The sequence below is a fragment of the Salmo salar genome, chromosome ssa27 (genome assembly GCF_905237065.1).
Source record: "Salmo salar chromosome ssa27, Ssal_v3.1, whole genome shotgun sequence".
Lineage (NCBI taxonomy): Eukaryota > Metazoa > Chordata > Actinopteri > Salmoniformes > Salmonidae > Salmo > Salmo salar.
In genome coordinates this window covers 36,318,678-36,462,856 of record NC_059468.1, presented here as the reverse complement: position 1 = coordinate 36,462,856, position 144,179 = coordinate 36,318,678, and the positions used below count along the sequence as shown (strand labels likewise).

The following is a 144,179-nucleotide window of genomic DNA, read 5'->3' as shown; positions in this document are numbered from 1 at the left end:
CCATTAGACTGGTAGGACTGAGGCCCACCCTCCACCATTAGACTATTAGGACTGAGGCCCACCCTCTACCATTAGACTGGTAGGACTGAGGCCCACCCTCTACCATTAGACTGGGAGGACTGAGACCCACCCTCTACCATTAGACTGGTAGGACTGAGACCCACCCTCCACCATTAGACTGGTAGGACTGAGGCCCACCCTCCACCATTAGACTGGTAGGACTGAGACCCACCCTCTACCATTAGACTGGTAGGACTGAGACCCACCCTCCACCATTACACTGGTAGGACTGAGGCCCACCCTCCACCATTAGACTGGTAGGACTGAGGCCCACCCTCCACCATTAGACTGGAAGGACTGAGATCACCCTCCACCATTAGACTGGTAGGACTGAGACCACCCTCCACCATTAGACTGGTAGGACTGAGGCCCAGCCCTCCACCATTAGACTGGTAGGACTGGGGCCCATCCCTCCGCCATTAGACTGGTAGGACTGAGGCCCATCCCTCCACCATTACACTGGTAGGACTGAGGCCCACCCTCCACCATTAGACTGGTAGGAAGAGGCCCAGCCCTCCACCATTAGACTGGTAGGACTGAGGCCCATCCCTCCACCATTACACTGGTAGGACTGAGGCCCACCCTCCACCATTACACTGGTAGGACTGGGGCCCACCCTCTACCATTAGACTGGTAGGACTGAAGCCCAGCCCTCCACCAATAGACTGGAAGGACTGAGGACCACCCTCCACCATTAGACTGGTAGGACTGAGGCCCAGCCCTCCACCATTAGACTGGTAGGACTGAGGCCTATCCCTCCACCATTACACTGGTAGGACTGAGGCCCACCCTCCACCATTAGACTGGTAGGAAGAGGCCCAGCCCTCCACCATTAGACTGGTAGGACTGAGGCCCATCCCTCCACCATTACACTGGTAGGACTGAGGCCCACCCTCCACCATTACACTGGTAGGACTTGGGCCCACCCTCCACCATTAGACTGGTAGGACTGAGAACCACCCTCCACCATTAGACTAGTGGACTGAAGCCCAACCTCCATATTAAACTGTTAGGACTGAGGGCCACCCTCCACCATTAGACTAGTAGGACTGAGGCCCACCCTCTACCATTAGACTAGTAGGACTGAGGCCCACCCTCTACCATAAGATTGGTAGGACTGAGACCACCCTACACCATTAGACTGGTAGGACAGAGACCACCCCCCCACCAATAGACTGGTAGGACTGAGGCCCATCCCTACACCATAACATTGGTAGGACTGAGGCCCACCCTCCACCATTAGACTGGTAGGACTGAGGCCCACCCTCCACCATTAGACTGGTAGGACTGAGGCCCACCCTCCACCATTAGACTGGTAGGACTGAGGCCCACCCTCCACCATTAGACTGGTAGGACTGAGGCCCAGCCCTCTACCATTAGACTGGTAGGACTGGGGCCCACCCTCTACCATCAGACTGGTAGGACTGAGGCCCACCCTTCACCATTACACTGGTAGGACTGAGGCCCACCCTCTACCATTAGACTGGTAGGACTGAGGCCCACCCTCCACCATTAGACTGGTAGGACTGAGGCCCACCCTCCACCATTAGACTGGTAGGACTGAGGCCCACCCTCCACCATTAGACTGGTAGGACTGAGGCCCACCCTCCACCATTAGACTGGTTGGACTGAGGCCCACCCTCTACCATTAGACTGGTAGGACTGAGGCCCACCCTCTACCATTAGACTGGTAGGACTGAGACCCACCCTCTACCATTAGACTGGTAGGACTGAGACCCACCCTCCACCATTAGACTGGTAGGACTGAGGCCCACCCTCTACCATTAGACTGGTAGGACTGAGGCCCACCCTCCACCATTAGACTGGTAGGACTGAGGCCCAGCCCTCCACCATTAGACTGGTAGGACTGAGGACCACCCTCCACCATTAGACTGGTAGGACTGAGGCCCACCCTCCACCATTAGACTGGTAGGACTGAGGCCCACCCTCCACCATTAGACTGGTAGGACTGAGGCCCACCCTCCACCATTAGACTGGTAGGACTGAGGACCACCCTCCACCATTAGACTGGTAGGACTGAGACCACCCTACACCATTAGACTGGTAGCACTGAGGCCCAGCCCTCCACCATTAGACTGGTAGGACTGAGGCCCATCCCTCCACCATTAGACTGGTAGGACTGAGGCCCACCCTCCACCATTAGACTGGTAGGACTGAGGCCCATCCCTCCACCATTAGACTGGTAGGACTGAGGCCCACCCTCCACCATTAGACTGGTAGGACTGAGGCCCACCCTCCACCATTAGACTGGTAGGACTGAGGCCCACCCTCCACCATTAGACTGGTAGGACTGAGGCCCACCCTCCACCATTAGACTGGTAGGACTGGGGCCCAACCTCTACCATTAGACTGGTAGGACTGGGGCCCACCCTCTACCATTAGACTGGTAGGACTGAGGCCCACCCTCTACCATTAGACTGGTAGGACTGAGGCCCACCCTCTACCATTAGACTGGTAGGACTGAGGACCACCCTCCACCATTAGAGTGGTAGGACTGAGGCCCACCCTCCACCATTAGACTGGTAGGACTGAGGCCCACCCTCCACCATTAGACTGGTAGGACTGAGGCCCACCCTCCACCATTAGACTGGTAGGACTGAGGCCCACCCTCCACCATTAGACTGGTAGGACTGAGGCCCACCCTCCACCATTAGACTGGTAGGACTGTGGCCCACCCTCCACCATTAGACTGGTAGGACTGAGGCCCACCCTCCACCATTAGACTGGTAGGACCGAGGCCCACCCTCTACCATTAGACTGGTAGGACTGAGGCCCACCCTCCACCATTAGACTGGTAGGACTGGGGCCCACCCTCCGCCATTTGACTGGTAGGACTGAGGACCACCCTCCACCATTAGACTGGTAGGACTGAGGCCCAGCCCTCCACCATTAGACTGGTAGGACTGGGGCCCATCCCTCCGCCATTAGACTGGTAGGACTGAGGCCCATCCCTCCACCATTACACTGGTAGGACTGAGGCCCACCCTCCACCATTAGACTGGTAGGACTGAGGCCCACCCTCTACCATTAGACTGGTAGGACTGAGGCCCACCCTCTACCATTAGACTGGTAGGACTGAGGCCCACCCTCTACCATTAGACTGGTAGGACTGAGGCCCACCCTCCACCATTAGACTGGTAGGACTGAGGCCCACCCTCCACCATTAGACTGGTAGGACTGAGACCCACCCTCTACCATTAGACTGGTAGGACTGAGACCCACCCTCCACCATTACACTGGTAGGACTGAGGCCCACCCTCCACCATTAGACTGGTAGGACTGAGGCCCACCCTCCACCATTAGACTGGAAGGACTGAGATCACCCTCCACCATTAGACTGGTAGGACTGAGACCACCCTCCACCATTAGACTGGTAGGACTGAGGCCCAGCCCTCCACCATTAGACTGGTAGGACTGGGGCCCATCCCTCCGCCATTAGACTGGTAGGACTGAGGCCCATCCCTCCACCATTACACTGGTAGGACTGAGGCCCACCCTCCACCATTAGACTGGTAGGAAGAGGCCCAGCCCTCCACCATTAGACTGGTAGGACTGAGGCCCATCCCTCCACCATTACACTGGTAGGACTGAGGCCCACCCTCCACCATTACACTGGTAGGACTGGGGCCCACCCTCTACCATTAGACTGGTAGGACTGAAGCCCAGCCCTCCACCAATAGACTGGAAGGACTGAGGACCACCCTCCACCATTAGACTGTTAGGACTGAGACCACCCTCCACCATTAGACTGGTAGGACTGAGGCCCAGCCCTCCACCATTAGACTGGTAGGACTGAGGCCTATCCCTCCACCATTACACTGGTAGGACTGAGGCCCACCCTCCACCATTAGACTGGTAGGAAGAGGCCCAGCCCTCCACCATTAGACTGGTAGGACTGAGGCCCATCCCTCCACCATTACACTGGTAGGACTGAGGCCCACCCTCCACCATTACACTGGTAGGACTTGGGCCCACCCTCCACCATTAGACTGGTAGGACTGAGAACCACCCTCCACCATTAGACTAGTGGACTGAAGCCCAACCTCCATATTAAACTGTTAGGACTGAGGGCCACCCTCCACCATTAGACTAGTAGGACTGAGGCCCACCCTCTACCATTAGACTAGTAGGACTGAGGCCCACCCTCTACCATAAGATTGGTAGGACTGAGACCACCCTACACCATTAGACTGGTAGGACAGAGACCACCCCCACCAATAGACTGGTAGGACTGAGGCCCACCCTACACCATAAGACTGGTAGGACTGAGGCCCACCCTCCACCATTAGACTGGTAGGACTGAGGACCACCCTACACCATTAGACTGGTAGGACTGAGGCCCACCCTCCACCATTAGACTGGTAGGACTGGGGCCCACCCTCCACCATTAGACTGGTAGGACTGAGGCCCACCCTCTACCATTAGACTGGTAGGACTGAGGACCACCCTCTACCATCAGACTGGTAGGACTGAGGCCCACCCTCTACCATCAGACTGGTAGGACTGAGGCCCACCCTCCACCATTAGACTGGTAGGACTGAGGACCACCCTCCACCATTAGACTGGTAGGACTGAGGCCCACCCTCCACCATTAGACTGGTAGGACTGAGGCCCACCCTCCACCATTAGACTGGTAGGACTGAGGCCCACCCTCCGCCATTAGACTGGTAGGACTGAGGCCCACCCTCCACCATTAGACTGGTAGGACTGAGGCCCACCCTCTACCATTAGACTGGTAGGACTGAGGCCCACCCTCCACCATTAGACTGGTAGGACTGAGGCCCACCCTCCACCATTAGACTGGTAGGACTGAGGCCCACCCTCTACCATTAGACTGGTAGGACTGAGGCCCACCCTCCACCATTAGACTGGTAGGACTGAGGCCCATCCCTCCACCATTAGACTGGTAGGACTGAGGCCCACCCTCCACCATTAGACTGGTAGGACTGAGGCCCACCCTCCACCATTAGACTGGTAGGACTGAGGCCCACCCTCCACCATTAGACTGGTAGGACTGAGGCCCACCCTACACCATTAGACTAGTAGGACTGAGGCCCACCTTCCACCATTAGACTGGAAGGACTGGGGCCCAACCTCTACCATTAGACTGGTAGGACTGGGGCCCACCCTCTACCATTAGACTAGTAGGACTGAGGCCCACCCTCTACCATTAGACTGGTAGGACTGAGGCCCACCCTCTACCATTAGACTGGTAGGACTGAGGACCACCCTCCACCATTAGAGTGGTAGGACTGAGGCCCACCCTCTACCATTAGACTGGTAGGACTGAGGCCCACCCTCCACCATTAGACTGGTAGGACTGAGGCCCACCCTCCACCATTAGACTGGTAGGACTGAGGCCCACCCTCCACCATTAGACTGGTAGGACTGAGGCCCACCCTCCACCATTAGACTGGTAGGACTGTGGCCCACCCTCCACCATTAGACTGGTAGGACTGAGGCCCACCCTCCACCATTAGACTGGTAGGACTGAGGCCCACCCTCTACCATTAGACTGGTAGGACTGAGGCCCACCCTCCACCATTAGACTGGTGGGACTGGGGCCCACCCTCCGCCATTAGACTGGTAGGACTGAGACCACCCTCCACCATTAGACTGGTAGGACTGAGGCCCAGCCCTCCACCATTAGACTGGTAGGACTGAGGCCCATCCCTCCACCATTAGACTGGTAGGACTGAGGCCCACCCTCCACCATTACACTGGTAGGACTGAGGCCCACCCTCCACCATTAGACTGTTAGGACTGAGGCCCACCCTCTACCATTAGACTGGTAGGACTGAGGCCCACCCTCTACCATTAGACCTACCATTAGACTGGTAGGACTGAGACCCACCCTCTACCATTAGACTGGTAGGACTGAGACCCACCCTCCACCATTAGACTGGTAGGACTGAGGCCCACCCTCCACCATTAGACTGGTAGGACTGAGACCCACCCTCTACCATTAGACTGGTAGGACTGAGACCCACCCTCCACCATTACACTGGTAGGACTGAGGCCCACCCTCCACCATTAGACTGGTAGGACTGAGGCCCACCCTCCACCATTAGACTGGAAGGACTGAGATCACCCTCCACCATTAGACTGGTAGGACTGAGACCACCCTCCACCATTAGACTGGTAGGACTGAGGCCCAGCCCTCCACCATTAGACTGGTAGGACTGGGGCCCATCCCTCCGCCATTAGACTGGTAGGACTGAGGCCCATCCCTCCACCATTACACTGGTAGGACTGAGGCCCACCCTCCACCATTAGACTGGTAGGAAGAGGCCCAGCCCTCCACCATTAGACTGGTAGGACTGAGGCCCATCCCTCCACCATTACACTGGTAGGACTGAGGCCCACCCTCCACCATTACACTGGTAGGACTGGGGCCCACCCTCTACCATTAGACTGGTAGGACTGAAGCCCAGCCCTCCACCAATAGACTGGAAGGACTGAGGACCACCCTCCACCATTAGACTGTTAGGACTGAGACCACCCTCCACCATTAGACTGGTAGGACTGAGGCCCAGCCCTCCACCATTAGACTGGTAGGACTGAGGCCTATCCCTCCACCATTACACTGGTAGGACTGAGGCCCACCCTCCACCATTAGACTGGTAGGAAGAGGCCCAGCCCTCCACCATTAGACTGGTAGGACTGAGGCCCATCCCTCCACCATTACACTGGTAGGACTGAGGCCCACCCTCCACCATTACACTGGTAGGACTTGGGCCCACCCTCCACCATTAGACTGGTAGGACTGAGAACCACCCTCCACCATTAGACTAGTGGACTGAAGCCCAACCTCCATATTAAACTGTTAGGACTGAGGGCCACCCTCCACCATTAGACTAGTAGGACTGAGGCCCACCCTCTACCATTAGACTAGTAGGACTGAGGCCCACCCTCTACCATAAGATTGGTAGGACTGAGACCACCCTACACCATTAGACTGGTAGGACAGAGACCACCCCCCACCAATAGACTGGTAGGACTGAGGCCCATCCCTACACCATTACACTGGTAGGACTGAGGCCCACACTCCACCATTAGACTGGTAGGACTGAGGCCCATCCCTCCACCATTAGACTGGTAGGACTGAGGCCCACCCTCCACCATTAGACTGGTAGGACTGGGGCCCACCCTCCACCATTAGACTGGTAGGACTGGGGCCCACCCTCCACCATTAGACTGGTAGGACTGAGGACCACACTCCACCATTAGACTGGTAGGACTGAGGCCCACCCTCTACCATCAGACTGGTAGGACTGAGGACCACCATCCACCATTAGACTGGTAGGACTGAGGACCACCCTCCACCATTACACTGGTAGGACTGAGGCCCACCCTCCACCATTAGACTGGTAGGACTGAGGCCCAGCCCTCCACCATTAGACTGGTAGGACTGGGGCCCACCCTCCACCATTAGACTGGTAGGACTGAGGCCCATCCCTCTACCATTAGACTGGTAGGACTGAGGCCCACCCTCTACCATTAGACTGGTAGGACTGAGGCCCACCCTCCACCATTAGACTGGTAGGACTGAGGCCCAACCCTCCACCATTAGACTGGTAGGACTGAGGCCCACCCTCTACCATTAGACTGGTAGGACTGAGGCCCACCCTCTACCATTAGACTGGTAGGACTGAGGCCCACCCTCCACCATTAGACTGGTAGGACTGAGGCCCACCCTCCACCATTAGACTGGTAGGACTGAGGCCCACCCTCCACCATTAGACTGGTAGGACTGAGACCCACCCTCCACCATTAGACTGGTAGGACTGAGGCCCACCCTCCACCATTAGACTGGTAGGACTGAGGCCCAGCCCTCCACCATTAGACTGGTAGGACTGGGGCCCACCCTCCGCCATTAGACTGGTAGGACTGAGGCCCATCCCTCCACCATTAGACTGGTAGGACTGAGGCCCACCCTCCACCATTAGACTGGTAGGACTGAGGCCCACCCTCCACCATTAGACTGGTAGGACTGAGACCACCCTCTACCATTAGACTGGTAGGACTGAGACCCACCCTCTACCATTAGACTGGTAGGACTGAGGCCCAGCCCTCCACCATTAGACTGGTAGGACTGGGGCCCATCCCTCCACCATTAGACTGGTAGGACTGAGGCCCACCCTCCACCATTAGACTGGTAGGACTGAGGCCCACCCTCCACCATTAGACTGGTAGGACAGAGGCCCAGCCCTCCACCATTAGACTGGTAGGACTGAGGCCCATCCCTCCACCATTAGACTGGTAGGACTGAGGCCCACCCTCCACCATTAGACTGGTAGGACTGGGGCCCACCCTCCACCATTAGACTGGTAGGACTGAGGCCCAGCCCTCCACCAATAGACTGGTAGGACTGAGGACCACCCTCCACCATTAGACTGGTAGGACTGAGGACCACCCTCCACCATTAGACTGGTAGGACTGAGGCCCAGCCCTCCACCATTAGACTGGTAGGACTGAGGCCTATCCCTCCACCATTACACTGGTAGGACTGAGGCCCACCCTCCACCATTAGACTGGTAGGACAGAGGCCCAGCCCTCCACCATTAGACTGGTAGGACTGAGGCCCATCCCTCCACCATTACACTGGTAGGACTGAGGCCCACCCTCCACCATTAGACTGGTAGGACTGGGGCCCACCCTCCACCATTAGACTGGTAGGACTGAGAACCACCCTCCACCATTAGACTGGTGGACTGAGGCCCAACCTCCACCATTAAACTGTTAGGACTGAGGGACCACCCTCCACCATTAGACTAGTAGGACTGAGGCCCACCCTCCACCATTAGACTGGTAGGACTGAGGCCCACCCTCCACCATTAGACTGGTAGGACTGAGGCCCACCCTACACCATTACACTGGTAGGACTGAGGCCCACCCTCTACCATTAGACTGGTAGGACTGAGGCCCATCCCTCCACCATTAGACTGGTAGGACTGAGGCCCACCCTCCACCATTACACTGGTAGGACTGAGGCCCACCCTCCACCATTAGACTGGTAGGACTGGGGCCCACCCTCCACCATTAAACTGTTAGGACTGAGGACCACACTCCACCATTAGACTGGTAGGACTGAGGCCCACCCTCTACCATTAGACTGGTAGGACTGAGGCCCACCCTCCACCATTAGACTGGTAGGACTGAGGCCCATCCCTCCACCATTACACTGGTAGGACTGAGGCCCACCCTCCACCATTAGACTGGTAGGACTGAGGCCCAGCCCTCCACCATTAGACTGGTAGGACTGGGGCCCATCCCTCCGCCATTAGACTGGTAGGACTGAGGCCCATCCCTCCACCATTACACTGGTAGGACTGAGGCCCACCCTCTACCATTGGACTGGTAGGACTGAGGCCCATCCCTCCACCATTAGACTGGTAGGACTGAGGCCCATCCCTCCACCATTACACTGGTAGGACTGAGGCCCACCCTCCACCATTAGACTGGTAGGACTGAGGCCCACCCTCCACCATTAGACTGGTAGGACTGAGGCCCACCCTCTACCATTAGACTGGTAGGACTGAGGCCCACCCTCTACCATTAGACTGGTAGGACTGAGACCCACCCTCCACCATTAGACTGGTAGGACTGAGGCCCACCCTCCACCATTAGACTGGTAGGACTGAGGCCCACCCTCTACCATTAGACTGGTAGGACTGAGGCCCACCCTCCACCATTAGACTGGTAGGACTGAAGCCCAGCCCTCCACCATTAGACTGGTAGGACTGAGGACCACCCTCCACAATTAGACTGGTAGGACTGAGGCCGACCCTCCACCATTAGACTGGTAGGACTGAGGCCCACCCTCCACCATTAGACTGGTAGGACTGAGGCCCACCCTCCACCATTAGACTGGTAGGACTGAGGACCACCCTCCACCATTAGACTGTTAGGACTGAGACCACCCTACACCATTAGAATGGTAGGACTGAGGCCCAGCCCTCCACCATTAGACTGGTAGGACTGGGGCCCATCCCTCTGCCATTAGACTGGTAGGACTGAGGCCCAGCCCTCCACCTTTAGACTTGTAGGACTGAGGCCCATCCCTCCACCATTACACTGGTAGGACTGAGGCCCACCCTCCACCATTAGACTGGTAGTACTGAGGCCCATCCCTCCACCATTAGACTGGTAGGACTGAGGCCCACCCTCCACCATTAGACTGGTAGGACTGAGGCCCACCCTCCACCATTAGACTGGTAGGACTGAGGCCCACCCTACACCATTAGACTAGTAGGACTGAGGCCCACCCTCTACCATTAGACTGGTAGGACTGAGGCCCACCCTCTACCATTAGACTGGTAGGACTGAGACCCACCCTCTACCATTAGAGTGGTAGGACTGAGACCCACCCTCCACCATTAGACTGGTAGGACTGAGGCCCACCTTCCACCATTAGACTGGTAGGACTGGGGCCCACCCTCCACCATTTGACTGGTAGGACTGAGGCCCATCCCTCCACCATTAGACTTGTAGGACTGAGGCCCACCCTGCACCATTAGACTGGAAGGACTGGGGCCCAACCTCTACCATTAGACTGGTAGGACTGGGGCCCACCCTCTACCATTAGACTGGTAGGACTGAGGCCCACCCTCTACCATTAGACTGGTAGGACTGAGGCCCACCCTCTACCATTAGACTGGTAGGACTGAGGACCACCCTCCACCATTAGAGTGGTAGGACTGAGGCCCACCCTCTACCATTAGACTGGTAGGACTGAGGCCCACCCTCCACCATTAGACTGGTAGGACTGAGGCCCACCCTCCACCATTAGACTGGTAGGACTGAGGCCCACCCTCCACCATTAGACTGGTAGGACTGAGGCCCATCCCTCCACCATTACACTGGTAGGACTGAGGCCCACCCTCCACCATTAGACTGGTAGGACTGGGGCCCACCCTCCACCATTAGACTGGTAGGACTGAGGCCCACCCTCTACCATTAGACTGGTAGGACTGAGGCCCACCTTCCACCATTAGACTGGTGGGACTGGGGCCCACCCTCCACCATTTGACTGTTAGGACTGAGACCACCCTCCACCATTAGACTGGTAGGACTGAGGCCCAGCCCTCCACCATTAGACTGGTAGGGCTGGGGCCCATCCCTCCGCCATTAGACTGGTAGGACTGAGGCCCATCCCTCCACCATTTCACTGGTAGGACTGAGGCCCACCCTCCACCATTAGACTGGTAGGAAGAGGCCCAGCCCTCCACCATTAGACTGGTAGGACTGAGGCCCATCCCTCCACCATTACACTGGTAGGACTGAGGCCCACCCTCCACCATTAGACTGGTAGGACTGAGGCCCACCCTCCACCATTAGACTATTAGGACTGAGGCCCACCCTCTACCATTAGACTGGTAGGACTGAGGCCCACCCTCTACCATTAGACTGGGAGGACTGAGACCCACCCTCTACCATTAGACTGGTAGGACTGAGACCCACCCTCTACCATTAGACTGGTAGGACTGAGACCCACCCTCCACCATTAGACTGGTAGGACTGAGGCCCACCCTCCACCATTAGACTGGTAGGACTGAGACCCACCCTCTACCATTAGACTGGTAGGACTGAGACCCACCCTCCACCATTACACTGGTAGGACTGAGGCCCACCCTCCACCATTAGACTGGTAGGACTGAGGCCCACCCTCCACCATTAGACTGGAAGGACTGAGATCACCCTCCACCATTAGACTGGTAGGACTGAGACCACCCTCCACCATTAGACTGGTAGGACTGAGGCCCAGCCCTCCACCATTAGACTGGTAGGACTGGGGCCCATCCCTCCGCCATTAGACTGGTAGGACTGAGGCCCATCCCTCCACCATTACACTGGTAGGACTGAGGCCCACCCTCCACCATTAGACTGGTAGGAAGAGGCCCAGCCCTCCACCATTAGACTGGTAGGACTGAGGCCCATCCCTCCACCATTACACTGGTAGGACTGAGGCCCACCCTCCACCATTAGACTGGTAGGACTGGGGCCCACCCTCTACCATTAGACTGGTAGGACTGAGGCCCAGCCCTCCACCAATAGACTGGAAGGACTGAGGACCACCCTCCACCATTAGACTGGTAGGACTGAGACCACCCTCCACCATTAGACTGGTAGGACTGAGGCCCAGCCCTCCACCATTAGACTGGTAGGACTGAGGCCCATCCCTCCACCATTAGACTGGTAGGACTGAGGCCCACCCTCCACCATTAGACTGGTAGGACAGAGGCCCAGCCCTCCACCATTAGACTGGTAGGACTGAGGCCCATCCCTCCACCATTAGACTGGTAGGACTGAGGCCCACCCTCCACCATTAGACTGGTAGGACTGAGGCCCACCCTCCACCATTAGACTGGTAGGACTGAGGACCACCCTCCACCATTAGACTGGTAGGACTGAGGCCCAACCTCTACCATTAGACTGGTAGGACTGAGGCCCACCCTCCACCATTAGACTGGTAGGACTGAGGCCCACCCTCTACCATTAGACTGGTAGGACTGAGGCCCACCCTCCACCATTAGACTGGTAGGACTGAGGCCCACCCTCCACCATTAGACTGGTAGGACTGAGGCCCACCCTCCACCATTAGACTAGTAGGACTGAGGCCCACCCTCCACCATTAGACTGGTAGGACTGAGGACCACCCTACACCATTAGACTGGTAGGACTGAGACCACCCTACACCATTAGACTGGTAGGACTGAGGCCCAGCCCTCCACCATTAGACTGGTAGGTACTGAGGCCCACCCTCCGCCATTAGACTGGTAGGACTGAGGCCCACCCTCTACCATTAGACTGGTAGGACTGAGGCCCACCCTCCACCATTAGACTGGTAGGACTGAGGCCCACCCTCTACCATTAGACTGGTAGGACTGAGGCCCATCCCTCCACCATTAGACTGGTAGGACTGAGGCCCACCCTCCACCATTAGACTGGTAGGACTGAGGCCCACCCTCCACCATTAGACTGGTAGGACTGAGGCCCACCCTACACCATTAGACTGGTAGGACTGAGGCCCACCCTCTACCATGAGACTGGTAGGACTGAGGCCCACCCTCTACCATTAGACTGGTAGGACTGAGGCCCACCCTCTACCATTAGACTGGTAGGACTGAGACCCACCCTCCACCATTAGACTGGTAGGACTGAGGCCCACCTTCACCATTAGACTGGTAGGACTGAGGCCCACCCTCCACCATTAGACTGGTAGGACTGAGGCCCATCCCTCCACCATTTGACCGGTAGGACTGAGGCCCACCCTGCACCATTAGACTGGAAGGACTGGGGCCCACCCTCTACCATTAGACTGGTAGGACTGGGGCCCACCCTCTACCATTAGACTGGTAGGACTGAGGCCCACCCTCTACCATTAGACTGGTAGGACTGAGGCCCACCCTCTACCATTAGACTGGTAGGACTGAGGACCACCCTCCACCATTAGAGTGGTAGGACTGAGGCCCACCCTCTACCATTAGACTGGTAGGACTGAGGCCCACCCTCCACCATTAGACTGGTAGGACTGAGGCCCACCCTCCACCATTAGACTGGTAGGACTGAGGCCCACCCTCCACCATTAGACTGGTAGGACTGAGGCCCACCCTCCACCATTACACTGGTAGGACTGAGGCCCACCCTCCACCATTAGACTGGTAGGACTGAGGACCACCCTCCACCATTAGACTGGTAGGACTGAGGCCCACCCTCCACCATTAGACTGGTAGGACTGAGGCCCACCCTCCACCATTAGACTGGTGGGACTGGGGCCCACCCTCCGCCATTTGACTGGTAGGACAGAGACCACCCTCCACCATTAGACTGGTAGGACTGAGGCCCAGCCCTCCACCATTAGACTGGTAGGGCTGGGGCCCATCCCTCCGCCATTAGACTGGTAGGACTGAGGCCCATCCCTCCACCATTACACTGGTAGGACTGAGGCCCACCCTCCACCATTAGACTGGTAGGACTAGAGGCCCAGCCCTCCACCATTAGACTGGTAGGACTGAGGCCCATCCCTCCACCATTAGACTGGTAGGACTGAGGCCCACCCTCCACCATTAGACTGGTAGGACTGAGGCCCACCCTCCACCATTAGACTATTAGGACTGAGGCCAACCCTCCACCATTAGACTGGTAGGACTGAGGCCCACCCTCTACCATTAGACTGGGAGGACTGAGGCCCACCCTCTACCATTAGACTGGTAGGACTGAGACCCACCCTCTACCATTAGACTGGTAGGACTGAGGCCCACCCTCCACCATTAGGCTGGTAGGACTGAGGCCCACCCTCCACCATTAGACTGGTAGGACTGAGGCCCACCCTCTACCATTAGACTGGTAGGACTGAGGCCCACCCTCCACCATTAGACTGGTAGGACTGAGGCCCACCCTCCACCATTAGACTGGTAGGACTGAGGCCCACCCTCCACCATTAGACTGGAAGGACTGAGATCACCCTCCACCATTAGACTGGTAGGACTGAGACCACCCTCCACCATTAGACTGGTAGGACTGAGGCCCAGCCCTCCACCATTAGACTGGTAGGACTGGGGCCCATCCCTCCGCCATTAGACTGGTAGGACTGAGGCCCATCCCTCCACCATTACACTGGTAGGACTGAGGCCCACCCTCCACCATTAGACTGGTAGGAAGAGGCCCAGCCCTCCACCATTAGACTGGTAGGACTGAGGCCCATCCCTCCACCATTACACTGGTAGGACTGAGGCCCACCCTCCACCATTACACTGGTAGGACTGGGGCCCACCCTCTACCATTAGACTGGTAGGACTGAAGCCCAGCCCTCCACCAATAGACTGGAAGGACTGAGGACCACCCTCCACCATTAGACTGGTAGGACTGAGACCACCCTCCACCATTAGACTGGTAGGACTGAGGCCCAGCCCTCCACCATTAGACTGGTAGGACTGAGGCCTATCCCTCCACCATTACACTGGTAGGACTGAGGCCCACCCTCCACCATTAGACTGGTAGGACTGAGGCCCATCCCTCCACCATTACACTGGTAGGACTGAGGCCCACCCTCCACCATTACACTGGTAGGACTTGGGCCCACCCTCCACCATTAGACTGGTAGGACTGAGAACCACCCTCCACCATTAGACTAGTGGACTGAAGCCCAACCTCCATATTAAACTGTTAGGACTGAGGGCCACCCCCCACCATTAGACTAGTAGGACTGAGGCCCACCCTCTACCATTAGACTAGTAGGACTGAGGCCCACCCTCTACCATAAGATTGGTAGGACTGAGACCACCCTACACCATTAGACTGGTAGGACAGAGACCACCCCACACCAATAGACTGGTAGGACTGAGGCCCATCCCTATACCATAAGATTGGTAGGACTGAGGCCCACCCTACACCATTAGACTGGTAGGACTGAGGCCCACCCTACACCATTAGACTGGTAGGACTGAGGCCCACCCTCTACCATTAGACTGGTAGGACTGAGGCCCACCCTCTACCATTAGACTGGTAGGACTGAGGCCCACCCTCTACCATTAGACTGGTAGGACTGAGACCCACCCTCTACCATTAGACTGGTAGGACTGAGGCCCACCCTCTACCATCAGACTGGTAGGACTGAGGCCCACCCTCCACCATTAGACTGGTAGGACTGAGGCCCACCCTCCACCATTAGACTGGTAGGACTGAGGCCCACCCTCCACCATTAGACTGGTAGGACTGAGGCCCACCCTCCACCATTAGACTGGTAGGACTGAGGCCCACCCTCTACCATTAGACTGGTAGGACTGAGGCCCACCCTCTACCATTAGACTGGTAGGACTGAGACCCACCCTCTACCATCAGACTGGTAGGACTGAGGCCCACCCTCTACCATTAGACTGGTAGGACTGAGGCCCACCCTCCACCATTAGACTGGTAGGACTGAGGCCCACCCTCTACCATTAGACTGGTAGGACTGAGGCCCAGCCCTCCACCATTAGACTGGTAGGACTGAGCACCACCCTCCACCATTAGACTGGAAGGACTGAGGACCACCCTCCACCATTAGACTGGAAGGACTGAGGACCAGCCTCCACCATTAGACTGTTAGGACTGAGACCACCCTCCACCATTAGACTGGTAGGACTGAGGACCAGCCCTCCACCATTAGACTGGTAGGACTGAGGCCCACCCTCCACCATTAGACTGGAAGGACTGAGGACCACCTTCCTCCATTAGACTGGTAGGACTGAGGCCCATCCCTCCACCATTACACTGGTAGGACTGAGGCCCAGCCCTCCACCATTAGACTGGTAGGACTGAGGCCTATCCCTCCACCATTACACTGGTAGGACTGAGGCCCACCCTCCACCATTAGACTGGTAGGACTGAGAACCACCCTCCACCATTAGACTGGTAGGACTGAGGCCCAACCTCCACCATTAAACTGGTAGGACTGAGACCACCCTCCACCATTAGACTGGTAGGACTGAGGACCACCCTCCACCATTAGACTGGAAGGACTGGGAACCACCCTCCACCATTAGACTAGTGGACTGAAGCCCAACCTCCACATTAAACTGTTAGGACTGAGACCACCCTCCACCATTAGACTGGTAGGACTGAGCACCACCCTCCACCATTAGACTGGAAGGACTGGGGCCCACCACATTTGCTGAGAATCCATAGACTGCGAAGCCCAACCTCCACATTAAACTGTTAGGACTGAGGGCCACCCTCCACCATTAGACTAGTAGGACTGAGGCCCACCCTCCACCATTAGACTGGTAGGACTGAGGCCCACCCTCCACCATTAGACTGGTAGGACTGAGGCCCACCCTCTACCATTAGACTGGTAGGACTGAGGCCCACCCTCTACCATTAGACTGGTAGGACTGAGACCCACCCTCTACCATCAGGCTGGTAGGACTGAGACCCACCCTCCACCATTAGACTGGTAGGACTGAGGCCCACCCTCTACCATTAGACTGGTAGGACTGAGGCCCACCCTCCACCATTAGACTGGTAGGACTGAGGCCCACCCTCCACCATTAGACTGGTAGAACTGAAGCCCAGCCCTCCACCATTAGACTGGTAGGACTGAGCACCACCCTCCACCATTAGACTGGAAGGACTGAGGACCACCCTCCACCATTAGACTGGAAGGACTGAGACCAGCCTCCACCATTAGACTGGAAGGACTGAGGACCACCCTCCTCCATTAGACTGGTAGGACTGAGGCCCATCCCTCCACCATTACACTGGTAGGACTGAGGCCCAAACTCCACCATTAGACTGGTAGGAAGACGCCCAGCCCTCCACCATTACACTGGAAGGACTGAGGCCCATCCCTCCACCATTACACTCGTAGGACTGAGGCCCACCCTCCACCATTACACTGGTAGGACTGGGGCCCACCCTCCACCATTACACTGGTAGGACTGGGGCCCACCCTCCACCATTAAACTGTTTGGACTGAGGGCCACCCTCCACCATTAGACTGGTAGGACTGAGGCCCACCCTCCACCATTAGACTGGTAGGACTGAGGACCACCCTCCACCATTAGACTGGTAGGACTGAGGACCATCCCTCCACCATTACACTGGTAGGACTGAGGCCCAGCCTCCACCATTAGACTGGTAGGACTGAGGCCCAGCCCTCCACCATTAGACTGGTAGGACTGGGGCCCATCCCTCCGCCATTAGACTGGTAGGACTGAGGCCCAGCCCTCTACCATTAGACTGGTAGGACTGGGGCCCACCCTCCACCATTAGACTGGTAGGACTGAGGCCCACCCTCCACCATTAGACTGGTAGGACTGGGGCCCACCCTCCACCATTAGACTGGTAGGACTGAGGCCCACCCTCCACCATTAGACTGGTAGGACTGGGGCCCACCCTCCACCATTAGACTGGTAGGACTGAGGCCCACCCTCCACCATTAGACTGGTAGGACTGAGGCCCACCCTCCACCATTATACTGGTAGGACTCGGGCAATGCAGGCTATTCAACACCTGGCATTGGGTTGTATCGTGGGAGAGCCACAGCAGTGTGGTGGTTTAGGCAAGCATGATGATTCACTGTTTTGTGTGTGTGTGTGTATGTGTGTTTGTTTGTGTGTTTGTGTGTTTGTGTGTGTGTGTGTGTGTGTGTGTGTGTGTGTGTGTGTGTGTGTGTGTGTGTGTGTGTGTGTGTGTGTGTGTGTGTGTGTGTGTGTGTGTGTGTGTGTGTGTGCGTGCAGCTTTAGTTATCTTTCACAATAATGTGTGACTGAAAGCTGTTTTTAGCGGTAGCTGACTGTTTCTCAGCAGCTGTGGGTTTTAAGGAAGGAACCGTCCCATTGAAAGACGTCAGTGACTGGCTCCTCAGTTCTGAATGGCTTGTTGGTGAGACACAGAAGGGCACACACTGAGGTCCAATCTCTCACCATCGTGTTACATTTGACCTTTGGGTTGACCTTTGAGTAGTTTTCGCTTCCATGTGAGAGTGAGGGTTTCCTGAACTTCAGTTGTCACAGAGGAGGGGTACTCCTGACATTCATTGGTATTTTTAATACAGTCAATCTCACCATCTTCTAACAGGCTTAATACAGTCAATCTCACCATCTTCTAAAAGGCTTAATACAGTCAATCTCACCATCTTCTAACAGGCTTAATACAGTCAATCTCACCATCTTCTAACAGGCTTAATACAGTCAATCTCACCATCTTCTAAAAGGCTTAATACAGTCAATCTCACCATCTTCTAACAGGCTTAATACAGTCAATCTCACCATCTTCTAACAGGCTTAATACAGTCAATCTCACCATCTTCTAACAGGCTTAATACAGTCAATCTCACCATCTTCTAACAGGCTTAATACAGTCAATCTCACCATCTTCTAAAAGGCTTAATACAGTCAATCTCACCATCTTCTAACAGGCTTAATACAGTCAATCTCACCATCTTCTAACAGGCTTAATACAGTCAATCTCACCATCTTCTAAAAGGCTTAATACAGTCAATCTTCTAAAAGACAATACCACACATTAAGCTGACCACATTCCGTACATTCCCAGGATATCAGTTAGTTCAAGTCGGAAATCTTTTTACTAACAGGAACCTAACAAATCTGTTCAACTGATAGTAGGTTTTACCACAGGCCTAACAAGGAACCTAAAAAAATCTCAAATCTCTCAACTGATTGTTGGCTTTGCTACAGGCCTAACAAGGAACCTAACAAATTTAACCAACCGATTGTAGGCTTTGCTACAGGCCTAACAAGGAACCTAACAATCAAACATCTTCTGCATGTTTCTTAAGTAACACAAACATCTTCTTCATGTTACCTAATAACACAAACTTCTTCTTCATGTTTCTTAATTAACACAAACATCTTCTGCATGTTGACTAGTAACACAAACATCTTCTGCATGTTGACTAGTAACACAAACATCTTCTGCATGTTGACTAGTAACACAAACATCTTCTGCATGTTGACTAGTAACACAAACATCTTCTGCATGTTGACTAATAACACAAACATCTTCTGCATGTTGACTAGTAACACAAACATCTTCTGCATGTTGACTAGTAACACAAACATCTTCTTCATGTTACCTAATAACACAAACATCTTCTGCATGTTGACTAGTAACACAAACATCTTCTTCATGTTTCTTAATTAACACAAACTTCTTCTGCATGTTGACTAGTAACACAAACATCTTCTGCATGTTGACTAATACACAAACATCTTCTGCATGTTTCTTAAGTAACACAAACATCTTCTGCATGTTGACTAAAAACACAAACATCTTCTGCATGTTTCTTAAGTAACACAAACATCTTCTGCATGTTGACTAAAAACACAAACATCTTCTGCATGTTACCTAGTAACACAAACATCTTCTGCATGTTGACTAGTAACACAAACATCTTCTGCATGTTGACTAAAAACACAAACATCTTCTGCATGTTACCTAATAACACAAACATCTTCTGCATGTTGACTAGTAACACAAACATCTTCTTCATGTTTCTTAATTAACACAAACATCTTCTGCATGTTGACTAGTAACACAAACATCTTCTGCATGTTGACTAGAAACACAAACATCTTCTGCATGTTACCTAATAACACAAACATCTTCTGCATGTTGACTAGTAACACAAACATCTTCTGCTTGTTGACTAATAACACAAACATCTTCTGCATGTTGACTAGTAACACAAACATCTTCTGCATGTTGACTAGTAACACAAACATCTTCTGCATGTTGACTAATAACAACAAACATCTTCTGCATGTTGACTAATAACACAAACATCTTCTGCATGTTTCTTAATTAACACAAACATATTCTGCATGTTGACTAGTAACGCAAACATCTTCTGCATGTTGACTAATAACACAAACATCTTCTGCATGTTGACTAATAACACAAACATCTTCTGCATGTTACCTAATAACACAAACATCTTCTGCATGTTGACTAGTAACACAAACATCTTCTGCATGTTGACTAATAACAACAAACATCTTCTGCATGTTACCTAATAACACAAACATCTTCTGCATGTTGACTAGTAACACAAACATCTTCTTCATGTTTCTTAATTAACACAAACTTCTTCTGCATGTTGACTAGTAACACAAAATCTTCTGCATGTATAAAAAAAATGTCTGCATGTTTCAGTAACACAAACATCTTCTGCATGTTGACTAAAAACACAAACATCTTCTGCATGTTACCTAATAACAAACATCTTCTGCATGTTGACTAGTAACACAAACATCTTCTGCATGTTGACTAGTAACACAAACATCTTCTGCATGTTGACTAGTAACAAAAACATCTTCTTCATGTTTCTTAATTAACACAAACTTCTTCTGCATGTTGACTAGTAACACAAACATCTTCTGCATGTTGACTAAAAACACAAACATCTTCTGCATGTTTCTTAAGTAACACAAACATCTTCTGCATGTTGACTAGAAACACAAACATCTTCTGCATGTTACCTAATAACACAAACATCATCTGCATGTTGACTAGTAACACAAACATCTTCTGCATGTTGACTAATAACACAAACATCTTCTGCTTGTTGACTAATAACACAAACATCTTCTGCATGTTGACTAATAACACAAACATCTTCTTCATGTTGACTAGTAACACAAACATCTTCTGCTTGTTGACTAATAACACAAACATCTTCTGCATGTTGACTAGTAACACAAACATCTTCTGCATGTTGACTAGTAACACAAACATCTTCTGCTTGTTGACTAGTAACACAAACATCTTCTGCATGTTGACTAATAACACAAACATCTTCTGCATGTTACCTAATAACACAAACATCTTCTGCATGTTACCTAATAACACAAACATCTTCTGCATGTTACCTAATAACACAAACATCTTCTGCATGTTGACTAATAACACAAACATCTTCTGCATGTTGACTAATAACACAAACATCTTCTGCATGTTACCTAATAACACAAACATCTTCTGCATGTTGACTAATAACACAAACATCTTCTGCATGTTACCTAATAACACAAACATCTTCTTCATGTTGACTAATAACACAAACATCTTCTGCTTGTTGACTAATAACACAAACATCTTCTTCATGTTGACTAATAACACAAACATCTTCTGCATGTTGACTAATAACACAAACATCTTCTGCATGTTTCTTAAGTAACACAAACATCTTCTGCATGTTACCTAATAACACAAACATCTTCTTCATGTTTCTTAATTAACACAAACTTCTTCTGCATGTTGACTAGTAACACAAACATCTTCTGCATGTTGACTAATAACACAAACATCTTCTGCATGTTGACTAGTAACACAAACATCTTCTGCATGTTGACTAGTAACACAAACATCTTCTGCATGTTGACTAATAACACAAACATCTTCTGCATGTTGACTAGTAACACAAACATCTTCTGCATGTTGACTAATAACACAAACATCTTCTGCATGTTGACTAGTAACACAAACATCTTCTGCATGTTGACTAATAACACAAACATCTTCTTCATGTTGACTAATAACACAAACATCTTCTGCATGTTGACTAGTAACACAAACATCTTCTGCATGTTGACTAATAACACAAACATCTTCTTCATGTTGACTAATAACACAAACATCTTCTGCATGTTGACTAGTAACACAAACATCTTCTGCTTGTTGACTAATAACACAAACACAGGTGCAAGAGGCGATAGAGGCGCGAAGGAAACAAACACATCTCTCTCTGCCTCATGACACACCTTTAACCTTGACTTGGGATGCGTCCCAAATGGTACCCTATTCCATATGTAGTGCACTGCTTTTGACCAGAGTCAATAGGGCTTTGGTCAAAAGTAACACACTATTTAGGGAAAAGGGTGCCATTTGGGACGCAACCTTGGTGCTTTGTTTTAATGAGTATGTTTACATCACACAAACAATTAGATATTAAACTGATTACGGCAGTAGGCTGAGTATGGAGATAGTAAGGTCATACTCTAAGTAAGCATACGCTGATTAAAGCACCTGGTTTTCTGAGCAATGTTTCAAATCATTAGGACATGTGAACAAACATCTTAATCGGTGTTCCAGCGGTGTATTTGATCTCTGCATGAGCTAGCATCAGCCGAGCGGGCATCCCTCTATTACGAGTGAAGTGAGTTTGTAAAAACTGAAAGTATGCATCTCAGAAAGAGTTTCCACATACAAACTGTACATAGTCAGAATAAAAAAAGATTTCGCAGAAATAACAGTCACTGTGGTAGAACGTTTATTTTGACTGCCGATTTTCTGCATTTATCAAAAGTCCCATCAGGTAGTCTGATTTCAGATGTAACAGGACTATTCGGGACAGCATTCTTCTTGCAAAGCATTTAAATGTTTTAAACAAACTATTATTACTACCCACAATAATCACATTATTGTGTGCATGTAACTGTGGTCAGTGAAACAGATTGTAACGATGTGCGCTGAGAGTCAGGAAGCAAGTTCAGGGAGTGAGTGTTTTAATAAATAAACACAACACAAAACAAGAAAACACGAACAAGGCACAGACATGAAACTGAAACAGAAACACTGACCCCTGGGGAAGGAACCAAAGGGAGTGACATATATAGGGAAGGTAATCAGGGAAGTGATAGAGTCCAGGTGAGCGTAACGATGGTGACAGGTGTGCGCCATAACGAGCAGCCAGGTGACCTAGAGGCCAGAGAGGGAGCACACGTAACACAGATAAACTGATATGAAAACAGATGTAAGTGATTACTTCTCCTCAGATTCAATCCAATGGAATGCTTTGTAAATCAAAACTAGCAAAACGCCCCCTAGTTCCAGGTTAAAAACCACATCGTCTGTTCATTGTGACTCAGAGACCCACAGGACAACACTCATTGACAGCCAAAGCTTGTGGCCAGAGCCATTCATTTACATTAATGTGGATATATATGTCTCTGCTTGGGACCAAACACACTGTGTCTATTAACCTCTGGCCTCCTGTGGGTGCCTACATGGGGCTCTGCAGACAGCCTGAGACAGGGGACAGTGTGTGTTGGAAGAATGGGGATTGCAACCCAAATGGCAACCTATTCCCTATGTAGTGCACTACAATAGGGATCTGGTCAAAAGTAGTGCTCTAAGTGCCTTCGGAAAGTATTCAGACCCTTTTACTTTTTCCACATTTTGTTATGTTACAGCCTTCTACTAAAATTGATTAAATAGTTTATTTTCCCTGAACAATCTACACACAATACTCCCTAACGACAAAGTAAAAACAGGTTTTAGACACTTTTGCTAATTTATAGTATTCAGACCCTTTACTCAGTACTTTGTTAAAGCACCTTTGGCAGCGATTACAGCATCGATTCTTCTTGGGTATGATGCTACAAGCTTGGCACACCTGTATTTGGGGAGTTTCTCCCATTCTTCTCTGCTGATCCTCTCAAGCTGTCAGATTGGATGGGGAGCGTCGCTGCACAGCTATTTTCAGGTCTCTCCAGAGATGTTCGATCGGGTTCAAGTCTGGGCTCTGGCTGGGCCACTCATGGACATTCAGAGACTTGTCCCGAAGCCACTCCTGCATTGTCTTAGCTGTGTGCTTAGAGTCGTTGTCCTGTTGGAAGGTGAACCATCGCCCCAGTCTGAGGACCTGAGCGCTCTGGAGCAGGTTTTCATCAAGGATCTCTCTGTACTTTACTTTTCAAGGGACTAGTCTCCCAGTCCTTACTGCTGAAAAACATCCCCACAGCATGATGCTGCCACCACCATGCTTCACCGTAGGGATGGTGCCAGGTTTCCTCCAGACGTGATGCTTGGAATTCAGGTCAAAGAGTTCAATCTTGGTTTCACCAGATGAGAGAATCTTGTTTCTCATGGTCTGAGAGTCCTTTAGGTGCCTTTTGGCAAACTCCAAGCGGGCTGTCATGTGCCTTTTACTGAGGAGTAGCTTCTGTCTGGCCACTCTACCATAAAGGCCTGATTGGTGGAGTGCTGCAGAGATGATGGTCCTTCTGGAAGGTTCTCCCATCTCCACAGAGGAACTCTAGAGCTCTGTCAGTGATCATTGGGTTCTCCCTGACCAAGGCCCTTCTCCCCCGATTGCTCAGTTTGGCCAGACTACTGTGTTCTTGGGGACCTTCAATGCTGAAGACATTATTTGGTACCCTTGCCCAGATATGTGCCTCAACACAATGCTGTCTCTGAGCTCTACGGACAATTCCTTCGATCTCATGGCTTGGTTTTTGCTCTGACATGCACTGTCAACTGTGGGACCTTATATAGACTGGTGTGTGCATTTCCAAATCATGTCCAGTCAATTGAATTTACCGCAGGTGGACTTCAATCAAGTTGTAGAAACAAAGATGATCAATGGAAACAGGATGCACCTGAGCTCAGTTTTAAATCTCATAGCAAAGGGTCTGAATACTTATGTAAATAAGATATTTGTGTTTTTGTTTTTTTATAGATTTGCAAAAATGTCTAAAAACCTGTCTTCACTTTGTCATTATAGGGTATTGTGTGTAGAGTAATGAGGATTTGTATTTATTTAATCCATTTGGTAATAAGGCTGTAACGTAACAGAATACTGAAAAAAGTAAAGAGGTCTGAATACTTCTTCCGAAGACGCTGTATATAGGGATTAAGGTGCCGTTTGGGACATAGCCTGGGTCAGTGGACCAGACGGTGAGCCTGAGGCTTTGGGATTTCCCCTTGTCTGGAAGAGAGTAATGACACACAGGACAACTGTCATATAAAACTTAATGGACAATGAATGTCCCATAATCAACATATTTAGATGTGACAGATTCAGCCACCAAATCTGGCACCTGATTTTATTTATTTATTTACCTTCAGGATGCCCAGCCCACATGGCCTAAGAAACTGTAATCAAATCAAATGAAAGTTTATTTGTCATGTGCGCCGAATAGAACAGGTGTAGACCTTACAGTGAAATGCTTACTTGCAAGTGTAACCGATGTGAAATGGCTCGTTAGTTAGTTTCAATCCGGTGACGTCACTCGCTCTGCGACCTGAAGTAGTTGTTCCCCTTGCTCTGCAAGGGCCGCGGCTTTTGTGGCGCGATGGGTAACGATGCTTCGTGGGTGTCAGTTGTTGATGTGTGCAGAGGGTCCCTGGTTCGAGCCCAGGTAGGGGCAAGGAGAGGGACAGAAGCTATACTGTTACATTCATGCTGTTGACCCGGATCACTGGTTGCTGCGGAAAAGGAGGAGGTCAAAAGGGGGGGTGAGTGTAATCGATGTGAAATGGCTAGTTAGTTAGCGGTGGTGCGCGCTAATAGCGTTTCAATCGGGTGACGTCACTCGCTCTGCGACCTGAAGTAGTTGTTCCCCTTGATCTGCAAGGGGCGCGATGGGTAACGATGCTTCGTGGGTGTCAGTTGTTGATGTGTGCAGAGGGTCCCTGGTTCGAGCCCAGGTAGGGGCGAGGAGAGCGACGGAAGCTATACTGTTACACAGGCTCTAGCCGATAGGGCAAAAAAGGCGGTTGGGCGCCCGTAAAACAGCTGCCATTTCTTCCGCCGCCATTTTAACTTATACTTGTTCACCTTAAACAACTGTCTAAAGAAAACATGGCTTCATAGCAGTGTGCTGGTTGGCTTTCTAGAACCCTTTTTTCCCGTTATAGAGGCATCCTGACAGCTGGGTTAGATAAGGCCATATGATTGCTCCAAGATTAGTCTCATAAAAGGAGGAAATCAGGTATGAATTCCAGCCGTCCTCTGAGGATTCCATTTACACAGTTCTCTCAAGACCTGGACATTATTTTTCAACATTTTCCCCATTTCTATGACAAGGATTGAGGATGCGAGCCTATCCTCTGAGTTCTGTCAGCCAGGGGGAGTAACATTTGGCTGGGCTGGAGCCTTGCCGTGAGGGGTAAAGACTGGCTGAAAAAGAGAGCAGCACGGCCTCCATGACCCACTTTTCTGCTCCTCAAAGACGGTTTTGATCTGCACCAAGAAGCTGAGCAGACAGAACGGAAACAGAAGCCAGGGTAGTCTTGACTCAGAAGTTTTCTACAGTATGTGATATGGATCTCTACAGCATTACATTCAACCACTGAGGTGAACTGTGGGTTGATAAAATAGTTCATCTGTGTCCCAAAGGGCACTCTATTCCCCATAGGGCTCTAGTCAAAAGTAGTGCACTATAAAGGGAATAGGATGCCATTTAGGATACAGTCCTCATGTTGCTGCCTAGCCGTTGTTGGGAGAGCGCAACATGCTGTACATTCTCTAATGGACCGGGTCTGCTCTGACCTGACTGCAGAGTGGGGTTGAGAACATAACTACTGGACCGGGTCTACTCTGACCTGACTACAGAGTGGGGTTGAGGTGGAGTCAGGTGGAGAACATAACTAATGGACTGGGTCTACTCTGACCTGACTGCAGAGTGGGGTTGAGGTGGAGAACATAACTAATGGACCGGGTCTACTCTGACCTGACTGCAGAGTGGGGTTGAGAACATAACTATTGGACCGGGTCTCCTCTGACCTGACTGCAGGGTGGGTTTGAGGTGGAGAACATAACTAATGGACCGGGTCTACTCTGACCTGACTGCAGAGTGGGGTTGAGAACATAACTAATGGACCGGGTCTTCTGATGGGTGGGGTTGAGGTGGAGAACATAACTAATGGACCGGGTCTACTCTGACCTGACTACAGAGTGGGGTTGAGGTGGAGAACATAACTAATGGACCGGGTCTACTCTGACCTGACTGCAGGGTGGGGTTGAGGTGGAGTCAGGTGGAGAACATAACTAATGGACCGGGTCTCCTCTGACCTGACTGCAGGGTGGGGTTGAGGTGGAGAACATAACTAATGGACCGGGTCTACTCTGACCTGACTGCAGAGTGGGGTTGAGGTGGAGTCAGGTGGAGAACATAACTAATGGACCGGGTCTACTCTGACCTGACAGCAGAGTGGGTTGAGGTGGAGAACATAACTAATGGACCGGGTCTACTCTGACCTGACTGCAGAGTGGGGTTGGGGGGAGAACATAACTAATGGACTGGGTCTACTCTGACCTGACTACAGAGTGGGGTTGAGGTGGAGTCAGGTGGAGAACATAACTAATGGACCGGGTCTACTCTGACCTGACTGCAGGGTGGGGTTGAGGTGGAGTCAGGTGGAGAACATAACTAATGGACTGGGTCTACTCTGACCTGACTGCAGGGTGGGGTTGAGGTGGAGTCAGGTGGAGAACATAACTAATGGACCGGGTCTACTCTGACCTGACTACAGAGTGGGGTTGAGGTGGAGTCAGGTGGGAAACATAACTTCCACCACTATAGACAACAATCAATGGAGAGGTGGATCACCCCAAGTGGTTAGGAAGACGTGAGGTAAAGAGTGCAGTACTGTACAACTTACTGACTTGCATGTGGAGCATCAGGTACATGTAGTGCTGTGTAAAGATGTTTCTGTACAGTGTAGTGCTGTGGGGGGTAATGTATTGGGGTAAAGATGTTTCTGTACAGTGTAGTGCTGTGGGGGGTAATGTATTGGGGTAAAGATGTTTCTGTACAGTGTAGTGCTGTGGGGGGTAATGTATTGGGGTAAAGATGTTTCTGTACAGTGTAGTGCTGTGGGGGGTAATGTATTGGGGTAAAGATGTTTCTGTACAGTGTAGTGCTGTGGGGGGTAATGTATTGGGGTAAAGATGTTTATGTACAGTGTAGTGCTGTGGGGGGTAATGTATTGGAGTAAAGATGTTTCTGTACAGTGTAGTGCTGGGGGGTAATGTATTTGGGTAAAGACTTTAAAACAAACAAATGAGATAGCAGTGTAGGTATACCAGTACATGGAGGCAGTAAAGCTGCTTGACTGATAAGGTTATTGTCATGTTTGTTGCAGGGTTTGGAATGATGACACACTGAAATACTGTTTTATGCTCCTCAGTGAACCCAGGGAATATCATGATGTGAAATGCTATATCCAAAATGACAGAGTTATCTGAGCTCTGCATGACAATGATTTGGCACAGCACCAGGATTGCATTATCTCTATGGGAAATGTTCTCCGATAAACTCTCCATTATTCCAATGTACCCAGAGGACTAAAAACAACAGTCTGAGCAAAGGATAGTCCACTGGGTAGTCCAAACAACAGTCTGAACAAAGGATAGTCCACTGGGTAGTCCAAACAACAGTCTGAACAAAGGATAGTCCACTGGGTAGTCCAAACAACAGTCTGAACAAAGGATAGTCCACTGGGTAGTCCAAACAACAGTCTGAACAAAGGATAGTCCACTGGGTAGTCCAAACAACAGTCTGAACAAAGGATAGTCCACTGGGACACACTATATGAATATAAATAGTTGTAACAGGGATGATTGTATCAGTAAGGAATCAGATGAATTGGCTGTGGTCAGACTTTGTCTCTCTTTTGGCAACAACAAAGATTGGGCGAATCAGGTAATACTGTCCTATCTATGAAGTGCATGTATCAGTCTGATCGGCTGACCAAGGCGTCTATGAAGTGCATGTATCAGTCTGAACAGGCTGCCAAGGCGTCTCAATGAAGTGCATGACAACAGTCTGAACAAGGCTGACCACAGGCGTCTATGAAGTGCATGTATCAGTCTGAACGGATGACCAAGGGCGTCTATGAAGTGCATGTATCAGTCTGATCGGCTGACCAAGGCGTCTATGAAGTGCATGCATCAGTCTGATCGGCTGACCAAGGCGTCTATGAAGTGCATGTATCAGTCTGATCGGCTGACCAAGGCGTCTATGAAGTGCATGTATCAGTCTGATCGGCTGACCAAGGCGTCTATGAAGTGCATGTATCAGTCTGATCGGCTGACCAAGGCAAGCAGGAGCGTACTTGAGCTTATATTTCAAAGGTTCGTAAAGTTTATGTGTAACATCAAACATCTGGAGTAATTCGCAAAACCATGCAGAAAACCTATCACGTGCAGATTGAACGTCAGTGGGTGAAATGTTGGAAGAGCAATGTCTCCTCACAGATGTAAATAAACTATAGATTGCCCTGTGGCTCTACACATCTAAAGATCCTTGACAGATTAGCATGGTTTACCCTAAAGGCTCTCACTGAGGCATTCCTAGAAAGCGTGTAAAATCTATATATTTTTCTTTCTGTTTTTGTTTATGCTGTTACATGGCGTTCCTATGTTCTAGCCTCTGAGATGTTGAAGAAGTCTGGTTGGATTCAGAGTGAGGTCTAGCGGTGGGGAGTTGTTAGTTAGCTGGCAACCCGAGTGGAGTTGAAATATCATGGAGCCTCAGCACCACAGGGGAGCTATGTAGCGCACTATGTGGGGAATAGGGTGCCATATGGGACACACACCAGGTTACATCAGGTCAGGATTAACATTTTGTTTCTCAGGGGTCTTACAGCTGGTACCGTGCCCTGTTTTCATCCCACCTTTATGGCTGTGTCTCAGGATGGCACCTTATTCATAACATAGTGCACTACGTTTGACCAGGGTTTATAGGAATCTGGTCGAAAGTAGTGTACTATATAGGGAATAGGGTTTCATTTGGGGGACAGCTATCCATGTAGGGAACAAGCTCTGTGCTGGTTCAGCCCAATGTAGTGTTTTTATGAGGATTCCATATTTTTAGCTGACTGGGGAAAAGCAGGCCTCTCTACAGTTTAATGGCCACTCCTCCAGTTAGTTGATGAGGCGATGCAGTCAGCCAGTCTCAGAGAATAATGGGGTTTTTGCTACTGGCTTACGCTGGGAAGAAACAGACCTAGGACCGATTTTTTAAATAAATAATCTCAGAGTTTTTTCAATACATTTTTATTTTATTTAACCTTTATTTAACTAGGCAAGTCAGTTAAGAACAAATTCTTATTTACAATGACGGCCTACCAAAAGACAAAAGAACTCCTGTGGGGACGAGGGCTGGGATAAAAATAAAAATAAATGAAATAAAGATTTAAGACAAAACACACATCACGACAAGAGAGACAACACAACACTAGACCTAAGACAACAAGTAGGAGTGCTGATCTAAGATCAGTTTTAAATATAGAATATAATGAATAAGATTACATGGACGAGGGGGGGATCTGATCCCAGATCAGCCCTTCGACTCTGAGATACCCAGTGAATACGAGCCCAGTGATTTTATTCATAAGAGATGAGGGATGGGTTGTGCTGAGGTTAGCCATGATACACAGCAATGGATCTTGATAAGAGATCGTAGTGTATGATGAGCAGCAGTAAGTCAACATAATGAATATGGTATGATGTGTTCCTGAATTTCAAATAGGTATATTTGATATGAATAAGTATTGTTGTGACAAAGCATTGCTTCCCGGAATATTTCCCACAGTTCTGGCTCGAAACTTGCGTTGGTCCGTGATTTGGAAATATAAAGTGATTTCTGATGACAGACATGTTTGCTGAAAGAAACACTAAAGAGTGATCCCTTTCCGTGGTCAGAAGCCTACGAACATAAACATTATATACGGTTCCCGTGCCCAGATATACTCAATAGCAAAAACAAATGGTTGGCTAAATCCAGGCACTATGCCTGGTATGAATTCCTTTCCAAATGTCTTTTTCCTCTGCTATAAAGTTTTGTCTAGTTTACAGCTTTTGTTACTTGGATCTCTCTCTTAACTCCACAGCATCTGTCTAGAGTCCAGGAGAAGCTTCTGGAAAGTCTATTGTGATGTCAGTGTACACCAATTTGATGGGGATTAGGATTGTAAAGGAAGGCTACGTCCTGCCTTGTTCCTTTTATAGTGCATTACGTTTGACTAGTGTTGCAAAGGGAGGGTATATTACTGGAGACTTGCAAAGTTTACCAGTAGACTACCAGAATTGTGGTATCTTTCAAGGATTTTATGTAATCTATCACAAGACATCTAGTGGCTCTTTTGGGTACTTCAGATTATCACAGGTGTCTCGGGACCTCTCTCCGACCTTATCACATGTAAAATATATGAAATAATCAAATAAGATGATTTAAAAATAAAAAAGTAGAATGACAAAGCCATACAACATTGTCCCAAATACAAATCAACTTAGTAAATACCATTGGTGTTTAGTATGAGTGTTTTCAGCATGAAATATCCTTCGATTTTTATTTATTTTACTGTCAGTATGTATTTGTTGTCAAGGTTTTGGCGTCAAACTGGTGGCAGTTGTGAAAAAAGTAAATAGTTGGAAGATTTGCAGAGTTAATTGAAAATAATGCCATTGTTGATTAGATGCTTTTTTTCATGAATTAGGCTAAATACTCTTGAACCATATGGTCTATCTACAAGAAACAGTATGACACGGATATTAAAAAAATTATACGATATATGAATAAAACATTTTTATTCAAGTATAAATTACCAAAATGACGATAGATTGCCATAGATTTTCTGTTCATTACCGAAATTACTGAAGATTCCGGTAACTTTGGGAAATTACGGGTAGCTTTGCAACCCTACTTTTGACCAGAGCCCTATGGGCCTATGGGGAAAATAAGAGCACTGTAAAGGGAATAGGGTGCGATTTGGGACGCAGATGAAAAGTTTGGTCAGTCAGTGATACGTAGCAGCAGATAAAAATAACATGGCCACAGAAGAAAATAGGGGGAATTATACTGTTTCACAGTAAACAATCCCATTCTATTATTAGGAACAATGAATAAACCATTGTGAATGGGAAGTACTGTCAAACATTATTTCATTGAAGCAGGTTAATCTTATATAATCAAGCAAGTGACTTTTACTTGAGAACTGCAAACAGCAACACATTGTCGGCATTTTACTGTATTTCAGAGGTACGTCTGATTTTTTACTTCTGTAATGTACTATGCTGTACTATTCCTAAATGTACTGTACTTCTGAACTGTTATCGTATGTCCATAACATAGTTCCAAGGAAATTGTCATCTAATCTATAGGTAAATATTGTTACCAGGAAGCGAAATGCTGAAACTCTTATCTGTTGCTGTTGCTATGATATGTTCATCAGAAGAAGAAGTGTTGTTTGCTTTTCCATGTTTTTAAACGGGTTGGATCGGATTCCATGCCTCTGTATCAAAATGTCCTCTTTACAAACTCAGGTTTGGAAAATAACTGACCAAACAAAAACGTAGTCAATATTATGACTGAATGGGGTTTCAATGTTTATTTTATTTCACCTTTATTTATACAGGTAAGACTACAATGATGATCTATCTTTGTTGCACAGAATGGTGATAGCGTAACGCCCCGTCTATGTTTTGTTGATGTTCAGGGCAGAGAGAGAGAGAGAGAGAGAGAGAGAGAGAGAGAGAGAGAGAGAGAGAGAGAGAGAGCAAACTAGAACGCTATTTCAACCTAAACAGAGAGTACAGAATACCTGACCACTGTGACTGACCCAAATTTAAGGAAAGCTTTGACAATGTACAGACTCAGTAAGCATAGCCTTGCTATTGATAAAGGCCGCCGTAGGCAGACCTGGCTCTCAAGAGAAGACGGGCTATGTGCACACTGGCCACAAAATGAGGTGGAAACTGAGCTGCACTTCCTAACCTCCTGTCCAATATATGACCATATTAGAGACACATATTTCCCTCAGATTACACAGATCCACAAAGAATTCGAAAACAAACCCGATACTGATAAACTCCCATATCTACTGAGTGAAATACCACAGTGTGCCATCACAGCGGCAAGATTTGTGACCTGTTGCCACAAGAAAAGGGAAACCAGTGAAGAACAAACACCATTGTAAATACAACCCAGATTTATGTTGATTTATTTTACCTTTTGTACTTTAACCATTTTGTACTTTAACCACACTGTATATACATAATATGACATTTGCAATGTCTTTTGGAACTTCTAGGAGTGTAATGTTTACTGTTAATTTTTATTGTTTATTATCTACTTCACTTGCTTTGGCAATGTTAACATATGTTTCCCATGCTAATAAAGCCCCTTGAATTGAATTGAGAGAGAGAGAGAGAGAGAGAGGTAGAGAGAGAGAGGTAGAGAGAGAGGTAGAGAGAGAGAGGTAGAGAGGTAAAGAGAGAGGTAGAGAGAGAGGTAGAGAGAGAGGTAGAGAGGTAAAGAGAGAGGTAGAGAGAGAGGTAGAGAGAGAGGTAGAGAGAGAGAGGTAGAGAGGTAAAGAGAGAGGGGGAGAGAGAGGTAGAGAGAGAGAGGTAGAGAGAGAGGTAGAGAGAGAGAGAGAGAGAGAGAGAGGTGAGAGAGAGAGGTAGAGAGAGAGGTAGAGAGAGAGGTAGAGAGAGAGAGGTAGAGAGGTAAAGAGAGAGATAGAGAGAGAGGTAGAGAGAGCGAGGTAGAGAGGTAAAGAGAGAGGTAGAGAGAGAGGTAGAGAGAGAGGTAGAGAGAGAGAGGTAGAGAGGTAAAGAGAGAGGTAGAGAGAGAGGTAGAGAGAGAGGTAGAGAGAGAGAGGTAGAGAGGTAAAGAGTGAGGGGGAGGAGGGTGCTCATGGTGCTATACCAGGGAAGCTTTTGTGGATTAGAATACGGCAGTGAGGCGAAACCACTCCGGATGGCAGGGAGAAGTAATGAAATTACAGTGCTCACCACAGACCGGTGGCTCTTTGTGTGTGTGCGTGTGTGCGTGCGTGCGTGCGTGCGTGCAGCTTTAGTTATCTTTCACAATAATGTGTGACTGAAAGCTGTTTTTAGCGGTAGCTGACTGTTTCTCAGCAGCTGTGGGTTTTAAGGAAGGAACCGACCCATTGAAAGACGTCAGTGACTGGCTCCTCAGTTCTGAATGGCTTGTTGGTGAGACACAGAAGGGCACACACTGAGGTCCAATCTCTCACAATCGTGGTACATTTGACCTGACCTTCTCCCTGGGCTGTGTGTGAGCGTGAGTGCATGTGAAATAGAGAGAGGGAGAATATACTCCCACAACGTTGATAAAACATTGCCTCAGTAAGCCCAGGCAGAGATGTTCCTCTCACCACCATCTCATCAAAACACACCCTCACCAGAAAACTGGGACACAAACAACAGGATTGTGCCATTCATTACTAAACCCAGCATGGCTCTTAACAACAACCACAGCAACAGCCAGACTGTAGAAAGAGGAGGAAGGGAAGCGCTACTGAGGTACACAATAGTACATTTTGGTAGACAGAAGGTGCTCTTTGGTAAAAGGGGTGAATTGGTCATCAAAAAGAAAGGAGGACCAAGGCACTCTTCGTATAATGAATTAAAATGCCTTTATTAGTACGGCATGTTCAATAGAAACAAGGTTTTAAAAAAATCCGACGCGTTTTGGCTGCATGGCCTTCGTCAGGGAGAATTTTTTTTGCCATACAAATAAAGGCATTTTAATTCATTATACGAAGAGTTCCTTGTTCCTCCTTTCTTTTTGATGAACATTCAGACTCTTTCACAAGATATCTAGTTTTCACAGAGACGGTCCTGAGCTATTGTCATCCTGGACTATGTCCCAAATGGCAAACTATTCCCCATATAGTGCACTACTTGTGCACTACTAGTGCACTACTGGAATAGAGTGCCATTTGTGACGCACTGCTGGTCTTCTAGAAAACCAGACTACACCCAATGAGTTCATGAAGAACTTCCCCCAGACTACACCCATTCATCAGAGTGACCAGAGAATGCAGGAAACCCTGTTTCCACCAACCGACCAACCACCACTCGTACCAGAGACAGCACAATCAGCCTTGCAGCACGGATGGTTTGCATTGCCTATGAGAATAACATTAATGTATACATTGACTTATTGACTGAGTTCATCAGGAAGTGCATAGAAGATGTTGTTCCCACTGTGACGATTACAACTTATCCAAACCAAAAAAAAACGTGGATAGATTGAAAAGCGCGAACCACCGCAGTTAACCACGGCAAGGTGACTGGGAACATTGACGAGTACAACCAGTCCAGCTATGCCCTCCGTAAGGCAATCAAACAGGCAAAATGTCAGTAAGGAGACAAAGTGGAGTCGCAATTCAACAGCTCAGACACAAGACGTATGTGGCAGGGACTCCAGACAATCACGGATTATAAAGGGAAAACCAGCCACGTTGAGAACACCAAAGCCTTGCTCCCGGAAGAGTTAAACACCTTCTTCGCCCGCTTCGAGAAAAATACAGTGGTGCCGACGCGGGCCATCGCCGCTCACAAGGACTGTCAGCTCATGTCCTCCGTGGCCGACGTGAGGAAGACATTTAAGGGTGTTAATCCTCGCAAGGCTGCCGGCCTCAGATGTGTTTACGGACATATTCTCTCCCTATCAAAGTCTGTTGTCCCCACTTGCTTCAAGATGTCCACCATTGTTCCTTTCGCCAACAAAGGAAAGGTAACTGAACTAAATGACTTTCGACCCGTAGCACTCACTTCTGTCATCATGAAATGCTTTGAGAGGCTAGTTATGGATCATATCACCTCCACCTAACCCGAAACCGTAGACCCACTAAATTTGCATACCGCTCCAACAGACCCATGGATGGCGCAATTGCCATCGTACTGCACACTGCCCTATTCCACCTGGACAACTGTGTCCTGGACTTCCTGACGGGCTGGCCCAGGTGGTGAAGGTAGGAAACAACACCTCCACTTCGCTGATCCTCAACACAGGGGCCCCTCAAGGGTGTGTGCTCTGCCCCCTCCTGTACTCCCTGTTCACCCATGACTGCGTGACCACGCACGTCTCCAATTCAATCATCAAGTTTGCATACAACACAACAGCCTACAGGGAGGAGGTGAGGGCCCTGGCAGCGAGGTGCCAGGAAAAGAACCTCTCCCTCAAAGTCAACAAAACGAAGGAGCTGATTGTGAACTTTAGGAGACAGCAGAGGGAGCACGCACCCATCCAAAATGACGGAGAGTGGAGAGGGTGAAAAGCTTCAAGTTTCTTGGCGTGCACATCACTGACAACCTGAAATGGTCCATCCACACGAACAGTGCGGAGGGAGGCTGAAAAAAATCATCTGGCCCCTAAGACCCACACAAACTTCTACAGATGCACCATTGAGAGCATCCTGTCAGGCTGTATCACCGCCTGGTATGGCAACTGCACCGTCAGCAAATGCAGTGCTCTCCAGATTGTGGTACGGTCAGCTCAACGCATCACCGGGAGCACACTGCCTAACCTACAGGACATCTACAGCACCCGGTGTCACAGGAAGGCCAAGAAGATCATCAAAGACCTCAGCCACCCGAGCCATGGCCTGTTCAACCCGCTACCATCTAGAAGGTAGAGAGAGTACAGGTGCATCAAAGCTGGGACCAAAGAGATGAAAAACAGCTTCTATCTCCAGGCAATTAGACTGTTAAACAGTCACCACTAGCCGGCCTCCGCCCAGTACCCTGCCCTGAACTTTAGTCACAGTTACTAGCCGGCTACCACCCAGTTACTCAACCCTGCACCTTAGAGACTGCTGCCCTGTGTACATAGTCATTGAACACTGGTCACTTTAATAATGTTGACATTCTGTTCTACCCACTTCGTAGGTATATAGTGTTTTCTAGTCAAGGCTCATCCTATATAACTACTGCTATACACACCTTTTCTATTCTTATACTGTCCATAATGTCTATACACACCATCATGTACATAGATATTTATATTCCAGACTCTGATATTGCTCATTCTAATATTTCTATATTACTTCATTTCCTTCTTTTTATTTGGGGATTTGCGTGTATTGTTGTGTATTGTTAGATATTACTGCACTGTTGGAGATAGGAACACAAGCATTTTGATACACCGGCGAAAAACATTAGCAAATTATGTGTTTTGATTTATTGTATCACTCTGTACATCTCAAATGTCACCGTATTCCTTACAGGCCCCTGGTCTAAGGTAGTGCACTATATAGGGAATAGGGTCCTGGTCTAAAGTAGTGCACTATATAGGGAATAGGGTCCTGGTCTAAAGTAGTGCACTATATAGGGAATAGGGCCCTGGTCTAAAGTAGTGCACTATATAGGGAATAGGGCCCTGGTCTAAAGTAGTGCACTATATAGGGAATAGGCCCCTGGTCTAAAGTAGTGCACTATATAGGGAATAGGGCCCTGGTCTAAGGTAGTGCACTATATAGGGAATAGGGTGCCATTTGGAGCGTAATCACTGCTTTTTGTTTTGTTTTATCCTGGGTCTTTGTACTAGTCCGTTTTGTTTGTTTTGTTCCTCCTGGTGTTTTGGTAAGATTAAGATGAATCTAACACAACATGCCTGGGTCTAACAAGTAGGTACTGTATGTATAACCGGAGGGTGGCAAAGCCATAGAGGAGGAACAAGAGAAGGGATCTCTAAATGAAGGGAGAAGCAGTTAGTATATAGCATGACCCTAACACAGGTCACTTGGCTGAGGGCTGTTCGTCTCCAAACAAAATGGAGGACTGAACCCGGGAGAGGTTGTAGTTAGATTTACTGTGTGTCCGTGTGTGTGTGTGTTTGTGTGCGTTTACACATATGTGCACGTATGTGCGTGCCTGTTTACATTCATGCATGTTTGTGTGTATTTTGAAGGCCAGGGGCACCATCTCTGTCCATCCAGAGTCTATGGGGGGGGAAGCTTCACTTTTAACCCCCAGGTCCTAGGAATCCCACCCACACCGGCCCCCTCCGCCCCTGGCCACAAAAACACAAAGGATGGATGGATACTGACCATAAAATAACCAGAAGAAAACCGCTATGTTCTCATCTCTATTTCAAAGCTGTGTTTCTCTGAAAATGGCTGTCCACATGTACTGGATCTGTCACACAGGAGAATTCATTGGCAGACATGGACGGACGAAAAGAAGACAGGAGGAACACATCTGCATGCTGGGAATGAGTGGTACAGTGGCTGTGACTGAGCGGACTTCCTCCATAGGCTCGTTAGTGCATAACGATTTTAGCAAATCCCATTTGGATGAAATTGATAATAAACACATCCATACACTCTTGTGGATCCACAATTCTGATCTCACACACAGACAAAAACAACCCATTTCCATATCGTCTCAAGAGCAGCTTAAATCATCTCATTTCCCTCTCATTCTGACAATGGTGCTGCTTTAAAACCCTGTGGCCTGATCACTCACAAATCCCTCCGCCTCCCCACCGTCCCCATCCCCCATCCCCCCATCACACACAGAGGGAGGGGGGGTCCCTACCGTTACCATCACCGTGCCAACCGAGGGTCTTATTGCACTACCAAACAGGCGGGGGTGTCTCGCTCTTGGAAATGCAAGTGTCGACACGTTATCAGCCCTCATCACTCACTGGGCCCCCCAACTATGCCAACACCCCCTACCTTTAAACCCTCAGGTACCTTGGCTCTGTCCCAAATTGCACCCTATCCCCTATATAGTGCACTACATTTGACCAGAGCCTTGTGTGCACAGTAGGGCGTAGGGTGTCATTTGAGATGCAACCCCTTATCACCATTCCATTTCCAGAGGGAGTAGTGTGTGAAATGTATTTAGGTGGTAGGGACTTGCTGTTCTATTCCATTGACTGAATGATTGGCTGAGACGTAGGGGCCTTGACATCACTATCAAGGTGGGCTATTTTATCTCGAAGAGCTTGTTCCGATCAACGATGTGGTTCAGAATTAGATTCCCATCTTTTCTTGTGAGAGCACAATGAAATACCTCACTCCTATTCCCATTCATGGGTTGCACATTTCATCACAATATTGTTTTGAACATTCGTTTTAGGACTGATGCCCGACTGATCGTTCTACTCAATGCTTTGTCAATTGGCGCTGATGAAGATTTCATCAAAAGTGCATTACAGTTACTTAGAAATACAGTGTAATTTCTAAAATCGGCAAATAATTAGTGGGAAAACCTCTTGTCGTCATTTTGATGTTGCCAGATTGCCTTTAGATGTAGTATATAACATTAGCTAGTTGGCTAAGATTGAGGGGAGACCACCAGATTTTAGCTAGCTATGGTTAGCATTGATAGCTATTTTTGACGAACTTTGCCATCTGTCTGAAGTAAATTTGATGACATGATAATGGCGGCAAAGTTGTTCTTACTAAATATTTGCCTACTCCAGGTCACTATAGTGTAATTTAGACTAAACAGTCATTAGCCCATGTTCAAAATGACTGGGCTTTATGACAAGCTTTTAGGGCACAACTAAGGTGCTGAGAGGCTTGAGAACGTTCATAACAATGGTAGGAAGCAACCGAGAGACAGAAGTGCAACATATTCATTTCAATTGTAAAACTCTAGATGACGCTGAAGTATGGTTCTGAAGTGGCCGGCTGGTGACAGAATGATGAACAGTTTTCACCGGACTAGAAAATAAGTCTTATACTGAAACAAATGAGTACAACGAGAAGCTGTTTCAGAATCAGAACAACGTACAACGAGAGACCAACAGGAGAACAGGACTATAATCTAGTTGCTGTAAAATGCCATTAAATCTTTATATATTTTTTTTAAATACAAAAGAGTTATAGAGCATCATTTGAAAATAGGTTGAGTATTTACTTTATCAAGCACAATCCATCTCTCAGACTGATTTTTTTATGACCTTGTTTTGGGTGGTTGTGTATCGAATACCACCTCAGTTTGAAAGCTCAAATAACGACATGCCGTTAGACAAAGAGATCTATTCAGCTCCTAGAGTTATAGCTGTGACAATCGACCTAAAGGAAACGTTTACATTGGCTAGGCTGGTTGAAGGGCAGTCAACAGGGAGTTTCTGGAGTACCACAGGGTCTAGTCTTGGACACATTACTATTCAAACTGCTCCATAAATAATTCACTAATGATGCTGAGAAAATGACATAAATCTAAGATACTCTGTCATTATCCACATTGAATAAGTATATCAGGGGTGGATATACTACGTTATTGCATGGAGAAAAAAAGTGCTTTCAATTGTATCACTGCTTGGAAATGTAATGTACTGGAAGAGTTTTAAAACAATACAGGATTTGGACACACTTTATTTGATAGTCTGGATGTTCCATCTGTAGATACTCTACCATTATCAACAAACTATATGTCGATAAGCAACTGCTTGCTAAGGTTACAGTTAGAGTTAGGTTTAGAATAAGGGTTAGGATACAGGTTGAGGTTAGATTTAGAACAAAGGTTAGGGTTAGGGTTAGGATAAGGGTTACGGTTAGGGTTTGGATAAGGGTTAAGGTTAGGGTTAGAGGTTAAGGTTAGAGCTAGGGTTAGGTTTAGGATAAGGGTTAAGGTTAGGGTTAGGGGTTAAGGTTAGAGCTAGGGTTAGGTTTAGGATAAGGGTTAAGGCTAGGGTTAGAGGTTAAGGTTAGAGCTAGGGTTAGGTTTAGTAGATAGTTAGTTGAAATGTTACTGATAGTCTGTAGATCATCTACATATGGACTATCCAAATAAAGTGTTACCCAGGATTGTTATTCAAGAAAACCCATGCAATGTTTTTGTTATCTATAATGACTGGCTTTAGAATAAGCCGGAAAAAGATGGCAAGGAGAACAGGGTTTGTCTGCAGTTACAAAGAACACAGAGAGCACAGGAAAGCAGTGAACTTTGTCACAAAAATACCACAATTTTACAACCCAAGGAAAAGTAAACAGTTTGAGGATTGGACTGGTCCCAGTTGTGTAACTATAGACCACATGTTTTCAGCTCTCCTCTGTCGCAGGTACACCCAGCTAGATCAAGGTTACGTCCCAAATGGCAGACCTACTCCCATAGGGCTCTCGTCAAAAGCAGTGCACTATGTAGGGTGCCATTTGGGATACATTGAGGTGTTCCAGATTTAGGGCTCTATTCAATCTGTATCGCTGAACCATTATAGATGGCGTGATAGAAATGTAAAGGTGATTTCAGATTGAGCCGACATGGGCAGTGTTTACCATGAATGCATTCTCTGCTAAAGCAGAAAGATTGCCTTTAAATTTCAATCATGCTTAAAGGTGAACTTCCACGATGCGGATTACGATTAGGATTCGATGTCAATTCAAAAATGGCACCTATCAATATTAAGGATATAAGAAACATTGTGGGCTAATTCTTTATTTTGACGCCCTTGTCTTAGCGTGCCCAGCATTCCATCATGCTGCTGCTAGGCCACGAGGTCACTGGGGGTCACGGCCCACAAAGAGGTGACGAGCGGGGGGCCGAACTTGGGGCCTCACCAAGTTAGAGTCTCAAATGGCACCCTATTCCCTATGTAGTATCCTATATTTCCTATGCATACATTGTCTACGTAGTGCCTATGTATGCCCCATAGGGCTCGAGTCAAAAGTAGTGCCCAATGTATGGAATAGGGTGCCATTTAGGACAAACACCCTAACCCTGTCTGGGCCCCGCTGGACAAGGTGGGAGGCAGCCAGGGCAGGGTAGGAAGGGAGACCCATAAATCTGCCTAAGGTGGTTGGGAGAGTGTGAAGGCTATAATCCACGAGGGGCCACCTCTAGCCTATCTTTACCCAGCACAGAGAGCATGTTGTCATGTCACACTACCTGGAGATCCCGCCTCCTTCCACCGTCAGTCCGGTTCACATACAAGGCAGCAAAAAATCTGTCCTTCAGTTTAGCACAGAACCCTGTGACCTTCTTATGGAAGACGTATGAAAGACGTCAATCCCTGTTTACAGAGGTGAAAGCTACAGGGCTCTTATGCAACTCAGACTTCACAGATACCCATAAGCAGACAAAGATGAAAGGGTAATTACAAGGCTATTTGTAAGGCTATTTCTGTGGTGCAATTCCCTGTGATAATGTAGGCCAAAATCTGTTTCTGCTGTCTTGCCAAACTGCTGCCATTGTTTTGTATGATAATACAGCAGTGGAGATGGCAAGACCCCACAAACAGTTCTGGGAGCTGCCTTGACTCTTCTGCTGCCACACTACAGTAGATCTAGTACAGAATGATACGACCATGGTGACTTGTTGTCATGGGGACGTGGGGTAGGGAACACTGTGAGCCTAAATGCTAACACTAATTGTTCTCTGGCCGTTGATTGTTTGGCTTGTCTGCAGACACTTCAAACAGGGGATTTTGGTTGGGCAACAGCACAGCAGAGAATCATTTCCATCTTATCTACAAACAGTATCAAAAACCAAGATGTTCATGCATAAACAGACACTCTTATCCAGAGCGACATACACTAGCAATTAGTGTTAAGTGCTTTGCTCAAAGGCACATTGACAGATTTCTGACCTAGGCGCCTTGGGGTTTTGAACCAGAAACCTTTCGGTTACTGGCCCAATGTTCTTAACCACCCACACACACCCACACCCACACACACACACACACACACACACACACACACACACACACACACACACACACACACACACACACACACACACACACACACACACACACACACACACACACACACACACACACACACACACACACACACACACACACACACACGGAAGGCTTTCTTGCAAGGCTGTGTCTGCTCAGAGATGCTAACTAGGGCGTTTCTTCTCACCTCTATTCTCTTCACGACTATACTCTCTAAGACAAGACCTTAAGTCTCATCTGTGCTGTTAAACTACAACACTGCACACACATAGAGACTGGGTAAGTCCCTTTTATTTTAAGTTATTTAGACAGTGTTTTCTTGGTTAGCACAATACATATTATACTGTTATCACAAAATAAAGATGATAATGTTACCACACAATAACTGATCATCTTATGTGTGCTTCTGAAGAATAATATTTTTATTTAACGAGGCAAGTCAGTTAAGAACAAATTCTTATTTACAATGACGGTCTAGGAACAGTGGGTTAACTGCCTTGTTCAGGGGCAGAAGGACAGATTTTTACCTTGTCAGCTCAGGGATTTGATCTGGCAACGTTTCAGTTACTGGCCCAACGCTCTAACCACTAGGCGACCTGCCACCCTGGAGCGATTATGTCTTGATAAAAGTGAGTGGCTATGTGTATTATTGAAGAATAAAGGGATTGTGTGATGATTCGCTTAGCAACAGCTAGACACGGTTGATAAAAGAGAGTGGTTAGGTAGGACATTTGTTTAGAGGGTGAGGGGGGGGTTAATAAGTCCTTTCTCATAAGATGCTGTTGGGTTCTTGATTTTACTGGGCAGGAAAAACAGTGTGATCAAGGTCCGTGGTGTGTCTATCAGGCGGAAAAGATAAGTTATCATGAATATTGAAGTCCCACTCAATGTCAAGACAAAAAGGAGACGCTGGTGGAAAATGTACTCAGTTGTCATAGTTGAGTAAAAGTAAAGATACCTTAATAGAAAATGACTCAAGTAAAAGTTAAAGTCACCCAGTAAAATACTACTTGAGTAAAAGTCGAAAAGTATTTGGTTTTAAATACTGGAAAAAGTACTAAACATTCATACTTGAGTAAAAGTAAAAAGTAAAAGCTATACATCATATTCCTGATATTAAGCAAATCAGACGGCACGATTTTCTTGTTTTTTTACATTTACGGACAGCCAGCTGCACACTGTCCAACACACCATTTACAAACGCAGTATTTGTGTTTAGTGAGTCCGCTAGATCAGAGGCAGTAGGGATGACAACGCATTATATTGATAGGTGCGTGAATTGGACCATATTGCTGTCCTGCCTGAGCATTCGAAATGTAACGAGTACTTTTTGGAGTCAGGAAAAATGTATGGCAGTAAAAAGCACATATAAATAGTAAAGTAAAGTACAGCTACTGATAAATAACTAGGCCTGACACATTTTTGTGAGAATTTGTGACGCTCAAAAATGTTGAAATAATTCACAGGAAATAGTTCAGAAACATATGTTTCCAAAAACTGTTGATTAACAGTCGTTTATCATAGAAACGGAAACTCTGTCGAAGCTTGAGCTTCAAAAAAGCATGATACATACAGTACAATCGCACTTCCTTTTTCTTCCATCTGTCTTATGAACCTCAACTGGTAAATACTGCTGCCTGGTACACTTGCTCTTTCTCAGATACACAAGTGTGTGTGTGTGTGTGTGTGTGTGTGTGTGTGTGTGTGTGTGTGTGTGTGTGTGTGTGTGTGTGTGTGTGTTTGTGATTTCCTGTGCCCTCCCTAGTCAGTTTATGAAAGTGTATCTGACAGTGAGCCAACAGTAAAACTTCCATGGTTTAGAGGATATAACTGTTGACAAGATATAACACAAATGGAATGTTCCATGTGGGCTTGGCTAGCTCTATGATGAACTGTACATGATGGAACCAATGACTTGCATCAACTTCACCCACTCTTTATCCACACATGTCCTGCTCGCACAAGATCACTACCATGTCTACACATAATTAAACTTACTTTGGTTTCAATGCCAACGAGTTGGCCTTACAGGCCCCTAAGCTATGATTTAGTGGTGCAGTGTTGATGAGCTTGTTCAATGAGGTCAAACAAAAAGTAATTCCTCCTGACCTGTCCCTGTTAATGCACCAACTTTCTCACCAACACCTCTCACCGAATATGTAGAAGGAACATATGGATGAAGATTTAGAACGGCAACTATTCTCATTGTCTGGTGACCATGACTTGGTTGAGCTATACTCTATGTTATGGGTTGGTGGCGCAGACCAAAAAAAATGCAGTGTTGCTTTCCTGACGGTTTTCTATTTGTTTGGCGGTCGGGTATATCAACAGACCCTGTGCTACGTCAACCTACGCTTATTTATGCACCATGTACAGTACCAGTGAAAAGTTTGGATACACCTACTCATTGCAGGGTTTTTCTTTATTTTGACTATTTTCTACATTGTAGAATAATAGTGAAGACATCAAAACTATGAAATAACACATATGGAATCATGTAGTAACCAAACACATGTTATTAAACAAATCAAAATATATTTTTAATTGAGATTCTTCAAAGTAGCCACCCTTTGCCTTGATGACAGCTTTGCACATTCTTAGCATTATCTCAACCAGCTTCATGAGGAATGCTTTTCCAACAGTCTTGAAGAAGTTCCCACATATGCTGAGCACTTGTTGGCTACTTTTCCTTCACTCTGCAGTCCAACTCATCCCAAACCATCTTAATTGGGTTGAGGGTGGGTGATTGTGGAGGCCAGGTCATCTGATGCAGCACTCCATCCCTTTCCTTGGTCAAATAGCCCTTACACAGCCTGGGGGTGTGTGTTGGGTCATTGTCCTGTTGAAAAACAAATGATAGTCCCACTAGGCACAAACCAGATGGGATTGCGTATCGATGCAGAATGCTATGGTAGATATGCTGGTAAAGTGTGCCTTGAATTCTAAATAAATTACCGACAGTGTCACCAGCAAAGCACCATCACACCTCCTCCTCCATGCTTCACGGTGGAAACCACACATGTGGATATCATCTGTTCACCTATTCTGCGTTTCACAAAGACACTGCGTTTGGAACCAAAAATCAAAAATTTGGACTAACCAGACCAAAGGATAGATTTCTACCGTTCAAATGTCCATTGCTTGTGTTTCTTGGCCCAAGCAAGTCTCTTCTTCTTATTGGTGCCCTTTAGTAGAGGTTTCTTTGCAGCAGTTCGACCATGAAGGCCTGATTCACGCAGTCTCCTCTGAACAGTTGATGTTAAGATGTGTCTGTTACTTGAACTCTGTGAAGCAATTATTTGGGCTGCAATCTGAGGCTGGTAACTCTAATGAATTTATCCTCAACAGCAGAAGTAACTCTGGGCTTTCCTCATGAGAGCCAGCTTCATCATAGCGCCTGATGGTTTTTGAGACTGCACTTGAAGCAACTTTCAAGGTTCTTGAAATTGTCCGTGTTGACTGACCATGTCTTAAAGTAAAGATGGACTCTAGTTTCTCTTTGCTTATTTGAGCTGTTCTTGCCATAATATGGACTTGGTATTTTACCAAATAGGGCTATCTTCTGTATACCAACCATACCTTGTCACAACACAACTGATTGTCTCAAACACATTATGATGAAAATAAATTCCACAAATTAACTTTTAACAAGGCACACCTGTTAATTGAAATGCATTCCAGGTGACTACCTCATGAAGCTGGTTGAGAGAATGGCAAGAGTGTGCAAAGCTGTCATCAAGGCAAAGGGTGGCTACTTTGAAGAATCTCAAATATAAAATATATTTTGATTTGTTTAACACGTGTTTGGTTACTACATGATTCCATATGTGTTATTTCATAGTTTTGATGTCTTCACTATTATTCTACAATGTAGAAAATAGTCAAAATAAAGAAAAACCCTGCAATGCGTAGGTGTGTCCATTGTCATTGTAAACAAACACTGTATAGCCTCATAACATGGTTAAAACAATCATTTTATATCATGGATGTTCAGTCCTTGCATCCATAGCTTTGTCTATTAATCTGAGAGTGGTTACATTTCCCCATCCCTCAGCTTTTTACCAAAACAGACGTGGGGTGACAGTTTTGTTATTGTTTCATCTGTGGATTTGCCCTTTAAACAGCTGCATATTATCAAGATATCAAAGTGTCACCAACTAAAAGGTAAACAATAGGCCTATAGCAAATGTAGAATATGGCATTCATTTTTCACATGTAAACAGCACTTTTCAGTAGCTCTCAAAGCATGCCATTCCACGAGCGCAGCATTTATTTTTCAACTCGAATCAATGAGCCCAATCAGTCCTCCATGACAACAAAATCATAAACAACAGAGTAGGGCTGGCTAATAAGTCCTTAGTTTTGGGGTCATGCTCAGGTAAAATAATTTGGCTAATCTATCCTTCCATATTTCCAAGTCCTATTCTTGAAGATCAAGGGGTATAACATTTATTGGAATGACTGGAATTCTGAAAGACTTAGATTTTTAATGTAAAGATATAATTTAATCGTATTATTATATGTAGTAGAAAGTGATGGGTTAGAAGAAGCCTACATAACCAACCCATAAAGTAAAATTAAACATTCATATATGGCCAGCTATGTAAACTTTAACATTGATTTATCCTGCTATAGATGTCGTTCAATTGGTAAATAATTGTTTTGTCTTCTTCTAATGCCTCTTAAGGGGAAATTAATCTAAAAGTAACAGAATGTAATCAAATTACGTTACAGTGTTTGGGGTAATCCAAAAGTTACGTTACTTATTAAAATTATGGCCAGGTAACGGATTACATTTAGAAAGTAACTCAACCCTGTCTGTTAGTGATGGCTAAAATACCTGTATAGGTGCATGTACATTGCACCAAGCGAAGTCCCATAAGACTTTGAGTCATAATTCACTACATTTTATAAACGCTTTTTACTCCAGTGGTCCTCGCCTCTAACGTCGTCAATAGACGCCGACATTAAAAATCGTAGCAGGCCGTTCATTACATGACGTCAGTTGTACTCTGAGCGACAGGGGAGGTACCCGGGTCCGATGTGACCAATGAGTGAAGAGACATTGGAAACGAGCTGAGGCGCACACTCCTGTAGTAAAATCATTCTCGTTCAGCGGCAACCAGACAAGTATATTGCAGAACCTGAGTGATACGCACGACTGGGTTGAAAATTATTGAAGGAAACATTCGATTTTTTATTGTCTTTAGCATTGACCAAATCTTGATGGCTGTTTGATCGCAAAATAAAACGTTTCGTTACAACATTCACATGTGTTCTCTTTGACGCGACAAGCGGATATTTTACACTTTCCCGGAGTCAGAGAGAAGACGAGGCGCTCAAAATGAAGTACAAAGTAAGTGACTGTCCACAAAGTCATTGAAATGAGATCTTCAGGAATTCACAGACAAGGTTGTTGTAATGGATTTATTAAATTATTTTGTGATTATAAACTGGCAAAACACCAATATTTTCTCTCCTTCAGACTAGACTTTATGTAGCCTAGGGCTATGTATTGGGGAAAAGGTATAACTATTTTCACCAGAAATAAAAACAAGAAGGAACCTGAGTTAGTTTCAATTTAGATTGTAACAATGTTGTAACAACAGTGTTGTAGGCTAACAGCATTTGTGTAACAATGTTACCCAGGGAGACATTTAGCCCACCGCAGCCTTGGGATGTCAACGCGGGAAGAGGGTGTTCCGTGGTCTGTCAGTTCGTTCTTTGGTCTGCAGTCATAAACAGGGACATTACGATATGAATTAAATTGGTTCAACAAAAAAAAACGTCCGGTTACTTTCTCTGTGCGTAGTCTATGCTATGCGCTCTTCCTAGATTGGCGAAGTGGTATTTAAAGTGCTGAAGTGATGCTCGAATCGCATGCGACGCTGAATACTAGCCGACATAAGAATGCTCTCCTCTTCCCAAGAACTCTCTCCTCTTCCCAAGAACTCTCTCTCCTCTTCCCAAGAACTCTCTCTCCTCTTCCCAAGAACTCTCTCTCCTCTTCCCAAGAACTCTCTCCTCTTCCCAAGAACTCTCTCTCCTCATCCCAAGAACTCTCTCTCCTCTTCCCAAGAACTCTCTCTCCTCTTCCCAAGAACTCTCTCCTCTGCCCAAGAACTCTCTCCCCTCTGCCCAAGAACTCTCTCTCCTCTGCCCAAGAACTCTCTCTCCTCTTCCCAAGAACTCTCTCTCCTCTTCCCAAGAACTCTCTCTCCTCTGCCCAAGAACTCTCTCTCCTCTGCCCAAGAACTCTCTCCTCTGCCCAAGAACTCTCTCTCCTCTGCCCAAGAATCTCTCTCCTCTGCCCAAGAACTCTCTCTCCTCTTCCCAAGAACTCTCTCTCCTCTTCCCAAGAACTCTCTCTCCTCTTCCCAAGAACTCTCTCCTCTTCCCAAGAACTCTCTCCTCTTCCCAAGAACTCTCTCCTCTTCCCAAGAACTCTCTCTCCTCTTCCCAAGAACTCTCTCCTCTGCCCAAGAACTCTCTCCCCTCTGCCCAAGAATTCTCTCTCCTCTGCCCAAGAACTCTCTCCTCTTCCCAAGAACTCTCTCTCCTCTTCCCAAGAACTCTCTCTCCTCTGCCCAAGAACTCTCTCTCCTCTGCCCAAGAACTCTCTCCTCTGCCCAAGAACTCTCTCTCCTCTTCCCAAGAACTCTCTCTCCTCTTCCCAAGAACTCTCTCCTCTTCCTAAGAACTCTCTCTCCCCTTCCCAAGAACTCTCTCTCCTCTTCCCAAGAACTCTCTCTCCTCTTCCCAAGAACTCTCTCTCCTCTTCCCAAGAACTCTCTCCTCTGCCCAAGAACTCTCTCTCCTCTGCCCAAGAACTCTCTCTTCTCTTCCCAAGAACTCTCTCTCCTCTGCCCAAGAACTCTCTCCTCTTCCCAAGAACTCTCTCCTCTTCCCAAGAACTCTCTCTCCTCTTCCCAAGAACTCTCTCTCCTCTTCCCAAGAACTCTCTCTCCTCTTCCCAAGAACTCTCTCTACTCTTCCCAAGAACTCTCTCTCCTCTTCCCAAGAACTCTCTCTCCTCTGCCCATGGGTCGATTTATTTTGGAGTAATCGTTGACAGTGAACGCTAAACCTTCACGGGTAATAAATAATACATGAGTGTATCGAATCAGGTTACTTAGTAGGAGGATATGTCGGCACAGTCATTCTGGGTTCTCTCCCTGTATCCCCTTGCTGTCCGATCGACCGTGGCTGTAGCTTTGTTTGGGCAATATATTTTGTTTACACTCAAGTTCTGACGAACAAACGAGACATTCAGTGAAGTTGATTTAACCCATTCTACTCTGTGGGTGTGAGTCCTAGCACAGACTGGCCTGTTGTAACAAGTAAACCTCGTTATACATAATTGTCTCCATGACATAGCATATTCAGGGTTTTTAAAAAAGCTGCTTAGATTGCATAATTGAATAGACTTCACTGTTCATGAGATCTGTAAAGTAACTGAGATTGCTCAATCAGGGCCTGGCTGTGCCTCAGCATCAGCATAAAATCTTGCCTTGGGGGCATGTATCTGTCTGTCTCTCAACTCTTAAGTCAAGGAAACCTGGCCTCTGTTATAGTTTCAGCCCTTCCAGTCACCATTAACAAACTCTGTAAGGCACTGATTGGAGCTTATGGAAAGAGCTCACTTCCTACTATGGTTAGAGGTTCAGTACTCTTCTCGACTGGAATGCTTTTGTCTACTTCACACTATCAAGGAAATGTAGGGCACTTGGCAAGAGAGCTGACCATTAGTTCTGGAACCGACTGATGGTGCTGTTTGGAATCCTCCAAAAACACTGTACTTACTGAAATAACCACCTCTGTTGTTCTTTATTGGAGTCATGTGCTTGGATCTGAACTCTGTGTTATCCTACCATATTAGGAATGCCAGAACTCACAGCTCTGTCATGCAAAGCTGTGATGTAGTTTTCTGGTGTTTTGGTAGTATTAAGGGCCAATGACTTCAGTGTTAAGTTAGCACAATGCTGTAATGCTCGGCTTGGCCTTAATCGTTGGGAAAAGAACCCACATCTAGACCCCTCATTTGCCTGAAGTCCACTTCACACTTCTGAGTGCATGGCGCATGCAGGCTTTCCCTAAGGGCCTAGTGATTGTGGCGTCATGTGAGCTGTGTGTGTTTCGTCATGCCTATGTATTCAGCCTTATACTGTAGGTCTGTTCCTCCATCCTAGAGTAATACAGGGCTCTTTAGGGCTACAGGGTATGTTATCAGGCCCTGTAGGGGTTGGATTGGTATACTGCCTTCCCGTTGCCTCTGACACAGCAGACCTGACCTTGTTGGACTCTCTACTACTCAACTCCTCTCTACTACTGCACTCCTCTCTACTACTCTCTACTACTCAACTCCTCTCTACTACTCCACTTCTCTCTCTACTACTCTCTACTACTCCACTCCTCTCTCTACTAGTCTCTACTACTCAACTCCTCTCTACTACTCTCTACTACTCCACTTTTCTCTCTACTACTCTCTACTACTCCACTCCTCTCTCTACTACTCTCTACTACTCAACTCCTCTCTACTACTCCACTCCTCTCTACTACTCTCTACTACTCCACTCCTCTCTCTACTACTCCACTCCTCTCCTCTCTCTACTACTCCTCTCCTCTCTCTACTACTCCACTCCTCTCTCTACTACTCCTCTCCTCTCTCTACTACTCCACTCCTCTCTCTACTACTCTCTACTACTCCACTCCTCTCTCTACTACTCCACTCCTCTCTCTACTACTCCTCTCCTCTCTCTACTACTCCACTCCTCTCCTCTCTATACTACTCCTCTCCTCTCTCTACTACTCCTCTCCTCTCTCTACTACTCCACTCCTCTTCTCTCTCTACTACTCCACTCCTCTCTCTACTCCTCCTCTCCTCTCTCTACTACTCCACTCCTCTCCTCTCTCTACTACTCCACTCCACTCCTCTCTCTACTACTCCACTCCACTCCTCTCTCTAATACTCCACTCCTCTCTCTACTCCTCCTCTCCTCTCTCTACTACTCCACTCCTCTCCTCTCTCTACTACTCCACTCCTCTCCTCTCTCTACTACTCCTCTCCTCTCTCTACTACTCCACTCCTCTCCTCTCTCTACTACTCCACTCCTCTCCTCTCTCTACTACTCCACTCCACTCCTCTCTCTACTACTCCACTCCACTCCTCTCTCTACTACTCCTCTCCTCTCTCTACTACTCCACTCCTCTCCTCTCCTCTCTCTACTACTCCACTCCTCTCCTCTCTCTACTACTCCTCTCCTCTCTCTACTACTCCACTCCTCTCCTCTCTCTACTACTCCACTCCTCTCCTCTCTCTACTACTCCACTCCTCTCCTCTCTCTACTACTCCTCTCCTCTCTCTACTACTCCACTCCTCTCCTCTCTCTACTACTCCACTCCACTCCTCTCTCTACTACTCCACTCCTCTCCTCTCTTTACTACTCCACTCCTCTCCTCTCTCTACTACTCCTCTCCTCTCTCTACTACTCCACTCCTCTCCTCTCTCTACTACTCCACTCCACTCCTCTCTCTACTACTCCACTCCTCTCCTCTCTCTACTACTCCACTACTCTCTCTACTTCTCTCTACTACTCTCTACTACTCTCTACTCTTCCACGTCTGTCTGAGAGGGCTTAGCAATAGCACAGACACCACCACACTATTCAGTCTGTGATAACCTATCTTTATTATGCAACGGAACAAAGAAAGGGAAGGTTGGATGCATGCCAGGCTGGGATAGGTCAGGCAGTCAAGGACCTGACCTCTGGTTACACTTCACAGGTTGCGTCCCAAATGGCACCTTATTCCTTTTGTAGTACACTACTTTTGACCAGGACCATAGGGTAGTAGCGCACTACTTTTTTTACCAGGGCCCATTAGGCTGTGGTCAAAAGTAGTCCACTATATAGCGATTAGTGTGCCATTTAATCTATCTGCTGTCTGTTCCTGAGTCAGCCATTCTGGTTGACAGTTTACAGCCTTTGTCTTCTGACATAGCCCAGTTTAATCCAGTTAAATATTGACAGGAAGTTTTCTGTTCCCTCTATCAGATGCTCTTCCTCTTACCGAAGATGAATTATTCTTAGCGCTGAAGTGTTAAGTATTAAATTCCTCCTGGATTGTTTATGGGTTGCCATGGGAACACTGAATGCGTACCAAATGACAAACTATTCCCTGGCCTATATAGTCCACTACTTTACTCAAACCACCCGGGTCTGATGAAATGGACTCGCTGGCTGCCTGCCGGCCGGACTGACTGGGGTTCACAGATTCATAACACTGGACTGACTGGGGTTGACAGATTCATAACACTGGACTGACTGGGGTTCACAGATTCATAACACTGGACTGACTGGGGTTCACAGATTCATAACACTGGACTGACTGGGGTTCACAGATTCATAACACTGAAACAGGGAGGAGAGAGAGAGCGAGAGAGAGAGAGAGAGACAGAGAGAGAGAGAGAGAGACAGAGAGAGAGAGAGAGAGAGAGAGAATATCCTGGAGGACAATATATAAGACAGCAGAGGGATAAGATAAGTCATCTTGCATTTGTTGCCATTCAAGGGTCAGACACTACTCATAAAACACATTTAGCACTTTTATTATTCAGAAACATACCGTCAAATACCACCAGACCATCAAAAAATGAGAAATATTGTGATGTGTTTATTTTGGTCATAATGGCTCAGTCCTACATACCCATAGTAGTCCAACATCCACCCCCTTTAAGCTGGTTCTTTTGAGACTTACAGTACATAAACCGTGGCAGAGATAGCTCCACCACCACCACCACCAAAGTGAAGTGTGATTAGGTGAACCAAACTTCTTCTGGGGTGTTTTCTCTCTCTCTCTTTCTTACGGGCTCAGGTGCCAGGCAGCGGACCAAAGAGAATGGGGGTGGAGGAGAGCGTGAAGACATTGTTCTGCAAGCCAGTGATTGAGGACGGAGGAGGGGGGGTTTCTAATACTGAAAGAGAAAGAAACTGAAAGAAATAGGAAGTGGGGTAGGCGGAGCGAGGGGAAATAGAGCTGGGTGTGTATAGAGAGATGGGGTGGGGTGGTTGGGTCCAGGAGCTCCCCATGACTAAAACCCTCCTGGAGGAATGTGTATAGAGAGATGGGGTGGGGTGGTTGGGTCCAGGAGCTCCCCATGACTAAAACCCTCCTGGAGGAATGTGTATGGAGAGATGGGGGTGGGGTGGTTGGGTCCAGGAGCTCCCCATGACTAAAACCCTCCTGGAGGAATGTGTATAGAGAGATGGGGGTGGGGTGGTTGGGTCCAGGAGCTCCCCCATGACTAAAACTCTCCTGGAGGAATGTGTATAGAGAGATGGGGTGGGGTGGTTGGGTCCAGGAGCTCCCCATGACTAAAACCCTCCTGGAGGAATGTGTATGGAGAGATGGGGTGGGGTGGTTGGGTCCAGGAGCTCCCCCATGACTAAAACCCTCCTGGAGGAATGTGTATAGAGAGATGGGGGTGGGGTGGTTGGGTCCAGGAGCTCCCCATGACTAAAACCCTCCTGGAGGAATGTGTATGGAGAGATGGGGGTGGGGTGGTTGGGTCCAGGAGCTCCCCATGACTAAAACCCTCCTGGAGGAATGTGTATGGAGAGATGGGGGTGGGGTGGTTGGGTCCAGGAGCTCCCCCATGACTAAAACCCTCCTGGAGGAATGTGTATGGAGAGATGGGGGTGGGGTGGTTGGGTCCAGGAGCTCCCCATGACTAAAACCCTCCTGGAGGAATGTGTATGGAGAGATGGGGGTGGGGTGGTTGGGTCCAGGAGCTCCCCATGACTAAAACCCTCCTGGAGGAATGTGTATGGAGAGATGGGGGTGGGGTGGTTGGGTCCAGGAGCTCCCCATGACTAAAACCCTCTTGGAGGAATGTGTATGGAGAGATGGGGGTGGGGTGGTTGGGTCCAGGAGCTCCCCATGACTAAAACTTTCCTGGAGGAATGTGTATGGAGAGATGGGGGGTGGGGTGGTTGGGTCCAGGAGCTCCCCATGACTAAAACCCTCCTGGAGGAATGTGTATGGAGAGATGGGGGTGGGGTGGTTGGGTCCAGGAGCTCCCCATGACTAAAACCCTCCTGGAGGAATGTGTATGGAGAGATGGGGGTGGGGTGGTTGGGTCCAGGAGCTCCCCATGACTAAAACTTTCCTGGAGGAATGTGTATGGAGAGGTTAGTCAGAAGATGCACTTGATTGTTTCAAGGTTTCCCCTTCTCATTGGCTACGAGAGTTTACCCCAGCTAGGGGGCCCACCAAGAGTTCACAGTCTTTTCAGTGTGTGTGTGTGTGTGTGGCATTGCTCAGAAAGAGCACTTTTCCGTGCAGGCATTTGTATTCTCCAGGAGAAGAACAGGATTGATTCATGGAGCAGATTTCAGCCATCGGTGAACTATACAGTCCTCTCCTTTGTTGCAAGGCCTTTCTCCCACAAATCAACCTTTTACTGAGGGAGCCTGTACCCGTGTAATTACAAAGACCTTGTTATGCAGGTACATTGGTATGGCACGACCATTGCATCTCAATGTTCTTACTTTCAATATCAAATCATTCTTAGTCCTTTCAATATAAGACCCCACAAACAGACTCGCTATGTTGTTTTCATAAGGTGGTGAAAGGTTTGGGAGACATTTTAGAGAGTGTAGTTTGCTCGTACGTGGGCGCGTGTGTGCGTGCGTACGCGCGTGTGTGTGTGTGTGTGTGTGTGTGTGTACTCAGTGGCCCTACACCTCTCTGGACCTATTTCTGAATTCTCCCTCTTGTTGCCCCCACTTCACCCCCCCGTCAACAAAATGTTCCACTGTGAGCAGCGTGAAGAGCATATTCCCCTGCTATGAATGAACAAAGGTTCCCTGCCCCCTGCTGTGTCGTCGCACCGTGGGCCGAGCCTTACCATTTGAAAATGACCAGTGAGGAGAGGCAGAATGCATTGTGGGTCGCGGCGCCCTGCCTTACATCAACAACAATACAAAACCAATCATTTCCATGTTTAACCTTAGGAGGAAATCAATGCCTCCCCTCTCATATAATTATGATTTACAAGGCAAAACTGATCCTAGATCACTCTGAGATGGTTGTGAATATGGGCCTAGGTCAAAAGTTGTTCACCGTCTAGGGAATAGGGTGCCATTTGGGATTCCGTCCTGATGTCAAACTTAAAGAACCTTGACAGCTGAGAACATGGTGGTCCAGCCAAGAAGTCCCCATGCTGCTAAGGCATTCTCAAGCTCAGCTTTCACAACAAATTGCCTTGTATGCAAGCAGCTACTGTGTGTTTAGTGCCTGGGAGAGTCTGTATGGGTGTCTGTGTTAGAGTGAGTAAATACCAGTGTCTACGTTAGTTGCTATTTTGTAAGTCGGCAAATATCTTGTTTTATAAAGTCACGTTTTGTGGAGTAAATACTCTCCTTTTTTTCCACAAAGTGGTCTGTTTATGGATTAAAGAAACTACGATGGAGGACGTTTTATCTTTTTGTGTTCGGGCAGAACCTCTTTGTGGAGCGTGACATTGAGAGGACAGTGTGAAGCGAATCTGGAGTTGGTTGGCTGTTTCTATGTAAAGCCATGAAATGTGTTCCTGTAGAGATACCGTAAACACATCGTACATCTCGGGCCAATAGCTTTGACGGATTATGTCCCCAAGGGTTACTAGGTTACACTCCCCCTTCGGCTTCTTTTACACCCCTTATTCCTCTTAATAGAACCCCCTTCTTCTCCAGAGCTGAGACCTCGTTATCTTTGATCCCATGAATACCGTTACATTAGTAGAGAGTCAAAAGTCTTCTGGCATGGCTTTTAGTTATGTCAAGGACTGTATTACACAATACACTACTATACTGAGCCCTTTTGGAGAATGTTATGCAATATACAGTTCAAATAATATACCCGCGTGTAGCTTTCTTATCTTGTTTTCTGTGGTAGAGGGTGTCAGTTGTCTACGTGGCCAGACAGAGATAGATCAGGCTAGAGTCCGAGTGTGTAAACAGGAACTGCTTCAGGCTAAGGAGGAATGTGGCGGAAATGGAGAGGAGAGAGGTGGACATCATGTCATCAATGTGACAATAAAACGAACAAACTGAGAGCTGACCCAAGGGTGCGGAAGACATTTGTTTTACGTAATGGGCTTGGAGACGGGCAGACTGTACTCTGTGATTGGGGTCAATGGAGGTCTTTAGATGTTGCGCTATCTGACATTCTGACCTGCCCACAATTTAAAGCTTTCATCTAGACTTATACTGCTGGCCTTCGTTGAAAGTTGGTTTGGTGGAAGTTGGTGAGGGTGGAATACCTAACCGACACAGTAGACGTGGGTACATCCACAAGAGAGGATTCTCTCAAATGGAAAGGGTTCTGTCAACAATATCAAAGGTCAAATCTAATATGTGAAATGATCACGTAAGACTGAAATTGATGATACCTAAGTCTGTTCTGAAACCCAACACACAGGGTGGAAGGTACGGGGCTGTATTGACTAAGGACATGGGTTTGGTGCTAGCCTACATCTTGCCGAAATGTCAAGGTGAATCTCAACGTGTGTGGTTTGTACCAACATGCATTGCAGTTAGACACTACATTGCATATCATATCCTGTTGAAGTTACAGTTGACATGGTGTCACTGTTTACTGGAGGATTTCAGTGATACTATCAATGTGTCCCTGTGTGTAGCGGAATATAGTGAATCATAGCTGAGAGGAAGGTGGGTGACATTGAGCTACCCATATATTTCTATACCATTTCCCCAATATAGGTCGTTATCAATAAAACATCACAAAAGCGTTACATATGGCTGCTGGGGAGCAAGGAGACCTCCAGCTCTGTTAAAACCATTGACAACTATGTGCCGTTTTCAAGGGATTGTTAAATAAATGTTAGAACTGTTTGGTTTTAATATCGTCTCTTGAAGAACATAGTGAGAACTCCACAGTTCCTATTGTTCCACATTTAGCTCTATCAGAGTTATACAGAAACCAGTAAACATCAATTGATCGTGTATTTGTGAGGGTAGCCAGATCCATTTAGCATGTAGCTAGCTAGCTAAGAAAACACGTGTTATTGCACTTCCTTCATCAGAGATTAGGCTTTTGGAAAGAGGTTGACATCGTCCTGGTAAAGTTGTCAGTCGGACTACTGTCACTAGTATAGATGGAAAGCAAGTCAAACAATATCTGGATACATAGCCATCTAGTTCATTCCCTGAAAGCTTGTTATCTAGCTATATTGACATGATCTGGTATTAGGCTACCCTCATGTATTTTAAATTACATGATCAATTGATGTTAAGCCTACTGATCATGAAAAGTATGCAGTTAGGCCTAGCCTACTTGCTGTAGGCCTATAACTCTGATGATAGAGCTAAATGTACGTCTGTGACGATCGTCAAAAGGAGTAGACCAAGGTGCAGCGTGGTAAGTGCTCATATTTCTTTATTGTAACTCAGAACACTAAATCAAAATAACAAACAACGAAAAACAAACGTCACGTTCTGCAGGCTAACTGAGCTGTACAAAAACAAGATCCCACACAGGAGGGAAAAGGGCTGCCTAAGTATGATTCCCAATCAGAGACAACGATAGACAGCTGCCTCTGATTAGGAACCGTACTCGGCTCAACACAAAGAAATAGAAAACATAGAATGGAACATAGAAATACCACAACATAGATTGCCCACCCCATATCACACCCTGACCTAACCAAACTAGAGGAAATAAAACGTCTCTCTAAGGCCAGGGCGTGACAGCGTCATTGTTTTGTATGGAATAATCGGACATTTGTAGTTCTGACTATGCTCTTCAAGAGGTGATGATATTTGAAGCAAATGTTTTTATTTATTTTTATAATCCCTTGAAAACGGCACGCAGTTGTCAATGGTTTTAGCGGCGCTGCGGGTCTCCATGGCCCCCCAGAAGGCAAATAGAACGCTCTGGATTTTACTGTGGTCTTTTATTGATAACGACTTGTACAAAAAATGTATTTAGAGAGCCATCTTTACCACAGTTTGGCTATTGGTTAATCCGTTTCACTTCGGCTTTCCAGCAGGATACTAGAATGTGTTAAAAATGACTATTGACTTGAGTTTGTCAGTGATGTTAGCTTCAGCATGGAGTGTGTTATTATGGATTATCTGAATACTGGCTGTACTGTAGTCTGTAACTGGACTGTAGCATTGATTTACTACTGTACTGTAGTCTGTAACTGGACTGTAGCATTGATTTACTACTGTACTGTAGTCTGTAACTGGACTGTAGTGTTGATTTACTACTGTACTGTAGTCTGTAACTGGACTGTAGTGTTGATTTACTACTGTACTGTAGTCTGTAACTGGACTGTAGCATTGATTTACTACTGTACTGTAGTCTGTAACTGGACTGTAGCATTGATTTACTACTGTACTGTAGTCTGTAACTGGACTGTAGCATTGATTTATTACTGTACTGTAGTCTGTAACTGGAAAGTAGCATTGATTTACTACTGTACTGTAGCCTGTAACTGGACTGTAGCATTGATTTATTACTGTACTGTAGTCTGTAACTGGACTGTAGCATTGATTTACTACTGTACTGTAGTCTGTAACTGGACTGTAGCATTGATTTACTACTGTACAGTAGTCTGTAACTGGACTGTAGCATTGATTTACTACTGTACTGTAGTCTGTAACTGGACTGTAGCATTGATTTACTACTGTACTGTAGTCTGTAACTGGACTGTAGCATTGATTTACTACTGTACTGTAGTCTGTAACTGGACTGTAGCATTGATTTACTACTGTACAGTAGCCTGTAACTGGACTGTAGCATTGATTTACTACTGTACTGTAGCCTGTAACTGGACTGTAGCATTGATTTACTACTGTACTGTAGTCTGTAACTGGACTGTAGCATTGATTTACTACTGTACTGTAGTCTGTAACTGGACTGTAGCATTGATTTACTACTGTACTGTAGCCTGTAACTGGACTGTAGCATTGATTTATTACTGTACTGTAGCCTGTAACTGGACTGTAGCATTGATTTACTACTGTACTGTAGCCTGTAACTGGACTGTAGCATTGATTTACTACTGTACTGTAGTCTGTAACTGGACTGTAGCATTGATTTACTACTGTACTGTAGCCTGTAACTGGACTGTAGCATTGATTTACTACTGTACTGTAGTCTGTAACTGGACTGTAGCATTGATTTACTACTGTACTGTAGTCTGTAACTGGACTGTAGCATTGATTTACTACTGTACTGTAGCCTGTAACTGGACTGTAGCATTGATTTACTACTGTACTGTAGCCTGTAACTGGACTGTAGCATTGATTTATTACTGTACTGTAGTCTGTAACTGGATTGTAGCATTGATTTACTACTGTACTGTAGCCTGTAACTGGACTGTAGCATTGATTTACTACTGTACTGTAGTCTGTAACTGGACTGTAGCATTGATTTACTACTGTACTGTAGTCTGTAACTGGACTGTAGCATTGATTTATTACTGTACTGTAGTCTGTAACTGGACTGTAGCATTGATTTACTACTGTACTGTAGTCTGTAACTGGACTGTAGCATTGATTTATTACTGTACTGTAGTCTGTAACTGGAAAGTAGCATTGATTTACTACTGTACTGTAGCCTGTAACTGGACTGTAGCATTGATTTACTACTGTACTGTAGTCTGTAACTGGACTGTAGCATTGATTTACTACTGTACTGTAGTCTGTAACTGGACTGTAGCATTGATTTATTACTGTACTGTAGTCTGTAACTGGACTGTAGCATTGATTTACTACTGTACTGTAGCCTGTAACTGGACTGTAGCATTGATTTATTACTGTACTGTAGCCTGTAACTGGACTGTAGCATTGATTTACTACTGTACTGTAGCCTGTAACTGGACTGTAGCATTGATTTACTACTGTACTGTAGTCTGTAACTGGACTGTAGCATTGATTTACTACTGTACTGTAGTCTGTAACTGGACTGTAGCATTGATTTACTACTGTACTGTAGTCTGTAACTGGACTGTAGCATTGATTTACTACTGTACTGTAGCCTGTAACTGGACTGTAGCATTGATTTATTACTGTACTGTAGCCTGTAACTGGACTGTAGCATTGATTTACTACTGTACTGTAGCCTGTAACTGGATTGTAGCATTGATTTACTACTGTACTGTAGTCTGTAACTGGACTGTAGCATTGATTTACTACTGTACTGTAGTCTGTAACTGGACTGTAGCATTGATTTATTACTGTACTGTAGCCTGTAACTGGACTGTAGCATTGATTTACTACTGTACTGTAGTCTGTAACTGGACTGTAGCATTGATTTACTACTGTACTGTAGTCTGTAGCTGGACTGTAGCATTGATTTACTACTGTACTGTAGTCTGTAACTGGACTGTAGCATTGATTTACTACTGTACTGTAGTCTGTAACTGGACTGTAGCATTGATTTACTACTGTACTGTAGTCTGTAACTGGACTGTAGCATTGATTTACTACTGTACTGTAGTCTGTAACTGGACTGTAGTGTTGATTTACTACTGTACTGTAGTCTGTAACTGGACTGTAGCATTGATTTATTACTGTACTGTAGTCTGTAACTGGACTGTAGCATTGATTTACTACTGTACTGTAGTCTGTAACTGGACTGTAGCATTGATTTATTACTGTACTGTAGCCTGTAACTGGACTGTAGCATTGATTTACTACTGTACTGTAGTCTGTAACTGGACTGTAGCATTGATTTATTACTGTACTGTAGCCTGTAACTGGACTGTAGCATTGATTTACTACTGTACTGTAGCCTGTAACTGGACTGTAGCATTGATTTATTACTGTACTGTAGCCTGTAACTGGACTGTAGCATTGATTTACTACTGTACTGTAGTCTGTAACTGGACTGTAGCGTTGATTTACTACTGTACTGTAGTCTGTAACTGGACTGTAGCGTTGATTTACTACTGTACTGTAGTCTGTGACTGGACTGTAGTGTTGATTTACTACTGTACTGTAGTCTGTAACTGGACTGTAGCATTGATTTACTACTGTACTGTAGTCTGTAACTGGACTGTAGCATTGATTTATTACTGTACTGTAGCCTGTAACTGGACTGTAGCATTGATTTACTACTGTACTGTAGCCTGTAACTGGACTGTAGCATTGATTTATTACTGTACTGTAGCCTGTAACTGGACTGTAGCATTGATTTACTACTGTACTGTAGTCTGTAACTGGACTGTAGCGTTGATTTACTACTGTACTGTAGTCTGTAACTGGACTGTAGCGTTGATTTACTACTGTACTGTAGTCTGTAACTGGACTGTAGCGTTGATTTACTACTGTACTGTAGTCTGTAACTGGACTGTAGCATTGATTTACTACTGTACTGTAGTCTGTAACTGGACTGTAGCATTGATTTACTACTGTACTGTAGTCTGTAACTGGACTGTAGCATTGATTTATTACTGTACTGTAGCCTGTAACTGGACTGTAGCATTGATTTACTACTGTACTGTAGCCTGTAACTGGACTGTAGCATTGATTTATTACTGTACTGTAGCCTGTAACTGGACTGTAGCATTGATTTACTACTGTACTGTAGCCTGTAACTGGACTGTAGCATTGATTTACTACTGTACTGTAGTCTGTAACTGGACTGTAGTGTTGATTTACTACTGTACTGTAGCCTGTAACTGGACTGTAGCGTTGATTTATTACTGTACTGTAGTCTGTAACTGGACTGTAGTATTGATTTACTACTGTACTGTAGCCTGTAACTGGACTGTAGCGTTGATTTACTACTGTACTGTAGTCTGTAACTGGACTGTAGCATTGATTTACTACTGTACTGTAGTCTGTAACTGGACTGTAGTGTTGATTTACTACTGTACTGTAGCCTGTAACTGGACTGTAGCATTGATTTACTACTGTACTGTAGCCTGTAACTGGACTGTAGCATTGATTTACTACTGTACTGTAGTCTGTAACTGGACTGTAGCATTGATTTACTACTGTACTGTAGTCTGTAACTGGACTGTAGCATTGATTTACTACTGTACTGTAGTCTGTAACTGGACTGTAGCATTGATTTACTACTGTACTGTAGTCTGTAACTGGACTGTAGCATTGATTTACTACTGTACTGTAGTCTGTAACTGGACTGTAGTGTTGATTTACTACTGTACTGTAGCCTGTAACTGGACTGTACCGTTGATTTACTACTGTACTGTAGCCTGTAGCTGGACTGTAGCATTGATTTACTACTGTACTGTGCCTGTAACTGGACTGTAGCATTGATTTACTACTGTACTGTAGTCTGTAACTGGACTGTAGCGTTGATTTACTACTGTACTGTAGTCTGTAACTGGACTGTAGCATTGATTTACTACTGTACTGTAGTCTGTAACTGGACTGTAGTGTTGATTTACTACTGTACTGTAGTCTGTAACTGGACTGTAGCATTGATTTATTACTGTACTGTAGTCTGTAACTGGACTGTAGCATTGATTTACTACTGTACTGTAGTCTGTAACTGGACTGTAGCATTGATTTATTACTGTACTGTAGCCTGTAACTGGACTGTAGCATTGATTTACTACTGTACTGTAGTCTGTAACTGGACTGTAGCATTGATTTATTACTGTACTGTAGCCTGTAACTGGACTGTAGCATTGATTTACTACTGTACTGTAGCCTGTAACTGGACTGTAGCATTGATTTATTACTGTACTGTAGCCTGTAACTGGACTGTAGCATTGATTTACTACTGTACTGTAGTCTGTAACTGGACTGTAGCGTTGATTTACTACTGTACTGTAGTCTGTAACTGGACTGTAGCATTGATTTACTACTGTACTGTAGTCTGTGACTGGACTGTAGTGTTGATTTACTACTGTACTGTAGTCTGTAACTGGACTGTAGCATTGATTTACTACTGTACTGTAGTCTGTAACTGGACTGTAGCATTGATTTATTACTGTACTGTAGCCTGTAACTGGACTGTAGCATTGATTTACTACTGTACTGTAGCCTGTAACTGGACTGTAGCATTGATTTATTACTGTACTGTAGCCTGTAACTGGACTGTAGCATTGATTTACTACTGTACTGTAGTCTGTAACTGGACTGTAGCGTTGATTTACTACTGTACTGTAGTCTGTAACTGGACTGTAGCATTGATTTACTACTGTACTGTAGTCTGTAACTGGACTGTAGTGTTGATTTACTACTGTACTGTAGTCTGTAACTGGACTGTAGCATTGACTTACTACTGTACTGTAGTCTGTAACTGGACTGTAGCATTGATTTACTACTGTACTGTAGTCTGTAACTGGACTGTAGCATTGATTTATTACTGTACTGTAGTCTGTAACTGGACTGTAGCATTGATTTACTACTGTACTGTAGCCTGTAACTGGACTGTAGCATTGATTTACTACTGTACTGTAGCCTGTAACTGGACTGTAGCATTGATTTACTACTGTACTGTAGCCTGTAACTGGACTGTAGCATTGATTTACTACTGTACTGTAGCCTGTAACTGGACTGTAGCATTGATTTACTACTGTACTGTAGCCTGTAACTGGACTGTAGCATTGATTTATTACTGTACTGTAGCCTGTAACTGGACTGTAGCATTGATTTACTACTGTACTGTAGCCTGTAACTGGACTGTAGCATTGATTTACTACTGTACTGTAGTCTGTAACTGGACTGTAGCATTGATTTACTACTGTACTGTAGTCTGTAACTGGACTGTAGTGTTGATTTACTACTGTACTGTAGCCTGTAACTGGACTGTACCGTTGATTTACTACTGTACTGTAGCCTGTAACTGGACTGTACCGTTGATTTACTACTGTACTGTAGTCTGTAACTGGACTGTAGCATTGATTTACTACTGTACTGTAGTCTGTAACTGGACTGTAGCATCGATTTACTACTGTACTGTAGCCTGTAACTGGACTGTAGCATTGATTTACTACTGTACTGTAGTCTGTAACTGGACTGTAGTGTTGATTTACTACTGTACTGTAGCCTGTAACTGGACTGTACCGTTGATTTACTACTGTACTGTAGTCTGTATACACATGGCATCATAAAAGCGGATAGAAAACGTGGCATGCTATGATAGATTGTTGCTAATGCCTCCTTACAGACGGGTACTAGACTACTTTAGAAATGGAAAAGTCGATGTCGTGACGTGGTATAGGCCTTACTGGCATTGAGAGAATTGGAGAAACTCAGGACGTGGGGTTTCACCCGGTCTGTAATTATGTTATTACATTCACATTGGCCCGCATTTAAAAGGCCTCAGTAGTCAGAGGATCAGCAGGGTTTAAAAGGCCTTAGTAATCAGAGGATCAGCAGGGTTTAAAAGGCCTTAGTAATCAGAGGATCAGCAGGGTTTAAAAGGCCTTAGTAATCAGAGGATCAGCAGGGTTTAAAAGGCCTTAGTAATCAGAGGATCAGCAGGGTTTAAAAGGCCTTAGTAATCAGAGGATCAGCAGGGTTTAAAAGGCCTTAGTAATCAGAGGATCAGCAGGGTTTAAAAGGCCTTAGTAATCAGAGGATCAGCAGGGTTTAAAAGGCCTTAGTAATCAGAGGATCAGCAGGGTTTAAAAGGCCTTAGTAATCAGAGGATCAGCAGGGTTTAAAAGGCCTTAGTAATCAGAGGATCAGCAGGGTTTAAAAGGCCTTAGTAATCAGAGGATCAGCAGGGTTTAAAAGGCCTTAGTAATCAGAGGATCAGCAGGGTTTAAAAGGCCTTAGTAATCAGAGGATCAGCAGGGTTTAAAAGGCCTTAGTAATCAGAGGATCAGCAGGGTTTAAAAGGACTTAGTAATCAGAGGATCAGCAGGGTTTAAAAGGCCTTAGTAATCAGAGGATCAGCAGGGTTTAAAAGGCCTTAGTAATCAGAGGATCAGCAGGGTTTAAAAGGCCTTAGTAGTCAGAGGATCAGCAGGGTTTAAAAGGCCTTAGTAATCAGAGGATCAGCAGGGTTTAAAAGGCCTTAGTAATCAGAGGATCAGCAGGGTTTAAAAGGCCTTAGTAATCAGAGGATCAGCAGGGTTTAAAAGGCCTTAGTAATCAGAGGATCAGCAGGGTTTAAAAGGCCTTAGTAATCAGAGGATCAGCAGGGTTTAAAAGGCCTTAGTAATCAGAGGATCAGCAGGGTTTAAAAGGCCTTAGTAATCAGAGGATCAGCAGGGTTTAAAAGGCCTTAGTAATCAGAGGATCAGCAGGGTTTAAAAGGCCTTAGTAATCAGAGGATCAGCAGGGTTTAAAAGGCCTTAGTAATCAGAGGATCAGCAGGGTTTAACCCTCCCGTTGTCCTCCCATTCTGCCTACTCCCCGTGTCCCCGGGCGGGTCACCCTGTCCCGTCTCGGCTAAAGGCCCAGAGGGCACAAGTGTGACAGTAGGCGTGCGAACAGCCTTTGCAGATGTATTTCTTACACCTGCAGCACGCCGTGTGTGTCTTGGCGTCCTTCTTGGGCGGGCAGAGCTGACACCTCTTCCTCTTACTGGCCACCAGCGGGCGGCGGCCGGGCCAGCGGCGTCCGGCCGGCGGCGCGCTCCCGGGCCGGGCGGAGGAGCGAGCGTCGCGGTCGGCACTCTGCAGGACTTTGACGAGCGCGGACGCGGCTTCGGTGCGGGGGAGACGCTGCCTTCTTTGTATCAAGGGCTTGACAAGCGCCTTTCCCAGCTGCTCCAGGAACACCCTCCTCTTGTTCCGCTTCCGAGGCATCCAGTCGGGCTTGATCTCTCGCCATATGACAAAGGCGTTGTAGGAGGACACGTCGAGGATGTTGTGGAAGATGACCAGGGGCCAGCGGGCGGTCATCCGTCTGCAGCTGTAGGTGCCGACCACCTTGTCTAGGTTGTCCACGCCCGCCCTTGTTGCGGTTGTAGTCTAGGATGAGGGCCGGCTTCCGGTCGCGGCGATCGCTGACGTCGGCCTCCGCGTGCAGCGTGCTCAGGAGCAGCACGTTCTTATTTCTCTTTGCCAGGTAGGACACCAGAGTGGCGGTGGGCGTGAAGGCGAACCTGGAGGACGAGACCTGTCTGCCCTTTGACTGGAGCACGCGGGAGGGAGCTCGGGCTTGTTCTTTCGCACCGTGCCGACCATGGTGAGGTTCCTCTCGAGGAGCCGCTGGCCGAGTTCGTAGGAGGTGAAGAAATTGTCGCAGGTGACGTTGTGACCGGCGGGCAGCCCCTGCGTGAGATCGAGGACGACGCGGGCGCCCTGGTTCTTCTCGGGGGCTCCGCCGGCCGCCTTACCGGTGTAGACTTGCATCTTCCAAGCGTAGCTGGACTTGGCGTCGCAGGCCACCCACGACTTGATTCCGTATTTGGCCGGCTTGCTGGGGATGTACTGTCGGAAAGGACAGCGCCCTTTCGGGAGAGGGAGAGGAAGGAGATTAGAGGAGGCGGCGGCGGCGGAGTCACTGATGCTGACGCTAACTCTCTATACTACCGCTGGCTCATCAAGCAGCGTCATGCTGACGCTGATGCTGCTGCTGCTGATGATGATGATGATGATGATGATGATGTTGATGATGATGATGATGCCGCTACCCCTCTATACTACCGCTGGCTCATCATTGGGGGTGGGGTCGAACGGCGTTTATGTTACACGCCGCCGATGCTACCGCTGACGCTACCTCTCTATACTACACAGATACACAGATACACAGATACACAGATACACAGATACACAGATACACAGACGGTACCTCTGAACGGGACCAGTTGTTGGTCCACCGTCAAGTCAGACCCCGGGTTGAGAGGAAGGAGATTAGCAGCGTCGTGCTGCTGATGCTACTGCCGCTGATGCTACTGCTGCTGTTGCTTACGACGCCGCTGTTGCCGACGATGATGATGCTGTTGCTGACGATGATGCCGCTACCCCTCTATACTACCGCTGGCTCATCATCGGGGGCGCACGCACGGCGTTTATGTTACACGCCGACGCTACCTCTCTATAGTACACTCACTGCAGATACGCACAGACACTCACAGCAGACGCACAGACACTCACAGCAGACGCACACGCACACACACACGCACACACACACACACGCACACACACACGCACACACACGCAGACGGTACCTCTGAACGGGACCAGTTGTTCGTCCACCGTCAAGTCGGGCCCCGGGTTGTAGAGGGCCGGCAGCCGCTCCTCCCACAGGTCCCAGACCTCTCTTATGGCCGCCAGTCTGTCGGCTGCGAGTCTCGCGGGTCTCGACCGGCGGTCGTCGAATCGCAGCAGCCTCGAGTACTTGTGAAAGACCTTGAGCGGCATGGTGGCTCGGAACACGGTCCTGCCGCTCTCCGCGTCCCACAGGCTGGCCGCGGCCTCGCCCCGGGACCTGTAGACGCCCGCTAGGATCAGCAGCCCCTAGGTAGGCGCGCAGGTCGACCCGAGTCCATGGGTCGCCAGCCGTCGCCGTATTTTCTCACCCCCTGCAGATTGGTCATGTCCACCACGATCCTTTCTATCGCCGGCGTGACAAACAGCCGGAAGGCGGACTCGATGTCGGCGCGCGACGCCCGCGTAGGCCGTAGGGCCGGGCGTCACCGCGGGGCCGGGGTGGCGGACGGCGCGGGGCGGGTCCGGGCCGCGATAGGCCTCGGAGGACCATTTGATTTTGCCGTTTTTTGACAGCAACGTCTCCCTTCGGGCCCTTTGGGCAGAGGCCGCCGCCGCCGCCGCCGCCGCCGTGTCCTCTGGCTCTGGCTCTCTGTCTCGCTCTCGGGCGGCGGCCGTGTCTCCCTCTCGCTCTTCCTCCTCCGAAGAACAAGAAGAAGAAGAAGAAGAACAAGAAGAAGAGGAGCGCGACCGCAAGGCCGAGTCGTCCGCGTCACGTTCGGGGTCGTATTCCTCGCCGTCTTCGTCTTCCGAAACGTCCTCCTCTTCGGAATCGCAAAAGTCTTCTTCGTCTTCTCGGTCGACGCTGGAGGCTATCTGTTCCAGGACCTGAGCCGCGCTGAAATCGGGACCGCGGCGAGGCGCCGGCTGCTGCCTCGCGCTCGGCGGGGCCGTACACCTCGCCATCGTCCTCATCGTCGTCCTCGTCGTGTTCGTCGTGTTTGTCTTTTTCTTTTTCTTCTTCTTCTTCTTCTTCTTCTTCTTCTTCTTCTTCTTCTTCTTCCTGACAATATTAGTAGCCTCTCTACGGCCGGCCGACTGCACGCTGACGCGCCGCGCCCGGCCCCGGGGGGGGTCTCTCTGACCCGGGCCTGGACAACTGCAGAGGGGTGATTACGACGTACGCGCTGCTGACGCTTCCCCCGGGGTCTCTCTGACCCGGGCCTGGACAACTGCAGAGGGGTTATTACGACGGACGCGTTGCTGACGCGCGCCCGGCCCCGGGGGGGTCTCTCTGACCGGGCCTGGACAACTGCAGAGGGGTGATTACGACGTACGCGCTGCTGACGCGAGCCCGGCCCCCGGGGGGGTCTCTCTGACCCGGGCCTGGACAACTGCAGAGGGGTGATTACGACGTACGCGCTGCTGACGCGAGCCCGGCCCCCGGGGGGGTCTCTCTGACCCGGGCCTGGACAACTGCAGAGGGGTGATTACGACGGACGCGCTGCTGACGCGAGCCCGGCCCCCGGGGGCTCTCTGACCCGGGCCTGGACAACTGCAGAGGGGTGATTACGACGTACGCGCTGCTGACGCTTCCCCCGGGTCTCTCTGACCCGGCCTGGACTCGGGGTGGAACGGCTCCTAACGCGTGGCCGAGCCAGGGGGTCTCTCTGACCCGGCCTGGACGCGGGGGAACGGCTCCTAACGCGCGGCCGAGCCGGCGGGTCGCTCTGACCCGGCCTGGACAACGGGAGGGTTAAAAGGCCTTAGTAATCAGAGGATCAGCAGGGTTTAAAAGGCCTTAGTAATCAGAGGATCAGCAGAGTTTAAAAGGCCTTAGTAATCAGAGGATCAGCTGGGTTTAAAAGGCCTCAGTAATCAGAGGATTCTCTAGGGTAGGTCCACATTAAGAAATGTACCATGAGCTCTGAACTTCCTTCAGCGCCACCAGCCTGTTCTACCCAGAACCCTTCACACGGCCAATTAATTCGCGCTGGGTCCCATATGGCTCCCATATATACTACAAAAGTAGTGCACTATATAGGGAATAGGGTGCCATTTGGCTGTGATGCTCAGCCTCAGCAGAATAGCAACACTCAGAGGAACAGAACAGAACAGCCTCAGCTTTAACAGGCTAGTAGTACACAGGGTAACAGAACAGAACTGCCTTAGCTTTAGCATGCTAGTAGTACACAGGGTAACAGAACAGAACTGCCTTAGCTTTAGCAGGCTAGTAGTACACAGGGTAACAGAACAGAACTGCCTCAGCTTTAGCAGGCTAGTAGTACACAGGGTAACAGAACAGAACTGCCTTAGCTTTAGCAGGCTAGTAGTACACAGGGTAACAGAACAGAACTGCCTTAGCTTTAGCAGGCTAGCAGCACTCAAAAGAACAGAACAGAACAGCCTCAGCATGAGGCTACACTCAGAGGAACAGAACAGAACAGCCTCAGCATGAGGCTACACTCAGAGGAACAGAACAGAACAGCCTGAGCATGAGGCTACACTCAGAGGAACAGAACAGTCTCAGCATGAGGCTACACTCAGAGGAACAGAACAGCCTCAGCAGGAGGCTACACTCAGAGGAACAGAACACTCAGAGGAACAGAACAGAACACTCAGAGGAACCGAACAGAACACTCAGAGGAACATAACACTCAGAGGAACATAACACTCAGAGGAACAGAACACTCAGAGGAACAGAACACTCAGAGGAACATAACACTCAGAGGAACATAACACTCAGAGGAACAGAACACTCAGAGGAACAGAACACTCAGAGGAACATAACACTCAGAGGAACAGAACACTCAGAGGAATAGAACACTCAGAGGAACAGAACACTCAGAGGAACAGAACAGGACACTCAGAGGAACATAACACTCAGAGGAACAGAACAGGACACTCAGAGGAACATAACACTCAGAGGAACAGAACACTCAGAGGAACATAACACTCAGAGGAACAGAACACTCAGAGGAACATAACACTCAGAGGAACAGAACAGAACACTCAGAGGAACCGAACAGAACACTCAGAGGAACATAACACTCAGAGGAACATAACACTCAGAGGAACCGAACAGAACACTCAGAGGAACAGAACACTCCGAGGAACAGAACACTCAGAGGAACATAACACTCAGAGGAACAGAACACTCAGAGGAACAGAACACTCGGAGGAACATAACACTCAGAGGAACAGAACAGAACACTCAGAGGAACAGAACACTCCGAGGAACAGAACACTCCGAGGAACAGAACACTCAGAGGAACAGAACAGAACACTCAGAGGAACAGAACACTCCGAGGAACAGAACACTCAGAGGAACAGAACACTCAGAGGAACAGAACAGAACACTCCGAGGAACAGAACACTCCGAGGAACAGAACACTCAGAGGAACATAACACTCAGAGGAATAGAACACTCAGAGGAATAGAACACTCAGAGGAACAGAACAGGACACTCAGAGGAACAGAACACTCAGAGGAACAGAACACTCAGAGGAATAGAACACTCAGAGGAACAGAACAGAACACTCAGAGGAATAGAACACTCAGAGGAACAGAACACTCAGAGGAACAGAACACTCAGAGGAACAGAACACTCAGAGGAACAGAACAGAACACTCAGAGGAACATAACACTCAGAGGAACATAACACTCAGAGGAATAGAACACTCAGAGGAACAGAACAGGACACTCAGAGGAACAGAACACTCAGAGGAATAGAACACTCAGAGGAACAGAACAGAACACTCAGAGGAATAGAACACTCAGAGGAACAGAACACTCAGAGGAACAGAACACTCAGAGGAACATAACACTCAGAGGAACATAACACTCAGAGGAACAGAACAGGACACTCAGAGGAACAGAACACTCAGAGGAACAGAACAGAACAGAGGAACAGAACACTCAGAGGAACAGAACACTCAGAGGAATAGAACACTCAGAGGAATAGAACACTCAGAGGAACAGAACAGAGGAACAGAACAGAACACTCAGAGGAACAGAACACTCAGAGGAATAGAACACTCAGAGGAACAGAACAGGACACTCAGAGGAAAAGAACACTCAGAGGAACAGAACACTGAGAAGAACAGGCCGTTCAAAGTCGTCAGGTTCTCATTACCACCATCATTACTATAATTATTTTCTATATTTACCTACAGTATGGTGAAACGAGGCCAAATGAGATGTGCTGGTTCACCCTTTCTTATGCAGTATGCACCACCATCACCCCCGGGGCACGTGTTAAAGATGGGCTGGCCCTAATTTTCACACCAGCAGCCCATTGCCGGGGTACCACATCTGCAGGGAGGGGGGGGGGGGGCTTGGGAGTGGTTTAAATCCTTGTTTCCTTAATTGCAGCTAGGGCTGCTACTCTCTCCCGTTGCCTAGGGACACTGATCTGTGGTGGTGATGTTGGCTGAAGCAGAGGGGGAATTTGGACTGTCGTATTTGTGAGCTCATTTACCCAAAGCCACCTTCATTAGGCTGATGTGTACTCTGGAGGCAGAGCCAAAACCACCCAGTGAGCCCTTCCTGAATACTGACCGACTTGGAGCTGGGAGGGAAGGTGGGGCCCCGTTCAGTGGTAACATTACGTAAAGGCTTTTTATTTTCGAGTTGGTCAGCAACTAAGCATACGTGTTCCCCCAAACAAATGAGAGAACTGTTATTTGTGCTTCGGCGAGACGCTGTTGATACCCCTGTTGATATAGAAGTGTCTGAGTCATAAAACTCCCCAGAGTGGATGGAGGGGTGGTAGGTCTAAGTTAAGGGAATGAAAGGGGGTAAACAGCTGGATATACATGTATGTGCGTGCGTGCGTGCGTGCGTGTGTGTGTTCCAGCCGCCAGGTGTGGGTCTGGACAGTTCAACGCTGCACTATTCCACACTTCCAATGACAACAGCATATGAGACCAAGACTGTATATCACTAGCCAGATGTATCCCGGCCGTGGACAGAGAGACCTGAGACACGTCTCCAAATAGGTCATGTGTGAATCAGAGGTTTCTTTCTCTTCAATCATTAGCCTACGTGTCTGGAGACGCAAACTGTTTATGTGTTCAATTCTTATCTTAAAACTATTATCTAAGTACTGGTGCTAGATTGTACTCCATGTTATCAGTTTGTGATGAAGCTACCTACCAAGTGACAGACACAGTGGGTCAACATACTGAATAATGTTTTGTTGTAGATACCTGGAAGGGAATCCTGGGTGGATCATTATCACTGTCTCCCTGTATAATCATGCCATTAGTGATGTTAGGTGAGAGAAGGACTAGAAAACCCCCTCTCTGTTTAGGGACGTTAGTAGCTTGGTAGTAGCTAGCTGGCAGCCTGGCTAGCTGGCTTTGGCCTCGCTTAAAACATAGCAAGCTAGCTAGCCTTTTTAGCTTCCCACATCTCCATATGAAATAATTAGATCTATAACTAAATTAAATGCTCTGGCAAATATTCTTTACTTGCTGGTGTGTAACCTACAATGTTATCCCAGTTAATATGCTGCTTGAATATATTCACTCCCATACCAGAATGTCATAGAAAAAGCACATATCTCACAGCTGTTTTTACCAGTTGCCTGGAATCACTAGTTATTATAAATGTTTTAAACAGTCACTGAGATTGTAATTGCTAATCACTGCAAAACAGGCTACTTTGATGTAAAACCTATAGATCAGTTCAAGGAACCAGAAAGACCCTTCCCTGGTCAGGGACGTTGGGTAACAGAAGAACCAGAAAGACTCTTCCCTGGTCAGGGACGTTGGGTAACAGAAGGACCAGAAAGACTCTTCCCTGGTCAGGGACGTTGGGTAACAGAAGAACCAGAAAGACTCTTCCCTGGTCAGGGACGTTGGGTAACAGATAGACCAGAAAGACTCTTCCCTGGTCAGGGACGTTGGGTAAAGACAGAAAGACTCTTCCCTGGTCAGGGACGTTGGGTAACAGATAGACCAGAAAGACTTTTCCCTGGTCAGGGACGTTGGGTAACAGATAGAACCAGAAAGACCCTTCCCTGGTCAGGGACGTTGGGTAACAGATAGGAAAAACTCTTCCCTGGTCAGGGACGTTGGGTAAGGCAGAAAGACCCTTCCCTGGTCAGGGACGTTGGGTAACAGATAGACCAGAAAGACTCTTCCCTGGTCAGGGACGTTGGGTAACAGAAGAACCAGAAAGACTCTTCCCTGGTCAGGGACGTTGGGTAACAGAAGGACCAGAAAGACTCTTCCCTGGTCAGGGACGTTGGGTAACAGAAGAACCAGAAAGACCCTTCCCTGGTCAGGGACGTGGGTAATAGATAGACCAGAAAGACTCTTCCCTGGTCAGGGACGTTGGGTAACAGATAGACCAGAAAGACTCTTCCCTGGTCAGGGACGTTGGGTAACAGAAGAACCAGAAAAACTCTTCCCTGGTCAGGGACGTTGGGTAACAGATAGACCAGAAAGACCCTTCCCTGGTCAGGGACGTTGGGTAACAGAAGAACCAGAAAGACTCTTCCCTGGTCAGGGACGTTGGGTAACAGAAGAACCAGAAAGACTCTTCCCTGGTCAGGGACGTTGGGTAACAGATAGACCAGAAAGACCCTTCCCTGGTCAGGGACGTTGGGTAACAGATAGACCAGAAAGACCCTTCCCTGGTTAGGGACGTTGGGTAACAGATAGACTCTTCCCTGGTCAGGGACGTTGGGTAACAGATAGACCAGAAAGACCCTTCCCTGGTCAGGGACGTTGGGTAACAGAAGAACCAGAAAGACCCTTCCCTGGTCAGGGACGTTGGGTAACAGAAGAACCAGAAAGACTCTTCCCTGGTCAGGGACGTTGGGTAACAGATAGACCAGAAAGACCCTTCCCTGGTCAGGGACGTTGGGTAACAGATAGACCAGAAAGACTCTTCCCTGGTCAGGGACGTTGGGTAACAGATAGACCAGAAAGACCCTTCCCTGGTTAGGGACGTTGGGTAACAGATAGACTCTTCCCTGGTCAGGGACGTTGGGTAACAGAAGAACCAGAAAGACTCTTCCCTGGTCAGGGACGTGGGTAATAGATAGACCAGAAAGACCCTTCCCTGGTCAGGGACGTTGGGTAACAGATAGACCAGAAAGACCCTTCCCTGGTCAGGGACGTTGGGTAACAGAAGAACCAGAAAGACTCTTCCCTGGTCAGGGACGTTGGGTAACAGAAGAACCAGAAAGACCCTTCCCTGGTCAGGGACGTTGGGTAACAGATAGACTCTTCCCTGGTCAGGGACGTTGGGTAACAGGACCAGAAAGACCCTTCCCTGGTCAGGGACGTTGGGTAACAGATAGACTCTTCCCTGGTCAGGGACGTTGGGTAACAGAAGAACCAGAAAGACTCTTCCCTGGTCAGGGACGTTGGGTAACAGGACCAGAAAGACCCTTCCCTGGTCAGGGATGTTGGGTAACAGATAGACTCTTCCCTGGTCAGGGACGTTGGGTAACATAGACCAGAAAGACCCTTCCCTGGTCAGGGACGTTGGGTAACAGAAGAACCAGAAAGACCCTTCCCTGGTCAGGGACGTTGGGTAACAGGACCAGAAAGACCCTTCCCTGGTCAGGGACGTTGGGTAACAGAAGGACCAGAAAGACTCTTCCCTGGTCAGGGACGTTGGGTAACAGAAGAACCAGAAAGACCCTTCCCTGGTCAGGGACGTTGGGTAACAGAAGGACCAGAAAGACTTTTCCCTGGTCAGGGACGTTGGGTAACAGAAGAACCAGAAAGACCCTTCCCTGGTCAGGGACGTTGGGTAACAGAAGACCAGAAAGACCCTTCCCTGGTCAGGGACGTTGGGTAACAGAAGAACCAGAAAGACTCTTCCCTGGTCAGGGACGTTGGGTAACAGGACCAGAAAGACTCTTCCCTGGTCAGGGACGTTGGGTAACAGAAGAACCAGAAAGACCCTTCCCTGGTCAGGGACGTTGGGTAACAGATAGAACCAGAAAGACCCTTCCCCTGGTCAGGGACGTTGGGTAACAGAAGAACCAGAAAGACCCTTCCCCTGGTCAGGGACGTTGGGTAACAGAAGAACCAGAAAGACTCTTCCCTGGTCAGGGACGTTGGGTAACAGATAGACCAGAAAGACCCTTCCCTGGTCAGGGACGTTGGGTAACAGATAGACTCTTCCCTGGTCAGGGACGTTGGGTAACAGAAGAACCAGAAAGACCCTTCCCTGGTCAGGGACGTTGGGTAACAGATAGACCAGAAAGACTCTTCCCTGGTCAGGGACATTGGGTAACAGGACCAGAAAGACTCTTCCCTGGTCAGGGACGTTGGGTAACAGATAGACCAGAAAGACTCTTCCCTGGTCAGGGACGTTGGGTAACAGAAGAACCAGAAAGACTCTTCCCTGGTCAGGGACGTTGGGTAACAGATAGACCAGAAAGACTCTTCCCTGGTCAGGGACGTTGGGTAACAGAAGAACCAGAAAGACTCTTCCCTGGTCAGGGACGTTGGGTAACAGATAGACCAGAAAGACCCTTCCCTGGTCAGGGACGTTGGGTAACAGGACCAGAAAGACCCTTCCCTGGTCAGGGACGTTGGGTAACATAGACCAGAAAGACCCTTCCCTGGTCAGGGACGTTGGGTAACAGAAGAACCAGAAAGACCCTTCCCTGGTCAGGGACGTTGGGTAACAGAAGAACCAGAAAGACTCTTCCCTGGTCAGGGACGTTGGGTAACAGATAGACTCTTCCCTGGTCAGGGACGTTGGGTAACAGGACCAGAAAGACTCTTCCCTGGTCAGGGACGTTGGGTAACAGATAGACCAGAAAGACTCTTCCCTGGTCAGGGACGTTGGGTAACAGATAGACCAGAAAGACCCTTCCCTGGTCAGGGACGTTGGGTAACAGGACCAGAAAGACCCTTCCCTGGTCAGGGACGTTGGGTAACAGGACCAGAAAGACTCTTCCCTGGTCAGGGACGTTGGGTAACAGGACCAGAAAGACTCTTCCCTGGTCAGGGACGTTGGGTAACAGATAGACTCTTCCCTGGTCAGGGACGTTGGGTAACAGATAGACCAGAAAGACCCTTCCCTGGTCAGGGACATTGGGTAACAGGACCAGAAAGACTCTTCCCTGGTCAGGGACGTTGGGTAACAGATAGACTCTTCCCTGGTCAGGGACGTTGGGTAACAGGACCAGAAAGACCCTTCCCTGGTCAGGGACGTTGGGTAACAGATAGACCAGAAAGACTCTTCCCTGGTCAGGGACGTTGGGTAACAGATAGACCAGAAAGACTCTTCCCTGGTCAGGGACGTTGGGTAACAGGACCAGAAAGACCCTTCCCTGGTCAGGGACATTGGGTAACAGATAGACTCTTCCCTGGTCAGGGACGTTGGGTAACAGATAGACCAGAAAGACTCTTCCCTGGTTAGGGACGTTGGGTAACAGATAGACCAGAAAGACCCTTCCCTGGTCAGGGACGTTGGGTAACAGAAGAACCAGAAAGACTCTTCCCTGGTCAGGGACGTTGGGTAACAGAAGAACCAGAAAGACTCTTCCCTGGTCAGGGACGTTGGGTAACAGAAGAACCAGAAAGACTCTTCCCTGGTCAGGGACGTTGGGTAACAGAAGAACCAGAAAGACTCTTCCCTGGTCAGGGACGTTGGGTAACAGATAGACCAGAAAGACCCTTCCCTGGTCAGGGACGTTGGGTAACAGATAGACCAGAAAGACCCTTCCCTGGTCAGGGACGTTGGGTAACAGAAGAACCAGAAAGACTCTTCCCTGGTCAGGGACGTTGGGTAACAGATAGACCAGAAAGACTCTTCCCTGGTCAGGGACGTTGGGTAACAGATAGACCAGAAAGACTCTTCCCTGGTCAGGGACGTTGGGTAACAGATAGACCAGAAAGACCCTTCCCTGGTCAGGGACGTTGGGTAACAGGACCAGAAAGACTCTTCCCTGGTCAGGGACGTTGGGTAACAGAGACCAGAAAGACTCTTCCCTGGTCAGGGACATTGGGTAACAGGACCAGAAAGACCCTTCCCTGGTCAGGGACGTTGGGTAACAGATAGACTCTTCTGGTCAGGGCTGACAGGACCAGAAAGACCCTTCCCTGGTCAGGGACGTTGGGTAACAGAAGAACCAGAAAGACTCTTCCCTGGTCAGGGACATTGGGTAACAGGACCAGAAAGACCCTTCCCTGGTCAGGGACGTTGGGTAACAGAAGAACCAGAAAGACCCTTCCCTGGTCAGGGACGTTGGGTAACAGAGAACCAGAAAGACTCTTCCCTGGTCAGGGACGTTGGGTAACAGATAGACTCTTCCCTGGTCAGGGACATTGGGTAACAGAAGGACCAGATAGACCACTCCCTGGTTTGTCATGGTTCCAGTCGTGAGAGGTGATGGAATGCCCCTCTTTCCCCCTCTCACGAGGTACTTACTGCTCGTTAAAAGACAACTTCCATGTTCCAGGATCCAAGGAAGCCCATTGGTTGTCATCAGTAGAGTAAGAGCAGGGGCCTCCAAGCCTCCCAACCCACTGACAGATGGAGGACAGATGTTTACTGGAGGATCAACAGTCAGCAGCCCGCTGAGTCACCTCCTTATGACTAGCCAATGTTTTTACCAGGGATATATGTACGCATGCGCTGACTGGTCGTCACACGTGCTCCAATTACAGATGTGTAGAGGCACAGACCAAACGCAGACCTACAAATAGGAGAATATTTTTTTCCCTCCTCACTTTAGATCAAAAAGATTTCTCAGTCTCAACATTTCTGTTAAGTAATTTGCATGGCTGGTATCATCATGTTTTTGCAGTCACAATATATCAAGACTATATGCAGCTCACATTAACTGGAATCCTATTCTGGTTTGACACTCTTCTGGGTCATTGATTCTGCTGAAGCGCTTTGCATGAACAAATCTGAATCATTACTATAAACGGTTAACTTTAGCCCCTTGAAACCCAAACTTTGCATAGCAGGAAGTGCTTGTATTAGTATGAATTTGTAGACCTCAGAAGTCCAGTCACCACAGTATAACAGTTGAGTTTATTCACTGGTCAGTTTGCATCAACTTTTGCTGATGAGTGTTGACAAAGTGTTGGCTTTGAGCTACCTCACTACTGTATATTGGCTGTTGTGTGTGTGTCCTGATCAGGTCTTTTTATGTACCTGGTCCCGTTCATCTATGGGGAGAGAGAGGGGGAGATATCAAACAGCGGGGAGAGACTGAGACCAGATGCAGTTTTATTTAATCACTCATATGAAAGATCAATTGTTCAGATGAAATAGTCAAGAAGAAGAAGAGTGAAGTTTGTTGCCATCTCTGGGTAAGTGCCTTGGTACTTCAAACCTGCAAAAAAAATAGAGGTGTGTGTGTGTGTTTGCAATGTGTGTGTGCAAGAGTGTTTTGTGTTTTTAGTGTGTGAGGTACAGCTGTTGATACTAGGGGAAGCTAACCGCTGACAGTCAGATATCAGAACTAGCAGACTATTGGTGGTTTAGAGGTGTTAGGATTAGTGAAAATCTTTACACTCTGAAAGATTAACTGAGCAAAGCTCTTTCACTGTGTGTGTGGTTGTTTGTGTTTGTTTGTGTGGTAAGATGAGTTCTTCTCATGTCTGTTGTTGTGGTAGTGACCTCTCCTGTCCTTCTCATGTCTGTTGTTGTTGTGGTAGTGACCTCTCCTGTCCTTCTCATGTCTGTTGTTGTTGTGGTAGTGACCTCTCCTGTCCTTCTCATGTCTGTTGTTGTGGTAGTGACCTCTCCTGTCCTTCTCATGTCTGTTGTTGTGGTAGTGACCTCTCCTGTCCTTCTCATGTCTGTTGTTGTGGTAGTGACCTCTCCAGTCCTTCTCATGTCTGTTGTTGTGGTAGTGACCTCTCCTGTCCTTCTCATGTCTGTTGTTGTTGTGGTAGTGACCTCTCCTGTCCTTCTCATGTCTGTTGTTGTTGTGGTAGTGACCTCTCCTGTCCTTCTCATGTCTGTTGTTGTGGTAGTGACCTCTCCTGTCCTTCTCATGTCTATTGTTGTGGTAGTGACCTCTCCAGTCCTTCTCATGTCTATTGTTGTGGTAGTGACCTCTCCTGTCCTTCTCATGTCTGTTGTTGTTGTGGTAGTGATCTCTCCTGTCCTTCTCATGTATATTGTTGTGGTAGTGACCTCTCCTGTCCTTCTCATGTCTATTACATTTACATTTAAGTCATTTAGCAGACGCTCTTATCCAGAGCGACTTACAAATTGGTGCATTCACCTTATGATATCCAATGTTGTGGCAATGACCTCTCCTGTCCTTCTCATGTCTGTTGTTGTTGTGGTAGTGACCTCTCCTGTCCTTCTCATGTCTGTTGTTGTTGTGGTAGTGACCTCTCCTGTGTTTCTCATGTCTGTTGTTGTGGTAGTGACCTCTCCTGTCCTTCTCATGTCTATTGTTGTGGTAGTGACCTCTCCAGTCCTTGTCATGTCTGTTGTTGTGGTAGTGACCTCTCCAGTCCTTCTCATGTCTGTTGTTGTGGTAGTGACCTCTCCTGTCCTTCTCATGTCTGTTGTTGTTGTGGTAGTGACCTCTCCAGTCCTTGTCATGTCTGTTGTTGTGGTAGTGACCTCTCCAGTCCTTCTCATGTCTGTTGTTGTGGTAGTGACCTCTCCTGTCCTTCTCATGTCTGTTGTTGTTGTGGTAGTGACCTCTCCAGTCCTTCTCATGTCTGTTGTTGTTGTGGTAGTGACCTCTCCAGTCCTTCTCAAGTCTGTTGTTGTGGTAGTGACCTCTCCTATCCTTCTCAAGTCTGTTGTTGTGGTAGTGACCTCTCCAGTCCTTCTCATGTCTATTGTTGTGGTAGTGACCTCTCCTGTCCTTCTCATGTCTGTTGTTGTGGTAGTGACCTCTCCTGTCCCTCTCATGTCTATTGTTGTGGTAGTGACCTCTCCTATCCTTCTCATGTCTGTTGTTGTGGTAGTGACCTCTCCAGTCCTTCTCATGTCTATTGTTGTGGTAGTGACCTCTCCTATCCTTCTCAAGTCTGTTGTTGTGGTAGTGACCTCTCCAGTCCTTCTCATGTCTATTGTTGTGGTAGTGACCTCTCCAGTCCTTCTCATGTCTTTGTTGTTGTGGTAGTGACCTCTCCAGTCCTTCTCATGTCTATTGTTGTGGTAGTGACCTCTCCTATCCTTCTCAAGTCTGTTGTTGTGGTAGTGACCTCTCCTGTCCTTCTCATGTCTGTTGTTGTGGTAGTGACCTCTCCCATCCTTCTCATGTCTGTTGTTGTGGTAGTGACCTCTCCTGTCCTTCTCATGTCTGTTGTTGTGGTAGTGACCTCTCCAGTCCTTCTCATGTCTGTTGTTGTGGTAGTGACCTCTCCAGTCCTTGTCATGTCTGTTGTTGTTGTGGTAGTGAACTCTCCTGTGTTTCTCATGTCTGTTGTTGTGGTAGTGACCTCTCCAGTCCTTCTCATGTCTGTTGTTGTGGTAGTGACCTCTCCAGTCCTTGTCATGTCTGTTGTTGTGGTAGTGACCTCTCCAGTCCTTCTCATGTCTGTTGTTGTGGTAGTGACCTCTCCAGTCCTTCTCATGTCTGTGTTGTTGTGGTAGTGACCTCTCCTGTCCTTCTCATGTCTGTTGTTGTTGTGGTAGTGACCTCTCCTGTCCTTCTCATGTCTGTTGTTGTGGTAGTGATCTCTCCAGTCCTTCTCATGTCTGTTGTTGTGGTAGTGACCTCTCCAGTCCTTCTCATGTCTGTTGTTGTTGTGGTAGTGAACTCTCCTGTCCTTCTCATGTCTGTTGTTGTGGTAGTGTCCTCTCCTGGCCTTCTCATGTCTGTTGTTGTGGTAGTGACCTCTCCTGTCCTTCTCATGTCTATTGCTGTGGTAGTGACCTCTCCTGTCCTTCTAATGTCTGTTGTTGTGGTAGTGACCTCTCCAGTCCTTCTCATGTCTGTTGTTGTGGTAGTGACCTCTCCAGTCCTTCTCATACTGTAAATATCATATGGAATCCTACTAGAGCAGAGACTTTGCTTTCAGAACTGTTGTCTCAGCAATTAACCAAACCTTCATCCATAAAGGAGGTTAGATGGATATAGATGTCTATATTTGTACTGTATCAGGGGAATAACGAGGCAGTTCATACTCATAATAATCAGCATTTCTGTTGCTCCTAAGAGACTATAACTAGCACGTTCATCCTCTGAATAATGAAGAAGAACAGAGCCCAGCGATCCGCTCCCATTGGCCAGCAGCATACCGTGACATTTGAGGTCAGGCAAGCGACCGGGTGCCGGGGGAGGTAATTGTGGTCTGTAATTGTGCAATGAGTGTTGGGGACTGTGACAGAGCACTGAGACAATGGCTAGTGAGGCCAGACGCCCAGTGAAACGCCCAGTGAGAGATAACGATTACCACCGACCTAGTTAAGGTTCACATGGGAACCCTATGTATGTCACAAATGGCACCCTATTTACTTCATAGTGCACTACTTTCGACCAGAGCCCTATTGACCCTAGTCAAAAGTAGTGCACTATATAGGTAATAGGGGGCCATTTGGGACACAATTCAGGAGAATCAGAGCCGGTGTGAAAAGGGAGAAGGCCAGGGAACATTCAGCCTGAGAGGAATGCTTCCTGTATCATGATTCCCACACAGTGACAGAGAAGGGCTCAGATAATGTGTGCTTGAGCGAGCGAGGAAGAGAGTGACAGTGAAAGACAGTGTGTGAGAGAGAGGTCTTAGCCTACATTCTGAAATGAGAGACTATATGCAGAAACAGCAAGGACAGTGCTTCCTGAAAACGGGTTTATGTGTTTGTATTCTATTCATAACTCTGTAGAACAAGCTGTTTGTTACTGTAGACCGAGCTGTTTGTTACTGTAGAACAAGCTGTTTGTTACTGTAGAACGAGCTGTTTGTTACTGTAGAACGAGCTGTTTGTTATTGTAGAACGAGCTGTTTGTTATTGTAGAACGAGCTGTTTGTTACTGTATAACGAGCTGTTTGTTACGGTAGAATAAGCTGTTTGTTACTGTAGAACGAGCTGTTTGTTACTGTAGAACGAGCTGTTTGTTATTGTAGAACGAGCTGTTTGTTATTGTAGAACGCAAGCTGTTTGTTACTGTAGAACGAGCTGTTTGTTACTGTAGAACGAGCTGTTTGTTATTGTAGAACGAGCTGTTTGTTATTGTAGAACGAGCTGTTTGTTACTGTATAACGAGCTGTTTGTTACGGTAGAATAAGCTGTTTGTTACTGTAGTTGTTACTGTAGAATGAGCTGTTTGTTATTGTAGAACTTGTTACTGTAGAACAAGCTGTTTGTTACTGTAGAACGAGCTGTTTGTTACTGTAGAACGAGCTGTTTGTTACTGTAGAACGAGCTGTTTGTTACGGTAGAACGATCTGTTCGTTAGTGTAGAATGAGCTGTTTGTACTGTAGAACAATCTGTTTGTTACTGTAGAACAATCTGTTTGTTACTGTAAAATGAGCTGTTTGTTACTGTAGAATGAGCTGTTAGTTATGGCAATGAATGATCCTGTACTGTGTCAGCCCAGGTTCTCTGACAGAGTAGCCCAGCCCATCCCAGGTTCTCTGATAGAGTAGCCCAGACCAGCCCAGGTTCTCAGAGAACTGGGCTATCAGAGAACCTGGGCTGGGCTGGACTATCAGATAACCTGGGCTTGACTGGGCTACTCTACTCTACTCTATCTGATAGCCCAGCCCAGTCAAGCCCAGGTTATCTGATAGCCCAGCCCAGTCCAGCCCAGGTTCTCTGATAGCCCAGTCCAGCCCAGGTTCTCGGATAGCCCAGTCAAGCCCAGGTTCTCTGATAGCCCAGTCCAGCCCAGGTTCTCGGATAGAGTAGCCCAGCTCAGCCCAGATTCTCTGATAGAGTAGCCCAGCTCAGCCCAGGTTCTCTGATAGCATAGCCCAGGTCAGGTTATCTGCTAGCCCAGCTTAGGTTATCTGCTAGCCCAGCTCAGGTTCTCTGCTAGCCCATCTCAGGTTCTCTGCTAGCCCAGCCCAACTCAGGTTCTCTGCTAGCGTAGCTCAGCTCAGGTTCTCTGCTAGCCCAGCCCATCTCAGGTTCTCTGCTAGCCCAGCCCATCTCAGGTTCTCTGCTAGCGTAGCTCAGCTCAGGTTCTCTGCTAGTCCAGCCCATCTCAGGTTCTCTGCTAGCGTAGCTCAGCTCAGGTTCTCTGCTAGCGTAGCTCAGCTCAGGATCTCTGCTAGCGTAGTTCAGCTCAGGTTCTCTGCTAGCGTAGTAAGTAAAAAGCAGTAAAGCACACTGACTGTACTGTGTATGAAGAAAAGCAGATTTAAAATGAACAGTAAGTCTGGTGGACTTGTGTTACACGGTGAGCTAAATCCTGCCAGTCCCACTGGGGGGTTTATCTCTGCTTGGGATGTGATGGTAAGGAACCTTTTTGTGGTTGTATGTTTTGATAGCCATTTTATTGCTATGCTAGCCTATAGTGCAGACGGTATGTATGCCTATTTGTTTTGCACTGAATGTCAGTTTACCAAGTGTCTGTCCCCTATAGACACAATAGCAGCCACCCTTGGGGGTTTCCTATCTGTAGTGCTGTGGTTAGGAACCATTATCCCTTCCTATTACCACACTCCACCACAACAACCAACCAGTTGGGTCACCATGCCCTGGAGCAATCCCAGCAAAGACTGAGAGAAAATCCTATCAAATTCAAATCAGTCGAAAAGACATCTGGCATCGGAGCTAATAGAATTTTGCATGGTAATTGCAAGTTCTGCAAAGCACAAATGAGACAGTTCGCCCTAGGTCTAACTGTGGATAAGAGCCACATAGACTAGAACAGTGGTTCCCAAACTGTGGGTCGGGCTGGGGCCCAGATGGGTCGAGGGGACCCCCCCCCGACCTTCCAAAAATATATATACAGTACCAGTCAAAAGTTTGGATACACCTACTCATTCCAGGGTTTTTCTTCATTTTTACTATTTTCTACATTGTAGAACAATAGTAAATACATCAAAACTATGAAATAACACATAAAAATAGTAATAAAGAAAAACCCTTGAATGAGTAGGTGTGTCCAAACTTTTGGCTAGTACTGTACAGTATATGTTTTTATGGATATATATGTTTTGTGACAATTTCTGTACTGCTTATAAAGCCTATATGAATACTTTAGGGGCGTGCTCCCTCTGCTGTTTCCTGAAGTCCACGATCAGCTCCTTTGTTTTGTTGACATTGAGGGAGAGGTTATTTTCCTGGCACCACTCTCCCAGGTCCCTCACCTCCTCCATGTAGGCTGTCTCGTCATTGTTGGTAATCAGGCCTACTACTGATTTGTCATCTACCAGCTTCATGATTGAGTTGGAGGCGTGCATGGCCACGCAGTCATGGTTGAACAGGGAGTACAGGAGGGGGCTGAGCACGCACCCTTGTGGGGCCTCTGTGTTGAGGATCAGCGAAGTGGAGGTGTTGTTTCCTACCTTCACTACCTGGGCCGGCCCATCAGGAAGTCCAGGACACAGTTGCACAGGGCGGGGTTCAGACCCAGGGTCTCGAGCTTAATGATGAGTTTGGAGGGTACTATGGTGTTGAATGCTGAGCTGTAGTCAATGAACAGCATTCTTACATAAGTATTTCTCTTGTCCAGGTGGGATAGGTAAGTGTGCAGTGCGATGGCGATTGCATCGTCTGTGGATCTATTGGGGCGGTATGCAAATTGAAGTGGGTCTAGGGTGACAGGTGAGGTGGAGGTGATATGATTCTTAACTAGCCTCTCAAAGCACTTCATAATGACAGAAGTGAGTGCTACGGGGCGATAGTCATTTAGTTCATTTACCTTTTCTTTCTTGGGTACAGGAACGATAGTGGACATCTTGAAGCAAGTGGGGACAGCAGACAGGGATAGGGAGCGATTGAGTATGTCTGTAAACACTCCAGCCAGCTGGTCTGCACATGCTCTGAGGACGCGGCTAGGGATGCCGTCTGGGCCGGTAGCTTTGCAAGGGTTAACACACTTGAATGTCTTACTCTCGTCGGCCACGGAGCCCACAGTCTTGGGAGTGGGCTGCATCTGTGGCGCTGTGTTATCCTCAAAGCGGGTGAAGAAGGTGTTTAGCTTGTCTGGGAGCAAGACATCGGTGGCTGGTTTTCCCTTTGTAATCCATGATTGTCTGGAGGCCCTGCCACATACGTCTTGTGTCTGAGCCGTTGAATTGCGACTCCACTTTGTCTCTGTACTGACGTTTTGACTGTTTCATTGCCTTACGGAGGGAATAACTACACTGTTTGTATTCAACCATATTCCCAGTCACCTTGCCATGGTTAAATGCAGTGGTTTGCACCTTTCAGTTATGCGCGAATGCTGCCATTTATCCACGGTTTTTGGTTTGGGTAGGTTTTAATAGTCACAGTGGGAACAACATCCCCTAAACACTTCCTGATGAACGCAGTCACCATGTCCGTGTATACGTTAATGATATTCTCAGAGGCACCCGGAACATATCCCAGTCCGGTATGTTCCTGACAGTAGACTGATCTCTCTTCTTTAACAGTATGTTCCTGACAGTAGACTGATCTCTCTTCTTTAACGGTATGTTCCTGACAGTAGACTGACCTCTCTTCTTTAACAGTATGTTCCTGACTGTAGACTGACCTCTCTTCTTTAACAGTATGTTCCTGACTGTAGACTGACCTCTCTTCTTTAACAGTATGTTCCTGACAGTAGACTGACCTCTCTTCTTTAACAGTATGTTCCTGACAGTAGACTGACCTCTCTTCTTTAACAGTATGTTCCTGACAGTAGACTGATCTCTCTTCTTTAACAGTATGTTCCTGACAGTAGACTGACCTCTCTTCTTTAACAGTATGTTCCTGACTGTAGACTGACCTCTCTTCTTTAACAGTATGTTCCTGACAGTAGACTGACCTCTCTTCTTTAACAATATGTTCCTGACAGTAGACTGACCTCTCTTCTTTAACAGTATGTTCCTGACAGTAGACTGATCTCTCTTCTTTAACAGTATGTTCCTGACTGTAGACTGACCTCTCTTCTTTAACAGTATGTTCCTGACAGGAGACTGATCTCTCTTCTTTAACAGTATGTTCCTGACAGTAGACTGATCTCTCTTCTTTAACAGTATGTTCCTGACCTCTCTTCTTTAACAGTATGTTCCTGACAGTAGACTGATCTCTCTTCTTTAACAGTATGTTCCTGACAGTAGACTGATCTCTCTTCTTTAACAGTATGTTCCTGACAGTAGACTGACCTCTCTTCTTTAACAGTATGTTCCTGACTGTAGACTGACCTCTCTTCTTTAACAGTATGTTCCTGACAGTAGACTGATCTCTCTTCTTTAACAGTATGTTCCTGACAGTAGACTGATCTCTCTTCTTTAACAGTATGTTCCTGACAGTAGACTGACCTCTCTTCTTTAACAGTATGTTCCTGACTGTAGACTGACCTCTCTTCTTTAACAGTATGTTCCTGACAGTAGACTGACCTCTCTTCTTTAACAGTATGTTCCTGACTGTAGACTGACCTCTCTTCTTTAACAGTATGTTCCTGACTGTAGACTGACCTCTCTTCTTTAACAGTATGTTCCTGACAGTAGACTGACCTCTCTTCTTTAACAGTATGTTCCTGACAGTAGACTGACCTCTCTTCTTTAACAGTATGTTCCTGACAGTAGACTGATCTCTCTTCTTTAACAGTATGTTCCTGACAGTAGACTGACCTCTCTTCTTTAACAGTATGTTCCTGACTGTAGACTGACCTCTCTTCTTTAACAGTATGTTCCTGACAGTAGACTGATCTCTCTTCTTTAACGGTATGTTCCTGACTGTAGACTGACCTCTCTTCTTTAACAGTATGTTCCTGACAGTAGACTGACCTCTCTTCTTTAACAGTATGTTCCTGACAGTAGACTGACCTCTCTTCTTTAACAGTATGTTCCTGACAGTAGACTGACCTCTCTTCTTTAACAATATGTTCCTGACAGTAGACTGACCTCTCTTCTTTAACAGTATGTTCCTGACAGTAGACTGATCTCTCTTCTTTAACAGTATGTTCCTGACTGTAGACTGACCTCTCTTCTTTAACAGTATGTTCCTGACAGTAGACTGATCTCTCTTCTTTAACAGTATGTTCCTGACAGTAGACTGATCTCTCTTCTTTAACAGTATGTTCCTGACCTCTCTTCTTTAACAGTATGTTCCTGACAGTAGACTGATCTCTCTTCTTTAACAGTATGTTCCTGACTGTAGACTGACCTCTCTTCTTTAACAGTATGTTCCTGACAGTAGACTGATCTCTCTTCTTTAACAGTATGTTCCTGACTGTAGACTGACCTCTCTTCTTTAACAGTATGTTCCTGACTGTAGACTGACCTCTCTTCTTTAACAGTATGTTCCTGACAGTAGACTGATCTCTCTTCTTTAACAGTATGTTCCTGACAGTAGACTGATCTCTCTTCTTTAACAGTATGTTCCTGACAGTAGACTGACCTCTCTTCTTTAACAGTATGTTCCTGACAGTAGACTGATCTCTCTTCTTTAACAGTATGTTCCTGACAGTAGACTGACCTCTCTTCTTTAACAGTATGTTCCTGACAGTAGACTGATCTCTCTTCTTTAACAGTATGTTCCTGACAGTAGACTGACCTCTCTTCTTTAACAGTATGTTCCTGACAGTAGACTGACCTCTCTTCTTTAACAGTATGTTCCTGACTGTAGACTGACCTCTCTTCTTTAACAGTATGTTCCTGACAGTAGACTGACCTCTCTTCTTTAACAGTATGTTCCTGACAGTAGACTGACCTCTCTTCTTTAACAGTATGTTCCTGACAGTAGACTGACCTCTCTTCTTTAACAGTATGTTCCTGACAGTAGACTGACCTCTCTTCTTTAACAGTATGTTCCTGACAGTAGACTGATCTCTCTTCTTTAACAGTATGTTCCTGACTGTAGACTGACCTCTCTTCTTTAACAGTATGTTCCTGACAGTAGACTGATCTCTCTTCTTTAACAGTATGTTCCTGACAGTAGACTGATCTCTCTTCTTTAACAGTATGTTCCTGACCTCTCTTCTTTAACAGTATGTTCCTGACAGTAGACTGATCTCTCTTCTTTAACAGTATGTTCCTGACTGTAGACTGACCTCTCTTCTTTAACAGTATGTTCCTGACAGTAGACTGATCTCTCTTCTTTAACAGTATGTTCCTGACTGTAGACTGACCTCTCTTCTTTAACAGTATGTTCCTGACTGTAGACTGACCTCTCTTCTTTAACAGTATGTTCCTGACAGTAGACTGATCTCTCTTCTTTAACAGTATGTTCCTGACAGTAGACTGATCTCTCTTCTTTAACAGTATGTTCCTGACAGTAGACTGACCTCTCTTCTTTAACAGTATGTTCCTGACAGTAGACTGATCTCTCTTCTTTAACAGTATGTTCCTGACAGTAGACTGACCTCTCTTCTTTAACAGTATGTTCCTGACAGTAGACTGATCTCTCTTCTTTAACAGTATGTTCCTGACAGTAGACTGACCTCTCTTCTTTAACAGTATGTTCCTGACAGTAGACTGACCTCTCTTCTTTAACAGTATGTTCCTGACAGTAGACTGATCTCTCTTCTTTAACAGTATGTTCCTGACTGTAGACTGACCTCTCTTCTTTAACAGTATGTTCCTGACTGTAGACTGACCTCTCTTCTTTAACAGTATGTTCCTGACAGTAGACTGATCTCTCTTCTTTAACAGTATGTTCCTGACAGTAGACTGACCTCTCTTCTTTAACAGTATGTTCCTGACAGTAGACTGACCTCTCTTCTTTAACAGTATGTTCCTGACTGTAGACTGACCTCTCTTCTTTAACAGTATGTTCCTGACTGTAGACTGACCTCTCTTCTTTAACAGTATGTTCCTGACAGTAGACTGACCTCTCTTCTTTAACAGTATGTTCCTGACAGTAGACTGACCTCTCTTCTTTAACAGTATGTTCCTGACTGTAGACTGATCTCTCTTCTTTAACAGTATGTTCCTGACAGTAGACTGACCTCTCTTCTTTAACAGTATGTTCCTGACAGTAGACTGATCTCTCTTCTTTAACAGTATGTTCCTGACAGTAGACTGACCTCTCTTCTTTAACAGTATGTTCCTGACTGTAGACTGACCTCTCTTCTTTAACAGTATGTTCCTGACTGTAGACTGACCTCTCTTCTTTAACAGTATGTTCCTGACAGTAGACTGACCTCTCTTCTTTAACAGTATGTTCCTGACAGTAGACTGATCTCTCTTCTTTAACAGTATGTTCCTGACAGTAGACTGACCTCTCTTCTTTAACAGTATGTTCCTGACAGTAGACTGACCTCTCTTCTTTAACAGTATGTTCCTGACAGTAGACTGATCTCTCTTCTTTAACGGTATGTTCCTGACTGTAGACTGACGTCTCTTCTTTAACGGTATGTTCCTGACAGTAGACTGACCTCTCTTCTTTAACAATATGTTCCTGACAGTAGACTGACCTCTCTTCTTTAACAGTATGTTCCTGACTGTAGACTGACCTCTCTTCTTTAACAGTATGTTCCTGACAGTAGACTGATCTCTCTTCTTTAACAGTATGTTCCTGACAGTAGACTGACCTCTCTTCTTTAACAGTATGCTCCTGACAGTAGACTGACCTCTCTTCTTTAACAGTATGTTCCTGACAGTAGACTGACCTCTCTTCTTTAACAGTATGTTCCTGACTGTAGACTGACCTCTCTTCTTTAACAGTATGTTCCTGACTGTAGACTGACCTCTCTTCTTTAACAGTATGTTCCTGACTGTAGACTGACGTCTCTTCTTTAACGGTATGTTCCTGACTGTAGACTGACCTCTCTTCTTTAACGGTATGTTCCTGACAGTAGACTGATCTCTCTTCTTTAACAGTATGTTCCTGACTGTAGACTGACGTCTCTTCTTTAACAGTATGTTCCTGACTGTAGACTGACCTCTCTTCTTTAACAGTATGTTCCTGACAGTAGACTGATCTCTCTTCTTTAACAGTATGTTCCTGACAGTAGACTGATCTCTCTTCTTTAACAGTATGTTCCTGACTGTAGACTGACCTCTCTTCTTTAACAGTATGTTCCTGACAGTAGACTGATCTCTCTTCTTTAACAGTATGTTCCTGACAGTAGACTGATCTCTCTTCTTTAACAGTATGTTCCTGACTGTAGACTGACCTCTCTTCTCTCTGTAGAACCTGATGGCCAAAGCGTTGTACGACAACGTGCCAGAATCCCCGGAGGAGCTGGCCTTCCGGAAAGGGGACATCTTAACAATCATTGAGCAGAACACGGGTGGCCTGGAGGGGTGGTGGCTCTGCTCGCTACACGGACGCCAGGGCATCGCCCCGGGCAACCGCCTCAAGCTGCTGATTGGTCCAATGTTCGACGCCCAGTCCCCTATCGCCCAATCATCACCTATAGGCTTGGCCTACCAGCAGAAGGCCGTGTCATCGTCCCAGGGGCTGTACCAGGTGCCCCCGTCCCTCCAGAGCCCGGGCCAGCAAGGGATCTACCAGGTACCCCTGGGACAAGATGTGTACCAGGTCCCCCCTCAGAGGAATGCCCTGGCTGCAGACAACACCCCCAGCAAGGTAAGAGAACTGGAGAGTGAGGGGGGGGGGTGCAGACAGACAGACAGAGGGCTGGATAGAGAGGGGGGGGGCAGACAGACAGAGAGAAAGATAGAAAAAGACTAACTGCTCAGCGAAAGCCGTCCCCTGGCAACAGGAGACAGAGGGCTCTGAGATGTTCAACGGGGCATTAAATGGAGCTTTAAACCATGTCCTGTTCTGTTATCCTGCCCTGTGAAGGTACTACCACATCACTGGTCCCAGACCAGTTTAAACCATGGCCTGTTCTGTTATCCTGCCCTTTAAGGGTACTACCACATCACTGGTCCCAGACCAGTTTAAACCATGGCCTGTTCTGTTATCCTGCCCTTTAAGGGTACTACCACATCACTGGTCCCAGACCAGTTTAAACCATGGCCTGTTCTGTTATCCTGCCCTGTGAAGGTACTACCACATCACTGGTCCCAGACCAGTTTAAACCATGGCCTGTTCTGTTATCCTGCCCTGTAAGGGTACTACCACATCACTGGTCCCAGACCAGTTTAAACCATGGCCTGTTCTGTTATCCTGCCCTGTGAGGCTACTGCCATGCCACTGGTCCCAGACCAGTTTAAACCATGGCCTGTTCTGTTATCCTGCCCTGTGAGGCTACTGCCATGCCACTGGCCCCAGACCAGTCTAATGAGAGTCATTACACAGACGCAGTCACAGGGTGGAGGGATTGCAGGGCTGCAATATGAAATGAAATGTGGACAGGGTGTGCCGAGATGTTAGTTCACCACAGAACAGGGCAGTGTTTTTATTCACATAGACAGAGAGAGACTCCCATTTGGCTTATTTGTGTGTTGGCGAACTGTATGTAGGGCCAGGGAAGCCACAGAAGGGCACTGAACAGGGCACAACTCATGGAAAAGCCAACAGTGCAGAGTTGTGTTTTTATGCTGTTGGTGTTTGTTGGAGTCCAGCAGCAGCTGCCTGTATTTAGATCTGTCTGTACTCAAATACTGTAGCTCACAGACAACAACCAAGCCCAGTGCAGATGGATTCACCAGTCATCTACATGTCTATTCAGGTTCCAGGCAGTACAGTACTACTGTGTATTTTTATCCTGTAATAAGCTAGTTATACACTTCAGCAGAGTTCCCCACGGGCCCTCCAATTTTCTGAGCAAAATAATTATTTGTATTTGTTGGACATAAGACTGTAAAAACACCAGCAAATCAGCTACAATTTATTTTAATTTGGGAAATTTGTTTAAAAAATGTCCCACGCATAATACAGAGATACACTACATGTCCAAAAGTATGTGGACAGCTGCTCGTCAAACATCTCATTCCAAAATCATGGGCATTAATATGGAGTTGGTCCCCACTCTTCTGGGAAGGTTTTCCACTAGATATTGGAACATTGCTGTGAAGACTGGCTTCCATTCAGCCACAAGAGCATCAGTGAGGTCAGGCACTGATGTTGGACGGTTAGGCCTGGCTCGCAAGCATTCCAATTCATCCCAAAGGTGTTCAATGGGGTTGAGGTCAGGGCTCTGTGCAGGCCAGTCAAGTTCTTCCACACCGATCTCGACAAAATAATTTCTGTATGGATCTCGCTTTGTGCATGGGGGCATTGTCATACTGAAACAGGAAAGGGCTTTCCTCAAACTGGTGCCACAAAGTTGAAAGCACATAATTGTCTAGAATGTCAATAACAGCACTTACAGTTGACAATTCTTGTCTACGGAGATTGTATGGCTGTGTAATTGATTTTAAACACCTGTCAACAACTGGTGTGGCTGAAATAGCCGAATCCACTAATTTGAAGGGGTGTCCACATACTTTTGTATATATAGTGTACAGTATATATGATCGTATGGGGCGGCAAGTAGCCTAGTTGTCAGAGCGTTGGACTAGTAACCGAAAGGTTGCAAGATCGAATCCCCGAGCTGACAAGGTACACATCTGTCGTTCTGGCCCTGAACAAGGCAGTTAACCCACTGTTCCTAGGCCGTCATTGAAAATAAGAATTTGTTCTTTGCTGACTTGCCTAGTTAAATAAAGTTAAAATAAAAATTAAATATACAAATGTAAGCAAGGTTTGAATTATTGTGTTTTTGTCAAATATTATATCTGTTTGGGCTTTCTTGTGTAAAATAATTATAACCAGTTCTTAACCTGAACTGGATAGGTAGTCTACTCCATCTCCTTAGGAGAGGGAAAATAATTATAACCAGTTCTTAACCTGAACTGGATAGGTACTCTACTCCATCTCCTTAGGAGAGGGAAAATAATTATAACCAGTTCTTAACCTGAACTGGATAGGTACTCTACTCCATCTCCTTAGGAGAGGGAAAATAATTATAACCAGTTCTTAACCTGAACTGGATAGGTACTCTACTCCATCTCCTTAGGAGAGGGAAAATAATTATAACCAGTTCTTAACCTGAACTGGATAGGTACTCTACTCCATCTCCTTAGGAGAGGGAAAATAATTATAATCAGTTCTTAACCTGAACTGGATAGGTACTCTACTCCATCTCCTTAGGAGAGGGAAAATAATTATAACCAGTTCTTAACCTGAACTGGATAGGTACTCTACTCCATCTCCTTAGGAGAGGGAAAATAATTATAACCAGTTCTTAACCTGAACTGGATAGGTACTCTACTCCATCTCCTTAGGAGAGGGAAAATAATTATAACCAGTTCTTAACCTGAACTGGATAGGTACTCTACTCCATCTCCTTAGGAGAGGGAAAATAATTATAACCAGTTCTTAACCTGAACTGGATAGGTACTCTACTCCATCTCCTTAGGAGAGGGAAAATAATTATAACCAGTTCTTAACCTGAACTGGATAGGTACTCTACTCCATCTCCTTAGGAGAGGGAAAATAATTATAACCAGTTCTTAACCTGAACTGGATAGGTACTCTACTCCATCTCCTTAGGAGAGGGAAAATAATTATAACCAGTTCTTAACCTGAACTGGATAGGTACTCTACTCCATCTCCTTAGGAGAGGGAAAATAATTATAACCAGTTCTTAACCTGAACTGGATAGGTACTCTACTCCATCTCCTTAGGAGAGGGAAAATAATTATAACCAGTTCTTAACCTGAACTGGATAGGTACTCTACTCCATCTCCTTAGGAGAGGGGAAATAATTATAACCTGGAGAAATGTATTCTGTCTGTGGGTATTTTCAACATGGCTTGAGTTGGCAGAGACGTTACAGAGACGTTACAGAGACGTTACAGAGACGTTACCCAACTAAGGTGTGTTTTTGGGGTAAATAGGGAGCTGGTGCTTAGGAGACTGTGTCTGTCTCCCAAATGGCACCCTATTCCCTTCATAGCACACTACTTATGACCAGGGCCCACAGGGAAAACAGCAAGGCATGTTAATCACTCCCACCTGTACTGTGCACCCTCAGTCTCTGTCTGAAAGGGCACCCTATTCACTAGTGCCCTACTTTTGACCTGGGCCCATAGAGCTCTGGTTAAAAATAGTGCACTATATAGGGTATAGGGTGCCATTTCAGACACATCCCTAATCACACTCACAGACCAGTCCTACCATCACGATCACACTCCCCTTCTCACTGATAGGGAGCTTTACTAAGGGAACGGAATGAAGTCTTTGGTAATAAGGTCAATTAAATGGGAATTTATTAATGTGTCTATACTAGTGTATAATTGCCTTGTTTTAGATTAAATTGAGTCTGCGTCAACGTCTAAACGTCCAATCTGTGTTTGGCAAAGTGGTGCAGTCAGATTTCAGCTGTGTTGCTGGCCATTAAAGAGAGCAGAAATGCTGGCTCTGTGTACTCTGTGGAGTCCAGACAGACAGACAGGGCTGTGTTGTTTTCCACCCAGCTCCGAGTTACTCAGAGAGCTAGGCCCAAATGGACAACAACCTCTCCCTCAATGTGAGCAAGACAAAGGACATGATCGTGGACTGCAAGAAAAGAAGGGCCGAACAGGCTCCCATTAACATCGATGGGGCTGTAGTGGAGCAGGTTGAGAGTTTCAAGTTCCTTAGTGTCCACATCACCAACAAACTAACATGGTCCAAACACACCAAGACAGTCGTAAAGAGGGCATAACAACACCTTTTCCCCCTCAGGAGACTGAAAAGATTTGGCATGGATCCCCAGATACTCAAAAAGTTCTACAGCTGCACCATCGAGAGCATCCTGACCGGTTGCATCACCGCCTGGTATGGCAACTGCTCGGCATCTGACCGGAAGGTGCTACAGAGGGTAGTGCGTATGCCCAGTACATCACTGGGGCCAAGCTTCCAGCCATCCAGGACCTATTTACTAGGCAGTGTCAGAGGAAAGCCCAAGTGGTATCGGAGTGCCAAGTCTTGGACCAAAAGGTTCCTTAACAGCTTCTACCCCCAAGCCATAAGACTGCTGAACAATTAATCAAATGGACTATTTGCATTCAGCCCCCCCCCCCCATTTATTTTTACACTGCTGCTACTCGCTGTTTATTATCTATGCATAGTCACTTCACCCCTACCTACATGTTGTAATTACTCGATTAACCTCTACCTCCGCACATTGACTCGGTACCGGTGCCCCCGCTACATACAGTTGAAGTCGGAAGTTTACATACACCTTAGCCAAATACATTTAAACTCAGTTTTTCACAATTCCTGACATTTAATCCTAGTAAAAATTCCCTGTTTTAGGTCAGTTAGGATCACCACTTTATTTTAAGAATGTGAAATGTCAGAATAATAGTAGAGAGAATTATTTATTTCAGCTTTTACTTCTTTCATCACATTCCCAGTGGGTCAGAAATGTACATACACTCAATTAGTATTTGGTAGCATTACCTTTAAATTGTTTAACTTGGTTCAAACGTTTCTGGTAGCCTTCCACAAGCTTCCCACAATAAGTTGGGTGAATTTTGGCCCATTCCTCCTGACAGAGCTGGTGTAACTGTCCTTTTGGAAGACCCATTTGTGACCAAGCTTTAACTTCCTGGCTGATGTCTTGAGATGTTGCTTCAATATATCCACGTAATTTTCCATCCTCATGATGCCATCTATTTTGTGAAGTGCACCAGTCCTCCTGCAGCAAAGCACCCCCACAACATGATGCTGCCACCATCGTGCTTCACGGTTGGGATGGTGTTCTTCAGCTTTCAAGCTTCCCCCTTTTTCCTCCAAACATAAGGATGGTCATTATGGCCAAACAGTTCTATTTTTGTTTCATCATAACAGAGGACATTTCTTCAAAAAGTACAATCTTTGTCCCCATGTGCAGTTGCAAACCGTAGTCTGGCTTTTTTATGGCGGTTTTGGAGCAGTGGCTTCTTCCTTGCTGAGCGGCCTTTCAGGTTATGTCGATATAGGACTTGTTTTACTGTGGATATAGATACTTTTGTACCTGTTTCCTCCAGCATCCTCACAAGGTCCTTTGCTGTTGTTCTGGGATTGATTTGCACTTTTCGCACCAAAGAACGTTCATCTCTAGGAGACAGAACGCGTCTCCTTCCTGAGCGGTATGACGGCTGCGTGGTCCCATGGTGTTTATACTTGCGTACTGTTGTTTGTGCAGATGAATGTGGTACCGTCAGGCGTTTGGAAATTGCTCCCAAGGATGAACCAGACAATTTTCCTTCTGAGGTCTTGGCTGATTTCTTTTGATTTTCCCATGATATCAAGCAAAGAGGCACTGAGTTTGAAGGTAGGCCTTGAAATACATCCACAGGTACACCTCCAATTGACTCAAATGATGTCATTTAGCCTATCAGAAGCTTCTAAAGTCATTACATAATTTTCTGTAATTTTCCAAGCTGTTTAAAGGCACAGTCAACTTAGTGTATGTAAACTTCTGACCCACTGGAATTGTGATACAGTGAATTATAAGTGAAATAATCTGTCTGTAACAATTGTTGGAAAAATTACTCTTGTCATGCACAAAGTAGATGTCCTAACCGACTTGCCAAAACTATAGTTTGTTAACAAGAAATTTGTGGAGTGGTTGAAAAACGAATTTTAATGACTCCAACCTAAGTGTATGTAAACTTCTGACTTCAACTGTAGCTTCGTTATTGTTATTTTATTGTGTTACTTTTTATAATCTTTTACTTTCTTGAACTGCATTGTTGGTTAAGGGCTTGTAAGTAGGCATTTCACTGTAAGGTCTACACTTGTTGTATTCAGGTCGAATATAACAAATAAAGTTTGATTTGATTTGATATTCCATATATTTATATATAATGCAATACTTTTGACGAGGGAAATAGGGTGCCATTTGTGAAGCAGTCCTGGTCTAGGTTGATGAAGTAAGAGGAATGCTCAGCCCTGTTGTTGATTGGCTGAGAGCTGTAGACAGGTTATATGCTGTTTAGGTGTTCTGTTTGATTGAGCTGGTTAGAAGGGGATTTCCTGGTTGCCAAACACACACACACACACACACACACACACACACACACACACACACACACACACACACACACACACACACACACACACACACACACACACACACACACACACACACACACACACACACACACACACACACACACACACACACACACACTTCCTCCTCCAAGGAATCAAATAGTAATGGGCACGAAGGCAACCTCCTGCACTGATGATCCCCTCTCATATTCCACCAAAGCCACCATGTGTCGACATGTCATCCCCCACAGTGAAAGAACCCAGCACTGTGTGTGTGTGTGTTTTGTGTGTGTGTGTGTGTGTGTGTGTGTGTGTGTGTGTGTGTGTGTGTGTGTGTGTGTGTGTGTGTGTGTGTGTGTGTGTGTGTGTGTGTGTGTTTTGTGTGCCAACCCCGCTGTGCAAATCCAGATTGGCGACTGGTTATTTTCTGTTCATGTGGTATATAAAGGCACACTGAGGTTTGGCACTGGCTCTAGCTAGCTTTCTCAGGCTGCTCAGTTTGATGCTGTGGCTCTCCCTGTCTGTCCTTGACTGACCCTCCAGGGAGAGTGAGCTAAAGCGTCCCACAGCTGCCCCATTCAAGGCCCCAGTGTTGGCCCGAAGCTGGAGGCCATCCCTGGGGCTCTCGGCCACACAAAGAGCCCCTCACATGGAAGCCAGGAGCTGCCTTGTACCACTTTGTCACCCTGGTGTTAGAGGGAAGTTTATCATCAGCCACTGGCACTGCTTCTCATTTGTATTTTTTTACAGCTCTGATTCTGAAAGGTGTGTCTGTTTCCCTCTCTCTCTCTCTTTCTCTCTCGCTCTCTTTCTTTTTTTCTCTCTTTCTTTGACGTCCCGGTTGTTTCTCTGTAATTCCCCGTGTGAGTCAGGCAGTGAGGTCACAGCGCTCAAAGACGGAGTCGGGTTGGAGTTCAAAGGCCCCGCCAAGCCTCTTATCTACTCCTACCAGGCTGGAACGCCTTCTCTGCTTCACATCCTGCCTTACAAGGCTCCTTCTATGGGCCCTTCCTGTCACTATGTTAAATACCCATATAGAGATTCTATTATTCACTGATGTGGACTATGGACATACCATCAGGACAGACAGGAACACAGAGGGAGTGAGTTAATAAACTCCCACAAGTCACAGAGGCTTGAGGAAGTGCACTGCTTGGGTAACTGAGCCGTCCGTTAGCTTGATACGATGATTTTATTTTCGAGGTAACCAGGTTAAGCACTAATGTACTGTATGGACTTGTTTGTGAGGCTTGACAGACATATTTTCTCCCTCTAATCATGTGTGGAAGGGCCCCAGCAGCAGATAAATGAATGATTCCTTCCTGTGACGCTCCACTCCTTTAGACACTTGTCTGCTCTCTGTTGTCGCCGTGGTGACGAATCACTGGCCTGTGTGATTTGACCCAGGGCAAGGTCATAAATCTCAAGGCATTGGCCCCGTCCTGCCACCGCATACAGAGAGAGAGAGAGAGAGAGAGAGCAAGAGAGAGAGATAATTTCCGGAAAAGTTCTGCAGTGCAAAGGAGTAAGAAAGAGGAGTGAAAGTAAAGAAGGAACGAGGTCAGGAAATGCTTGGCTGAAAGGTAACTTACATTTTCCCATGTTTAACATCTACGCTGGCAGGGGTCAGGGGTCAGCCCAGATATTTCTCATCCGCTCTTCCCGCTTTTTTTACTTTCTCAGAAGTCAAGAAGGACATCTATATAATGAATAATGAATGATTAATGAAGTCAAGAAGGACATCTATATAATGAATAATGAATGATTAATGAAGTCAAGAAGGACATCTAAATAATGAATAATGAATGATTAATGAAGTCAAGAGGGACATCTAAATAATGAATGAATAACGAAGTCAAGAAGGACATCTTAATAATGAATTAATTTCTGGAAAGTAAACAGGAAATGACCGTGCCATCATTAAAACTACCCCCTATCAGTATAATCACATTAAAGTTGGGTCCTGTCTTGAGAAGCCCTTTGATCAGAGGGAATAAAATATTATCCTTTTTAGCGATGTAATCAGTGTGTGTGTGTGTGTGTGTGTGTGTGTGTGTGTGTGTGTGTGCTCCCTTTTGCCCCTCTTTATGCCCAATCTCTGTTTGGATTTTGATTTGGCCACATGGTCACACCGTCATCATGGAGACGGCTGATTGAGGCCTCTTGGGTTTGTCCACGTAATTGCCTGCATTAATTAGTTTGTCACTTTAATAGGCCACCGTTGCTCCGAGCTGTGGACGGGAACATTCGGCGAAAAGCTGGAAAAGTAACCTATAATAACACTGTAAAGCTATCCGACTGTGATTCAGCAACCGCAGGTGCCCCCCTGAAACCCCCCTTGAAACCCCCCTTGAAACCAAGAGGCAAGGCTATTAAAGGAACTCTGCCACAGCCCTTCCCTTTGGAGTGACAGCAGGAATAACCACTCTCCTCTACGTTCTGAATCACCAATTGGGTGGCAGCAGATTGAATTTCACTGGTACCCACATATATCCTGGAGTCTGCCTGCATGACTCCTGCCCTCCCTCAGTGACAAAGCTGACAGAGGCTAACAGTAGATGGGGGATGGAAGGTGGGGGGTGAGTGGGGATGGTGGAATGGTAGGTAATATGAGAGAAGGTGTCGGCATGCTTCAGTTCTGCTGGGTAAAGGTGTCGGCATGCTTCAGTTCTGCTGGGTAAAGGCGCCAGCATGCTTCAGTTCTGCTGGGTAAAGGTGTCGGCATGCTTCAGTTCTGCTGGGTAAAGGCGCCAGCATGCTTCAGTTCTGCTGGGTAAAGGCGCCAGCATGCTTCAGTTCTGCTGGGTAAAGGCGCCAGCATGCTTCAGTTCTGCTGGGTAAAGGCGCCAGCATGCTTCAGTTCTGCTGGGTAAAGGTGTCGGCATGCTTCAGTTCTGCTGGGTAAAGGTGTCAGCATGCTTCAGTTCTGCTGGGTAAAGGTGTCGGCATGCTTCAGTTCTGCTGGGTAAAGGTGTCAGCATGCTTCAGTTCTGCTGGGTAAAGGCGCCTGCATGCTTCAGTTCTGCTGGGTAAAGGCGGCAGCATGCTTCAGTTCTGCTGGGTAAAGGTGTCGGCATGCTTCAGTTCTGCTGGGTAAAGGTGTCAGCATGCTTCAGTTCTGCTGGGTAAAAGCGTCAGCATGCTTCAGTTTTTGCAAAGGAAATCTTAGTCTCGCAATTTTACATTTAAGTCATTTAGCAGACACTCTTATCCAGAGCGACTTACAGTAGTGAATGCATACATTTCATTTCATCCATTTTTTTTTTTTTTTGTACTGGCCCCCCATGGGAATCGAACCCACAACCCTGGCGTTGCAAACACCATGCTCTACCAACTGAGCCACAGGAAGGCTATTTTACATCTACCTAAGATGTTTGGTGCAGTATTTCTCAATGAAAAAATCTGCATGAAAACGAGTCGTCTCTCATTAAATGATAACGAAGACTTTATTGAAGAATTCCTACGGTTGATCAATCATGGACGAAGGGTCGTAGACTTTGACTTCTGAACTTTAGCTGGCAATCAGGAAAAAAATGTTGTGTGTCCAAACAGATGAAAAATGTCATCATAATATATGCACAAACCCTTCTGAAACTGTTTCGGCTGGGAAGCATGCGGACGCCTTAAAGGGATGGAAGGACAAGGAGGGAGAGATGGGGGACGAATAGATGAATGGAAGCAATAGAATCATCCCATTCGGTTGGAACAAACGGGGTCAAATGTTGGAAGAGTCATTATCACCATTAGTGTGACCCTGATGGGACCGTTGTTGGAAGAGTCATTATCACCATTAGTGTGACCCTGATGGGACCGTTGTTGGAAGAATCATTATCACCATTAGTGTGACCCTGATGGGACCGTTGTTGGAAGAGTCATTATCACCATTAGTGTGACCCTGATGGGACCGTTGTTGGAAGAGTCATTATCACCATTAGTGTGACCCTGATGGGACCGTTGTTGGAAGAGTCATTATCACCATTAGTGTGACCCTGATGGGACCGTTGTTGGAAGAGTCATTATCACCATTAGTGTGACCCTGATGGGACCATTGTTGGAAGAGTCATTATCACCATTAGTGTGACCCTGATGGGACCGTTGACACATGTCATCAGGTCATCAGCGTGTGATGGAGCAATGAGACGATAACATCATAGTGGGTCTTTTTACACACACTCACACCTACAAGCACACACACACACACGCACAGTTACACACAGTCACACCTACCTGCCTCCACACAAAGTTACACAAACACAAAGTTACCTCCTCCTTAAAGAACAAGTCTGGTCAATATTTACCGAACCGCCATTAGGAGCTCCAAGTACCCTGGCCGGGCCCGCCGCAACAGCAAAGCTTGCTGGGTAAACAGAGGGTGTATATGGGAAATACATGAGCAGTATGCACCTGGCATCGCCTGAGAGGACTCAGTGACAGAAAGAAGGGAGCACAAAGTGGCCGTTTACGTCCCAAATGGCACCCTATTCCCTTTATAGTACACTACTTTTAACAAAGAGCCTATAGTGATCTGGTAAAAGTAGTGCACTATATAGGGTATAGGGTGCCAGTTAGGACACAGACCTGACATGTACCTGTTGAGTGTCCAGACTGGTCCCGGTGGCTTTCTGCCTTCAACAGGTACTGTATTAGCCATCTCTATGGAGTTGAAGAGAGGGGAACTCCAAACAGAGATCTCCTTGTGTTCAATGTCCATTCGCTGCAACTTTCCCACACAAAGTCACACCATAGGGAGTAGTAGGGAATACGGAGAGCGCAACAAGGACCTTCTAGTCCAGGACTTTTCTTTTGACGTTTTCTGCTGTATCTGGTAGCACATGTACCCAATCAAAGGTACACGTGTGTGTCTGCGTGAGAAAAATAGAATGTAGAAGGATTGTTTGTTCCCATGTTTCAATAACAGACATGCCCATATAACCTGTGCCCCCGCACACTGACTCGGTACCGGTACCCCCTGTATATAGCCTCCACATTGACTCTGTACCGGTACCCCCTGTATATAGCCTCCACATTGACTCTGTACCAGTAACCCCTGTATATAGCCTCCACATTGACTCTGTTCTGGTACCCCCTGTATATAGCCTCCACATTGATTTTGTACCAGTACCCCCTGTATATAGCCTCCACAATGACTCTGTACCAGTACCCCCTGTATATAGTCTCCACATTGACTCTGTACCGGTAACCCCTGTATAAAGCCTCCACATTGACTCTGTACCAGTAACCCCTGTATATATCCTCCACATTGACTCTGTTCTGGTACCCCCTGTATATAGCCTCCACATTGATTCTGTACCGGTACCCCCTGTATATAGCCTCCACATTGACTCTGTACCAGTACCCCCTGTATATAGCCTCCACATTGACTCTGTACCGGTACCCCCTGTATATAGCCTCCACATTGACTCTGTACAGGTAACCCCTGTATATAGCGTCCACATTGACTCTGTACAGGTAACCCCTGTATATAGCCTCCACATTGACTCTGTACAGGTACCCCCTGTATATAGCCTCCACGTTGACTCTGTTCTGGTACCCCCTGTATATAGCCTCCACATTGACTCTGTACAGGTAACCCCTGTATATAGCCTCCACATTGACTCTGTTCTGGTACCCCCTGTATATAGTCTCCACATTGACTCTGTACAGGTACACCCTGTATATAGCCTCCACATTGACTCTGTACCGGTACCCCCTGTATATAGCCTCCACATTGACTCTGTTCTGGTACCCCCTGTATATAGTCTCCACATTGACTCTGTACAGGTACCCCCTGTATATAGCCTCTACATTGACTCTGTACTGGTACCCCCTGTATAAAGCCTCCACATTGACTCTGTACAGGTACCCCCTGTATATAGCCTCCACATTGACTCTGTACAGGTAACCCCTGTATATAGCCTCCACATTGACTCTGTTCTGGTACCCCCTGTATAAAGCCTCCACATTGACTCTGTACCGGTACCCCCTGTATATAGCCTCCACATTGACTCTGTAGCAGTAACCCCTGTATATAGCCTCCACATTGACTCTGTTCTGGTACCCCCTGTATATAGCCTCCACATTGACTCTGTACAGGTAACCCCTGTATATAGCCTCCACATTGACTCTGTACAGGTAACCCCTGTATATAGCCTCCACATTGACACTGTACTGGTACCCCCTGTATAAAGCCTCCACATTGACTCTGTTCTGGTACCCCCTGTATATAGTCTCCACATTGACTCTGTACAGGTACCCCCTGTATATAGCCTCCACATTGACTCTGTACTGGTACCCCTGTATAAAGCCTCCACATTGACTCTGTTCTGGTACCCCCTGTATAAAGCCTCCACATTGACTCTGTTCTGGTACCCCCTGTATATAGTCTCCACATTGACTCTGTACAGGTACCCCCTGTATATAGTCTCCACATTGACTCTGTACAGGTACCCCCTGTATATAGCCTCCACATTGACTCTGTACTGGTACCCCTGTATAAAGCCTCCACATTGACTCTGTTCTGGTACCCCCTGTATATAGTCTCCACATTGACTCTGTACCGGTACCCCCTGTATAAAGCCTCCACATTGACTCTGTTCTGGTACCCCCTGTATATAGTCGCCACATTGACTCTGTACCGGTACCCCCTGTATAAAGCCTCCACATTGACTCTGTTCTGGTACCCCCTGTATATAGCCTCCACATTGACTCTGTTCTGGTACCCCCTGTATAAAGCCTCCACATTGACTCTGTTCTGGTACCCCCTGTATATAGCCTCCACATTGACTCTGTTCTGGTACCCCCTGTATATAGCCTCCACATTGACTCTGTTCTGGTACCCCCTGTATAAAGCCTCCACATTGACTCTGTTCTGGTACCCCCTGTATATAGCCTCCACATTGACTCTGTACTGGTACCCCCCTGTATATAGCCTCCACATTGACTCTGTACCGGTACCCCCTGTATATAGCTTCCACATTGACTCTGTACCAGTACCCCCTGTATATAGCCTCCACATTGACTCTGTACTGGTACCCCCCTGTATAAAGCCTCCACATTGACTCTGTTCTGGTACCCCCTGTATATAGCCTCCACATTGACTCTGTTCTGGTACCCCCTGTATAAAGCCTCCACATTGACTCTGTTCTGGTACCCCCTGTATATAGCCTCCACATTGACTCTGTACTGGTACCCCCCTGTATATAGCCTCCACATTGACTCTGTACCGGTACCCCCTGTATATAGCTTCCACATTGACTCTGTACCAGTACCCCCTGTATATAGCCTCCACATTGACTCTGTACCGTAATACCCTGTATATAGCCTCCACATTGACTCTGTACCGTAATACCCTGTATATAGCCTCCACATTGACTCTGTACCGTAATACCCTGTATATAGCCTCCACATTGACTCTGTACCGTAATACCCTGTATATAGCCTCCACATTGACTCTGTACCGTAATACCCTGTATATAGCCTCCACATTGACTCTGTACCGTAATACCCTGTATATAGCCTCCACATTGACTCTGTACCGTAATACCCTGTATATAGCCTCCACATTGACTCTGTACCGTAATACCCTGTATATAGCCTCCACATTGACTCTGTACCGTAATACCCTGTATAAAGCCTCGTTATTGTTATTTTATTGTTGCTCTTTTATTTTTTACTTTCGTTTATTTAGTAAATATTTTTCTTAACAGGTCTACAGCTGTTGTATTCTGCGCATGTAACAAATGCAATTTGATTTGATGCATTATTTCAGTCAGTCAGAGCTGGGCTGACTCACACCAACCTATAGTGAGTAAACGTTTAGTCTGTGGCCATATAGGTCCTATGGGATGGTGTATGGGTAGGAATGCCAACAATGAGCACCTTAAATCACACAGGGAGAGGATGCACAAATCTGGCTAGATGAGAACCATATGGTGTTCTTCTATAGCAGTCTACACTCAGGGTCTTCACTCAGGGTCTACACTCAGGGTCTTCACTCAGGGTCTTCACTCAGGGTCTTCACTCAGGGTCTACACTCAGGGTCTACACTCAGGGTCTACACTCAGGGTCTTCACTCAGGGTCTACACTCAGGGTCTTCACTCAGGGTCTTCACTCAGGGTCTTCACTCAGGGTCTACACTCAGGGTCTACACTCAGGGTCTTCACTCAGGGTCTACACTCAGGGTCTACACTCAGGGTCTACACTCAGGGTCTTCACTCAGGGTCTACACTCAGGGTCTTCACTCAGGGTCTTCACTCAGGGTCTACACTCAGGGTCTACACTCAGGGTCTTCACTCAGGGTCTACACTCAAGGTCTACACTCAGGGTCTTTCCCCAGAGTCTACATCTGTGTCTCTCTGTCTCTGTCTCTCTGTCTCTGTCTCTGTCTTTCTCTCTCCCTCTCTGTCTCGCTCTCTACCTCCGTCTCGCTCTCTCCCTCTGTCTCTGTCTCTCTCCCTCTCTCGCTCTCTCTCTCTCCCTCACTGTCTCTCTCTCTGTCTCTGTGTCTCTCCCTCTCTCTCTCTGTGTCTCTCCCTCTCGATCTGTCTCTCCCTCTCTCTCTATGTCTCTCTCTCTGTCTCTCTCTCCCTCCCTCTGTCTCTGTCCACTGAGGCATTCATCTTAGTCTGGTGGATGGATGGGGTCTAATGCTGGGGTTATACCTTTGATCATTCAGATGTTTATTTGTCAATGAGAGGAGGTATTAGAACGGCTACACAGGGACTAAAGAAGAGACCTCTGAGTGCATCCCAACTGGCACCCTATTCCCTATATAGTGCACTACGTTTGACCCTAGCCCTATAAGCCTATGCACTACTTAGGGCATAGGGTGCCATTTCAGAGGCAGTCTCTCTGTCGTTAGAACTGGAAGGCGTATGTATGGTTCCCGTTTTCCAGCCCTGGGACGTAGACCATGGCTTTTCTGTGACATTTCTGGCCATAGCTCCGCTGCCTAAGTGGTTGGATCTAGCCTTCTCCCACATCATTGGCCCTTTGCTTGCCAGGCTTCTGTTTATCACATGGTTGGGTTTGGAGGGTGCTCCGCGAGTAGGCTGAGACATGCACAGCTGAGACATGCACAGTCAGGACTGATTTGGTCTGAGTCGTTATTACTGCTGCAGGGTCACATAAGGAGAGGACTGACTGGGGCTGCATCCCAAATCGAACCCTATTACTTATATAGTGCACTACTTTTGGCCCTGGTCAAAAGTAGTATAGGGTGCAATTTGGGACACTAACAGAGAACAGGGTCATTCATATACACTAGTCACCAAACGGAAGAAAACAGACTGAAAAGGGCATGGAGGGGAGGGGGAATACTTGAACATGTCCAATAGGAAACATCTGTTTTTGTTTTCCACTGCAAAATGTTTTACTACCGTGTGCTCTAATGAATGTGACCCAGCTATGATATCAGGAGAGATATGCAGGTTTAGAGTCACAGTGACTCAGGGACTATATTATCAACTCATAGGACATACAGGGTGAATTTACAGGATGTGGGGCTAGCAATTGGTAGCCTGGTTACCAGTCTGTTTGTGACATCATGCCACTACTTGGTAGCCTGGGTACCAGTCTGTTTGTGACATCATGCCACTACTTGGTAGCCTGGGTACCAGTCTGTTTGTGACATCATGCCACTACTTGGTAGCCTGGGTACCAGTCTGTTTGTGACATCATGCCACAACTTGGTAGCCTGGGTACCAGTCTGTTTGTGACATCATGCCACAACTTGGTAGCCTGGGTACCAGTCTGTTTGTGACATCATGCCACAACTTGGTAGCCTGGGTACCAGTCTGTTTGTGACATCATGCCACAACTTGGTAGCCTGGGTACCAGTCTGTTTGTGACATCATGCCACTACTTGGTAGCCTGGGTAATAGTCTGTTTGTGACATCATGCCACAACTTGGTAGCCTGGGTACCAGTCTGTTTGTGACATCATGCCACTACTTGGTAGCCTGGGTACCAGTCTGTTTGTGCCATCATGCCACTCGTTGGCATGACAATATGAAACAAACTGACTGGTACCCAGGCTAAGCATTTGTAGGGCTAACACTGTTGGAACTGTCATGAACCTGTTGCCATGTGTTGTTTCTTCCGCCGCGCCCCTGCTGTGGACAGGTGGTGACCCCGACAGGAGTGGGACAGTCCTATGCCTACAGCGCTGGTCAGCATAACCAACAGGACCTCTATGATGTTCCTCCCATGAGACCACAGGGGGTAGGTGTCTCACTTAACTGCACACGGTCTATAGCAATCCCTATTTCAATCCATCAGGACGAGTCCAAAATGGAACCTTTCACCGTATGCAATTAGCTACTGTATATGAAACGCAGCTGTGCAGGGACATGGCCAAACGGAGTGCACTATAAAGGGAACAGGGAGCAATTTCAGACACAGCCTCTGTGTTTCACATAGCTAATTCTGCCTTGTAAATGTAATGTCATCCATGGTATCCTGATTTGGGAATGTCTCTGTGTTTTCCAGGTGTATGACATTCCTCCTGGGAAACTGATGGGCTCACACTCTCCCGGACAACATGGGAATGCTCGTCCCCAAGGAGGAATCTATGATATTCCTCCATCCACTCAAATGGACCCTCGGACACAAGGGGTTTACGATATCCCTCCCTCCACGCAAGGGGTATGTCTGGGACCACTCACACACAGAAACACTGCCCACATGGAGAGACTGCTTACAGAAGGCCTGTAGGAAGCACTAGCCGATTATGTTACTATGCGTTTATTGATACAGGTCCTAGTTTTCCTCTTAATTGCCTCGTAATAAATGAATAATATGTCAAATGATCATATTTATGACTTCTTTGCGGTTCCCTAAATGAAAGCGTTGCCTGCCAAAATAGCGTTCTCTCTCGCAGGGAAAGTCAAGGAATAAATTATTACTTCTCTTGGGCTATGTACCAAATGGCACCCTATTCCCTATATAGTGCATACTTTTAACCAGGGCCAATCGGGATGTGGTAGAAAGGAGTGGTCAAAAGTAGTGCACTATGTAGGGAATAGGGTGCCATTTGAGACGTGGCCTGGGTCGTCTTATATTAACTTCCGGGCCTGTCCAGGACCAGCCCAGGCTTAGTGACATCATAATAGCCAGTGTTCCAGGCCTATCCAGGACCAGCCCAGGCTTAGTGACATCATAATAGCCAGTGTTCCAGGCCTATCCAGGACCAGCCCAGGCTTAGTGACATCATAATAGCCAGTGTTCCAGGCCTATCCAGGACCAGCCCAGGCTTAGTGACATCATAATAGCCAGTGTTCCAGGCCTATCCAGGACCAGCCCAGGCTTAGTGACATCATAATAGCCAGTGTTCCAGGCCTATCCAGGACCAGCCCAGGCTTAGTGACATCATAATAGCCAGTGTTCCAGGCCTATCCAGGACCAGCAGGCTTAGTGACATCATAATAGCCAGTGTTCCAGGCCTATCCAGGACCAGCCCAGGCTTAGTGACATCATAATAGCCAGTGTTCCAGGCCTATCCAGGACCAGCAGGCTTAGTGACATCATAATAGCCAGTGTTCCAGGCCTATCCAGGACCAGCCCAGGCTGAGTGACATCATAATAGCCAGTGTTCCAGGCCTATCCAGCACCAGCAGGCGTAGTGAAATCATAATAGCCAGTGTTCCAGGCCTATCCAGGACCAGCCCAGGCTTAGTGACATCTTAATAGCCAGTGTTCCAGGCCTATCCAGGACCAGCAGGCTTAGTGACATCTTAATAGCCAGTGTTCCAGGCCTATCCAGGACCAGCAGGCTTAGTGACATCATAATAGCCAGTGTTCCAGGCCTATCCAGGACAAGCAGGCTTAGTGACATCATAATAGCCAGTGTTCCAGGCCTATCCAGGACCAGCAGGCTTAGTGACATCATAATAGCCAGTGTTCCAGGCCCATCCAGGACCAGCAGGCTTAGTGACATCATAATAGCCAGTGTTCCAGGCCTATCCAGGACCAGCAGGCTTAGTGACATCATAATAGCCAGTGTTCCAGGCCTATCCAGGACCAGCAGGCTTAATGACATCATAATAGCCAGTGTTCCAGGCCTATCCAGGACCAGCCCAGGCTTAGTGACATCTTAATAGCCAGTGTTCCAGGCCTATCCAGGACCAGCAGGCTTAGTGACATCTTAATAGCCAGTGTTCCAGGCCTATCCAGGACCAGCAGGCTTAGTGACATCATAATAGCCAGTGTTCCAGGCCTATCCAGGACAAGCAGGCTTAGTGACATCATAATAGCCAGTGTTCCAGGCCTATCCAGGACCAGCAGGCTTAGTGACATCATAATAGCCAGTGTTCCAGGCCTATCCAGGACCAGCAGGCTTAGTGACATCATAATAGCCAGTGTTCCAGGCCTATCCAGGACCAGCAGGCTTAGTGACATCATAATAGCCAGTGTTCCAGGCCTATCCAGGACCAGCAGGCTTAGTGACATCATAATAGCCAGTGTTCCAGGCCTATCCAGGACCAGCAGGCTTAGTGACATCATAATAGCCAGTGTTCCAGGCCTATCCAGGACCAGCCCAGGCTTAGTGACATCATAATAGCCAGTGTTCCAGGCCTATCCAGGACCAGCAGGCTTAGTGACATCATAATAGCCAGTGTTCCAGGCCTATCCAGGACCAGCAGGCTTAGTGACATCATAATAGCCAGTGTTCCAGGCCTATCCAGGACCAGCAGGCTTAGTGACATCATAATAGCCAGTGTTCCAGGCCTATCCAGGACCAGCAGGCTTAGTGACATCATAATAGCCAGTGTTCCAGGCCTATCCAGGACCAGCAGGCTTAGTGACATCATAATAGCCAGTGTTCCAGGCCTATCCAGGACCAGCAGGCTTAATGACATCATAATAGCCAGTGTTCCAGGCCTATCCAGGACCAGCAGGCTTAGTGACATCATAATAGCCAGTGTTCCAGGCCTATCCAGGACCAGCAGGCTTAATGACATCATAATAGCCAGTGTTCCAGGCCTGTACAGGCCCAGCAGGCTTAGGGACATCAGTTGCTTTGTACAGTAATAACCAGTGTTCCAGGCCTGTCCAGGCCCACCAAAGGGACATCAGTTGCTTTGTAATAACCAGTGTTCCAGGCCTGTCCAGGCCCAGCCAAGGTTTAGGGACATCAGTTGCTGTGTAATTGTAACGCAGGTTGTCTATAGGGGACCAAGGCGCAGCGAGTAGAGTGCTCATATTTACTTTATTAATGAAACACTTAACAAAAACAACAAAACGACCACCATACCATCAGGTAACACATACAAAACGGAAAACAACTACCCACAAAAACCCAGGAAGAAAAACCCCTACTTAAATATGATCTCCAATCAGAGGCAACGAGGACCAGCTGCCTCCAATTGGAGATCAACCCAAAAAAACAACAACATAGAAATAGAAAACCTAGAACACAAACATAGAAATAGAAATCATAGAAAAACACAAAACACCCCCTGTCACGCCCTGACCTACTCTACTATAGAAAATGACATCTTACAAGGTTCAGGACGTGACAGTAATATCATGAAATATGTGGGAACTCGTTATTTGCGTTGCTCCTAATTACAGTTTGGGTTCAGGAGTGGATTTCAAGGCTAAGTGAAATCACTTACAGCTCACTCATTTTATTTATACAACTCCACTTTAATGCTGCATGATATGTACTGTACCTCACAATCCTTATTCCACTCTGTCAGGACTATACTGGTTTTAAAGGTCTAGCTGTTCATTGCTTATAGTGCTTGCCATATTCAAGTTGATACGGAGTTATTATGGGGGAAGAAATGGAGGAATAGACAGACACCGTATTTAGATTAACACATATAGAATCGACAGAAACTAAACAGTACTTTCAGTTCCTCAATATCTGACAAAAATATTGTGATGCAAAGTGTGCTTGTCATTGATATGGGTAATCTGTTTGTCTGTAACTATGATATTGATATGGGTAAGCTGTATGTCTGTAACTATGATATTGATATGGGTAAGCTGTGTGTCTGTAACTATGATATTGATATGGGTAAGCTGTATGTCTGTAACTATGATATTGATATGGGTAAGCTGTGTGTCTGTTACTATGATATTGATATGGGTAATCTGTATGTCTGTAACTATGATATTGATATGGGTATGCTGTATGTCTGTAACTATGATGTTGATATGGGTAAGCTGTGTGTCTGTAACTATGATATTGATATGGGTAAGCTGTATGTCTGTAACTATGATATTGATATGGGTAAGCTGTGTGTCTGTTACTATGATATTGATATGGGTATGCTGTGTGTCTGTAACTATGATATTGATATGGGTAAGCTGTGTGTCTGTAACTATGATATTGATATGGGTAAGCTGTGTGTCTGTAACTATGATATTGATATGGGTAAGCTGTGTGTCTGTAACTATGATATTGATATGGGTAAGCTGTGTGTCTGTAACTATGATATTGATATGGGTAAGCTGTGTGTCTGTAACTATGATATTGATATGGGTAAGCTGTGTGTCTGTAACTATGATATTGATATGGGTAAGCTGTGTGTCTCTAGCTATGAGGCATTGTTGGTTGAATCGCTGTCTACTCCCCTCCTTACTGTAGTCTGAGGCACTCAACAAATGTTTGTCTTGTCCCTACAGGTGTACTCTGTGCCTCCCTGCTGGAACACCCCAGCCCTCCAGGAGGGGAACTACGATTTCCCCCAGCCTCTCAAACAACACAAACAACAGGAGGGCATCTACGACGTACCCCCTCCCATCTTCACCAAGCCCTCAGCCTCCCTGTCCCCCCAGTCCAACTATGACTTCCCCCCCAGTTCCCAGCCAATTGGCCCCCACCACCTCCAACGCCCTGTCGCCAATGACAACGAGGGAATCTACGACGTGCCGCCCCCCTCGCACCAGCTCTCTGGGGCGGTGCCTCGGGGGGACCTGTATGACATCCCTAGGGGGATGCAGCAGCCCCCCTCCCAGCACCGCTCCACCCCCCAGGAGAGGGACAGGGGGAAGGGCCAAGGCATATATGACATCCCCCCTGCTCTGGGGGACGTGACGGATGGGGTGAATCGCCTGTCCTTCTCCAGTACGGGCTCCACACACAGTTCCATGTCCACCTCCTCCACCTCCACGGTCTCCAGCGCTGAGGGCCGGCTGGCCCTGGATGTGGACCAGGCCGTCCAGAGGCTGTGCCGCCAGCAGCAGGCTGTAGAGGCCTCAGTCGGAGCCCTGCAGAGCCTGGCCTCTTCCCCCCACTGGAGGACTTACCCTTTCATGGAGCGCCATACCAACGAGGTGCGCACCGTGCTGGACCGGGTGCGGGCAGCCCTGGCAGACTTTGTGGTGTTTGGGAGGGGTGCTGCGGCCAACGCCACTGCCCTGTCAGACCCCAGCCTGCACAGTAAGCTGAGGAGGCAGCTGGGGAGGCTGGAGGACTCCCAGCAGATCATCCTGCAGACCTACCAGAGCCTGGAGAACTGCGGCTGGGCCCTCAACACCCTGACCATCTCCAGCGCCTCCAAGCACCAGATCAAGAGTGACGACCTGGATCGCTTTGTCATGGTGTCCAGGACGGTGCCCGATGACGCAAAGCAGCTGGCCTCCTCCATAGGGGGTAACGCTGAACTGCTTTTTAGACGAGCACCCACCATGAACGGGTCCTCCTACCCCAGGGGTGGTACGCCCGAGGAGGCCGTCATCCACCCTCTAACCTCTCCACTCTCAGATAGTGATAACTATAGGGGCCACACCAAGCCCTTTCCTGTGCCCTCCAGCCAAGACAAAGGCAACATGAACAATAGTGAGAAGTGTGTTAAGAGCTGGATGGAGGACTATGACTACGTCCATCTGCAGGTATGACTGACTCTGACTCTAACTCACCACATGGATGTTTATATTTACATTACATTACATTTTGGTAATTTAACAGATGCTCTTACCCAGAGCAAGGTACAGTCGAGCATTCAACTTAGGGTAGCTAGTTAAGACAAAAAAGGTAGCTACAGTTTTTTTTGGGGGGGGGGGTTGTATCATTTGATTTACACAACATGGTTACCATTTTGAAGATGCAAAATATTTTGGGGGGGGTGAAACAAACAAGAAATAAGAAAAAAAAAACAGAATTTGAGCGTGCAAAACTATTCACCCCCCCAAAGTCAATACTTTGTGGAGCCACCTTTTGCAGCAATTACAGCTACAAGTCTCTTGGGATATGTCTCTATAAGCTTGGCACATCTAGCCACTGGGATTTTTGCCCATTCTTCAAGGCAAAACTGCTCCAGCTCCTTCAAGCTGGATGGGTTCCGCTGGTGTACAGTAATCTTTAAGTCATACCACAGATTCTCAATTGGATTGAGGTCTGGGCTTTGACTAGGCCATTCCAAGACATTTAAATGTTTTCCCTTAAACCACTCGAGTGTTGCTTTAGCAGTATGCTTAGGGTCATTGTCCTGCTGGAAGGTGAACCTCTGTCCCAGTCTCAAATCTCTTGAAGAATGAAACTGGTTTCTCTCAAGAATTTCCCTGTATTTAGCGCCATCCGTCATTCCTTCAATTCTCACCAGTTTCCCAGTCCCTGCCGATGAAAAACATCCCCACAGCATGATGCTACCACCACCATGCTTCACTGGGGGGGATGATGTTCTCGGGGTGATGAGAGGTGTTGGGTTTGTGCCAGACATAGCATTTTACCTTGATGGCCAAAAAGCTCAATTTTAGTCTCATCTAACCAGAGTACCTTCTTTATATGTTTGGGGAGTCTCCCACATGCCTTTTGGCGAACATCAAACGTGTTTGCTTATTTTTTTCTCTAAGCAATGGCTTTTTTCTGGCTACTCTTCCATAAAGCCCAGCTCTGTGGAGTGTACGGCTTAAAGTGGTCCTATGGACAGATACTCAGATCTCTGCTGTGGAGCTTTGCAGCTCCTTCAGGGTTATCTTTGGTCTCTTTGTTGCCTCTCTGATTAATGCCCTCCTTGCCTGGTTCTTGAGTTTTGGTGGGCGGCCCTCTCTTGGCTGGTTTGTTGTGGTGCCATATTCTTTCCATTTTTTAATAATGGATTTAATGGTGGTCCATGGGATGTTGAAAGTTATAGATATTTTTTTATATCCCAACACTGATCTGTACTTCTCTACAACTTTGTCCCTGACCTGTTTGGAGAGCTTCTTGATCTTCATGGTGCCGCTTGCTTGGTGGTGCCCCTTGCTTAGTGGTGTTGCAGACTCTGGGGCCTTTCAGAACAGGTGTATATATACAGAGATCATGTGACAGATCATGTGACACTTAGATTGCACACAGGTGGACTTTATTTAACTAATTATGTGACTTCTGAAGGTAATTGGTTGCACCAGATGTTATTTGGGGTCTTCATAGCAAAGGGTTGAATATATATGCACCCACCACTTTTCCGTTTACATTTGTTTAGAATTTTTTTTAAACAAGTAATTTTTTTTATTTCACTTCACCAATTTGGACTATTTTGTGTATGTCCATTACATGAAATCCAAATAAAAATCAATTTAAATTACAGGTTATAATGCAACAAAATAGGAAAAATGCCAAGGGGGTGAATACTTTTGCAAGGCACTGTAGGTAAGATGTTAGCCACTCATGTCAATACATAATCCCTTATGTATGTGTGAGAGCTTGGATGTGAAATTCCTTTACAGCTTCTAAGGTGTGTTGCTGCCTTATTGACCCATGGAAGGTTGACCCTTATTGACCCTTGGAAGGTTGACCCTTATTGACCCTTGGAGGATCTGGTGGTATTCAGGATGTGTGTGCTAGCTGCTTACAGTGTAGAGGTAGTCAGGCTGTATCGGCCTATTGGGTTGTACCATATGTTCATCAAGGAAGAGGCAGATCTTAATCGAGGGGAATGCAAGTAAAGGTTGAATGAGGCTGAATGGTTGAATGAGTATACATGTACCTACCCTCTGTATGTAGCTACCCTCTGTATGTAGCTACCCTCTGTATGTATCTACCCTCTGTATGTATCTACCCTCTGTATGTATCTACCATCTGTATGTACCTACCCTCTGTATGTAGCTACCCTCTGTATGTAGCTACCCTCTGTATGTACCTACCCTCTGTATGTAGCTACCCTCTGTATGTAGCTACCCTCTGTATGTAGCTACCCTCTGTATGTAGCTACCCTCTGTATGTAGCTACCATCTGTATGTAGCTACCCTCTGTATGTAGCTACCCTCTGTATGTAGCTACCCTCTGTATGCACAGTGCATTCGGAAAGTATTTAGACCCCTTTACTTTTTCCACATTTTGTTACGTTACAGCCTTATTCTGAAATTGATTAAATTGTTTTTTCCCTCATCAATCTACACACAATACCCCATAATGACAAAGCAAAAACTGATTTCTAGAATGTTTTACTAATTTATAAAAAATTAAAACATTCTATCACATTTGCATAAGAATTCAGACCCTTTACTCAGTACTTTGTTAAAGCACCTTTGGCAGCGATTACAGCCTCGAGTCTTCTTGGGTATGAGAACTCTGGAGCATGTCTTTCTGTACTTTGCTCAGATCATCTTTCCCTCGACCCTAACTAGTCTCCCGGTCCCTGCCGCTGAAAAACATCCCCACAGCATGATGCTGCCCCCGACATGCTTCAGCTTAGGAGTAGTGCCAGGTTTCCTCCAGACGTGACGCTTGGCATTCAGGCCAAATAGTTAAATTTTGGTTTCATCAGACCATAGAATGTTATTTCAAACTCCAAGTGGGCTGTCATGTGCCTTTTACTGAGGGGTGGCTTCCGTCTGGCCACTCTACCATAAAGGACACCTCCCTGACCAAGGCCCTCTCCCCTGATTGCCAGGCAGCCAGCTCTAGGAAGAGTCTTGGTGGTTCCAAACTTCTGCCATTTAAGAATGATGGAGGCCACTGTGTTCTTGAAGACCTTCAATGCTGCAGAACTATTTTGGTACCTTTCCCCAGATGTGTGCCTCGACACAATCCTGTCTCTGAGCTCTACGGACAATTCCTTCGACCTCATGGCTTGGTTTTTGCTCTGACATGCACTGTCAACTGTGGGACCTTATATGGACACGTGTGTGCCTTTCCAAATCATGTCCAATCAATTGAATTGACCACAGGTGAATCAAATTGTAGAAACATATCAAGGATGATCATAGAAACAGAATGCACCTGAGCTCAATTTTGAGTCTCATAGCAAAGGGTCTAAATACTGAATACTTAATTTTTTTGGTAAATTAGCAAACATTTCTAAAAACCCGTTTTCGCTTTGTCATTATGGGGTATTGTGTGTAGATTGATGAAGGAAAAAAAATATTCTATACATTTTAGAATAACGCTGTAACGTAACAAAATGTGGAAAAAGGGAAGGGGTCTGAATACTTTCCAAATGCACTGTAGCTACCCTATGTATGTAGCCACCCTATGCTGTTTATGTCTGCTGTCTTAATTGAGTTCTCACACTGTTGTTTCTTGTCAGGGAAAAGAGGACTTTGAGCGGCAGCAGAAAGAGCTTCTGGAGAAAGAGAACATCATTAAACAGAGCAAGGTGCAGCTGGGACAGGAACAGGTAAAGGTTTTTTTCTCTCTCCTCTTCTCTGTTCTGTTCTTCTTGTCCCACTGGTCAGACACTGGTTGAATCCAAGTTTTTTCCACGTCATTTCAATGAAATTACGATGATCAAACTTGGAAAAGATGTTGAATTGACATCTGTGCCCAGTAGGTTCTCTGTTCTGTTCTGTCCTCTGTTCTGTTCTACTCTGTTCTGTTCTCCTCTGTTCTGTTCTTCTCTATTCTGTTCTTCTCTATTCTGTTCTTCTCTATTCTGTTCTGTTCTCCTCTGTTCTGTTCTCCTCTGTTCTGTTCTTCTCTATTCTGTTCTCCTCTGTTCTGTTCTCCTCTGTTCTGTTCTTCTCTATTCTGTTCTCCTCTGTTCTGTTCTTCTCTATTCTGTTCTCCTCTGTTCTGTTCTCCTCTGTTCTGTTCTTCTCTATTCTGTTCTGTTCTCCTCTGTTCTGTTCTCCTCTGTTCTGTTCTCCTCTGTTCTGTTCTTCTCTATTCTGTTCTGTTCTTCTCTATTCTGTTCTGTTCTTCTCTGTTCTGTTCTCCTCTGTTCTTCTCTATTCTGTTCTGTTCTCCTCTGTTCTGTTTGTCTCTGTTCTGTTCTTCTCTGTTCTGTTCTCCTCTGTTCTGTTCTGTTTGTCTCTGTTCTGTTCTTGTCTATTCTGTTCTTCTCTGTTCTGTTCTCCTCTGTTCTGTTCTCCTCTGTTCTGTTCTGTTCTCCTCTGTTCTGTTCTGTTTGTCTCTGTTCTGTTTGTCTCTGTTCTGTTCTCCTCTGTTCTGTTCTGTTTGTCTCTCTTCTGTTCTTGTCTATTCTGTTCTGTTCTTCTCTGTTCGGTTCTGTTCTTCTCTGTTCGGTTCTCCTCTGTTCTGTTCTGTTCTCCTCTGTTCTGTTCTGTTCTTCTCTATTCTGTTCTTCTCTGTTTCATACTATTCACATAATTTATGGAACAAACATTATTCAATGAAACACGCAGTGGATTACCTTTCTAGCATGGGTTCATAGAAGGTACCTAGAACAAAGCAGCGCTCAACAGGTACTACATGAACATCTGTCCCACTCTGACAGAACAGCCCACCAGGCAGGTGGCCTCAGGGCACATATACATAGAAGAGGATGAACCTTTTCACTCCTGTAATCCTCCATGAATTATGTTACGCTCTCTATGGAAAAATTATGATAATTCCTTCTGTTTTATACTAATATAATGGAATTGACAGGTAGGATGTACACTGCTCCAAAAAATAAAGGGAACACTAAAATAACACATCCTAGATCTGAATGAATGAAATAATCTTATTAAATACTTTTTTGTTTACATAGTTGAATGTGCTGACAACAAAATCACACAAAAATAATCAATGGAAATCCAATTTATTAACCCATGGAGGTCTGGATTTGGAGTCACATTCAAAATTAAAGTGGAAAACCACACTACAGGCTGATCCAACTTTGATGTAATGTCCTTAAAACAAGTCAAAATGAGGCTCAGTAGTGTGTGTGGCCTCCATGTGCCTGTATGACCTCCCTACAACACCTGGGCATGCTCCTGATGAGGTGGCGGATGATCTCCTGAGGGATCTCCCAGACCTGGACTAAAGCATCCGCCAACTCCTGGACAGTCTGTGGTGCAACGTGGCGTTGGTGGATGGAGCGAGACATGATGTCCCAGATGTGCTCAATTGGATTCAGGTCTGGGGAACGGGCGGGCCAGTCCATAGCATCAATGCCTTCCTCTTGCAGGAACTGCTGACACACTCCAGCCACATGAGGTCTAGCATTGTCTTGCATTAGGAGGAACCCAGGGCCAACCGCACCAGCATATGGTCTCACAAGGGGTCTGAGGATCTCATCTCGGTACCTAATGGCAGTCAGGCTACCTCTGGCGAGCACATGGAGGGCTGTGCGGCCCCCAAAGAAATGCCACCCCACACCATGACTGACCCACCGCCAAACCGGTCATGCTGGAGGATGTTGCAGGCAGCAGAACGTTCTCCACGGCGTCTCCAGACTCTGTCACGTCTGTCACGTGCTCAGTGTGAACCTGCTTTCATCTGTGAAGAGCACAGGGCGCCAGTGGCGAATTTGCCAATCTTGGTGTTCTCTGGCAAATGCCAAACGTCCTGCACGGTGTTGGGCTGTAAGCACAACCCCCACCTGTGGACGTCGGGCCCTCATACCACCCTCATGGAGTCTGTTTCTGACCGTTTGAGCAGACACATGCACATTTGTGGCCTGCTGGAGGTCATTTTGCAGGGCTCTGGCAGTGCTCCTCCTGCTCCTCCTTGCACAAAGGCGGAGGTAGCGGTCCTGCTGCTGGGTTGTTGCCCTCCTACGGCCTCCTCCACGTCTCCTGATGTACTGGCCTGTCTCCTGGTAGCGCCTCCATGCTCTGGACACTACGCTGACAGACACAGCAAACCTTTTTGCCACAGCTCGCATTGATGTGCCATCCTGGATGAGCTGCACTACCTGAGCCACTTGTGTGGGTTGTAGACTCCGTCTCATGCTACCACTAGAGTGAAATCACCGCCAGCATTCAAAAGTGACCAAAACATCAACCAGGAAGCATAGGAACTGAGAAGTGGTCTGTGGTCACCACCTGCACAACCACTCCTTTATTGGGGGTGTCTTGCTAATTGCCTATAATTTCCACCTGTTGTCTATTCCATTTGCACAACAGCATGTGAAATTTATTGTCAATCAGTGTTGCTTCCTAAGTGGACAGTTTGATTTCACAGAAGTGTGATTGACTTGGAGTTACATTGTGTTGTTTAAGTGTTCCCTTTATTTTTTTGAGCAGTATATTTTCATCATGTTTATTGTGTACGAGAGATTTCCATCTCCCGTCTCTCCACAATCCTTAACTAGTTTGTGTAAATATGAAGAAAGAAATATCAACTCTCTTTCAACCTTCACAGATGAACCAGTTCAAGCAATTGGAGCAAGAGGTGATCAAACCAGTGGAGAACGACATCACACTGTGGATCTCCCACCAGCACCCGACAGGCCCCTCCTCCTCCCCGTCAGACACCTCCTCCTCTCCCTCCCCCTCCCTGACAGGAGGCAGGGCCCAGCTGTGTGGGCGGGACCGTCAGCTGCTGGGCTTCTACGCGGAGCAGTGCCAGCAGCACTTTGTCACGTTGCTCAAGGCCGTGGACGCTTTCTTCGGCTGCGTGGGCGCTGGCCAGCCGCCCCGCATCTTTGTGGCACACAGCAAGTTCGTCATCCTCAGCACTCACAAACTGGTATTTATTGGGGATACTCTGTCCAGGCAGGCAGCCACGCCCGAGGTAGCCAACCGGGTGATGAACTCTAGCAATGTGCTTTGCGACCTGCTGAAGACTGTGGTGGGAGCCACTAAGACGGCCGCGTTGCACTACCCCAACACAGCCGCTGTTCAGGACATGGTGGACAGAGTCACGGATCTCTCACACCACGCTCAACAGTTCAAAGAACAGCTGCTGCAGATGGCTGCTTTGTGATAGTTTGTGTTCTCACTACCTGGTCCCCGCCTATTGCACCATAGCATCCAATGTGTATATACCGTATATATCTATATATGTATATTGCTCGTTGTTAATCTTAAGAGTTTTTTGGGGGGGCTGTTCTGTAAATATTTGGCTCTATTTTTGTGTAGAATGTTTTTATATATAGTACCAGTCAAAAGTTTGGATACACCTACTCATTCCAGGTTTTTTCTTTATTTTTACTATATTCTACATTGTAGAATAATAGTGAAGACATCAAAGCTATGAAATGACACACATGGGATCATGTAGTAACCAAAAAAAGTAACCACCCGGTGCCTTGATGACAGCTTTGCACACTCTTGGTATTCTCTCAACCAGCTTCATGAGGTAGTCACCTGGAGTGCATTTCAATTAACAGGTGTGCCTGTTAATTGAGCCAAGGTAGGGGTGGTATACAAAAGATAGCCCTATTTGGTAAAAAAACAAGTCCATATTATGGCAAGAACAGCTCAAATAAGCACAGAGAAACAACAGTCCATCATTACTTTAAGACATGAAGGTCAGTCAATCCGGAAAATTTCAAGAACTTTGAAAGTTTCTTCAAGTGCAATCGCAAAAACCATCAAGCGCTAAGATTAAACTGTCTCTCATGAGGACCGCCACAGGAAAGGAAGACCCAGAGTTACCTCTGCTGCAGAGGATAAGTTCATTAGAGTTACCAGCCTCAGAAATTGCAGCCCAAATAAATGCTTCACAGAGTTCAAGTAACAGACACATCTCAACATCAACTGTTCAGAGGAGACTGCGTGAATCAGGCCTTCATGGTCGAATTGCTGCAAAGAAACCAGTACTAAAGGACACCAATAATAAGAAGAGACTTGCTTGGGCCAAGAAACACGAGCAATGGACATTAGACCACTGGAAATCTATCCTTTGGTCTGATGAGTCAAAATTTGAGATTTTTAGTTCCAACCGCAATGTCTTTGTAAAACACAGAGTAAGTGAACGATTGATCTTTGCATGTGTGGTTCCCACCGTGAAGCATGGAGGAGGTGGTTTGATGGTGTGGGGGTGCTTTGCTGGTGACACTGTCATGATTTATTTAGAATTCAAGACACACTTAACCAGCATGGCCACCACAGCATTCTGCAGCGATACACCATCCAATTTGGTTTGCGCTTAGTGGGACTTTCATTTGTTTTTCAACAGTCACTGAACCCTCCGGAACTTTCATCACGCACACCTGTCCCCTATTCCCAGAGATTAGTATTGTATATATGTGCCCTTTGGTTTCCATGGTCGTGTCGATTATTGTTACAATGTCCGTTAGTGCGTGTGCGTGTGAGTACCTGTGCTGTGTGTTTTGGGCTTTCGTGCCATTGTGGATTGTGCAGATGATTACGGGTCTCGTCCCATGTGTTAATCATTGTGCGTGTGTTATTTATTCAAGGTACTCCTCGCTCTTTTGTTTGGGTTTCAACCCTGTGTTTTTGTTACATGTTTGTTTGATCTTCGTTCCCATGTCTTTACATGGCACGCCGTAATTTGGTGCTTAATAAAAAAAAATATTACCCATTCCTGCGTCTGTCTCCCAAGTCATTCATGCCAACGTGACATCCAGGCTATGTAAGGGCTATTTGACCAAGAAGGAGAGTGATGGAGTGCTGCATCTGATGACCTGGCCTCCACAATCACCTTACCTCAACCCAATTGAGATGGTTTGGGATGAGTTGGACCGCAGAGTAAAGGAAAAGCAGTCAATAAATGCTCAGCATATGTGGGAACTCCTTCAAGACTGTTGGAAAAGCATTCCAGGTGAAACTGGTTGAGAGAATGCCAAGCATGTGCAAAGCTGTCATCAAAATATAAATACAAAATATAAAATATATTTAGATTTGTTTAATACTTTTTTGGTTACTACAGGATTCCATTTGTGTTATGTCATAGTTTTGATGTCTTCTACAATGTAGAAAATAGTAAAAATAAAGAAAAACCCTTGAATGTGTAGGTGTGTCCAAACTTTTGACTGGTACTGTATTTAATTATGATATGAATATATAGATATGCTATCTGTGTATTTTTAGGGTGATTTGGACATATTTTCGTAACATTCCCGTTTCATATATTATAAAGCCCCTAATGATGATGTTCTTTTTTTTTTTTTACCTGTCGTTTGTTGACGCACCCTACTGCTGGAAATGACGTCAGTGCTTTGTGCAAATCGTTTGATGTCGCACTCTTTTATTGAAAGGGGGTAGGGCTCTCAACAGACAAAGTAAAGGACTGTTCTTACCCATATGACTGTGCCTTATTTTATGAAGTGTGTTAACTGCTAGAAGACTAGTGTGCGCCACTTTGTTTTCAGACACTGCACATGACATGACATAACCAAGCCTTGTTAAATCTCACTTATGTTATTGCACACACACACACACACACACACACACAACTGTCGGACATGTTTGCCTGGATAAGTCACTAGAGACCTGAATGGCTGGCCTTGTACACAATATTGGCAACAACACTGAAACTCACAGCCAAAGCCTGGTATTCATTGTTCACATTCACCCAGACCTGGGTGTAGTTATTTGAAATAAATTAAATGGATATTACATGACCGGATGGTGAACAGCTCATGTTATGATGTAGCAGATCATATGTTAACATCATAACTGATATGGCAGATCATATGTTAACATCATAACTGATATGGCAGATCATATGTTAACATCATAACTGATATGGCAGATCATATGTTAACATCAAGATAAGTCATCTCTTCTCTTTTATCCTCTCGGATCCCCATGTAGCATGGCATGGAGCCAGTGAATAATTAGCTTTTCACGTGGCGTCGACTGGTAAGATGCTTCAGGAGGGTGGTCACGTGTGCTAGCAAGGCAGAGGTCCTGGGTCGAATCAGGAGGAAGCGGTACTCACTAAGCAGCGTGATGTCCTTTACACTCACATGATATTTTCCATTCCATGTCATATTCAATGAGGATACCATCTAAGCCTCAGAGGGGACGGTGAAAGACGGGTATAAAAGGATTTCACGGTAAGTGGGGCAGGGCCAGTGGATAGGTGCCCATCCATGCCAAATGTTCAGCCTTAGTGAGCCTGTGGAACATCCTTTATGGCGTGGGTTAGGGGTTACAGGGGGACTTAACACGTCCTACTGATCTGGGAACTATCTTTAGTGAGCCTGTGGAACATCCTTTATGGCGTGGGTTAGGGGTTACAGGGGGACTTAACACGTCCTACTGATCTGGGAACTATCTTTAGTGAGCCTGTGGAACATCCTTTATGGCGTGGGTTAGGGGTTACAGGGGGACTTAACACCTCCTACTGATCTGGGAACTATCTTTAGTGAGCCTGTGGAACATCCTTGCATTAGCATTCTCTCCTTTCGTCTGTCATAACAGCGGATGGGGTCAGAACGTAGTTGATTACGCATAACAGTGGATGGGGTCAGCATTATAGTTAACCATGTTTTGAGGCTATATATTGTTTTTTCACCTTTACTTTGTTTACCAACATTGGAGTAAAACAATATTATATTTTGGGTTCTGATGGGGTACGACAATTGAACTAAGCTCATGAGGCATTTATAAGTTACATTCTTCAATAATCAATGGGTACATTTCATTCAGTTGTAAGTCCCACAATGCACATAGCAACTACTGATTACCCCTCTAAAATACAACTCAAAACAACCAGTATTTTGTTTCCCTCTACCCTCCTTTTCATTCCAGCCTGACTGAAATATACCTTATATATAGGTTGTCCCTGTGGCGAGGTGGGTCTGTAGCGTTAAGGGACTGGTAAAGGGCTGTGAAGGAGATGCCCATACCCCTGACTAGATACTCTCTGAGCCTACTACCAACCCCATCAGAAAACCTCATTCAAGAGCTCTGAACACATAGCCTTGCTCTTAACAAGCCATCAGTGGTTTAATCACCCACTCCATTCCATCATTCACTGTTATCCCAGGGGACGAGAAAAGAAAAGGAATCTGCTCTGGAATGACTTTTAGAAGGTTTTCATTTAACCCAGGCTGCCAACTAACACGGTAAATCAGGAGGATGTGTCATTCCCCCAAGTAAGTCTCAGGTCCTGGCTGACAAGATTCTGCTCTGATTTATCCTCAGATAAAAATGGCATCCAGGAAAGTCGCGTCGCCGGCTCAGAAACAAGAGAAAGAAACGATCCTTGGCTGAGTTAACCTGCAGACCTGGAGACTGGAAAGAGCTTGATGAATCAATGAGCTATTTCAGGACTGGAGGTCGGTGCTGTGGCTCTACGTCCTGGGAGACATCCCAAATGGCACCCTATTCCCTATATAGTGCACTACTTCTGAACCAATTGGCACCCTATTCCCTATATAGTGCACTACTTCTGAACCAATTGGCACCCTATTCCCTATATAGTGCACTACTTTTGAACCAAATGGCACCCTATTCCCTATATAGTGCACTACTTCTGAACCAATTGGCACCCTATTCCCTATATAGTGCACTACTTCTGAACCAATTGGCACCCTATTCCCTATATAGTGCACTACTTCTGAACCAATTGGCACCCTATTCCCTATATAGTGCACTACTTTTGAACCAAATGGCACCCTATTTCCTATATAGTGCACTACTTCTGAATAGAGCCCAAAGTACTGCACTATACAGGGAATAGGGTGCCATTAGGGACACACTGAACTCACCTAAGGGGGTGAATGAAAGAAACAGCAGCTCCTGTCTGTCTGTGGGATGTGAGGGGGGAGAAGGCAGCTTGCCAAACAACTCACCTCTGGCTCACCGCTAACACACAGTGTAGGAACAACAGCAGGTCACGCAGGCAGGCTAGGTGCTCTGAAAGGCAGATAGATTAAGCTGTGCTCTGCTGTCCCCTGGGCAGTTGTCTGTGCTCCTCAATGAGACACTGTCTAGTCCTGACAGGAAACTCCAAACAGGTGTTTGGCTGGATGTACAGGGTAGCTGGTCAACAGCCAACCAAGTCAGCTACTATGTTCACCTGGCTGTTGAGTGTAGAATCACGACAAAGTCAGTAAACCCAATGAAACCCACCGTCGCGCCGGTGTGATTTAGGAATTCTAATCCCTTTTAAACATTGTGTGTTTGGATTCGTCTATTTATTCTGCATCCGCTGACACCAACCATTAGTCTGCGTGATTAACAGGGGCCGAGCTAGAGCAGTGTTTGTGAGACGAGGGCAGGTCCCGGAAGGGGCCCGTGGCGGGGTCTTCTTCCAAAAACATCTGTAGAGGCAGAATGGTCTGAGCTACAAACTATTAAAAGCGATTTATGAAAAGCTGAGACTCACACGTAACATGTTTTTGTACTTGCACATGAAAACAATTTCTGTACTCACGGCATTCACATAAATGTATTTTTATCCGGATTCTGATTTGACTTTCTATTTCTTTTTTTACATTTGTTAATAAAACTCATTAATGCAACTGTTTAAATGAAAAACCATTTTTTACTGGGGTCTCAGGACTGACAGGGTTAGGTGGAAATGATGTGCAATGCTGAAGTCCAGCACATGGGGGAGTGACAGAGAGATTTATATAGAGAGAGAGTCGAGAGTCTATGTAATTTCCTTGGCTTACCACAATCATTTCCTGCGAAGTATTTGCAGGCTCTGAAATTACAGCTTTTTTGCTGTTGCTCAGCATGGGCTCTCGCTGCGCTTTAAAAAAAAACGGCCCAGCTGCAGACAGCACAGTAGCTCCCAAAACACACTGTGAAAGGATATAAAGAGCCTTCATTAGCATTTCTGTTAAAGTGTGAGAGTATATTTACTTCAGTGTTGTTTTGGAATTAGAAGCATCAGTTGGATGTGGAGGGATGAAATGGCTGGATGCCTGGGATTTCAATGTTGTACTTTATAGAGTATCTGAGTCATTTCAGCCCATTTAACTGTCAAGGCTGCTCATACAAATCATTCACAATGACAGAAAGCTTTTTTTCAACATCACACAGCAAAAGTTTAGCTTGATACACTTGAAATACAGCGACATCCAAAATGAAAACTGGCTGGTTTCAAACTCTTTAAAGACTGATTTACTCCATTGTTCTACAATGCTGGACAATACTGCCTCCTGTTGTTCAGTCCCTGTAAGCAGATATGACATGAAAACCACAATGCGTTAATCTATGGGGTTAAAGTCTTAAACGAAGGCTGACTTTCAAAAGAATGAGGGACATAGTGTCAGAATTCAGGCTGTAGATGTGTAAGACACAATAAACACTGAGAAAGTTATCAGCCATTGACGTGACATTAACCAAATTAAACCTACAGTAAAATGTTATGATTACAATTTCCCTAAAGAACTGTCTATGTCAATGTTAGATTCTTAAAATGACCAGTTATCAGCTTTGCAAAAATGAAATTTAAAAGAAATGTATTTCTACACAGAGTTTAAGAAATATATTTATTATGAGGCTAAATTACAGCAATAGCCAAAAACAAACGTTAAAATTTGACCAGCATCACATGTAAAAACCATTACACATAGAATTGAATTGAGTTTTTGTACAATGTTGTGCAGCTATAGGCTTATAACTGGATCACAGGCCATGTGACCAACTAGATACCATCTAGACAGGCACTGGTACAGAGGCTCATGGGACTACTGGGGAGGCCTTCGACTATAGCTGTAGCTTGGAGCCCAGGCAGCACTTCTACAGGGAACCAGTGAGCCAGAGCTACGGTTAGCCTATTCTACTGCCTTCCTGGGGAGCTCTGGGGCCATGTGTGTCAAGCATATCAGAGTAGGAGTGCTGACGTTTTAGGATCACACATCACTGGGAAGGGAAATATGCTAGCTGTAGCTTGGAGCCCTTGGGGTGTATTCATTAGTGCACACCATAGCAAAGTGTTTTGCAACGAAAAACAAACATTTGTTATTGGACAAGTTCAGGTTAGGTCCACCCCGTTTCAGCTGTTTGCTTCCGTTTGGTTCCTATTGAATACACCTCAGTTAACACCTCGGGGAGGCTAGCTGGCCAGAGCAATGAGCTATAGACTATTTGTTGCCTTCCTAGGGAGCTTTGTGTATAAAGCGGATCAGAGCAGTGGTGCTGATCTAGGATCAGTTCCCCCTGTCCATATACTTGTATTCAACGTGATTTAAAGGGCAAAACTGATCCTACATCAGCAGTTCTACTCGGAGAGACACAGCCCCTGGACATTGTCTTCACGGTGTTATTACCTCTTGGTCTGAAGGGTAGTCAACCGTTCTGTTACATACGTAGTCTGATCAACAAAATTACAAAACAAAAAAATAACATTCCTTTCATTGCACTTTTGTTACAAATAAAGTGAAATTTACTGGCATGGAGGAACTTCGGTTGTCAGTTATGCAAATTGTTTGAAAGTCTGTGAAAGTAAATGATAAATGAGCCTGTTTATACAACGCTTTGTCTGTGTCTGAATATAGGCTTTACTACAAACACACATATGTTCAAATAAACACACTCTCATAAGACGTGCACACACACACACACACACACACACACACACACACACACACACACATACACATACACATACACACACACAGCTGTCAGAGAAACAGATTTCAAATGCAGGTGTCAGCAGCATGACAGCCAATCACAGCTGACCATGTTCCAGTGTCAGCCAGTCAGAGCTGACCATGTTCCAGTGTCAGCCAATCTTTTATTTACCTTTATTTAACTAGGCAAGTCAGTTAAGAACAAATTCTTATTTACAATGACTGCCTACCCCGGCCAAACCCGGACGACGCTGGGCTAATTGCGCACCGCCCTATGGGACTCTCGATCACGGCTGGTTGTGATACAGCCTGGAATCAAACCGGGGTCTGTAGTGACGCCTCTAACACTGAGATGCAGTGCCTTAGACCGCTGCGCCACTCGGGAGTCCACAGAGCTGACCATGTTACAGTGTCAGCCAATCAGAGCTGACCATGTTACAGCGTCAGCCAGTCAGAGCTGACCATGTTACAGTGTCAGCCAGTCAGAGCTGACCATGTTACAGTGTCAGCCAGTCAGAGTTGACCATGTTACAGTGTCAGCCAGTCAGAGGTGACCATGTTACAGTGTCAGCCAGTCAGAGCTGACCATGTTACAGTGTCAGCCAGTCAGAGGTGACCATGTTACAGCATCAGCCAGTCAGAGGTGACCATGTTACAGCGTCAGCCAGTCAGAGTTGACCATGTTACAGTGTCAGCCAGTCAGAGCTGACCATGTCACAGCGTCAGCCAATTAGAGGTGACCATGTTGCAGTGTCAGTGAAGGCCAGGTGAAGAGACCAGACATGCTGCTCAGTACCTACACTGTGAACAGCTAAAATACATATTTGAAACATGAACAAGTGGCATACAGAATGTTCCATGATTTGATGGCTTCTCCCTTTATAATATCAGCAGCTGTGCCTAGTCTAGTAAGAAGAACGTGTCCAGGAGAGAAATGTAGTGTCAAGTGTCATCAACGAGGATGTCTTTAGTAGTGCAGAGTGGAGGGGTGGATTTCATCAGGAGAGGCAGCAGTATACACGGACATGGGAGTAGTATGCCATTCCAAATCATGCAATTTATTAAAGGGGTTTTTGTCCACCACTGTTTCCTAGTGGGACGGCTGGTTTGGTGAACAACAGGACAGGGTGTGGCAGACAGCGGATGGGTGAGGTAATCTATGTACTACTATTAGGAGGAACAGCCCTCTGGCGGGCAGTCTTGGGCCTCTGGCGTGGAGGTGGAGGAGAGGCACGTTCGCTCCTGGATTCGGACGGCTGGGTTTCGGCCTGTGGAGAGCCGGTATCGCCCAACATCTCACGCAGGAACTTGAACTTGGACAGGAAGAGCTGCCAGACAACATACCAACCTGAGAGGTCAAACAGAGCAAAGGTCATCCAGGAGAAAGTGAACACTGACTGTGCGTAAGAATCAAATAATGAACTTGTTGTATTTGAGTCAGTGACCACGTTTACATGCACACAGTATTCCGGATAGTAGCTCATATCCCGCTTTGGGCCTTATTCAGGATAAGCTGTTTACACACACCTTTGATATCCCACTCACTAGTATCCATGAATAAACAGAATATTCCTCATTTAAGTTCATATGGGTTAGAAGTGTAATATAATATTTACTCCTGCAGAATTATTCATTTCTTGCAGTAAAATGATACAACAAATGTTAATTTTGATTTGTTTCTTTCAGCATCTCTTGAGAAAATGTGAATTGTATAATGTGTTATCTTTGACACTGTTATGCAAGCAGACAGTATTTCATCCACATAAAATATGCACTCAAGACGAACTAAAGTCAGCTTTTCATTTCCCTTAAACCGGTCAAACTGATGACATTTGGACATTCTGTACAGGACCAATCTTTCCACTGTTTTGGAGTTATTGTGTTTTCTCCCCGGTCCCTAAATGAAACAGACAACTTTACCAGTGTTAACTAGATTACTAATGCATTCATTCTATCGATGTAAGACATTATTCTGGTGAGCACTACTTTATTTAGTCTTCTGGGGCAACAAGTTATGACAGAAGAGAAGCTAAATTTATCCAACTATAGTTGACAAACAAATGGCCTACCAAATGTCAGAAATTATAAAAATGTCCTACCAAATGTCAGAAATTATGTCCTACCAAATGTCAGAAATTCTAAAAATGTCATACCAAATGTCAGAAATTATAAAAATGTCATACCAAATGTGAGAAATTCTAAGCAGAAACTTCTCTAAAATAGGAGTGAAAGTAGCCAGTATGGAGTGTCAGCAAAACAAATAATACTGAACAAAAATAAACACACATGTAAAGTGCTGGTCCCATGTTTCATGAGCTGAAATAAATAATATGATATGTACAAAAAGCTTACTAATCTCAAATTTGTTTACATCCCAGTTAGTGAGCATTTCTTCTTTGCCAAGATAATCCATCCACCTGACAGGTGTGGTATATCAAGAAGCTGATTAAACAGCATGATCATTATACAGGTGCACCTTGTGCTGGGGACAATAAAAAGCCACTCTAAAATGTGTAGTTTTGTCACACAATGCCAAACTTCTCAAATTTTGAGGGAGCGTGAAATTGGCACGATGACTGCAGGAATGTCCACCAGAGCTGTTGCCAGAGGACTTAATGTTAATTTCCTACCATAAGCCGCCTCCAACGTCATTTTAGAGAATTTGGCAGTATGTCCAACCGGCCTCACAACCTCAGACCATGTGTAACCACACCAGCCCAGGACCTCCACCAATTCATAACAGCTATGAGGGGCTTAGCTACAAACAGGTGCTAACTACGAACCTATAATAACATGTGTGTTGAGGTCTTGCACAGTCACTGCTCCTAAGTAAAGATAGCTGCTAACATGAGATCTTGATGATGTTGGATACGTACAGTAGCTCGCTATAATGGCAATGCAAGCTAGCTACTGTAGCTAACGGTTAACTGATACACTTCGAAGCGGTGACAGAAGTCCTCGTCAAATCTCAGTAACGTTAATCAAACAACATTCAAGAAAACTGAAAAATAACGAATGCAACACATTTGTTACTTACCAAAAACCATGAAGAGCAACGCGCACACAAGGGTGGCCACAATTACCAGCACAGTGAGACCAACGCTTTGCCACATTTTTGTCTTCTTGTTGTCAGTGTTTGCTAGCTAGCTCTAGTTACCAAGTAAGTAAACAGATGTTTACAGCTAACTCGTTAAATCGCTTTAGTTTAGAGTTGAGTCCGTTAATTCACTCGACAGACTGACATACAGTTTACAGGTGTTGTTTGCCACATAAATAACGTTATAACATAATTCCTCGCTTCAACACGGATGGAGGATAGCTACTGTAGCTAACTAGTTGTTGTTATTAAGGAAAACAAACCCCTCATTGCCGATACGGTTAGCTGGACGGACAGTCTGCCCCTCTGTCAAAATGTCAACGTCGCTTTGCTTCGCCTAAATCATGGACGGATAGCTAGGTATCACAAGAGGATGCAGTATCGGTCATATCTACATTATTGCAACCGGAACGATTACATTTGCAAAAATAAATACAGTACAGACAAGAGCCCACAAAATCATTGGTCTCGAAATTAGGCTGAAGACCAGCATTGCCTTTTGGGTACTGTAGTCCATATCATCACTCTGTAGTTCCACAAAACATGGGGGATTCATAATAAGAGATCAATTATTTTTTAGTAACAGTTTATGAAGATATGAATTATGTGCGCATCTTAATATTTTGTAATTATTGCATGTGTTTATTTTCACAATCATTGCAGCAGGGCAGCTATTTCCTCCAATCTTGTCAGCCTAGATTCAAAACATGTTTAAGTGACATATTTGGAGTGATTCGCACAACTGAAGCACAATTTGACAACTACAGATCAACAACAAAACTGTTTGTTGTTGATCTGGATCAATTTGCTGACATCTTCAGCCAAGTTGATGAAGGTCTTCATCATGTAACCAGGACATGTCTATTTTCACAGGTCCCAGTCAAATTCAAGAGGCACGTCTTTCATCTTCTCCATGTAGATCTGGTCAAACCTCTCACTCTGGGCCACAGTGAACATAGTCCTCCAGTCCCCAACCTTCCCTGGTCAGAGACAAAACAGACAGCATTTTGAGGGCATTATTTTTAGTGATATTTTCCTTGTTGAATTTTGTAACCAATAGTTGAAATGGACTTCATGACTAACGCAAACTTTCTTAATGTGGATAACATGGATGCCATACCTTTTCTAATAAAGGATCCAGTTTTTTTAAAATGCTGGATACTGTTTATCACGTCTACCCTGTGGGTCTTCCTTCATGTTCTTGAAGGAGGATTTGTCCACGATTGTGTCAATGGTTTGGTCATCTAGCTTTTTACCCAAGAAGGTTGATATCCTGACAACTGCACCTCGTGTGTCCTGAAAGCATTTGTTATAGTTTGATTACTAGTCTCAGCAATACACTGAGTGTACAAAACATTAGGAACACATCCCTTTTTCCCTCAGAACAGACTCAATTCGTCGGGGCATGGACTACAAGGTGTCAAACATTCTACGGTGGTGTTAAGTTGGCTGGATGTCCTTTGGGTGGTGGACCATTCTGTTTACACACAGGAAACTGTTAAGCATAAAAAACCCAGCAGCGTTACAGTTCTTGACATGTTCAAAGAGGTGTGCCTGGCATACCCTGTTCAAAGGCACTTCAATATTTTGTCTTTCCCCATTCACCCTCTAAATGTCACACATACACAATACATCTCTGTTGTCTCAAGGCTTAAAAAATATTATTTAACCTGTATCGTCCCGTTTATCTACAATGATTGAAGTAGATTTAACAAGTGACATCAATAAGGGACCATAGCTTTCACCTGGATTCACCTGGTCAGTCTACGTCATGGAAAGAGCATGTGTTTCTAATGTTTTCTCCGCTCAGTGTATATTATCCACTGTTATGTCATCTTATCTATTATGGAAATTAACTTACCTTGATCATATCTTCATATGTCAGGGAAAGGATGTCAAATTCATCTTTGTGAGCATACCAATCAGCAACATGATCAAACCAAGAGCCCCCGATAACTAAGAAAGAAACATTATTAGGGTATTTCACATTGACACTTTGGACATGTTTCGAATGGGTGAAAAATGTGTTTAAACTTCTGAGATATACTTACCCTCCCCCTTAAGAAATTGAATCAGAAATGTATTAAAGTCAGGTTCGCTCTTAAGGACTTTTGTGAAATTTTGGAGATGAAATAAGGACACGGCAACATCCTTTGGGTTCCTGGCTATGTAGATCACCTTAATAAACAATTGACTCAATTAGAATGCAGCCTTATCAATATAACTTTAACACCACAAAACTAATACAGTACGTAGTAGATTCAATTGATGTAAATTAAATAATCTGTCAAATCTCATTATTGGCATTCAGGTTTTTAAAAATGTAGTCAGTCTCTGAAGACCTTTTAAAAACATATTGTCTGTGTACAGTTTTTTTTAAACAATTATCAAAACATGGCTTTCACTGGCAGTTATTGTTTTGCATTCATTGCATGTTATCTCTTTCTCTCTCTTGCCTTTCCCTTCTCTCTCAGTCCTTGAGGGATCGAGGACAAATGTAAGTGAGACGTGAATGTTCTTGTTGATGGCTTGTTGTAGTCTATTTGTCTTATGTTCTCCTCAAGAAAGGGCACCAGTTCCTGGATTGGTTTGGTACTTCCTCCCTCTGTCATTTGATCTCCATGATACAGTAGGGACAAAATATACTGTGTCCATGTAGTTCCAGTGTTTTTAAAGAAATACAATCACAGCATTTGTGCGATCATGTTGCACATTCACAATACAATACCTAAATTCATGCAGAATTCAATAGATTGTGTAGTGGAGGCTATATGTCACACTACAGTAAGTATTGTATAGGCCTATAACCTATGTCAGATGCATGGTCTTACCTGACTGTGGGTAAGTAACAGCAACGATGTCGTCATCCCGTATTTCAAATGTCTCCAGAGAATCAAGGTGTTGGACGTGATGCACCCCTCTGACCAGGTTGATCCCCTTGTATGGGAAAAGCCCAAGGGCAGTCTTCTGAATCTTCTGTTCCTCTCCCATTCTTCAGTTAAAACAGCTATTACAGTCTAGAACAGCCTTCAGTTAAAACAGCTATTACAGCCTTTAGTTAAAACAGCTATTACAGCCTTTAGTTAAAACAGCTATTACAGCCTTTAGTTAAAACAGCTATTACAGCCTAGGACAATGTTCCATGTGAAGCCTAGGACAATGTTCCATGTGAAGTTAATACTGAACAAGGCAGTTAAAACACTGATCCTAGGCTGTCATTGAAAAAAGGAATTTCTTCTTAACTGACTTGCCTAGTTAAGTAAAGGTAAAATAAAAATACAAGCAGACATATTTTTATTTTTTTAACCCCTTGATCTCCATACCATTTTGAGATATACTTACCGCTTCCCTGAAGAAATTGAATCAGTCATGTTTGATACATATGAATCAGAAATGTATCAATCAAATGTATTTATAAAGCCCTTTTTACATCAGCCGAAGTCACAAAGTGCTATACAGAAACCCAGCCTAAAACCCCAAACAACAAGCAATGCAGATTTAGAAGCACGGTGGCTAGGAAAAACTCCCTAGAAAGGCAGGAACCTAGGAAGAAACCTAGAGAGGAACCAGGCTCTGAGGGTTGGCCAGTCCTCTTCTGGCTGTGCCGGATGGAGATTATAACAGTACATGGCCAAGATGTTCAAACGTTCATAGATGACTAGCAGGGTCAAATAATAATAATAATCACAGTGGTTGTAGAGGGTGCAACAGATCAGCACCTCAGGAGTAAATGTCAGTTGGCATTTTATGGCCGATCATTCAGAGTTAGAGACAGCAGGTGTGGTAGAGAGAGAGAGTCGAAAACAGGAGGTCCAGGACATCTTATTACCCATGGCACGAACCTGAGGGGGCGCCAACCCAGACAGGAAGATCACATCAGTGACTCAACCCACTCAAGTGACGCACCCCTCCTAGGGACAAAATGGAAGAGCACCAGTAAGCCAGTGACTCAGCCTCCGTAATAGGGTTAGAGGCAGGGAATCCCAGTGGAGAGCGGGGACCCGGCCAGGCAAAGACAGCAATGGTGTTTTGTCGCTCCAGTGCCTTTCCGTTCACCTTCACACCTCTGGGCCAGACTACACTCAATCGTAGGACCTACTGAAGAGAAGTCTTCAATAAAGACTTAAAGGTCGAGAATGATCTGCGTCTCTCACATGGATAGGTAGACAATTCCATAAAAATGGAGCTCAATAGGAGAAATCCCTTTCTCCAGCTGTTTGCTTAGAAATTCTAGGGACAATTAGGAGGCCTGCGTCTTGTGACCGTAGCGTACGTGTAGGTATGTACGGCGGAAAAATTTGGAAAGATAGATAGGAGCAAGCCCATGTAATGCTTTGTAGGTTAGCAGTAAAACCTTGAAATCAGCCCTAGCCATAACAGGAAGCCAGTGTAGAGAGGGACAATAAAGGAGTAATATGATCCAGTAATAAGGGAGTAATTTTTTTGTTTCTAGTCAAGATTCTAGCAGCCGTGTTTAGCACTAACTGAATTTTATTTAGTGCTTTATCCGGGAAGCAGGAAAGTAGAGCATTGCAGTAGTCTAATCTAGAAGTGACAAAAGCATGGATACTTTTTTCTACATTATTTTTGGACAGAAGGTTTCTGATTTTTGCAATGTTACGTAGATATAAAAAGCTGTTCTTGAAACAGTCTTGACATGTTCGTCAGAAGAGAGATCAGGGTCCAGAGTTACGCTGAGGTCCTTTACAGTTTCATTTTTTACAACTGTACAACCATTAAGATTAATTGTCACATCCAACAGAAGATCTCTTTGTTTCTTGGGTCCTAGAAATAGCATCTGTTTTGTCCGAGTTAAAAAAATTCCACCATCCAAATCAAATTGTATTGGTCACATACACATGGTTAGCAGATGTTAATGGGAGTGTAGCGAAATGCTTGTGCTTCTAGTTCCAACAGTGCATTAATATGTAACAAATAATCTAACAATTCCCCAACAACTACCTAATACACACAAATCTAAAGGGGTGAATGAGAATATGAACACATAACTATATGGATGTGCGATGGCCGAACGACATAGGCAAGGTGCAGTAGAAGGTATAAAATGCAGTATATACATGTGATATGAGTAATGTAAGATATGTAAACCATTATTAAAGTGGCATTTTTTAAAGTGCCGTTGTTTAAAGTGACTAGTGATCCATTTACTAAAGTGTCCAGTGATTGGGTCTCATTGTGGGCAGCAGCCTCTCTGACGTAATGATTGCTGTTTAGCAGTCTGATGGCCTTGAGATAGAAGCTGTTTCTCAATCTCTCGGTCCCAGCTTTGATGCACCTGTACTGACCTCACCTTCTGAATGGTAGCGGTGTGAAGAGGCAGTGGCTCAGGTGATTGATGTCCTTGATGATCTTTTTGGCCATCCTGTGACATCAGGTGCTGTAGGTGTCATGGAGGGCAGGTCGTTTTCCCCGGTGATGCGTTGTGCAGACCGCACCACCCTCTGGAGAGCCTTACGGTTGCGGGCGGTGCAGTTGCCGTTCCATGCTGTGATACAGCCCGACAGGATGCTCTCGATTGTGCATCTGTAAAGGTTTGTCAGGGTTTTGGGTGACAAGCGAAATTTCATCATCCTCATGAGGTTGAAGAGGCGCTGTTGAGCCTTCTTCACCACACTGCTTGTGTTGGTGGACCATTTCAGTTTGTCTGTCTTCACCTTCTCCACTGCTGACCCTATCGATGTGGTAAAGGAATACCCCCCTGAGTTGGACAAAAATGAATGGGAACATATTACCATTGGGTGAAACATATATTTGATGGCAAATACCACTCAATTGGATGGCAATTCCTGCAAAGCTTATTGCAACTGGCATATGGCAAATGCCAAGTGTCATACAGCAAAAATCCCAAAGAGGGCGAGCGCGCTCCATTAATTTTCATATTGCAAATGGACATCAAGTCAAGACCCAAGTGTCAAATTTTGAAAATTAGATAATTTTGAAAAAATGATCACCCTCTAAAGAAATTCTTTCTGGACCGTTTTTTGAAATTATTTAGATTAATTTTTTTGTCATTTATACATGTATAAGAACTGTATGAACATACCTTTTACATATGTTATTGAGTTGTCCATAAGGCATATGTTTTGTCCATTTGCAATATGTATCATAGGAAGTCAAGTCAGTGAACCACTGCCAACTGCAATAAGAAATGTCCAAATGCAATATATATGTCTTGAAAGTGCCAAATCAGGATGTTATGTTCATTTGCCATATATGATCATAGGAAGTCGGCTTCCGAACCCAAAAGTCAGTAACCATGTCAAAATGGCATTTATACTGCCCAAATGATATATATATCACTATGTGTCACGTCCTGACCAGCAGATGGAGCTGGTGTAGTAGTTTGGGGGTCAGGACGTGGCAGTCTTGTGTGTGTCTTGTGACTCCTGATCAGGAACAGCTGGGAATTGTTGTTCCTGATTGGGAGTCATATATGTAGGAGTTGTTTGTAACTGGGGTTTGTGGGTGGTTGTTTTGCACTGTGTTTTTTAGCCTGCAAACTGTTGCTGCTGTCACGTTTATTGTTTCCTGTGGATGCTTTACTCCTTTTGTTGGGTAATTAAAAAATGAGTATTCACATACCTGCTGCGCCTTGGTTCATTTCAGAAGACAGTCGTTACAGAACCACCCACCAACACAGGACCAAGCAGCGGAAGAAGGCTGGCGAGGTAAGGGAGACCGAGAGGTACCCCCAAGATTTTTTTAGGGGGGGGCACAAGGGGAGTTTTGCGGGGCAAGAATGGAGCCCCAGGCCAGCTCCCCGCACTAGCATGGAGGTGCGTGTTCACAATCTGGTACGCCCAGTACCAGCACCACGCACCAGGCTTCAAGTGTGTGAACCCAGCCTCGCCAGTCAACAGTCGCCAGAGCTGCCCGCCAGTCAACAGTCCTCAGAACTGCCCGCCAGTCAACAGTCGTCAGATCTGCCCGCCAGTCAACAGTCGTCAGATCTGCCCGCCAGTCAACAGTCGTCAGTGCTGCCCGCCAGTCAACCATCACCAGAGCTGCCCGCCAGTCAACCATCACCAGAGCTGCCCGCCAGTCAACCATCACCAGAGCTGCCCGCCAGTCAACCATCACCAGAGCTGCCCGCCAGTCAACCATCACCAGAGCTGCCCGCCAGTCAACAGTCGTCAGAGCTGCCCGCCAGTCAACAGTCGTCAGAGCTGCCCGCCAGTCAACAGTCGTCAGAGCTGCCCGCCAGTCAACAGTCGTCAGAGCTGCCCGCCTGTCAACAGTCGCCAGAGAGGTCAGACTGCGCTGGACTGCCGGAGTGGCCAGACTGCGCCGGACTGCCGGAGTGGCCAGACTGCGCCGGACTGCCGGAGTGGCCAGACTGCGCCGGACTGCCGGAGTGGCCAGACTGCGCCGGACTGCCGGAGTGGCCAGACTGCGCCGGACTGCCGGAGTGGCCAGACTGCGCCGAACTGCCGGAGTGGCCAGACTGCGCCGAACTGCCGGAGTGGCCAGACTGCGCCGAGCTGCCGGAGTGGCCAGACTGCCCCGAGCTGCCGGAGTGGCCAGACTGCCCCGAGCTGCCGGAGTGGCCAGACTGCCCCGAGCTGCCAGAGTGGCCCGACTGCCTGGAACGGCCAGAGCCTGAGCCGCCTCCAGGATAGGTGGGTTGGGGAGGGAGGGTGTAGCACAGTGCCGTCGTTGACGGCAGCCACCCTCCCTTCCCTCCCTTATTGTTTAGGGTTACTGTTTATGGGTTTTGTTGGGGATTTTGTTTGTTGGTGTTTTTTGTTGTTGTGGTTAGGTGCATTCCGGGGTCTGCACCTTGAGGGGGGGGGGTACTGTCATGTCCTGACCAGCAGATGGAGCTGGTGTAGTAGTTTGGGGGTCAGGACGTGGCAGTCTTGTGTGTGTCTTGTGACTCCTGATCAGGAACAGCTGGGAATCGTTGTTCCTGATTGGGAGTCATATATGTAGGAGTTGTTTGTCACTGGGGTTTGTGGGTGGTTGTTTTGCACTGCGTTTTTTAGCCTGCAAACTGTTGCTGCTGTCACGTTTATTGTTTCCTGTGGATGCTTTACTCCTTTTGTTGGGTAATTAAAAAATGAGTATTCACATACCTGCTGCGCCTTGGTTCATTTCAGAAGACAGTCGTTACACTATGTTAACTTCTCAGGGCTACGTGGGACGCTACCGTCAAACCCACGGTTCACACTGTTCAACAGCCAGTGAAATATCAGGGGGCAAATTCAAAACCACAAAATGTCATAATTAAAATTTCTCAAACATACACCTATTTTGCACCATTTTAAAGATACACCTCTCCTTAATCCAACCACATTGTCCGATTTCAAAAAGGCTTTACGGCGAAAGCATAAAATTAGATTGTTAGGACAGTGTCAACACAAGAAAAACCACACAGCCATTTTCCAAGCAGGAGAGGGGTCAGAAAAACCAGAAATACAGCTAAAATTAAGCACTAACCTTCGATCTTCATCAGATGACACTCCTAGGACTCAATGTTACACAATACATGTATGTTTTGTTTGATAAAGTTCATATTTATATCCAAAAAACCCATTTTACATTGGCGCGTGATGTTCAGAAAATATTTTGCCTCAAACTGCCGGTGAATCAGCACAACAATTTACAAAAATATAAAATATTAAACTGTTATTCAAAGAATTATAGATAAACACCTCCTTAATGCAACCGCTGTGACAGATTTCAAAAAAGCTTCGCGGGGAAAGCACACTTTGCAATAATCTGAGTACAGCGCTCAGAAAAATACACCAGGCAATACAGATACCCGCCATTTTGGAGTCATCTAAAATCATAAATAGCATTATAAATGTTCACTTACCTTTGATCTTCATCAGAAGGCACTTCCAGGAATCCCAGGTCCACAATAAATGTTGTTTTGTTTGATATAGTCCATCATTTATGTCCAAATACCTCGTTGTTTGCGCGTTCAGTAAGCTACTCCAAATGTAGGAAGCACGACGAAAAGTCAAAAAAAGTTCAATTTACGTTCGTAGAAACATGTCAAACGTTGTATAGCATCAATCTTTAGGGCCTTTTTAACATAAAACTTCAATAATATTCCAACCGGACGATTCCAATGTCTTGAAAAACGTTATGGAACACAGCTACCTCATCACGTGAATGTGCGCCAATGAACTCATGTCATTTTCTGAGTCACCAACTTCCCGGCCTTCTTGTTCGCTCTCTGTTCACTGCAAAAGACTAAAACAAGGTTCTAAAGACTGTTGACATCTAGTGGAAGCCTTAGGAAGTGCAAAATGAACCCTAAGTCTCTGTGTTATATAGGCAATGACTTGAAAAGACTACAAGCATCAGATTTCCCACTTCCTGGTAGGATTTTTCTCAGGTTTTTGCCTGCCATATGAGTTATGTTATACTCAGACATCATTCAAACAGTTTTAGAAACTTCAGAGTGTTTTCTATCCAAATCTACTAATAATATGCAAATATTTGACTCTGGGCCCGAGTATTAGGCTGTTTACTCTGGGCAAGCTTTTCATCCGAAATCGAAAATACTGCCCCCTATACCTTAAGTTAAGTCCTGAATCAACTGTCATGATGTTGGCCTGTGGGTAAGGTTTATGACCCCCCCATAAATACCTTTCTCCCTTCCCTCTCTCTCTGACTCTACTGAAGGACTCTTGAATAGCCTTTGTTAAACATAGAGAGTCTGGGAACATCAAACAAATGGGTGAAAGGAACCATATTTCGGTAATAGAACCAGTTGAAAATATGTGTTGGTACTTAATGTATATAATGTCTGTTCGGTTGTCATGAGACATTATGACTGATGACAGGACGACATAAACTGTATCTGGGAAAGTCTACACATTCTAGTTATCAGATTCACATGGAATTGTTGTGCAAATGAAATGTTTGAATATGAAACTATTTGTGATAAGATTAAATGTAATTTTAGCTTCCAAATGAGAGAATTGGGTTTTCATAAGGTTAGAGCCCTGCTCAATCAGTGGCCCGCCCCTGTGAAGAGACATGGGTTATAAACTATGAAACACACCCTTCTCTCCCTCCACTATATAAGCCCTTGACGAAAATGTAACCTCCTGTTCCGAGGACGATAGGACGACGGTCCATACGTTAAAAAGGACTAACATGTCAACTATAGAACTAAGCCAACCTCAGCGTGAGCTTTGGTTGTGAATGGTATGAACTTTGAACTCTTATTCACTAAAGAAGTGAGACCTCCTAGCCATTGAGTTAGCAACAGCAGCTGTAAACGAAAGGATGGACAACGTATCCAGTCTAACACCCAAGGAAGATACTACAATGTATCCAATTTACCACCAGAGACATTCTTCCAAGGACAGGAAGATCTCTGTTGGCCAGCATCTACGACCAACCTACCAAAGCGCAGCTCAGAGTAAATATTTATTGCATTTTCCTTTTTCAAATGGGCGGTAATTTAGAACGCATAAGATACTGTATTTACGATAGCAGAGCTTCTCCCTTTGTTCCTCAGTCTTCCCACTCTTTCATTCAAGCCCAACCCCCTCTCTTTGTGTAACAAGCCATCATACAGGTTCCGTCCACCAGGGATGTTTTCTGTATGACATAACTTGCATTCTGTGTATATGTAATTCTGTGTGATTAGTTAGGTATTTAGTAAATAAATAATTGAACCCAATTTTGTATTGCTGATTCAACTTGTTAGCCAGGGTTCGTGAAGATAACCAAGAATTTACAACTTTCAGATGAGACTGAAATAAGGTGACGATTAATATTGTCTGCTATTGATGTCAAATACACTGCTCAAAAAAATAAAGGGAACACTTAAACAACACAATGTAACTCCAAGTCAATCACACTTCTGTGAAATCAAACTGTCCACTTAGGAAGCAACACTGATTGACAATAAATTTCACATGCTGTTGTGCAAATGGAATAGACAACAGGTGGAAATTATAGGCAATTAGCAAGACACCCCCAATAAAGGAGTGGTTCGGCAGGTGGGGACCACAGACCACTTCTCAGTTCCTATGCTTCCTGGCTGATGTTTTGGTCACTTTTGAATGCTGGCGGTGCTTTCACTCTAGTGGTAGCATGAGACGGAGTCTACAACCCACACAAGTGGCTCAGGTAGTGCAGCTCATCCAGGATGGCACATCAATGCGAGCTGTGGCAAGAAGGTTTGCTGTGTCTGTCAGCGTAGTGTCCAGAGCATGGAGGCGCTATCAGGAGACAGGCCAGTACATCAGGAGACGTGGAGGAGGCCGTAGGAGGGCAACAACCCAGCAGCAGGACTGCTACTTCCACCTTTGTGCAAGGAGGAGCAGGAGGAGCACTGCCAGAGCCCTGCAAAATGACCTCCAGCAGGCCACAAATGTGCATGTGTTTGCTCAAATGGTCAGAAACAGACTCCATGAGGGTGGTATGAGGGCCCGACATCCACAGGTGGGCGGGGGGGGGTTGTGCTTACAGCCCAACACCGTGCAGGACGTTTGGCGTTTGCCAGAGAACACCAAGATTGGCAAATTCGCCACTGGCGCCCTGTGCTCTTCACAGATGAAAGCAGGTTCACACTGAGCACATGTGACAGACGTGACAGAGTCTGGAGATGCCGTGGAGAACCATCTGCTGCCTGCAACATTCTCCAGCATGACCGGTTTGGCGGTGGGTCAGTCATGGTGTGGGGTGGCATTTCTTTGGGGGGCCGCAGAGCCCTCCATGTGCTTGCCAGAGGTAGCCTGACTGCCATTAGGTACCGAGATGAGATCCTCAGACCACTTGTGAGACCATATGCTGGTGCGGTTGGCCCTGGGTTCCTCCTAATGCAAGACAATGCTAGACCTCATGTGGCTGGAGTGTGTCAGCAGTTCCTGCAAGAGGAAGGCATTGATGCTATGGACTGGCCCGCCCGTTCCCCAGACCTGAATCCAATTGAGCACATCTGGGACATCATGTCTCGCTCCATCCACCAACGCCACGTTGCACCACAGACTGTCCAGGAGTTGGCGGATGCTTTAGTCCAGGTCTGGGAGGAGATCCCTCAGGAGATCATCCGCCACCTCATCAGGAGCATGCCCAGGCGTTGTAGGGAGGTCACACAGGCACGTGGAGGCCACACACACTACTGAGCCTCATTTTGACTTGTTTTAAGGACATTACATCAAAGTTGGATCAGCCTGTAGTGTGGTTTTCCACTTTAATTTTGAGTGTGACTCCAAATCCAGACCTCCATGGGTTGATAAATTGGATTTCCATTGATTATTTTTGTGTGATTTTGTTGTCAGCACATTCAACTATGTAAAGAAAAAAGTATTTAATAAGATTATTTCATTCATTCAGATCTAGGATGTGTTATTTTAGTGTTCCCTTTATTGTTTTGAGCAGTATATTACCAAATCTTTCCGAGTTTTTTCAGAAGATAACAGCTCTATAAACACTCTTTCGTGGTGCCCCGATATTTTCTAGTTAATTACATTTACATGATTAGCTCAATCAGGTAATAATAATTACAGAGAAAAGATTTTAGAGAATAGCATGTCATATCACTTAATCCAGCATAGCCAAAGACACGACACAACCTAGAAGGTCTATTTGTCATGTATGATGAGAGAGAAGTGGGACTCCGTCGTTTAAAAAAAAACCCATCAAATTACCAGGATGGGCATGGGTGGGGGGTGCTCCCTACCCAGCCGGGCGGGGATGCATGCCTCTCTTCCCA

The 144,179-nt window shown here is 46.3% G+C and overlaps 2 protein-coding genes and 1 long non-coding RNA gene across 5 annotated transcripts; 1 reads left to right on the top strand and 2 right to left on the bottom strand.

Moving 5' to 3' along the window:
* The first annotated feature begins 42,958 nt into the window (after positions 1 to 42,958).
* Positions 42,959 to 121,220, top strand: LOC106589023 (enhancer of filamentation 1). 3 transcript variants are annotated; one of them, XM_045709270.1, is made up of 7 exons: positions 42,959 to 43,043; positions 91,043 to 91,441; positions 107,954 to 108,052; positions 108,320 to 108,475; positions 112,466 to 113,674; positions 117,292 to 117,381; positions 120,294 to 121,219. In XM_045709270.1, the coding sequence occupies exons 2-7, from the start codon at positions 91,049 to 91,051 to the stop codon at positions 120,855 to 120,857; spliced, it is 2,511 nt and encodes an 836-aa protein (XP_045565226.1). In that variant the 5' UTR covers positions 42,959 to 43,043; positions 91,043 to 91,048; the 3' UTR covers positions 120,858 to 121,219. The 3 variants fall into 3 exon arrangements, with proteins under 3 accessions (XP_045565226.1, XP_045565225.1, XP_014034137.2); XM_045709269.1 differs by lacking the exon at positions 42,959 to 43,043 and adding an exon at positions 47,846 to 48,176 and having other exon boundaries at positions 120,294 to 121,220; XM_014178662.2 differs by lacking the exon at positions 42,959 to 43,043 and adding an exon at positions 47,846 to 48,120 and having other exon boundaries at positions 120,294 to 121,215.
* Positions 121,221 to 127,279: 6,059 nt separating this feature from the next.
* LOC106589022 (small integral membrane protein 13) lies at positions 127,280 to 131,972 on the bottom strand. The gene is made up of 2 exons (XM_014178661.2): positions 131,414 to 131,972; positions 127,280 to 129,724 (listed from the first exon to the last, which is right to left on the bottom strand). Exons 1-2 carry the CDS (start codon positions 131,487 to 131,489, stop codon positions 129,534 to 129,536), a joined length of 267 nt encoding a protein of 88 aa, XP_014034136.2. The 5' UTR covers positions 131,490 to 131,972; the 3' UTR covers positions 127,280 to 129,533.
* A 247-nt stretch (positions 131,973 to 132,219) lies between these two features.
* LOC106589021 (uncharacterized) lies at positions 132,220 to 133,630 on the bottom strand. The gene is made up of 4 exons (XR_006762402.1): positions 133,525 to 133,630; positions 133,335 to 133,429; positions 132,594 to 132,769; positions 132,220 to 132,453 (listed from the first exon to the last, which is right to left on the bottom strand). It is a non-coding gene; the product is annotated as an uncharacterized lncRNA (long non-coding RNA).
* Between the last annotated feature and the right edge of the window lie 10,549 nt (positions 133,631 to 144,179).

Bases quoted from the DNA above. Each gene is read 5' to 3' on its own strand.
- LOC106589022 (XM_014178661.2), bottom strand. From the start codon at position 131,489: ATGTGGCAAAGCGTTGGTCTCACTGTGCTGGTAATTGTGGCCACCCTT. The intron at 129,725-131,413 runs GTAAGTAACAAA...TTGACCTCTCAG, and splicing joins GTTGCTCTTCATGGTTTTTG to GTTGGTATGTTGTCTGGCAG.
- LOC106589023 (XM_014178662.2), top strand. The intron at 91,442-107,953 runs GTAAGAGAACTG...TGCTGTGGACAG, and splicing joins CAGACAACACCCCCAGCAAG to GTGGTGACCCCGACAGGAGT. The intron at 108,053-108,319 runs GTAGGTGTCTCA...TGTGTTTTCCAG, and splicing joins CTCCCATGAGACCACAGGGG to GTGTATGACATTCCTCCTGG.